This window comes from Schistocerca cancellata, chromosome 2 (assembly GCF_023864275.1).
Source record: "Schistocerca cancellata isolate TAMUIC-IGC-003103 chromosome 2, iqSchCanc2.1, whole genome shotgun sequence".
Classification (NCBI taxonomy): Eukaryota; Metazoa; Arthropoda; class Insecta; order Orthoptera; family Acrididae; genus Schistocerca; species Schistocerca cancellata.
Window position 1 is genome coordinate 442,045,181 of NC_064627.1, and position 121,896 is coordinate 442,167,076.

A 121,896-nucleotide genomic window follows, 5' to 3' on the forward strand; every position below is an offset into this window, starting at 1 on the left:
GGAATGATCACATACTCTCGGTCATGGCTAAAGTAGGTGGTAGACTTTGGTTTATTGATGGAATACTGGGGAAGTGCAATCACTTTATAAAAGAGATTGCTTACAAATCACTCACGCAACTGGTTCTAGACTACTGCAAAAGTGTGAAAACCACACCAAATAGGACTAACAGGGGATATTGAACGTAGGACAGAGAAGGGCAGCACAAATGGTCACAGGTTTTGTCTGATGCGTGGGAGTGTCACATGTATACTGAAGGAACTGAACTGAAAGACTCTTGAAGATAGAGATAAACTATTCCGAGAAAGTCTATTAAAAAAGTTTCAAGAACTGGCTTTAAATGATGGCTCTGGGAATACACTACAGTCACCTACATATCATTCACATGGCGATCGTGAGGATAAGGGCAGAATAATTACTGCATGCACAGAGGCATTCAAACAATCACTCTTCTGCGCTCCATATATGAACGGAATGGGAAGAAATCCTAATAACTGGTGCAATGGACATAACATCTACCTTGTACCTCACGGTGGTTTGCAGAGAGTAGATGTAGATGCAGATGTACATTATGTAAGTTTTGGTGAAGTTCATAGCAGTGTGCCGGACATTTTTTGAAAATGATTCATGTAATAGAGAATTCTGAGTCTGTCTTTTTATTGTGCAGTTCTACTGACATGCTAATTTAATTCCAGCTTAAAAGTGTGGCACTTCTATGTTTTTGCATAGTTTGCAGTTTTTATGAACTGATGAAAAATTGTGTAAATGTGTTGCTATGGTCCATGGTGGTTAAACTACTGCTGCTTTCTTTCAGAGTGAGAAAACCAGCATCCCCACCACCAGAGAGGTCACTCCACATAACTGGGTAACAGAGGCCACCAGTGGGTGATACATTTCTTTAAGTATCAGAAGACAAATGTAGAAGAGATCTCTTTTAGGATCCTAAGCTTGTGTTTCCTTCCAGCTACTTGAGTTTTTTTACAGGTTTCATTAATTTACTGTAGAATGTCATGAGGAAAAATACTGCCAACCAGATGATGTCACTGAGGGTGGTGGAATAACTGCAATAAGGTGCTTTTACAGAACCCACGATTTGTAAGTTCTTGCTGTCCAATAACATGAATTTTCTGGGCCATGTGGGTGCCTAAAGCTTATTAAAGCATTCTGCTCCACAGCAGAAGTCTCATAGATATTTCCAATCCACCATGCTATTCATAAATGTATGCAGCATATTGTCCTGGCTGGAGGTCTGATATTAACACATCTCTTTTGGCCAGAAAAGATGATTCATCATTTGAAAACCTGCTGACCTGAATAGTTGTTTCATCAGTTGACAAAAATGATGATCTTCTCCAGTTCCTGCTAAAGTATGCCCATATTAAAACCATTCTTCTTGTAACACTATATTGTTCAATTATTTCCTAGCTGATGACAGCAAATTTAATGTTATTAATGCTCTCAGCACGGAAGCAAAACAGGTCATACCTCCAGCAGGCTGCAAGCATTCACATCATCCAGCAAGTTCATTTTATTGGCCATCAAGGAGTGACAAATCCTAGCCTCCATAACAGCACATTATTGCAGTATTCCAGCACTGCCCCAGTGACATTGTCTGGTTGGCAATATAGTTTCCCTCATGACACTCGACATTAGATTAATGAAACCTGTAAAAAAATTCAAGTAGCTTGAATGAAACATGAAATTTTGAGTATCTGAGGACAAAGATACAAAAGGTCTCTTTTAAGTGGAACATCAGCAACCTTGGCAGGTTAATGTATGGTGTGGCATTATGGGAGGAAGGGTAATTGGCCCCCATTTTATCAATGGCAATCTAAATGGTGCAATGTATGCTGATTTCCTACATAATGTTCTACCGATGTTACTACAAGATGTTTCACTGCATGACAGAATGGCAATGTACTTCCAACATGATGGATGTCTGGCACATATCTCGCATGTGGTTAAAGCGGTATTGAATAGCATATTTCATGACAGGTGGATTGGTCATCAAAGCACCATACCATGGCCCACACGTTCACCGGATCTGACGTCCCCGGATTTCTTTCTGTGTGGAAAGTTGAAGGATATTTGCTATCGCGATCCACCGACAACGCCTGACAACATGCGTCAGAGCATTGTCAATGCATATGCGAACATTACGGAAGGCGAACTACTCGCTATTGAGAGGAATGTTGTTACAGGTATTGCCAAATGCATTGAGGTTGACGGACATCATTTTGAGCATTTATTGCTTTAATGTGGTATTTACAGGTAATCATACTGTAACAGCATGTGTTCTCACAAATGATAAGTTCACAAAGGTACATGTATCACATTGGAACAACCGAAATAAAATATTCAAATGTACCTACATTCTGTATTTTAATTTAAAAAAACCTACCTGTTACCAACTGTTCGTCTAAAATTGTGAGCCATATGTTTGTGACTATTACAGTGCCATCTATCACAAAGCAAAAAAAAGTGGTCCAAATACACATACACACACACACAAAAGACACACCTTTTTTAATTGTTCGGACTTGATCTCACTTCCTGGTCATCAGGACTTTAAATATTACTTTCCCCAGAGTGTACTAAACAATTCTACAACAAAGAAAATACAGCAGATTTAATCTGAGGAACAGTAAAATATGTGTGTATTTTAAATGCATGTTCACCTTGTTATATTTTAGGGTCTTACACTCGCATTCCAAAAGAAAATCTAGTTTTTTAGGTGGTTTAGGACACAGTCTTTCTTAAGGAAAATGTTTAAAAGAGTTTGTGGAAGACTCTTTTTTATTTTTCTTTTTGTGCAAGTGGGCTAAAAACAGCCATTTTTTGCATTTTTACAAAAATTGCAAACTTTTCCCTCAATTTGTAAAACATTGGAATGCAGCAAGAGAATGAAAGTTTATGTTATAAAACCTTGTACTGGTAATATGTGCAAAGTTTCAGGTTTATCCTGCAATTACTTTTGAAAATAAAAAAAGCTAAACGTCACCTTTTTTTCAAGTGTCTATTTTTTCTGCTGACTTCACTTTAAGTTATCCATATGAAGATTGATCAAGAAATCCTTTTTTATTACGTTGCTTAAGAGAGCAATAAAAGTTGTACAAAAGACTCCCCCGTCCCAAGAAAAAATTGCCCTAACATCAAGGGTGCATTTTCAACAGCTGTGTAATGGGGTCAGACAAATGACTGTATCTCTTACAGTATTAAATTAGTGATAGTAAAACTTCACCAAAGTTCACTAGGAACATGTGCGAATGTTGACATAAAATTTCAGCAAAATATGTGATGGTCACGTGGGAACCTCTACACCACTTGGCATGGAATGACCCTTCTGCAAGTCAAACCAGTGATTAGGTACTGCTTCCATGATCTTTGAATAACAAAGGATTGAACATATAAACATTTGAACACCTACTGTTCAGTTAGTTTGATCTTCCATTGACTATCTACAACCATTCTTTTCCAGTGAATCCCAGCTGTAATCTCTGTCACATGGAAAAAACTAGCATCCTGCTTCCAAATACACTGTCTTCTGATAAGCACATAGGGGGTATAAACAAGCTGCAGTGCTAAAAGTTAGTGTATGGTATTTTCGTGCAATTCTACTGTACTAACAATGTATTTAATTCTCATGCCAGTTCTCTTATGTTTGCTTGTGTTATTCCAGTTTGATGAGTTTTCCTTGTTTTATAGTAGCCAGTGTGTGTATGTGTTGCAGACAATTGAGCTATTAGAAATAACTGTTAGTGCCTATGCTTGCTCCCTCTGAGAAATGGTTTTATTAACACTGATATTGTAGCAATGTTATCACTGTTACCTTACCAAAGCAAGGTGCGAAAAAATGATGCCTTTTTCATATTCATCAGGTTTTGTTTGCATTTGTATCTACTTAATTACATTAATATCCATCACACAACACAAAATCAGGTAAGAGAACCACGCAATCTATTAGAAAGGATGTTAAACCGAAGTCTTCTCTGGTGCCTTGAGTCATACAGGTTTCATTCCCTATACCAACAGTTTCTGCAAATTTATATCCACCGCTGTCCACCTGATGTGCTTGGAGTTTGCAGTCAGAGATACCTTCATAAACTATTGCCATTGAATTGACGTGTTCTTCAATCTATAAAAAAGCATAAAACACCACACGATATCACCACATCCTTTTCACACTAAACTTATGGGGCTTCCATTGTCCTCTGCTAATCCTTATAAACAACTCTGTAATTCTACAGTTTCACATATCTAGGTTAGAGTGACCCTCAGAAATTGAAATGCACATGAGAATGGAGTACGTCAAGGATCAGTCATAAATATCACCCTCTCTGCCATTACTAGCGGTGGCACACATCCTAATTGGGCCCCATGGTCTTGCCATCACTGGGTAGGTGAATTCTGCTTCTATGACTGTGCCACATGAATGTATGCCATTGAATGCTAACTCCGTGAACCCACCTGAAAGACACACGAATAGTCCAGAAACACTGCTTTTTACTATCTCATGGAAAAAAATTTAGTAATTGCAACCACTCGAATAGTTTCTTGAAAAGAATCCATCATGCTATGCAGACAAGACATTGACCACACCAGATGCATCTATGTTCTTATACTAAAACAAAAACATTCCCTTTGATATGAATACTTTACCCCCTTGACATTTGGTCAACAATCTTGTGGAATTTGCCACTTCGAGCAACATGATTAAGGAACTGAAATTAGATACTTACCTTCAACTCAACCACACAGGTGACAAAATAGCCATGAAACAAATCCTGCATTTCACGAGAAGAACTGATTTCCAGAACAGGGTCCCTTACCTCAAATTGATACATTTATCATTTTTCATCATCCCTGAAAATCTATAATGTAATTAGACAGATAAAAATCTACTCACTAAGCATTTGCCAGCTTTTGGAGCCAGTGACTCCTTTTGGTAGGAGGGGGAGGGGGGAGGGGTGAGGTATGAAGTAAAGATGGGTCATTTGCGAACAAACGGGTGCAAAGGAACAGTTTACCAAGATGAACCAAAGCACTGAGGAATGAATTCTAAGGAACGGTCTTTCATAGTTCACTTCAGTCGTGGCTTTCTACTTGTAGTTCCTGGGAACAGGAAACAGTCGGTCTTGTTCCTGCAACAGCACATCGGCCAGTCTCGTTCCAGCCTCGGTCCCATTCCCATCTGTCTCGGTCTCAGTCTCCCTCGGCCGGACTCGTCCTCCTTCGCGCGGCCACTCGTCGCACACAGTTCCTTTGCCGACTGCTCCTAGTTAGTTCAGTATCGAGTTGTTGATCATTTTGTTCGCTGTGCACGCCTATTCTAGATCTATTTCAAACCTTTCTTCAACTCTGGACTTCTGGTTCTTTTCATATTCTATTCATCGTCCATGACCAGTAATTAAAATGTATTTAATAATTACGTAAATTACATAAAAATTCATTGTATGTAATACATACATCTTTCCAGGTAACAAAAGGGCATATCAGCTTACTTCATTATTTCAATAAACAGCAGAAGACATACTTATAAAAACGCAATTTTTTTGTTATTACACATGCAAAGGAAGTTGGCACAGCATACAAGTGGCCATTTTCTGTCTTTTTTTATCTAAGATAAAACAGCATGTTCATTGTTATGGAAGGCAGACCGACTTAAAACCAAATGAAGCCCGGGCTCCATAACTGAGTGTCTGGTCCCATATTTTGTAAAGAGAATATGATGATTTCCACAATATTATTTCTGTGGTACAGGGTGGTGCACGAAATATATGCCCCAGGTACTAGACAGCTCACTGTCGTTCACTAATCGTTGTCTTTTTTTTTGCATTAGCCTATTTGTTATTTCTTTACTGCCCAATTATTATGTGTTTATGTATTCTGCTTGTAGCAGTCAACAAATTGTGTGTAATTGGCAAGCAGTCTGTACCCTGGGCTGGTTTTTTTGTGCACCACCTTATATTATTTCACTGCCATCAGCCACATAACACTACCATTGGCTAAACTAGAGGTTTTGCAAAATCACGGAAATTACTTAAAGTGTGTGAGAATTCTGTAAGGAATAAAAACTCTGTACTCTAGGGGGCAGTCTAGTGTGCCCTTTTGGTGCCATCTGTCCTTGAGCCACCTATGCTAGTAATTTTAAATTTTTCATAACAAGCATACAACCATATACCATGCACAAATGAACAAGTAACAATAAATGGTTCCCAAAAAAAGTGTGGTCACCAGTAAACTAGTTCCCAAGGATGAACAAGTTTGCCCATCTCTAGTATGAAGTAAAAGAACTGGTGAGGTTTAGGGCATGGGGAAAGTTTGGAAAAGTCACCCAGAACCCTGGGTGGAAGAGACTCACCACATGAGATCGTGAATCTCTCACCCAGCAGAAAGCCCCAGGTGACTGGACGAAAGAGCAGGTAACTCCAGTATATAAGAAGGGTAAAAGAACAGACCCAAAAAATTCCAGACCAATATCCCCAACTTCGGTGTGCTACAGAATCCTTGAACATATTCTCAGTTCAAATATATTAAACTTCCTTGAGACTGAGAAGCTTATATCCATGAATCAGTACAGATTTTGAAAGCATCACTCATGTGAAACACAGCTTGCCCTTTTCTCGCATAATATACTGAGAACTATGAATGAAGGGCAACAGGCAGATCCACATTTCTAGTTTTCTGGAACGCATTTGACACTGTGCCCCAACAGGAGTGTCCCTGGAGGTGTGATAGGACCGCTGTTGTTCTCTATACACATAAATGATTTGGCGACGGGATGAGTGGCAATCTGTAGTTGTTTTCTGATGATGCTGTGGTGTGTGTTAAGTTTAGTGACTGTAGGAAGTTTAGTGACTGTAGGAAGACGCAAGATGACTAGACAAAATTTCTAGTTGGTGTGATGAATGGCAGCTAGTGCTAGATGTGGAAGAATGCAAGTTAAGTAGGAAGAACAAACCCATAATGTCTGGATGTAATATTACTAGTTTCCTGTTTGATACAGTCAAGTCGTTTAAATATCTGGGCGCAACGTTGCAAACCGATATGAAATGGAACGAGCATGTGAGAACTATGGTTGAATTTAGAAAAGAGTGGTTCACCTGTAAAGGAGACCTCATATAGGATGCTGGTGCGACCTACTCTTGCGCACTGCACAAGTGTTTGTGATCCATAGCAGGGGGGACTGGAGGAAGATATCTAAGCAATTCAGAGGCGGACTGCTAGATTTATTACTGGTAGATTTGAACAACATGTAAGTGTTACGGATATGCTTCAGCAACTCAAATTGGGTATCCCTGGAGGAATGGCAACATTCTTTTCAAGAAATACTATTGAGAAAATTTATAGAACAAGCATTTGAAGCTGATTGCCAAACAATTATCCTGCTGCCAACAGACATTGTGCATAAGGACCATGAAGATACGATACGAGAAGTTAGGGCTCCTTCACTCTATTTGCAAGTGGAAACAGAAAGGAAATAACCAGTAGTGGTACAGGGTACCCTCTGCCACATAACATGTGGCGGCTTGCGGAGAATCTATGTAGATGAGATCAGAAGGAATTGTTGAGGTCTGCACTGGACTTGAGAATCTGCGAGCTGAGATGTAGAAGATAGGGTAATAAACAAGACACATATTGGGTAATATGCATGACAGAATTACTGAGAAAACATTGTTTATGAGTTTAAATATTACTGACTAAACAACGTTCATGAGTTAATCGAGTGGAAAATTTAGTGTATTGTACATATTAGAGAGAGAGAGAGAGAGAGAGAGAGAGAGAGAGAGAGAGAAAATTAATGTAAATTAAGGCCAGGTGGCTGGCAAGAACCAAGGACACGTAATGCCAGTTCCCATCTATGGAGTTCTGAGAAACTGGTGTCTGGGAGAAGAATCCAGATGGTTCATGTGGTGAAATAGACACCCAGATCGAAACTGTCATGTTTTAACAGGATATCATGTGTTGCCAGTATACACCCGCTGCCTATGCCCATTCATCCTAATTGATAACTACTTGTTAGTCATACCAATGTAAAAGGCCAAACAGCATTCATACAATAGCTGGTACACGACATGTTGTTGCACAAGTGGCTCTCCTTTTGATAGTATATGTTTTGCCAGCTACAGGGCTGTTATATGTGGTGGTAGGAGGACACACAGGGCAAGTCTTATAGCGGGGATGGTCACAGGGTAGGAGCCACATGGTAGGGAAATGGGTGCAGAAGGAACATAGGGGCTGACAAGGATATTGCAGAGATTGGAGGGTGACAAAAAGCTCTTCTAGGTGTGATGGACAAAATGTCAGGCAGAATGGACTTCAAATTAAGGGCAAGATTGTAGGAAGTCATAGTCTTGTCAAAGTAGCTGATTGATACATTCACGAGCTGGATAATTTTGAGAGACAAGAAGTGTACAACTAAGTTGTTTTTTGGAGGGATCAGGGGTACCAGGATTGGATGTGATGGTCCACGAAATCTGCTTTTGAACTAGGCTAGTAGGGTAATTATATCCAGTAAAGACTGAGGTGGGAATGGTAGAGTATTTCTGTAGAGTAAGTACTGTAGTTTGTTAGTAGGTTTAACGTGAACAGAATCATGTAGCAGGCCCTCTGTGATCACGAGGTCAACAGCAAGGAAAGTAACATGTTAATTGGGATAGGATCATGTGAAATTTTATCAGCAAATATATTTAGAGATACCAAAAATTTTAACAGATCAGCCTAAAGTAGTAGTTTTTTAGTATGAAGTTGATTGAAGTGAGCAGGAAGGACGTCACAGATTTGGAATCAGGTGGCACTGATTGGGGAAATGTTCAGCAGCACTACGGCCATGTACATGGGGGCTGATGATATAGTGGAAGGTGGCATCTGTGGTGCTTCAAGAAAGTTTGTAACATCATAATAGAATCACCCTGTATCTTGACTAATAACTGGCTCTGCTCAACCACATCACTACTATAAATGGAAAATTACAAAATTAGTTATATCTTGCAGAGAGTAAACATGACAAAAAATGGGCCAGCACAGTTCTTAGAAGGTATGTGCCACAGGAGACTTATTAATAGCTCCTTTGTTGTTTTTAAACAAATGATAATTTTTCAAAAAATTTCAAAGGAACTATGAGTTGTTTGATCAAACTGAATCACATCAGTAACCATCTGCATTTATGCATTTCCCACAGTACCACTACTGCTAAAACCTACTTCCACTTACCCAATCCTAACTGTTTATAGAGTCTTATTATGAAATACTCTTCAATAAGAAAGACTTAAGATTTTTGTATATGTTTGTCTCCTTGAGGCAACGATCCACAAACACTTTTTCTCCGGTCTTGCAACAGGGAGTATATTTCAGATTAACCTGTGTCAATTCGTACTAAGTACATAAAGGGAAAGCTAACAAAGTTAACTGCATTTGGTTCAGTTATTTTGAAAATGTTACATGTACAGAAACAATGAGCTACCTTGACTGACAGAACCTTGGTTTGAAAATATTGATTACATCATGAAATCAAACTTAAAATACTCAATAACCATTTGGACATTGAAACATAAAAAGTCTATGCAGTCAGCATATGTTGCTCATTCTGAGATAATGAAGGAAGATGATAAGTTAGAACATTCAGCAACTGCTTTCATATCTAAAAGCAGGAAGATTACAGTAATTAGAATAATACATGCACCTATATTTCTATATTCCACAGGTCACTGTCTTGTATGTGGCAGAGGATAGGTTCTACATGGTGTATCAGAATCATTTTCTAAAAAGCTTTTGAGGTTGGTTAGGAGAAGTATTGTTGGTATTGATTTGTATAAACACAAATTTCTCTTAATTTTACTCTTGTGATAATTAAATAGCATATAAATTGGAGAATGAATATGGTTCATCCTCCCTCCGGGCCCTTTTGATCAACAGTGTTTCAGTGAACTGCAAAAATCAGGTGAAGTAATGACTTAATAATAACTGTTATTGAGTTCTTAGTTTTAATGTAGTTTGTGTTTTATAAATCTTATCATACATGTAACCTGACTAGAGCTGTGTGAGCCTGTGGATCAAATGTGTTTCCTCAGAAGAATACAAATTCAGACAATGAGCTGAGTTTGTGTGCCTATTCACGGCTCATTGTTTCCTCTTTTATAGCAAGCTGTTCATCACTTCTCAAACTGTTCAAATTTTTTTTGTATAGGTTGTTCAAGTTTCAAATTAAGAGATTACCTGAAAACACAAGTCTGACTTATTGCAAAGAACATTTTCAGGTTGTCCTCAGAAGATGATTCTTGACTGCCACAATAATTACTCCATTGAAACATTTTTATAATTTTATAATTTCTTTAGCAATGGTGTTATTTTGATATCCTTCAGTGATACTTTTTGTTTCTGCAGGCATATTTGATTGTTCTTTTTTAAATTGTGAAACAGTTCTTCTTCTTTCAGTTAGCATTAATCCCATCTCGTCAGGCTCCGCTATATTCAAGATTTGGCAACTGTATTTTTTATTTAACTATGCAGAAGGATGCCCTTCCTGTCCCTGCAGTCATTAGTTCCCAGAAGGAGGAAAGTCATGGATGCCACCTGTCTGTGAATTCTGTAACTTAGTTCTGCGTGTGATTTCATTATAACTGTTTAGTGTGTCGTGTCTCCGAGGTGGAAATGCTAGATGTCTAAATTTTAAACTTGGGCTATAGACTCTGACAGAGGTGATTAGTTTGCTATTTCTCACATGTAATACACTGAAGAGCAAAAGAAACTGGTACACCTGCCTAACATCTTGTAAGGCCCTCGCGAGCACTCAGTAGTGCCGCAACACACGTGGCATGGACTCAACTAATGTCTGAAGTACTGCTGGACAGAACTGACAACATTAAGCCTGCAGGGTTCTCCATAACTCCGTAAGAGTACGGAGGGTGGAGATCTCTTCTGAACAGCACATTGCAAGGCGTCCCAGATATGTTCAATACTGTTCATATCTGGTGAGTTCGGTGGTCAGCAGAAGTGTTTAATCTCAGAGGAGTGTTCCTGGAACCACTCTGAAGCAATTCTGAAGTATGGGACCTTGCACTTTCCTACTGGAGTTTCTAATCTTCCCCTCACAAAATTTGTTGTTGTCACTACTATTGTCAATGGTAATGTCTCTATTTTTTCCAAAAAATGGGACAAGTGTAACATTTACAATAAACCTTTTACGTATCTTCTTTTCTCGTAGTTGGCTCCAGTTCTTCATGTCCAGGGGTCTCATTCTTTAAGCTGAAATTTCCACATTTTAGGTTCTCATATTCCAATTGACATAAATAATTTTAATGAATGCCTGTGCTGATTTTTTGTTTTCACAATAACTTATTGTCTCACATTTTATAATATCACACTGCCTTTAGAATTTTCACATTAACAAAACCAAAATTACATTTTTCTTCCAAAATACAAAAACACGTATGATCACATCAGAGGTATGCCCACAACTACCACTACCTCCTCACTCTGCAGTAATAACAATATTCCAATACCAAATTGCATAATTAATAACAGAAATTTTAAGTGTGCCAAATATTTTGTAACTTCAAATGTTTGTAAATAATAATAATAATAATAATAATAATAATAATTAGTACATATCAATTGTAACAACGAAAATAAAGTTTTTCAATTTCGTAGTTTTAAGCTTGAAATACAGGGTGAGCACGAGGTCTTGCCCTGATTATAACAATTTCTTACAGAATAACCGCTTGACATCATAATTTACATTTGATGCCATTACATAGGTTAGTGTTACTAGCTTTCTTTTTTTTTATCTCCACTTACGTTTGCAAACCTCAATGTGTGCTCCCTTGGTAGCTCGGAGAATGTCGAGGTGGTATTCCTGTTCCAGACAGGTGTTTCTTAACATGTGTTCTGTCACAGTACGCACAGCAGCTTGTATCCTAGTCTTCAGTTCGTCGATGTCAGCAACTGGCGTGACGAAGACTCTGTCCGTGATATAGCCCCAGAAAAAAAAAATCAAGGGGCGTAATGTCTGGAGAGTGGAGTGGCCAGGATGTTGGACCATTCCTTCCAATCCACCGATCCGGAAATGAGGAAATGAACCATGAACCATTCAGGAAATCACCCCTATCAAAGCCCAGTGTGTGTGTGTGTGTGTGTGTGTGTGTGTGTGGAGGGGAGGTCCATTTTGCTGGAAAATTATCCATGGTTGATATTCTTCTATCTGTGGGACAATGAACTGTTGCAAAACGTCTAAGTAAATGTTAGTGGTAATAGATTTTTCCGTGAAGAAAAATGGTCCAAAAACCTTGTTATGCATGAGGCCGCACCAAACATTCACTTTTTTGATGTCTCGCTGTAACTGTACAGTGGCATGTGGAGACTCTGAACCCCATATATGGCGTTATGCCTATTTACTATTCCACTGACAAGAAAGGTGGATTCATCTGTAAAGCATATGCGATTTAAGTAATCGTCAGCGCCATCAATGCTGTCTCAATGCAATCTCAGTTGAAAATTCAGCATGAGTCAGCAAATCATTCAGTTGCAGGGCTTGCACGATTTGCACTTTGTAGCGTGCAACCTAAGCTTTTCATGAAGAATCTTCACCACACTTGCTTGCAGTATTTGAAGTTCACGTGATGCTTGACGTGTTGATTTAGACGGACTCTGTTGAAACAATTGCCGAACACGATCAACAGTTGCATCACTCACACGAGGTCTGCCACTTCAAGGATGGTCTTCAACACTGTCTGTTTCGTTAAACTTTGCATACCATCGCTTTATTGATTTAACGTCACGAGGGCTGTGTCCATAAGGAGCCGGAAATTTACACTGAACACTGATGGGCGATTCTGTTTCATGAAACCAAGGCACACATCGCACTTTCTCCTGTTTCGACACCATTTCGCCAGCAACCAATGTGACCTAACAGACCGCGTCAGTATTGTGGAGCGCTAGTGCCATCTATTGGTCACAACAACTAGTAACACTAATCTATGTAACAGCATCAAAAGTAACTTATTATGTTAAATGGTTATAAATTTTTATAATCAGGGCAAGACTTTGTGCTCACCCTCTATAACATATTGTGTATAAAATTATATGAAACTTTTCAAACAGTTGAGATAATATTGACCTGTCCAAAATTCAAAAATTAGTTCTGGTATTGACTACTTATGATGAGGAAAAGTAATGCTAGAAGAGGGTGACCCTTTAAAAGTTGGCCAAGTCCGTCAGAATGTACAATGGACATGAATGGATGCAGGTGATCAGACAGGTTGCTTACATACATGTCACATGTCAGAGTTGTATCTAGACGTATCAGGGGTATCACTCCAATGGCACATTCCCCTCACCATTACAGAGCCTCCATCAGCTTGAACAGTCGCCTACTGACATGCAGGGTTCATGGATTCTCCATACCCACACACATCCGTCTGCTCGATACAAATGGAAACGAAACTCGTCCAACCAGGCAACACATTTCCAGTCATCAACAGTCCGATGTCGGTGTTGATGGGCCCAAGTCGGTGTTGACAGGCCAAGGTGAGGCGTAGAGCTTTGTGTCGTGCAGTCATAAACAGTACACGAGTGGGGCCCCGAAAGCCCATATTGATGTTTCATTGAATGGTTCACATGCTGACACTTGTTGATGACTGATGGCCCATCATTTAAATCCGCAGCAAGATGGGTTGCACTTCTGTCATGCTGAATGATTCTCCTCAGTCGACACTGACCCTGTTCTTGCATGATCTTTTTCCAGCCACAGCGATGTCGGAGATTTGATGTTTCACTCTCGTGAAATGGTCGTACAGGAAAATGTCCACTTCATTGCTACCTTGGAGATGCTGTGTTCCACTGCTCATGCACCGGCTATAACACCACGTTCAAACCAACTTAAATCTTGATAACCTGCCGTTGTAGCAGCAGTAACCAGTCTTAATAACTGCACCACCAGTCTTAATAACTGCACCAGACACTTGTTGTCATATGTAGGCACTGCTGACAGCAGCACCACACACTGCCTGTTTACATATCTCTGTATCTGAATATGCACGCCTATACCAGTTTCTTTGGTGATTCAGTGTAGATAAAGACGGGAGATGCAAAAATATGCAACAGCAAAGATTTCACAAGGCAAAAGGCGTTTCTATCAAAATAAGCATCTGCTAACTTCAAAAAAATAAACCTTGAGACTGTTGACAGTAAGATCGATTGATGAAGCAAGCAATGAAGATGCCATTCAGTGAGAAACTGTGTCTAATAAGGAACATAATAAGTGGAAGAGCACAAATTACAACTTAAGTTGTAGTGGAAAACAATGGTTAACGTGATGGTAGAGAGGAAAAAACATAGGGGCAAGCCTCCCCAGAAGTACAGGAGACAGAGTGTTGCTGCCATAGGTTGCAAAAGACTAGTTATGCTAAAATGTAGAGGATGCTGATGGGTGACAAGAATAGAGAGCTGCCTCAAACAAGCTTCGAATTAACAACCATCACCCCATTTCTGCATGCAAAACACTTTAAGATAGTATTAACTGTAACAGAAAAAAAACTTGACAATCAATCTTCTCCCCCCCCCCCTCCCCCCCTCTCTCTCCAGTGACCTACTGCAGTACATAAACTGGTCATTTCAATTCCTACAAGGTTAGTCTTTCGTTTTACAGTTTTTTCAAGAAAATCTTGTATGCAGCAATTGTGAACTCAAAAAACTAAACATTTATTTCTACTTATGCTGTTAAGTGTTAGCTTCCATCCTCTGCATTTGAAACAGTACTTATTTTTATGTCAGGATATGTCACATTTTTTCATGCTGCACTAGTAAATTTTGTGTTTGCTGGGATTCAACCCATAAAGTTCACTAAATTTCTTAAAGGATTTTGGATACAGTTTTACATAAATAAGTTCCTTAAACGGTAACTTTAATAAATGGTGTTTGAAACAGTAATATTTACTTACATAAATACATTTTTCATGTCAATATTTTTTTTCCTTACAAATCATTTGGAAATTTCCAGAAATCAGAACAAAACAGTTCATGTGTCTGCAAAACTATAATTAAGCAACTTGATCCCAAGGGGCACAGCAAACATGTGGACTACTGCGTGGACGGCACCACACTTCGGGCCGCACAACTGCAATGCCCTTTCTGTGAGACATAAGTTCATCTATGTGTTCACGAGTAATACTGTCACAGTACCCCAGATCCAGCCGTCGCAGCTTTGGTAGACTGGAGACCAAGAGGGGCAAAAAATCACGACCTGCAATATCAATAGAAGGATTACAATTAATTGTAAAACAAAGTGTACAGCTACAAATAGACAGATGCTGAATAAAATGTGTTTGGCTGTCAAGAGAGCAATGCATGATGCCTTCACTGACTACCATACCAGAATATAGTCAAATGATATTTCATAAAACCCAAAGAAATTCTGGTCATACATAAAGGCTGTTAGTGGCACCAAATATAGTGTCCACTCCCTAGCGAATGAGACAGGAACTGAAATTGAGAGTAACAAAGAGAAAGCTGAAATGCTTAACTCCATTTTCAAATGTTCCTTTACAAAGGAAAACCCAGGAGAACTGACCAAATTTAATTCTCACACCATTGAAAAGATAAATGAATTAAGTATTAGGATCAGTGGTGTTGAAAAACAGCTGAAATTGTTAAAACTGAACAAAACTCCAGGACCCAAAGGAATAATTGTCAGATTCTATGCTGAATTTGTGGCTGAATTAGCACCTCTTCTAACTATAATCTATTGTTGATGCCGTGAACAAAAAACTGTGCCCAGGTCTTGGAAAAAAGCACAGGTCACACCCATTTACAAGAAGGGTAATATAAGTGATCCACAAAACTACCGTCCCATATCCTTGACATCGATTTGTTGTAGAAGCTTATAACATATTCTGAGCTCAGACATAATGAGGCACCTTTAACCGAATAACCTCAATGCCAAATAGCATGGATCCTGAAAATATTGAGCACGCAAAATACAACTCTCACTTTTCTCACCTGACATACTGAAAGCTTTGGATCATCAAAGCAGTCAGGTAGATGCAGAATTACTCGATTTCAGAAAAGCATTTGACTCAGTACCACACCTACACTTATTGTCAAAATTACAATCATATGAGGTATCAAGTAAAATTCGTGACTAGATTGAGAACTTTTTTGTAGTGAGGATGCAGCTTATTGTTTTGGATACAGACTCATTGTCAGATATGGAAGTAAATTTAGGTGTGCCCCAGGGAAGTGTGTTGGGACCCTTGCTGTTAATGCTATATATTAATGACCTAGCAGACAATATTAACAGTAACCTCAGATTTTTTTTGCAGATGATGAAGTTATCTATAGTGAAGTACTATATGAAAGAAGCTGAGTAAATATTCAGTCACATCTCAATAAGATTTCAAAGAGGTGCAAAGATTGGTAGCTTGCTTTAAATGTTCAGAAATGTAAAATTGTGCACTGCACAAAATGAAAAAAAATATAGTATCCTATGACTGTAACATCAGTCCCTGTTTCATTTACTAGGGACTGGCCACTACCTTTGGTGCCACTAACAGCCTTTACGTATGACTAGAATTTATTTGGGTTTTGTGAAATATAAAAATGGTTCAAATGGTTCTGAGCACTATGGTACTTGACTTCTGAGGTCATCAGTCCCCTAGAACTTATAACTACTTAAACCTAAGTAACCTAAGGACACCACACACATCCATGCCCGAGGCAGGATTCGAACCTGCGACCATAGTGGTCGCGCGGTTCCAGACTGTAGCCCCTAGAACCGCTTGGCCACCCCGGCCGGCTTTATGAAATATCATTTGACAGAAATGAGCCAATTCATCCAAATACCTGGGTGTCTCACTTTGTAGGGATATGAAATGGAATATTCACTTAGACTCAATTGTGGACAAAGCAGGTGTCAGACTTTAATTTATTAGTAGAATACTGGGGAAGTGCAATCAGTCTAGAAGTGCAATCAGTCTACAAAGGAGATTGCTTACAAATCACTCGTGTGACCAGTTCTAGAATATACCCATACCAAATAGGACTAACAGGGGTTATTGAATGTATACTGAGAAGGGCAACATGAATTATCACAGGTTTGTTTGATCCATGGGAGAGTCACAGAGTTACTGAAGAAACTGAACTGGAAGACTCCTGAAGATAAATGTAAACAATCCAAGAAAGTCTATTAACAAAAGTCAGGAACCAGCTTTAAAAGATGGAAAATACTATGATTGCCTTCACATTGCTCGCATAAGGATCGTGAAGATACGATTAGAATAATTACTGCACATGCACAGAGGTATTCAAAGAATCATTTTTCTTGCACTCCATACGCGAATGGAACACGAAGGAAACCTAATAACTAGTACAGTGGATCGTACCCTCTGCCATGCACCTCAAAGTGGTTTGCAGGGTACAGATGGAGATGTAGAACTGCTGTTTTGGACATTAATCAATATAATCTGCATCAGCATTTTTTTAATTAGCAAATGTGTTCTCCAACCTTTGGTGTATTAATCGCAATTCATTTGCAGTCATAGTGGCACATGTCATTTACAAGATGGTTGGCTTCAGTCAACACAACCCAAATCTCTTATCATTACAAAGTTATATATTGTAGTACCATGTTTACACAAGTATAAGACAAACCTGAATACAAGATGACTCCAATTTTTTTAAGAGGCTCCTTGGGAAAAATTAATTTTTAACATATTCTGACCAATCAAATTTAAAAACTTTTACTGATGTAAGGGATCTGTCTAAAAAGTTGACTTTATACCTATTCTAAATTTATGTCATTTATTGATTGTCTACATTTTGATAAAATGAATGAGGAGAAATACAATATACAAAAAGAAATTGATCACATTAATTTTTATCTTCACTACCTTTTCTGTTTACTGAGTCTATCGTCTGTGGTATCACTATTTTTAATCATTGCTGTCATCATCCTAAAGGAACAGCTCTAAAACTCATATCACAATTGCCACAAATATCTGTTTCTTTGGAATATGTGATTTTTGTGGTTGTGGTTGCTGTGGGACCCGATGGCTGTGTAGAACGAGCAGCTGACACAACCTCGTTCCCATCATACCTCACAGTAAGCATTGACAACTTGCTGTGCGAAACACACTAGTATGCCACTGGTCCCCACCTAGAGTTTGCCATCTCCTATTTTGATTCCAAGTGCAGAACTATTCAGGAAAACTGCAATTTAAACATGGTAGATGTTCATAAAAAGCCAAAGTATGCAATATACATTCCCTTGGTTGGCTGCATGATGAAATTTCTGCCTATTTGACACTCTCCTCCATGTAGTTCTCAGCCACACTAGGTCGCTGTTCCCCCTCCAACTTCCCTTAGTGCTGTGCTTCAGCAACAGTGAAACATGGACAGCAATATCTTATAGGGTGCAAGTCGTATCTAACAACAGCAACTAATACAGAAATAAAAGGTTGCAATCATAATTCAATCCAATTCTAGAACTTTTGCTCCACGATCTAGTGACCCCTGTTCATACAGTTTCTGCAACAGATCTTTCCACTGCTATTTATTCTTGTGATAACAATTACAGTCAGTTTAATATGATTTATTTTGTTTGTCTAACATTTCTTTTGGACTAATTTTTCTTCTTGTTTTATATGACTGTCATCATCTTTTTCTACAGCTGATTAAAAGCTGGTAATGATTTTCTCTGCTATTCTAATATGTGTACAACAACTGAATTTCTCATTTGCAACCCATTTGGCATATCATTAGTTTCTCATAACCAAATAACCTATTGAGTTGTGTTCAGAATCAAGTGATGGTTTTTGAAGGATATGATTTTTGCCTTTGAATGTTATCTTTGCTTAAAAAAGTATCATAAATGTATGTATACAATACCCATGCATGTATGAGAATTTTTATTGCAAACCTATTCGAATACAACAAAAGTTTGTAAGTTTATAGAATTAAATGTTATTTCCTCCTGTGTTTAACAAAATTGTCAGTTTTTAAGCAGAGCATCAGATTTTTGTGATGGGTAGTTTACAGTTTCGCGCATGTCCCTTGCACTAGTACTGCGATTCAAACATCATGTGATTATTCAAGCAAGGTCAGTATTTTATTAGGAAATCTCGATCATATATGAACAAGTATTGTTTGATATACTCTACCATTCGGAACTGTTCAAAATAAATTTGTACAAAATCTCAATAGTCAAAGCTTTATCTATAGATGTAAGACAACCCCTACATTAATCTATTAAACAGTATAAAAATGTTGCCTCATCAGTGATAGTTTGATCTGCGAATATAGGACAATCTCATATTTTCGAATGGCAAATTTGCGGAAAAACCATGTCTTATAATTGAGTATGAGGTAAGTCAATTATTATCCGCAATTTAGTTATACTTTTGTTTATTTTGGTAGCACTGTCTTTTTACGTTGATGACACATGCTTTGTTTATTTGTTGTTATATCTTTGCAGTTTTCAAGCTGCTAGATTAGTTTTGTTATCGCTGCTGTGCTGTTAATCATGGCTGCTTCGCTGTCTATTTGCACCAAAGAAGGGCAATGTTCAGTGTTCCGTTTTTGTGGTCAGAAGGCATATCAGGGGCTGAAATTCATCGAATACTTTCGGTATAGTACAGGAACAGTATTTTGCCATAGCCGAGTGTCTACAAATGGACTGAAAAATTCCGAAATGGTCGCACAAGTGTTACGTATGATGAAGGAGCTGGACGACCTTTTACCGCCACAAATGAAGAAACCATTGAGCGTTCACGTGAAGTCATTCTCTTAGACAGACGATTAACTATTGACAAAGTGGCACATCACCTGAAAATTAAAAACAGTTCTGCCTACGAAATCATCCACAACAGACTTGGGTGTCATAACATTTGTGTAAGATGCATCCCAAAACAACTCACACAGTTGCATAAACAAACGTGCTTGGACACCTGTAAAAAAACATTTGGATCACTACAGTAATGAAAGGGACAACTTCTTAGACAGGATCATTACTGGTGACAAAACATGGATCCATCATTACAAGACGGAGAGTAAAGGGCAAAGTATAGAACGGAAACATCCAAATTCACCATGCAAGAAAAAGTTCAAGACCCAACCGTCCGCAAGAAAACTGATGCTTATGGTCCAGTAGCGGAACATTATGGGGAAAGGGCACAACAATAAACAGTGTACGTTACAGTGAGATGCTTACTGCCAGGCTAAAGCCCGCAATTTGAAGCAAATGCCGAGGATTGCTGTCAAAAGGTGTTGTGTTGTTGCACGACAATGCCCATCCACATACTGCTGCCCACACTGCTGAAACACTCCAGAAACTCAAATTTGATGTACTGGATCATCTTCCATATAGTTCCCGATCTTGTCCCTTCTGACTATCACTTGTTTGGTACACTCAAACAGATATTAAGGGACCGTCGATTTGCCTCAGACAAAGCAGTGAAAGAAGCAGTGCATTCCAGGCTGGCAGCTCAACTGAGAACCTTCTTTTATGAGGGCATCAGGAAGCCTGTACAACAATGGACCAAGTGCGTTGAAACGCAAGGAGACTATGTTGAAAAATGATGTTCTTGTAAGTTTCCTATCGTTTCCTCCTTTCCCTTGATGGATTACAAGGTATTGACGACCTAAGAGTTTGACCACACCATGTGGGCCCCATTTTCAGCAGTTATTTTCTCCTCAATTAGTAAACTGGATGGTGCTCACATACCTTAAGCTATTTCTTACTGAGCACCCAGCCTAACTAAATCATGCAGTGAACAAGAAACACTTGCCAGATATTCTCCATCTACAAGTAATCACAGTTATGACATAAATTTGCTTCACTGCAGTGGGTTGTGCTCACATATCTCCAGCTATTTCTCACTGACCACCCGGCCTAACTACTTTATACATTGAACAAGAAACACTTGCTGACTATTTCTCGTCTATAAATAATCATAGTTATGCTAGAAATTTTTTTCACTGCAGTGTGTGTCTGATTTTTTTCTCTTTGAACTGTAAGTCTACTTTTATTCTCCACTGTATTTATTGTGTACATTTTTAAATATATCAACATTTCCCATCCATAATCCTTGCACAGAAAATTCTGATAAGAAGAAGTAAAATAATGAAAAATGATTCAGTTGCTCTTAGCATGTGGAATAATGTGGTCACTAAACTGCCATTACCAAACAGATAAAACATCTGGTTAAGAAATCAGAGCATATGTATACTGTAGTTTATTACTGAGAAAATATGGTGTATGTCAGAAACAGTGATGGAACTAATTACAAGCATTATATTGTACAAGAAAGTAAGAACTAAAATGACTGACAGGTCACGTAGGAGTCAAGCTAATTTTAATACTTTTGTCTGTGCTTTTGCTGCTCAGAACACGTCTTTTCCTTTATAATATTACTTTTAATTTTAAATACTCTGTTGAGAAAAGTCTCAAGAGAACTCTTTCAGCAAGATTACTGAAACTAACTTAGCAGCTCAACAATACTGAGGATATGCGAAACATCCTGACACTTGGCTGGAAATCTCTCCTTACATCTTTTAACAGTCAGAAAAAGTTTTGAGGCTGTCCCTCACAAAGTCCAGCCATATTTTTTCTCAGATATCACAATATCACTGCAAAGACTACTGTGGTATTCTGATAGCTTATGCACCTTCTGAATATCTCTTAATTTTTGACTGTGGTACCTTCCTCCATCCCCTTTTCTCGCATATTTATACTTTTCCCTTCAGGTAACTTACACAGGCTTCAGTGCATTCTCCCATCTTCTGTTTTACTTGCTCATTTACACTTTCAATATGTTATCATGGTGTGTTTCATTTCTAAACTGTCTGTTTCCTTCCTTAATTATTGTGAAGTTGTTCTGTTTTTCTTCTTCTTCAGCCCCCCCCCCCCCTTATCATTCATCCCTGCCTTCAGGGATCAAATTATCTTTCCATAACTTTTCTCCTCCTTTTTTCACAGTTACAGTGTTATCTGTGACTCCCACCTCTCATTCCACTTGCAACCAGTTTTCTTCTGTCACACATTCCATTATTGAACACAACTCAGCACTTTTGTCTTGTTTAAATTCTAGCTGCTCAACAGTTTTAATATATATGTCCTTTCCTTTTAGTTTATCTGCAGTCAGCATCTGTATTACCTTATTTTTGTCAGTATTTTGAATTTAGCTTTATTTGTCATAACTACTGGACCACAGTCATAGCCAGTAACTGCACATTAATAGATCAACATAGATCCAGTTCCCACAGCTATGTTTAACCACAATGTAGTAACTATGCTTGTTGAGTTTTGTGTAAAGATACAGGCTAACAACTTCTGTCACACACTGGAGAATTTTTGAAATTATTAATTTCATGTTTCAATTTTTCATATTCTCTTGAACAAAGACACAAAGATGTAATTACATTTTTACTATACTTGCACTGTGCGTTGTAACAAGATGTAAGCATTGAATTCATTGTTCCGATATTCCCAGTAAAACTTCCCTTTCACACAGCATGGAGCTTCCTCATCATAGAACAAACTCCAAAAGACACTGTGTTGCAAAGCTTTGTAGATCAATAATTACTCAACAGCTGCTCACATCTACCTGAGTATGGCCAAAGCATAATCAAAAATTTGCTCACTGGCTACTACACTCATGATAATGCATGAGAGCAATGAGTTCATACAGTGTCTTGCATAACAAGCAGATCTCCATGCAAACAAACAGATACATCTGAACTCCCAGCAGTTTTTCTCAATTTTTCGTTTATTCAAGATAAACTGACTTGCACTGAAAGCCTGTCTCATTTATAACGTGCTATTCACAGGTACCAATATGAAGCATCAAAGTGGTCTTATATTCAATACATAATGGTCTTATATTTCAATAACACACATGTTCTTCTACACAGTAGTGTGTAGTCAGCAGAAATATTCTCGGAGGACAATGTCTTCTGTACCCTGGTGCAAGAAGATGGTTCTGAATAAAATGTCTGTTCATGTTTTTGCTTATATGAATATGTTGGTGGAAAATTTTCTACATTCTGTTATATCCAACTGGTGTTACAAAGTTTAGAACAAAGCCTGTTATCCACACATTGTTCATCACTGCAGCTAACTACAGCAGCAGTGATTTTGCCCAAACTGAAATAGATACTGTAGACTCTTGGCCCTTGAAAATCATAATATATTCACGACTCCAGAGACAGAATTTCTTCAGCACCAACACACTGACTACAATTAGTTGTTCCTTGATAGCTTTTCTTAATTTTCCTGAGAGAAGTTGTCAGAGAAAGGCTTAGTAGAACCTTTTAGAATATTGGAGTAATATGCCACGTAACACTATTCCATTCATCAAGGCAAAAGTTTCTCAATGGTGCACTGCCATTTTCTATACCTGCCAGTACTCATAATGCTGGAATAAGAGCTATTACATAATGGCTGTTAGCAGTTCGCACACAGGAGATTACAGCGTGGTAATCCTAAATTCATTTATTACTACATGTATGCCACACAGCATGGTTTTCCACAATATAATATGAGAATATGAATCTGATTTGCTAGGTTAGGTGAACTTGCTCTGTTATGATCCATATTTCAACATTTTACATACTTTAGTAAAGAGTTACATTCCAGATTGGTTTCGGCCTTTGACAAATGTAGTTTCAAGTTATGTTTAAGAGAGCCTAATTTTTGTCTCATAAAGGTCCAAAGGTCCAAAGCAGTTGTTATGTTACACACAGAAAACAATGATTAACAATGCATCCATTCAACACAAATACATTATGTACTACACGATGCTAAAGCTCATATGAGTGAATGATAGAGTAAATGAATAGCAATTGTAGGTTTGAGGCTGCTCAAACACAGCCCAGTGCAATTGCAACAACAACAAATAATAAAAGTTACTGTATGTCATAGTGTGTACAATACTCCATGAAGTACACAAATTTATCACTGATTTTTGAAACAGGATACACACCTGAAAGGCCATCATTCCAGATAAGACTCATAATCTGTATATGATGACAGTGCTCGATTATTCGAGACACACCTCGATCTGAGATATGAGGGCAGTGTATTACAGACAATCTCCTGAGACCCGCACACCTGCAATCATAGCAGAGAATATGCATGTAGTAGATAACATTAAAAATTGTGAATTACCACTAAATATGATTACAGAAAAGAAAAGTTGTTAACTTCTTACAGAAGAAATATTTGAAACTGACATATTACTCTGATGTGTGTACTGATACTATAGTGTCACGTTTCCATAATTGATGATGATGATGATGATGATGATGATGATGATGATGATGATGATGATGATGATTATGATTATAGTGAGAGAAAGGAGAGGGTGTTATCCAGCACCAGCACATAACCTACTCATCTTGAATAGCACCAAGGGGTTTGCAAAGTGTAGTGTCACCATCCACCACCACCATTAAATAACTAAATAATAAACTTGGCCATGTGCTCTCACTGCCTGGGATCTTATGGAGAGGTTTGGAATTCAGCTAGGACCTTGACTTCAAATCTGCAATGAGGCATTTTACACCACCACCTCTCTTCCCGAAACTGACCAAATACTGGTGATTAAAATTAATTTTGGACCAAGATTTGAACCATATACCTCAAAGTAGAACAATATTGCAAAGCCATGTGTCAGTAGGCTTGACTAAAGAGCATAATAGCATAACTAGTCACTCAATGTCCACCTTAAAAATCTGTTAAATCTGTTTCTTCCTAAATTAAATCTTAGCTTCCTTATGACTGTGCCCCAGAAAATCAAGAACCATAAAAATAAAAAGGATTTACTACTGCTATCTGCCCTGTTCTAACTACAGTCTTGGTTGCTTTTTTAATGGAAAATGCTTATTTATCTTTCAGTTTACATCACCATATTTCATCAAGTTACTACTATTTCTATCATCTTTCTCATTTATTTCCAATCATATCAGATATGTAATTGGTCTTATCTTCTTGTTTACACAGTACATCGTGACACTGTTAAGATTTCAGTAAGATATTACTGTGAAAAAAATCTGTTAATCCATTCATTCGCACTGTATTAACTCAAACATTTATTTATTTAGTGTGTGGCACTGAAAACCATATATGATCACACAGGGTATTTGGGGGTAAAAGTACTTGTAGGGCAAACGTACAAATCAAGTTTTCTGGTCCCCAAAGCAGAAGTACACCATATTCCCACCAGGCAGTGCACACTTCATCTCTTCAGTTCTGGCCTTGAAGCTCGTCGTATTTGGACACTTACGGATGGAGAAAATACAGTAAGTCACTTTTGTATGTTTTCTATGTAAAATTTGTCTAGAGTTTTCATTGAATATTAGGCGAACCTCAATCTATCTACGAATTAGATAAACTCAGTATTGAAACAGTAATGTAAATGGATATGTAAAAAAATCTACTCACCAAGGAGCAGCAGGAGAACATACACACAAAAAGGTTTAACTTTTACAAGCTTTCAGAGCAAGTAACTCCGAAAGCTTGTAAAGATTTTTTTATTTATCTGTTTACATTACATTGTCAATAACTGATTATATTCATTGATATATCAGTATTGGGACTGGCAGCTATCAGATTCCAATATCCACCTTGATCTTCATGAATTTAGCTGTATGTGTTATCTGTAGACTTCTGAAAAAGAAAATGGCAGAATGGGGTAAAAGTATACAGGTATAACAATGTAAAAGTTCGTAGGAGTTACTTTTACCCCATCAATAAACTATTTGTGAACTTTTATGCCATAACCTGTACTTGGACTAGTGTAGTCTCCTCTCATGTATTCTAGCATTCTTTGTTGATATTTATTTATCTAGAGTGCCTAATCATCCACATTAGAGAACTTAATTTTTCTTTTCTATATTTTTTCTTTCACAGGGTGGTCATGTTTTCAAACATATCTACCTTTCAGGCACTCTTCGAATATAATCACATCTTCCACAAGACATTTTTTTCCAGAAACCAACTGAGAACATCAACTTTCACAGCCATTAACAGAGCCACTCTAGCATCAAGCTCTTAGCCTTTTGAAATGGGAGCTCAATATGGCTAGCATCCAAAGCTACTGTGTTTTCAAAGGCTGCCTTAAGAAAATGTCTTAAAATGCCAAAGGAAGTCAGCACTTTGGCCATTTCATGATAACTTTTTCATTGGATGAAGAACTGTGTTTCCCTTGATAAACATTTCTTCAGCCTTACTCTCCAATCATAAAATATTTACTTTTTGAATCACTGAAAAATAAAAAGTTCTTAATTTGTTTCTCCATGAATTTATTTATAATAAATTATTTTCCTCAATTGGGAGTAAGAGTATGCAAAATCATTTTTTAAGAAAACTTTTATTGCACCTCTCATAGCACTTGGATGACAAACTTCTGCACATTTGTTACAAAGATACCTAGCTGTTGCATGTGTAACTAATATAATATTGCTACAAGTTTTTTATGAAATTTTTAGTAAAACAAAAAATTTGTGCTTTTATCCTTCTACCCTATATAAGATATGACAAATAATCAAAAACAAATGATGTAAGTCCATATAAAAACAAAAGGATATTAATCTCATGGGTCACAAACAAACAGAAATTTTACATATTCAGTTGCTTCTTGGGTCACAGAAGTCTGATCACCAACCAGGATATGACCATAAAGGGCTTTCTACTTTAATGAGTGTATGTTGTGTCCACTGGTAACATACTGACTGTCTAATGAAATTGCCTTTACCCATCGATGAAATGAGTCTCACATCTGACACGGTTTGTTTTTGTCCTTTCAAAACTAGTCCATATTTTCTGGTGCAAGTCAAAGCTCGGGCCTTTTCTTTGATACCGGGAAAGTTGTTGATACATACTAATAACCACACTCCTCACTGTTTCTGTTATTCTTCATTGATATGAAAACTGTCAACAAATAGTTTTCTTGCTTTTAAGCATGGAGGCTGTAGTCCATCAATTGCCACACTTTAAGATTACTGGTGACTTGAAAGCAAAGGATTACTTTGTATTTCAGTGTATTTTAATTTTATGTTGGTGAATAAGTTCATAGCATTTTTGTTTTGCATGCTGGTATTCTGGTTGCTATAGGCTTTTTTGTCAATTACCATTTTTTATTTGTAATTCACTGTTGCTATTAAAGTTTACATGCTGTCATTTTGTCATATGGAGACAATGAGTGGAGCTGTAGACAAAACAAAATGGCATGCCCAATGGAGAAATCAGAAGATTTCTGACATATTCTCCTGTCTGAGTTCAATAGAGGGGTGACAGACACTGAAGCAGCCAGAAACATTTGCACGGTGTATGGAGATAATACCATGGACATAGCATGACAAGAAAATGGTTTTCTTGTTTTAAGGAGGCTTGTTTTGACATTAGTGACTCTCCGCATACAGGAAGAGCTTCGGGGTTTGATGAAGATCATTTAAACACATTAATCCGCAATGATTCATGTCAGTGTACTTAAGAACTGGCAAATGTGATGAATTGTGATCATTCCACCATCGTGTAACTTCTGCATGCTATGGGGAAGGTTCAAAAATCAGGTGTGTGGGTACCACATGCTCTAAGTTAAACTCACAAAAATCAGCAGTGGTCATAAGTGCATTCTGCTTGCTTGTCATCAATTGGTTCATGGACAACTCTGACCATTCCTGCCGTCTATTGTTATTTGTGATGATAAATGGTGTCTTTATACTAACATAAAGAACACAAAGGAGTGGTTGAGCCCAAACAAAGCAGCAACTCCCCTTACAAACACTGCACACATCCACAAAAGACAATGTTATGCATCTGGTAGAAAAGTGGCAGTGTGGTGTACTACTAATTGCTTCTTCGAGGTATAACCATCACTGCTGACATTTATCGTCAACAACTAAGGCACCTTGCAGATTCATTCCAAGAACAATGATGAGGAACACGCCATGAAGTGATGCTACTCTACGATAACATCCAGCTACATTTTGCTAGAATGATAAAGAACACTAGACAGTAGTTGGGTTGAGAAGTCACTCCACAGCAGTCTTATTCAGATGATCTTGCACCCTCATATTTTCAGCTTTTTCACTCTGTATCCAACAACCTTCAAAAAACTTCCTTTCTAGATGAATATGTGCTCCAATTATGGCTCAATGAGTTCTTCGCCTCAAAAGTACATGATATCTACAGCCACGGAACTGAAAAGTACCCCAGCTCTGACAGACTGTTGTAAATAGGGAAGGAGATTATTATTTATGACTAAAGTCTCTGTTATCTATCTTCTGTGTTTATTAAACATGTGGAAATATTCAACAAACTTATGAACCAGCCCGATAATTAAGGAGTAAAGTCACTAAATAGTAGAGACACTGAGAAGCCAACAGGATTGAAAACTTTGGTAGCTTCCAGAAGAAAACACACACACGTGTGTAAGGCTACATTGTACCAGCTGAATACACTGTGCTGGGACTGGAGTTCTGCAGCTTGACAGGAGTGAGGGTTTGTGTCAGGTAGGATGGGGAAAGGTGGCTGATGGCTGGGAGTGGGGCAACAGGTGCATAGATTTGGAATGTTGGAGGGATAGGAATGCAACACATTACCACTGAAATCAAGAATGTAGGAATGTGACACATTGCCATTGAAATCAAGCATGTTGTACCCAGCAATGTGTTCCAGCACCGAATGGTCAACGTTGTTCTTGGCCACAGTTGGTGGTGGCCATTCATTTGAGTCGACAACTGCCCAGTGGCCATGGCCACATAAAATGCCATGTAGAACTTTCAGCAGAGCTGGTATTTGACATATCTGCTTTCTCGAGTGGCCTCATCACCTCTGATGGGTAGGATAAGTGTGTGACAGGACTGGATAAGGGCGTGGTGGGAGGATGTCTTGCACCTGGGTCTTCCACAGGGATATGACCCATGTGGCACAGAGTTGGCAGTGGCTGCGACTAAAAGATGTACCAGGATATTGCATAGACTGGGTGTATGGTAGAATACCACCTTGTGAGGAGTGAGGAAAATTGCAGCTAGGATGTTTCTCATTTCCTGGCACAATGATAAAACAGTCAAAATCCTTGTGAAGCATATGGTTCAACTGTTCTAGTCCAGGATGATACTGAATGATGAGGACAGTTTTCCATTGCAGCTGGTTCTTGGGAGTGGTGGTATGCAAAATATGCTGTCAATGCCATCTGCAAATCAACACATCAAGAGAGATTTCTAAGCACAAAGCAAGCTGAATTGAGCTTCATGCTTAAGTTATTTATGTGCTAGTGCCACCTCACTTTATTATCCATCTGGATGCCTAGTAACTTCACATATGGAGCCTCACGCAGTATGAGGTATCTGTAAGTCATTTTCATTTAAATGATAAAAGTTACTGCAGTGCCGATATTGTTGGCACCTATCAAAGACAATGTGAACATGAACATGCTAATAAAAGAAACAGATTATACATATGACAAATATTAACTAGATAATAGCAGTGCAAAGATCCAGGCAGCAAAATAAATAACAACAGAAATGATGAAAAGACTACTCACCTCTCAACAGAAATCTAATATCGGTAAATATAATGCCTGAAGACTAAAAGAAACTCTGGTCTTCTCATTAATTCTTTCGCCATAAAAATTGATATACTCAAAGAGACAGTCATAATTTTTAATTACTATAGAGAAACCATTGAGGGTAGAGCGAAGGAAGTGAGGTATCAGTACAGCAGTACATGATTATTCAAGAACTGATGGCAAAGGAGACAAGGTGTACATTAACATGCAGAGGAAAAGGATACGAGATGGAAGATACAGAAGATATATGATAAAATGATGAGTGATAGCTGAAAAGTAATATGATGGAAGATGCGAGGGAGAAAAAACTGAAAGGGAAGAGGCAAGATAAAAGTCTAACTGGAACTGGAGGAGAAAGAAAGTCATAATGTGTCAGCAGAAAATCATACCTTTTTGCAATGATTTCTAACCCAGCATCAGTGAGAGCTTCACACCATGCCAGTTTAAGAGCAGTAAGATTCTCCAAGTATGTGGAAAAACTGAGGAAGTGTAGCAGCCCATTACGAGTAAGCTGTGAAGGGTCTGCCAGTTCCAGAGCACTCAAACTTGTCAGTGGTACCAAACATTCTGCGAGACCAGCATCTCCTAGGCCCTGACACGGTGCCAGCCCTAGTTCCTGCAATCTTAACAGGACACAAATACTGTCAACTACATCCTAAAATGAGCTATTTTTGTTATCTGGATAGCTAAGGAATTTTATCATAACAGAAAAGACAAGAATGAAAACTAAAAATTCCTACTTACCAGACACTAGAGGAACCAATATACAAATTAAAGACGGTAAATCCATGCCATTAACAATGTGAGTCCTTTCTTAGGAAAAAAAAGGCAAAAATAACAAAAGGTAAAGATTGAAGGGAAAAGTGAACAGAAGTTCATTTTTTCTCAAAAACCTATGTTCAAAAAAAAAAAAAAGGTGCACAAAAGGAAGAGAAAGTAGCGATGAATTTTCATTGTGACTGCCTCCATATTTTATGCTTTTTGTATGTCAGTTTTGCTAGCTGTTAAAGCAGAGCAGTCATCACAGAGAAATAAATAAAACAAATTTTATCACCATTTATTAACTACTACTTTCATCCATTCACCAAGCAAATACTTACTGTGTGTTTACCACAGATTGGTATTACAATAAGTTGTGGTCCTGCTAAGACAGTATATTATTTGAAGAAGATCTTTTATTCGCTACTATGGGCTAATTTCAAATTAACAGTCATTTTCATGTGAACATGTACTTATGCTCATACATATGCTATTCATGGACCATACAAAGCACTCTGACAACATGTATAATCTGCTAGAGCACATGTATAACCATATGTACATTTACACTTGACTGCTAGTTTGAAATTAGACAGTAGTGATGAATAAAACAGCTCATTCTAATAACATACAGTCTCAGCAAAACTACTTCTACTCTTGCTCAAGGTTTGACGCTTGTGGATCAAGAATAAGCAAAGAACCTTTTTGATGTGCTTAAAAGGAAGCAGTAAACTGCAGCATTAATAAAGAATGTCAAACCTGACTTTTTGTCACCATGCTATTGTTTATCTTGAACAAGTTCAGTGACTGGCAAAAAATAAACTACTGAAGTCCAGCTAAACACTGGTGTTACCTGTGGGCAAAGAACACAGGTTTGTACATGTCAAATGAGAAGAGCTCTATTGTAAATGGTGGGTTAATGTTGTTATTACATACACCTCAAATATCTCCAATACCTTTGTTCTTTTGAGAAAATATTCTATACCAGTACATTAGAAATTAGGTCTAAAGAGTGGTGTAAATTGTTGTGATACTGAAAAAGGTTAACTCACAATCCACTTTTGTATGGGCAAATACTGAAAATCAAAATAAGGAAGATAATAATTCAACCAAAATTTGCTTTTAACACAATTGCAGTTTAGTTCCTGTAATTAAATTATACATAACAATGTGCATGAAGAATTCGGTTAATGGTCCCTCCTTGAACACAAGATACATTAGATAAAGGATACACAGAAAAGAACAGTGTGAAGTGAATCTATTATCCTTGACTCATTCCCAAATCCCTAAAGCTTCTGCTTCCAGATGAAATCTACGGAACATGATGAATGAATGTCATGAAGATAAATATCTACTTGCAATATGGCTGCCAAAGATCTTTCATATTTTTAAATATATGGTTCCTTTATATGGAAAAGAGGGGAGATGGGTATACAGGAATCATCATTTCTAAACAATGCATGTTCAGGTTATCTGGAAAATAAACCAACTAGTGATTAAAATCAAAAGTGCGTTGTGTTCTACAGCTTCCAACAAGAAAGAATACAATATTTGAGGATAAAGACCATGTTAGAGGTATAATATTAGAACTGTGAATCTTGTTAGCAATAATATAATCAGTATAAGTGAACACTGACATAGGCTCATACTTACATCATTGACCTCCACATCCCAGTCACTTCACTTCACAAATGAAATATCTATTGACAGCTGAACAATGCATAGGCCTACAATTTCAATCAGTAGATCATATTCCATGTGTTACCTGATAAGGTATGGTCCAGTGGTGCCAGGTTACATCAAAACCACAGCTCGCTAATGCAGGGACTGTAACACTTTCACTACTCCTAGTTGATCAATGTCATTAAAGTCTTGGCTCTGAAAGATAGCATCTAATGGAAGAGCAGATCAGCTGTAGCAAACAGGGAGCACTTTAACATCTTTTTGTTTTATTACCCCAGGACATGCCAGGTGGGGCTACCTCCTATAAGATCTTCCTGAATATTGTTCACATAAGAACCAAATCCTTAATACCTATAGGACTATGTGTTAGATTCGTTCCTAACTGGGACTGTAAATGTCCGAAATTGTTGCTCAATTCCAGCATAATGCAAATTGTTGGTGCAGTTAAACTTGCTAGGCACCCTAAATTTATGAAAGGGGCAGTTACGTTATGAACAGACACGAGGAATAGGTTTTACATACCAGAGGAAAAAATGAATATTATGTGACATCATAGCAGACCCCATGAGAGTCATAAGTATTATCAACACAACTTGGCAAATCTGAAAGCAAACAAAGAGGACACGTGGTACTCTGACCCATTCAGTGTGATTAACTGCAAGAGTAATAAACAAAATGTTGGAAATATTCAGAGTTGACAATCTCTTTTTAACACTGTTGCAAACACAATGAGCAATTTGCGAGAAATAACTGTTTGCCTTTTTACCATGTCTTCATGCAACTTCGCAGTTCCCAGAAAGAAAAAAAATATCATACGACAAAAAGACAACCAAAACCATGCATCAATACGGCTGGTGTACAGTGTGATGGAATACTCTTTTTCTCTGCAGCCCAGTAGTGTTGATACCAACAGAACAGTAAAACTGGCCATCTGTTGAACACAATCACATGAAGTACATGAAATTTCAGTTTACTGGCAATACGGCCATCACTTTTAAGAGAAGTAAACTCAAAAAATTTGAAAGCAAACTAGCAGTAAGGCTTGCCCAAATCACATCATTCCTTTGATCAGATCTTTCAAACATAGAAGCCTCTTGTTTCCATTTTTCACATCATTTTATCAATACTATAACTAGTCAAACCTGTATTGGAGAGATATATCTAAAAAGAAAGATGATGAGACTTACCAAACAAAAGCGCTGGCAGGTCGATAGACACACAAACAAACACACAAAATTCTAGCTTTCGCAACCAATGGTTGCCTCGTCAGGAAAGAGGGAAGGAGAGGGAAAGACGAAAGGATTTGGGATTTAAGGGAGAGGGTAAGGAGTCACTCCAATCCCGGCAGCGGAAAGACTTACCTTAGGGGGAAAAAAGGACAGGTATACACTCGCACACACACACATATCCATCCACAAAGACACAAGCAGACATTTCAATGTCTGTTCTTTTTTCCCCCTAAGGTAAGTCTTTCCGCTCCCGGGATTGGAATGACTCCTTACCCTCTCCCTTAAAACCCAAATCCTTTCGTCTTTCCCTCTCCTTCCCTCTTTCCTGACGAGGCAACCGTTGGTTGCGAAAGCTAGAATTTTGTGTGTTTGTTTGTGTGTCTATCGACCTGCCAGCGCTTTTGTTTGGCAAGTCTCATCATCTTTCTTTTTAGATATATTTTTCCACATGGAATGTTTCCCTCTATTATATTGACTGTATTGGAGAGAGATACATATAATGCTCAAAATATTCAGGCATGACCTGATGCAGACACTGTCATATTTCCAACTATCAATTAGTCATATAGGAAAAGTAAAGATGAGGGTGGACATCTTTAAAAGGCCCACAGATGAGATAAGGGAAGCAATGCACAGGAGCTACGTGAGGCACCATTAGGGCTGGTGTATAGTGTGACAGAATACTATTTTACTGTACAGTGGTTCATGGTTCATGGTGTGGGTTCCTGTAGTCATGTCCTAGTTCATGAACCACGGGCAATATATGAGTGGCCAAGTAAGTGGTCCCGAAAGTCGGGATACCAGTTACTTTGGAATGAGGCTGGGCATCTCGGACATATTCTGAGTCGTGGTCACCTTTGTGCTCATACGGCAAAGACTACCAAATCCACCGGTTAGTCCCTCAGCCGTTAGGGGTAAAACCCAATGGGACTCGGGGCAAGTAAGGCTAGCAACCTGCTTCCCTGGTACTTTAAATATGATACTGGCAACAATCAGAGCAAAATGCCTCAGACCTTTGGAGGTGATGGAGTCCCACCTCTAACTGACAAACCAGGGACTCCTAAGATACTTGGCAAACAAAGGGTAATGAGATGGGGATCTATTAATATCAATGGGGGCTACTCTGGGAAGAAGGTAGAGCTGGCAGAGGCTGCAAGTAAGATGGGACTGGACATTTTAGCTGTTAGTGACATTCGGGTAAGGGGTGAGAAAGAAGAGGAAGTGGGAGAATACAAGGTCTACCTGTCAGGAGTCAAAGCAGGAATAGCACAATGAGGTGTAGGGCTTCACATCAGGAAAGAAGTGGAACCCAGCGTAGTTGCAATAAGGTATGTAAACGAACGACTGATGTGGATAGATTTGACAGTGTCTAGTAAGAAAATTACGATTGTGTCAGTATATTCGCATTGTGAAGGGACAGATCAAGATAAGATGGATAGTTTTTATGAGGCACTCAGTGATGTAGTTGTTAGAGTAAAGGACAAGGACAGTGTTCTGCTCATGGGTGATTTTAACGCCACGACTGGAAATCAAACAGAAGGGTATGAAAAGGTTACAGGTAAATTTCGAGAGGATATGGAGGCCAACAGGAACGGGAAACAACTCTTGGATTTCTGTGCCAGTGTGGGCTTAGTAATCACAAACTCCTTTTTTAAACATAAGAACATTCACCGGTATACTCGGGAAGGCAGGGGAACCAGATCTGTCATTGACTATATAATAACAGATCAGGCATTCAGGAAGGCTGTGAGGGACACACGTGTATTCAGGGGATTCTTTGATGACACTGATCATTATTTAATCTGCAGCGAAATTGGGATTGTGAGGCCGAAAGTGCAGGAGGTCAGGTCCATATGTAGGAGGATAAGAGTGGAGAAACTTCAGGATAAGGAAATCAGGCACAAGTACATAACAGTGATCTCAGAAAGGTACCAGTTAGTTGAATGTAGTCAATTGCAGTCATTGGAAAAGGAATGGACAAGGTACAGGGACACAGTACTAGAAGTGGCTAAAGAATGTCTTAGAACAGTAGTGTGTAAAAGTAGGATGAAGCAAACAGCTTGGTGGAATGACACAGTCAAGGCAGCCTGTAAAAGGAAAAAGAAGGCATATCAAAAATGGCTACATACTAGAACTCAGGTAGACAGAGAAAGTTATGTTGAAGAAAGAAACAAAGCCAAACAGATAATTGCAGCGTCCAAGAAGAAATCTCGGGAAGACTTTGGAAACAGGTTGGAGACTATGGGTCAAGCTGCTGGAAAACCATTCTGGAGTGTAATTAGCAGTCTTCGAAAGGGAGGTAAGAAGGAAATGACAAGTATTTTGGACAGGTCAGGAAAACTACTGGTGAATCCTATGGATGCCTTGGGCAGATGGAGGGAATATGTTGAAGAGTTGCTCAATGTAGGTGAAAATGCGATCAGTAATGTTTCAGATTTCGAGGTATAATGGGATAGGAATGATGATGGAAATAGGATCATATTTGAGGAAGTGGAGAAAATGGTCAATAGATTGCAGTGCAATAAAGCAGCTGGGGTGGATGAAATTAAGTCGGAACTCATCAAATACAGTGGAATGTCAGGTCTTAAATGGCTACACAGGATAATTGAAATGGCCTGGGAGTCGGGACAGGTTCCATCAGACTGGACAAAAGCAGTAATCACACCAAATCTTTAAACATGGAAACAGAAAAGATTGTAACAACTACAGAGGTATCTCTTTAATCAGTGTTGTGGGTAAAATCTCCTCAGGTATTGTTGAAAGGAAAGTGCGAGTATTAGTTGAGGACCAATTGGATGAAAATCAGTGTGGGTTTAGGCCTCTTACGAGGTTGTCAGGACCAGATCTTTAGCTTACGGCAAATAATGGAGAAGTGTTATGCGTGGAACAGGGAATTGTATCTATGCTTTATAGATCTAGAAAAGGCATATGACCGGGTTCCTAGGAGGAAGTTATTGTCTGTTCTACGAGATTATGAAATAGGAGGCAAACTTTTGCAAGCAATTAAAGGTCTTTACATGGATAGTCAGGCAGCAGTTAGAGTTGACGGTAAATTGAGTTCATGGTTCAGAGTAGTTTCAGGGGTAAGACAAGGCTACAACCTGTCTCCACTGTTGTTCATATTATTTATGGATCATATGTTGAAAACAATAGACTGGCTGGGTGAGATTAAGATATGTGAACACAAAATAAGCAGTCTTGCATATGCGGATGACTTAGTTGTGATAGCAGATTCGATTGAAAGTTTGCAAAGTAATATTTCAGAGCTAGATCAAAAATGTAAGGACTATGGTATGAAGATTAACATCTCCAAAACGAAAGTAATGTCAATGGGAAAGAAATATAAACCGGTTGAGTGCCAAATAGGAGGAACAAAGTTAGAACAAGTGGACGGTTTCAAGTACTTAGGATGCATATTCTCACAGGATGGCAACATAGTGAAAGAACTGGAAGCGAGTTGTAGCAAAGCTAATGTAGTGAGTGCTCAGCTACGATCGACTCTCTTCTGCAAGAAGGAAGTCAGTACCAAGACTAAGTTATCTGTGCGCCATTCAATCTTTCGACCAACTTTGTTCTATGGGAGCGAAAGCTGGGTGGATTCAGGTTACCTTATCAACAAGGTTGAGGTTACGGATATGAAAGTAGCTAGGATGATTGCAGGTACTAGTAGATGGGAACAATGGCAAGAGGGTGTCCACAATGAGGAAATCAAAGAAAAACTGGGAATGAACTCTATAGATGTAGCAGTCAGGGCGAACAGGCTTAGATGGTGGGGTCATGTTACATGCATGGGAGAAGCAAGGTTACCCAAGAGACTCATGAGTTCAGCAGTAGAGGGTAGGAGGAGACGGGGCAGACCAAGGAGAAGGTACCTGGATTCGGTTAAGAATGATTGTGAAGTAATAGGCTTAACATCAGAAGAGGCACCAATGTTAGCAGTGAATAGGGGATCATGGAGGAAATTTATAAGGGGGGCTATGCTCCAGACTGAACGCTGAAAGGCATAATCAGTCTTAAATGATGATGGTGTTGATAGCAATAAACTGAAGTGCTGCTGAACACTACAATGAGAGAGACTGGCACTATAAAGTTCTCCAAACTATCTGGCTCTCAGCACTCTGCGGCTTTCTATTTCCATGTGTGTTGACATAAATTGATTAGGATAGGCATACTGTCAACATTTTATAATACCACAATTTTCTTGACCAGCCAGCAAAATGACAATCTTTCTACATCTACATCTACACGATTACTCTGAGATTCACATTTAAGTGCTTGGCAGAGGGTTCATTGAACCACAATCATACTATCTCTCTACCATTCCACTCCCGAACAGCGCGCGGGAAAAACGAACACCTAAACCTTTCTGTTCGAGCTCTGATTTCTCTTATTTTATTTTGATGATCATTCCTACCTATGTAGGTTGGTCTCAACAAAATATTTTCGCATTCAGAAGAGAAAGTTGGTGACTGAAATTTCGTAAATAGATCTCGCCGCGACGAAAAACGTCTTTGCTTTAATGACTTCCATCCCAACTCGCATATCATATCTGCCACACTCTCTCCCCTATTACGTGATAATACAAAATGAGCTGCCCTCTTTTGCACCCTTTCAATGTCCTCCGTCAATCCCACCTGGTAAAGATCCCACATCGCACAGCAATATTCTAACAGAGGACGAACGAGTGTAGTGTAAGCTGTCTCTTTAGTGCACTTGTTGCATCTTCTAAGTGTCCTGCCAATGAAACGCAACCTTTGGCTCACCTTCCCCACAATATTATCTACGTGGTCTTTCCAACTGAAGTTGTTCGTAATTTTAACACCCAGGTACTTAGTTGAATTGACAGCCTTGAGAATTGTACTATTTATCGAGTAATCCAATTCCAATGGATTTCTTTTGGAATTCATGTGGATCACCTCACACTTTTCGTTATTTAGCGTCAACTGCCATCTGCCACACCATACATCAATCTTTTCTAAATCGCTTTGCAACTGATACTGGTCTTCGGATGACCTTACTAGACAGTAAATTACAGCATCATCTGCGAACAACCTAAGAGGACTGCTCAGATTGTCACCCAGGTCATTTATATAGATCAGGAACAGCAGAGGTCCCAGGACGCTTCGCTGGGGAACAACTGATATCACTTCAGTTTTACTCGATGATTTGCCATCTATTACTATGAACTGCGACCTTCCTGACAGTAAATCACGAATCCAGTCACACAATAGAGACGATACCCCATAGGCCCGCAGCTTGATTAGAAGTTGCTTGTGAGGAATGGTGTCAAAAGCTTTCCGGAAACCTAGAAATACGGAATCAACTTGAGATCCCCTGTCGATAGCGGCCATTACTTCGTGCGAATAAAGAGCTAGCTGCGTAGCACATGAACGATGTTTTCTGAAACCATGCTGATTACGTATCAATAGATCATTCCCTTCGCAGCGATTCATAATGTTTAAATACAGTATATGCTCCAAAACCCTACTGCAAACCGACGTCAATGATATAGGTTCGATGGATTACTCCTACTACCCTTCTTAAACACTGGTGCGACCTGCACAATTTTCCAATCTGTAGGTACAGTTTTGAGATGTCTTTTTCCATTAGCAGTCAATTTTCAGCACCAAGACTTTAAGGAAATGGATCTACTGAATACAGAGACTCCTAGATACATACTGTCAGGTTGCACGTGGAACATAATACTCTGATAGAAACTGTACGCTAAAGCAATGTGTATCTGTAGCAAGTGTAGACCACAGGCCATTTCGTTGGAAATTGTGCCAGGTTAGATGACTATCCTACACAAAGTTGAACCCAAAATTGTTTGTTTGTGGAAGCCTTCCACATTTAAACATAAAATGATTTTGTTGAATGTAATTATATGTTTAAAGCTGAAAAGCAAACAAACTGCATTTTGTTCCACTAATGTTTGTGTATTAGAAATTGTTTTTTGGGTTATTTGACTAACATTAAGTGCCAACTAGCTACATGCTGCTCCAAATCACTTAATCTTGGATGCAAATATAATGTATCATGAAACAATTTAAGTGACATAAAAGATAAAAGTAAATATTTCAGTGACAATGTGTAACTACTGTTTAAAACTCATAATTCTGGTAGATAGATTTCTATGTCATGCTAAGCACTCTATGTTAGATATACATAAAAAACAATCATTAATTGTTAAGACAGTCACAACATGGTAAGAGCAGTTTTCATATTCCTCTATCATGCACACTGATTTTTTCAGCCAGTTACTGACGGAGTCCATTTTAACATGATACATAACACAGTTTTTATTCATATATGAATCATTACCAGATATGAAAATGGCACAAGTACAGGAAAACAACAGGAGCAACTGGAGTTTAAATACCAAATTAAGAATTTATATTGTGCTGTATAATTTGATAGATTATTTTAAATACCAACAAGTCAGAAAATGATTAATGCATTTATTTGTTTCATCAGATCAGTGTGCACATATCGCACTTTTTTGGTTAGTTCACACATCAAATTCACCTCCTGTAATGGGCAGTGACAATGACTTTCCATAAAATGCTTAGGCAGAGCATTTAGTTAAAATAGTAATAAGAATACTACATGTACTACGTACAGTTTGCTAGAAATAGCGATGGATGTGCAAAATAAATTATGTAGCTCAAACTTTTTGGAAAATCATACAATGTAATTGATCAATGGAACATGCAACCAACTAACTAAATAACTTCAAGTGAGATATTGTGATGTTGAAAATGTTTAGCTTGAGATTAATGATATGCCAGCATCATTAGAAACATCTCTGATTATGATTCAGCAATAATAATTTTCTTCACTCTTTTATGTGGTTATTAGTTGTTGGCATGCTCAGTTATCCAGAGCAATACATTCAATATCTGAACAGCCCTTATGGAACTGCTCTTGTCATTTAAAATTTCATATTTTACTCACAGGTGATTCACCAAAAGTATCATAAAAACTATCAATGTGGTGCTGTAATTCATAACACTTTTAAAGTGAAATTAAGTGCAAATTCTGTATTCAATTTTTTTCTACAAGTAAAAAAATGTCAAGTGTATGTAGCCTTTTTGACAGCTAATAATAAAGCAAGCATTCACTATTGTTACCAATGTCAAAAAGTGTCAGTAACAAATATTACAGCACACCAACAAAACCTGCAGCAACTGGATTCAAACTATATTAAAAAAAATAGGCAATGTCTCTTATTTTTTCATTAAACTAGTATAAATTCTTCTGGTACAAAAGCACACACATACTCTCTCTGCCTGTTTATCTATCTCTCCATGTATGTACATTTGTGCCCTTCCTTTGATGCTGTGATTTCACTACAGCACAGTAAGTTTATATATGAGTAACAACCATCACTACTTCTTCAATTGCCTATCTGGTGTTCAAACTTCTCGTATAATGAGCTGTCTTCGCATTGTTGTTTGGAAAAAGAGATTTACTAAAGAGGACAATTCAGAATCAAAAAGGAAAATAAGATGTATAATCCCTTTTCTGTTAAACAAATTGTGTGTAATAGCAGTATTAAGCCTAAAATCTCTGTCTTGTCAATACGTAACACCACACATTCTCTACAATGAAAAGGAAGTTTCACTGGCAAGCAGTAGGTCAACCAAATGTCACAACACATGCTCACGATAAAACCCTTTCTGTGTGAGGCTCTATTTCTATCTTTCCAAACTGTATTTATGGACAAGTATACATAAAATAATCAACAAAGGGATATTTTTTCATCATGCATTAAAAATGGCACAGGACCACTTCTTCATGTGATGAATTTAAGAAACAATCTCTAAGAACTTCTGAACATGTAATATATGCTTTATAAAGAATCTGCTGTATATATTTCTAATTGTGACATGCCACTGTCCTTTTGCATATTATTTCCACTCTTATCTGCAATCAGATCCCATACAAACCAACATCAACAAACCTTTTGCAATCTGCAATAACTTTGTAGCCTTCATTTGTCAGAAGTCTGCCACCTAGAGTAAGCACTTTTAACTGGTGGCCAAGTTTTTGTACAATAAATTTGACGTCATCATCCCTTAAGCCATCTGTCCAGTCAAGTCGGAGCTCCCTTAACTGCGTACATCTGCTGGCTATTGTACATATAGCTTCTTCACCCATGCCCTGCGACAAATAATAATTTGGCTATAATTAACAGATACTTTTAAAATAATTTGTATAAAATATGTTAAGGTTTTCATGCTTCCTAAAGGATGAAAGACAGCAAAAAGTTATCATTATTTGTTTTCAGTAAATAGTTCTGTTTCCCATGACCCATAAGTGCCAGTAACAAATAAGCCCTGACAGACCGTAATCCTCAAACAGTACTTTATTCTGGTTTATTCTACTTTGTGTATTATTAATGTTTTTGTGTACCTGAGGAGAAACTATGGAAAGAAGGAAGTGTATATAAAACAGCTTCCCATGTCAGTGTACTTTATTGAGGACACATAAAATGAAGTTGAATTACAATATTCCTCCATTATGCATTGTATCATATGTATGATCTCATTTACAGAGTGAAAAGTTGGGCAATGAAAATCTCTCTTTGTGCCCTATTCACACAGAATAATATAATTTCTTTTAAAATACTTGCCTCACATTCCCAGATGTTGCAGTTTGCCTACTTGGTTATTCCAAATGTAATGTTATGAGATACATCTACTACTTCAAAATAAAATTGTTTTCCAATTTTCTCATAATTCCTTTGCAAAACCTGATCAAATTCGAGGCAAACTACACACCCACCAAATATTGCAGAAAATTCTAACTTCTAAATAAAAACTGATGATTCTGTTCATGCTGATTACATTAATTACAATTTATGTTGAGCTTGTATGATGACGATGTTTGGTCTGTGGTATGCTCAATGACACAATTATCAGGACCTGAACAAATTGTCAATCTTTACACTGTCCAGTCTCGCCATTTTCCCGAATGATGATGATGAAATGATGAGGACAACATAAATACCCAGTCCCCGTGTGGAGAAAATCCCCGACCCAGCCAGGGATTGAATCTGAGACCCCGTAGTCCACGAGCTGTGGACTTGTGTTTATAGTGATTCACTTTTCAATTAACAACACATAAATTATACATCTTTTTATACATGTTGCTCTTATAATTACCAAAAACAGATCTAGGTAAGTTCTTAGTCTTAAAATACTGATGATACTGGAGGCCCTACACCCATCTCAAGATACTAAATTCTTTTTTGGGACATAACGTTGTAAAAAGTGACTCACTTTCTTATTTCTTAAAAAACAGCACACAAAATCCTTTTAAGCTGTTCACGCATGAAAACATTTTTCTTATTGGTGATATATTGATCATGGAGACTGCGAAGCTATATTCATAAAGCTACTGTGATTCCATATCCACAAGGAATGTTGACTGAACATTGATTTTTAGGAATCATGTAAAAACAAATACAAGACAATGAACTGAACTGAAAACTGAAATGGAAAAGTTATTTGTTATTAAGTATTTTAACTTGATTATTTATTATACTGACTTCATCAAGGGGCCTGAAAGATGATAATGTATTGATGTTTCTGAGGTATAGGAGTATTTTCCCCAGTTTTTGTCGAGGTATAGGAGTATTTTCCCCAGTTTTTGTCACTCAAATAAGTATTAGCAGTAATAAGTTATCATACCATTTCTGTGCTTGTTCCCATTTTTAGTCGAATTTGGCCAAGGACAGAACATACTGTAGATGCTATCCCAGCAAAACAGACAGTGCATTTTACACTACCATTACCATATTGCTTCACTAAAAGCTAGATTCTTCAAGTAAATCAATATCTCTTCTACTGACAATTCTTCACTGCATTACATTTTGTAGAAGCCAAAACATAAACAATGTACATATTTATATAGTTAAATTACATGGAACAGTGGACTTCTAACACACATAATAATAATTCTTCAATGCAAGTGGTTCAAGTCATGTGTGTGCAAAAAAAAAAAAAGAGCAACTGGCTGATTCATACATAAAATATATATATTAAAAAAAAAGATTTACAACCAACCTTACAACGTGACAAGTTGAGGGCCTGTAGTTCAGTAAAGCCAGCAAGTAAACAGTAGTCAGGTATGCTGAGTGGTGTGCATTCTTGTAAGCTGAGTTCTTGTATACTTGGAAAAGCCTTGGCAGTCATTTGAAGCAGACGCCCTGCATCACCCAGTCTGCACATGTGTAGCATAAGTCTTCTCAAAGCAACACATCCACGACGCAGCCAAACCTAAAATAAATAAACAGCTAGCATTCACTACTATTATAAGATTGCATGTGTAGAGAAATTAACAGAAGGAGAAAAAGAGAAAAGAAATATCTATAAAAAATTGCAACACTTTTGACAGCAGATAGCACCCAACAGATTTTGAACCAAATTCTGAACATTAATGTTTATGGAAAGCTAATAAATAAATACAACAATTGTATACTGGTAGAAGCACATGCATGCAAGTCTACATAGTGAAAACCAATCACCATTACAACTCATTGTTGCCACATTTTAAATATTAATAACATAATTCCAGTTTTTTGAGCCTAAAGGGTATGATGTGCAGACAACTCTAATCATCATACAGCTACACAAAAAAAAATTCAGGGAGAAGAGTAGGACTTTCTCAGACATATGTTATAAATGAAATCCTGTTTTACATATGAGGTGTAGATATAAAATAATGGGGCTGATGCTGTCACAGATTAGTTACACATGCACCAAAGATGTATGACCAATAACCATAAAGCCTGAAGCCTTCTCAGTCAAATTCAGCATCTCTGGTGTCTGTAGACAAATCACACGTGTATGGCCTCTGCTTGTGTAAGAGCTATTATTCTGTTCTGTCAGAAGAATGACAAGTGTAATAATAGAGCAATGAATTGTCATACAGTTTGAAAAAGTGCTACTGCAATCTACTTTTTACTAAAAGAAGTGTATGGTGAAGACTGTTTATCTTGTACATGATTTTCTGAGCAGTTCAAGCATTTCCAAGATGGTCGACAAGATGTTGAAGATGAGTCATTCCCCTGACAAGCTTCAGCATAAAAAACTGATGCAAATATTGAAAAAGTGTGTAATCTGAATTGATCTGACTGTCAGCTGACTATTCAACCAATTGGTGAAGCTGTAGGAACTGACAAAGAATACATATGGCAAATTTTACATAGCCAATTTAATGTGATAAAATTGTGTACAAAACTGGTGCCAAAAATTGTCATGACAGAACAAAAAGAAGATTGTGAAAATGTCTTGACTGACACTTTGAATACCATTGATAATAATTCTAACTACTTGAAAAGGGCGATAAAATGTGATGAATCTGGGTTTTTTACTTATGATCCAGAAACAAAGTGCCAATCCATGCACAGAAAGAGCCCAACTTAACTGAGATTGAAAAATGCTTAAATGAGCTAATCAAGAGTCAAAGTGATGAAGATTCTTTTTCCTATATTCATGGAATAGGGTATCTTCACTGGGTTATTGAAGGTCTTATCATTAACTAACATTACTGCCTTGAGGTTCTTGCTCAGCTCCATGAGAAAATATGAAAAAGTGAACCAAACTGTGGAAGAACAAGTCAGGGATTCTGCATCAAGACAATGCTCCAGTTCATATTGCATTGTCTGTTAAGAGGTTTCTAAAGAAGTACAGCATCCCAGTGTTAAACCATCCACCTTATTGCCTGACCTAGCACCATATGACTTATTTCTATTCCCCAGGGTCAAATCTGCATTAAAAGGGACAAGACCGGATTCTATTGAAGTGGTGAAAGAAAAAGTGGCACATGACATCAAGAAGCTCACAGAGGAAGACTTCAAGCACTGTTTCCATCAATGGAAAATATGCGTGGAGTTTTGTAGTGATAGACAAGGGGAGCTTATTGAGGGTGACAGTGACTAAATATGTACGTTTTTGAAATAAAATGTTTTACAGCAACAGACAGCTATTTTATAACCATGCCTCATATTTCATTACAGGAACATTTTCACACTGAAGTTTTCGGCACCAAAGTTTAGTGCACAGACACTCACGGATGACAGAGAAACTAAAATTAAGGGTAGTAAATCAGTTCACATTAGGTTACTCATTCCATCACACACTCCCCAAGACAGTGGTATATGCCCTTTGCTACTCCTTATATAGATAAACGATTTGGGAGACAATCTGAGCAGCCATCTTAGGTTGTTTGCAGATGACACTGTCACTTATCAACTACTAAAGTCATCAGCAGATCAAAACAAATTGCAAAATGATTTAGAAAAGATATCTGTATGGTGCGAAAATTGGCAATTGACCCTAAATAATGAAAATAGTGAGGTCATCCACATGAGTGCTACAAGGAATCAGTTAAACTTTGGTTACATGATAAATCAGTCAAATCTAAAGGCCATAAATTCAACTAAATACCTAGGAATTACAATTACGAACAACTTAAACTGGAAGGAACACATAGAAAATGTCATGTGGAAGGCTAACCAAAGACTGCATTTTATTGGCAGGACACTAAGAAAATGTAACAGATCTACTAAAGGAACTGCCTAAACTACTCTTGTCCATCCTCTTTTAGAATACTGCTGTTGGTGTGGGATCCTTACCAAATAGCACTCATGGAGTACATCGAAAAAGTTCAAAGAAGGGCAGCACGTTTTGTATTATCAGAAATAGGGGAGAGAGTGTCACTGAAATGATACAGGATTTGGGGTGGACATCATTAAAAGAAAGGCGTTTTTTGTTACAACAGAATCTTCTCATGAAAGTTGGATCACCTACTTTCTACTCCAAGTGTGAAAATATTTTGGTGATGCTGACCTATGCAGGGAGAAACAATCACCATAATAAAATAAGGGAAATCGGAGCTGGCACGGAAAGAAATAGGTGTTCATTTTTTCCACGCACTATATGAGATGGGAATAATAGAGAATTGTGAAGTTGGTTTGATGAACCCTCTGGCAGACACTTAAATGTTATTTGCAGAGAATCCATGTAGATGTAGATATAAATTTACTTGTCCAATATTTTATTGTACATCTTGTTTCTCACATGGCATCCTGAAAGCCAAGGATCAAGCTAATAATGCAGGTGTAGTATTTCTTGACTTCTGAAAAGCATTTATTAATAGAAGTATGATCATTTGGTCACTCAAACAAAATTTATGAGATTACTGATAATTTCTTGGTAGGGAGGATGCAGCAAGTTATCTTGGATGAAGAGTCACCAGAAGCAGAAACAACATTAGATGTGACCCAGGGAACTGTACTGGGATCTGTACTGTTCTTGCTGTGTAGCAATGATCTAGCAGACAATATTAGCAGTAACCCCAGAGTTATCGCAGATAATGCAGTTATCTGTAATGAAGTACTGTCTGAAGAAAGCTGCACAAATAATATCAGATCTTGATAAGATTCCAAATATTGGCAACTTGCTTTAAATGCACTTGACAAAGCACAGCAAAGTATTCTCCTATGAGTTACACTATCTATGAGTCTCAATATGGATCAGTCAATTCATGTAAAAATGTTGTTATAACAGTTTGAATGGATATGCAATGGAATGATCACATTTCAGTGTTCAGGGTAGCGGGAAAATGCACTCAATCTCCAAAGGACACTGTCAACAGATCACTTGTGTGCCCCATCTTAGAATATTGCTGAAGTCTGTGGGATCCTATCAAATAGGACTAAGAGGGAATATTTAGCATATAGAAAGATGGGTGGTACCAGTGGCCACAGATTTGTCTGAGCCAAAGGGAAGTATTAAAAATTTGAATAACCTTAGCTGGTAGATTCTTGAAGAGTGGCACAAATGATCCCATGGAAGCCCACTTATAAAGGTTTAAAAATCAATATTAAGTGAAGATTGTAGAGATCTTCTTCCCCATGTATCACTCCTGTAGAAATCGTGAAAACAAACTTAGAAGGATTACAGCACCTACAGGGGTGTTTAAGCAGTCAGTCTTCCAATGTTCCGTATATGATTAGACTGAGAGGAAATCCTATCATGCTAAGTACACTCTGGCAAGCACTTCACAATGTTTTACCAAATATGTATGAAGAGGTAGATGTACAAATCAGCAACAGTGTTAAACAGTTCAGCAAAACTACAAACATACAACATTTTTCACAACAGAAGTTAAAGCTGAGATGATACTTTAAAATGTCAAAAAGAGACAACGAATAATACTTAACCCCAAGAGGGCAATGTGTAGTGCTTCGAGAATTTTGGAGTAAATTCTAGAACCACTCACTCTTCCACTGTTTTGAACACCCGATATTTTAGAGGTGAGTGGGAAAAACGAATATGCCCTGCTGTGCATCACCTATTTGTATGTGCAGGTAAAAAAATAGTTATGAGAAAAAGATGGACCTGGTGGCCGAATGGCAGCAGACAAGTACCTGCTGTATGGTCCACAGAGTTTCCGTGTACGGCTAGAGAAGAACAAGAAAAGTTTATGTAGTATTCTGTGCTCTTTAGTGTCTGTGTTATTGTAAAAAGACTAATGAACAACTGAATATATATTTCTATGTTCATTCACATATTGCACTCGCTTGAGACTAGAGACTTTTAACTTACTTCATGTCTCGGCTGCGAACAAAGCAAGACACGTGTAAGATGTTCATAAATTATTTGGTTATCAAACCAATGATATCTGAATATATGTAAATGCGTCTAATGTTTAAGGACTAAGTTAGCTTGTAGAAGCTGTTGTCTGTGGAAGTTGAAAATATAAAGCGATTGAACTGAAATGTATTCTACGAGTACCCAAATTATTTCAAGGATAGAGAAGTAGTTTAATAAATTCCTTTAACCAGCTATAGTCTTTGGAGAAGAAGCTTTTGGGAGATCAACATAGCTGATTACCCAGAGAAGAGGCTTGGCTACACACAATGTGCAAGTTAACTGACTTGAGAGACGTGTGAGCCTTGCAATCCAGTACCACACTGTCTCTTGTCGTCCGAAAAACGTTAGAACGTGGCGACCCAAGTGACAGGACAGGAAGAAAACGGGAATTTTAAGACAGAAATGGGAAGAAGATATTATGAGTTGCCATAGCAATCAGGCCTACACCTTCGCTCACCGACGCAGCTAGAACTCTATGCTGGGTGAGTGAAAAACATTAATTATTTGGTTAAAGTTGAGAGAACTGTTGAAGGTTAAACTGTTAGTATAGTTATTATGCTCAGAGGTGAACTTTTTTTAATGATCACCAGAGCTAAGAGTAAAAAGAATATGGATCAAGAACAGCAACTAGCAGAACTAGTCACAGCTATTAAAGTGACTAGGGAAATGCCACACTTGTCTGAATTAGTGATTTCAATTAAAGCCCAGGGAGCAGATTCAGCAGCTGTAAACGCCCAAATCGCTGCTTTAAAAAAAGAGACAGTCTCAGTACATTCTAGATTAGATGCTAAGTTAGATGACCAGAAGGCTCATTCAGCCACTCTAAGTGAAAATTAGATGATCAGAGTGAAATTTTAAGTAATCAAAGTGAAACCTTGAACAGTCAAGCAGTAAATATAGTTTTATTAAAGACTGAATTTGACTCTTTAAATAATAAGGTAGAAAATCTGAAGTTAGATCTAAAGAGTGAACTCACTAGTTCTTTTAATACTCGCGTTAATCAACTATTTACTGAATTTAACCAGAGACATGATGAGCATCTTCAAGATTTAACTAAAAAATTAGAATTTGACATTGAAGATAAATGTAATAATGCAGAAACAGAACTTGTCGAAAAATTTGGATCATTTCAAAGCATATACAATGTTAAATTCGATGATGTAAATCAGAGGTTGCACACCCTGAAGGAGAGTGCTGAAAAACAGGATAATCTAACTCCTTTTGTCCAATTGCAAATTGCAGACGTTATCATTCAAGCAGATAACATGGAACGAAATGTTAAAGAGAAACTAGCCACTTCAGACATAGCAAATATAAGTAATCTGGAGGAACGACAATGTTTCTTCAAATTTAGCTTCTCTCTCACACACACACACACACACACACACACCAAACACACACACACGTCTGCAGTCTCCGAGAGCTGAGACCAGCTGGTGGTCTCAGCTCTCTGAGACTGCAGGCGTGTGTGCAAGTTGTGTGTGTGTATATATATATAAATATAATAGAGGGAAACATTCCACGTGGGAAAAATATATTTAAAAAGAAAGATGATGGGACTTACCCAACAAAAGTGCTGGCAGGTCGATAGACACACAAATAAACACAAACATACACACAAAACTCTAGCTTTCGCAACCAACGGTTGCCTCGTCAGGAAAGAGGGAAGGAGAAGGAAAGACAAAAGGATATGGGTTTTAAGGGAGAGGGTAAGGAGTCATTCCAATCCCGGGAGCGGAAAGACTTACCCTAGGGGGAAAAAAGGACAGGTATACACTCGCACACACACACATATCCATCCATACATACAAGACACAAGCAGACATTTGTAAAGGCCTTTACAAATGTCTGCTTGTGTCTTGTATGTATGGATGGATATGTGTGTGTGTGCGAGTGTATACCTGTCCTTTTTTCCCCCTAGGGTAAGTCTTTCCGCTCCCGGGATTGGAATGACTCCTTACCCTCTCCCTTAAAACCCATATCCTTTTGTCTTTCCTTCTCCTTCCCTCTTTCCTGACGAGGCAACCGTTGGTTGCGAAAGCTAGAGTTTTGTGTGTATGTTTGTGTTTATTTGTGTGTCTATCGACCTGCCAGCGCTTTTGTGTGTATATATATATATATATATATATATATATATATATATATAATAGAGGGAAAAGTTCCACGTGGGAAAAATATATTTAAAAAGAAAGATGATGAGACTTACCCAACAAAAGCGCTGGCAAGTCGATAGACACACAAATAAACACAAACATACACACAAAACTCTAGCTTTCGCAACCAACGGTTGCCTCGTCAGGAAAGAGGGAAGGAGAAGGAAAGACAAAAGGATTGGGTTTTAAGGGAGAGGGTAAGGAGTCATTCCAATCCCGGGAGCGGAAAGACTTACCTTAGGGGGAAAAAAGGACAGGTTTACACTCGCACACACACACATATCCATCCACACATACACAGACACAAGCAGAATGTCTGCTTGTGTCTGTGTATGTGTGGATGGATATGTGTGTGTGTGCGAGTGTAAACCTGTCCTTTTTTCCCCCTAAGGTAAGTCTTTCCGCTCCCGGGATTGGAATGACTCCTTACCCTCTCCCTTAAAACCCAATCCTTTTGTCTTTCCTTCTCCTTCCCTCTTTCCTGACGAGGCAACCGTTGGTTGCGAAAGCTAGAGTTTTGTGTGTATGTTTGTGTTTATTTGTGTGTCTATCGACCTGCCAGCGCTTTTGTTGGGTAAGTCTCATCATCTTTCTTTTTATATATATATATATATATATATATATATATATATATATATATATATATATATATATATATATATATATATATATATATATAAGGAAACATTCCACGTGGGAAAAAATATATCTAAAAACAAAGATGATGTGACTTACCAAACGAAAGCGCTGGCACGTCAATAGACACACAAACAAACACAAACATACACACAAAATTCTAGCTTTCACAACCAACGGTTGCCTCGTCAGGAAAGAGGGAAAGAGAGGGAAAGACGAAAGGATGTGGATTTTAAGGGAGAGGGTAAGGAGTCATTCCAATTCTGGGAGCAGAAAGACTTACCTTAGGGGGAAAAAAGGACAGGTATACACTCGCGCGCGCACACACACACATATATCCATCCGTACATACACAGACACAAGCAGACATTATCTTGTGTCTGTGTATGTACGGATGTGTGTGTGTGTGTGTGTGTGTGTGTGTGTGTGTGTGTGCGTGCGAGTGTATACCTGTCCTTTTTTCCCCCTAAGTTAAGTCTTTCCGCTCCCAGGACTGGAATGACTCCTTACCCTCTCCCTTAAACCCCACATCCTTTCGTCTTCCCCTTCCTTCCCTCTTTCCTGATGAAGCAACCATTTGTTGCGAAAGTTTGAATTTTGTGTGTATGTTTGTGTTTGTTTGTGTGTCTATCGACCTGCCAGCACTTTCGTTTGGTAAGTCACATCATCTTTGTTTGTATATATACATACTGCTGACAAAGTCCTTAATGGCCGAAAGCTTTAATTGTTTGAATCTTTTTTACTGTGCCTATTGCGACTCAGCATCTCCGCTATATGGTGAGTAGCAACTTTACTTCTCTGGTATTGTTACATTCCATCCTGGATTTTCCATTGTTTGATACTAAGAGAGGCATAGATAATTTATGGAAAGAATTCAAACTTGTCCATGATAGAGTAGAAAACAGAATAACTTTACCTGATGTTGTGTTACCTAGTAAAGTGGTGATTGTTTTGCTGTCGGGAGACTTTCACACAAAATGTAACGAGAAGCACTGGTTTGCACTTGCTCAAGTAAGCTTAATATCAGATCCATGGGATCCGAGCATAGTCACATCTGTCTCCCAGGAACATTAACATTCTGTGTTAACGAGCGGAGTGACGACTGTCGGATCCCTAGTTGTTTTCGGTGTTTCTTCTGTACTATTTTTCCTGTACCGAATTCCCTTCAAATCTTTAACTATTCTGTAATCTATTCTTGAATTCTTAAACTATCCTATAATTTTAGTACGCACAAAACCGGATATGACTACAAGATTGAGACCAACTTAAGAGAATCACACATGAACAGTAATCTTTAGAATATACAATGTTATATTAGTGGAAAGTATAATATGATGGTACTATTTAAACTGACTGATGTCAAGACAGCATAAACTGAATAGAGGATTTTATGTGTGTATAACAGTATAGTATAAACTGAATGACTAAACAACTATTTTATCGTAGTGTATAATTTTCTATTGTTTACAGAACATTTTATACCTTTTATGAGATGTGAAGTGGATGGGAGGGTTTGTATTAGTTTTGGAAGGGGTGGGTAGTGTAAGTACAAACCTGTGACTGGTTCTTCACCATTTGCCATTCCATAGGGGTTGCTAAGATTTTTCTTCGGGGACTTCAAAGGTGAAGGTGAGAATGTCTGTTCTGTAGGAGGTGTTTAACATCATATCTCCTCTGGCTTCTCACTCAAGTACCGGCGAAGTGGGAATTCTGGGGAAGGGGGGTGGGAAGGGTTTCCTGTCTTTGGGGCTATCTTCTTTCTCTTCTTCAATCTTAGCAACAATTTCTACTTTTTCCTTTATTACTTCTCCTCTGAGTACCGGTCTATCTTTTCCTCTTTCCACATGCATGTACTTCCATTGCTGAAGTCCTTCTTATTTTCCGTGGTTTCCAATAACCTTCAACTTATTTCATATAAGCAGGCCAAAGAATCAGGCTAAACAAACACACTTACGCATACACATGCCATAACACGAAGATGCAAACAATGAAAGTCCAGATTAAAAGGATGTGAGAACCATCAAGTGTTGTAGGGGGAAAGAACGTGCACATAGAGAAATATGCATTTATGTTTGTTCATTGTGATGGTTCTACATCGCCTAGGTACTTGAAAACAACTATCATGTTGATAAGGAGCATAACTAATGAGCGTAATTCAAGGAGGAACTAATTGTGATAATTATTCAGGAATGTCAGTCTAACAAATATTCTGACGACTTGTAGGATAGTAGGACTCTTATAACCTAAGTAAGCATCTTATATATCGAACAATGTATGTAGGCATGAAGTAAATGCGGGAAACATAGAAGTTGATACATAAAGGAGGACTCGAGAAGTATGAAAAAGTGAGCATGAAGGATGAAGTAGGTTCTAGTTTTACCAGATAATATTTAGTTATAGTGTACTTAAAGATGTATACTAGGGCAATGAACCATGAGGCCTACTCAAGAAGGATAAGGGGGGACACACCCAGCATATATTGAATGAAAAGGGCAGCTAGGCAGACCTATACTGTGTGAACAGGGGCACCAAGAAGGGGATTGACCTGTACCATAGCAAAATAGGAATTAAAAAAAAAAAGGGGGGGTGCACCTACCAAAACAGGAGGAGAAAGGGTACTCATAGGATCAACCTGTATGTGAGGTATGGGTACTGTTTCTAGAGGGGAAAGGACAGTATCATGACAAAAGTCATATAATTTTGTAGAAATTATTCTGGTAGCATTATTATATTTTATGAGTGTCAATAGGAACACTTATTTTGCCCTGAGTTCCTCCAGACTACAAGAAGTTTATAAATAATAAGACCATTGTGTACTAAAGAAGTAGTACAAAGAATTAGAATAAAGAATCATTGTGAACACCTGGAGTTTGCAATTGGAAATTGAGATAGAGTCCTAACGAATCCTAACTATTAGAAAAACTTACCAGACCATGATGGAATATTCGGGGTTGATGTCAAAATAGAGTGAGAGCAAAATAAATGAAAGATTAGCTAAAATTTATTCTAAATGAGTACAAAGATCTATGTTGGAATGTATATTGTTAGAATTGTATGTGATACAAATTTACATAATGATTGTATAAAATATCACGTGTTCCATTTTAGGGGGGAGAATATGTATCGAGAATTTCGGAGTAAATTCTAGAGCTATTCGGCCTTCCACCGTTTCGAACACACGACATTTTAGAGGTGAGTTGGAGAAATGATTACGCCCTACTGCACATCGCCTATTTGTATGTGCAGGTCAAAAAACAGTTACAAGAAAAAGATGGACCCGGCAGCCAAATAGCGGCTGACAAGTATCTGCTGTACGGTCCACAGAGTTTCCGTGTACGGCTAGAGAAGAACAAGAAAAGTTTATGTAGTATTCTGTGCTCTTTAGTGTCTGTGTTGATTGTAAAAAAACACTAATGAACAATTGAAAACAGATTTCTATGTTCATCCACATAATGGACTCGCTTGAGACTAGGGACTTTTAACTTACTTCATGTCTTGGCTGTGAATGAAGCCAATGTTGTTGATGTTCATAAATTATTTGGTTATCAAACCAATCCTGCCCCCATGAACCATGTACCCTGCCGTTGGTGGGGAGGCTTGCATGCCTCAGAGATACAGATGGCCGTACCATAGGTGCAACCACAACAGAGGGGTATCTGTTGAGAGGCCAGACAAATGTGTGGTTCCTGAAGAGGGGCAGCAGCCTTTTCAGTAGTTGCAGGGGCAACAGTCTGGATGATTGACTGATCTGGCCTTGCAACACTAACCAAAATGGCCTTGCTGTGCTGGTACTGTGAACGGCTGAAAGTAAGGGGGAACTACAGCCGTAATTTTTCCCGAGGGCATGCAGCTTTACTGTATGGTTAAATGATGATGGTGTCCTCTTGGGTATAATATTCCGGAGGTAAAATAGTCCCCCATTCGGATCTGCGGGCGGGGACAACTTAAGAGGACGTCGTCGTCAGGAGAAAGAAAACTGGCATTCTACGGATCGGAACGTGGAATGTCAGATCCCTTAATTGGGCAGGTAGGTTAGAAAATTTAAAAAGGGAAATGGATAGGTTGAAGTTAGATATAGTGGGAATTAGTGCAGTTCGGTGGCAGGAGGAACAAGACTTTTGGTCAGGTGAATACAGGGTTATAAATACAAAATCAAATAGGGGTAATGCAGGAGTAGGTTTAATAATGAATAAAAAAATAGGAGTGCAGGTAAGCTACTACCAACAGCATAGTGAATGCATTATTGTGGCCAAGATAGACATGAATCCATGCCTACTACAGTAGTACAAGTTTATATTTCAACTAGCTCTGCAGATGATGAAGAAATTGATGAAATGTATGATGAGATAAAAGAAATTATTCAGGTAGTGAAGGGAGACGAAAATTTAATAGTCATGGGTGACTGGAATTCGAGAGTAGGAAAAGGGAGAGAAGGAAACGTAGTGGGTGAATGTGGATTGGGGGAGAGAAATGAAAGAGGAAGCTGTCTGCTAGAATTTTGCACAGAGCATAACTTAATCATAGCTAACACTTGGTTCAAGAATCATAAAAGAAGGTTGTATACATGGAAGAATCCTGGAGATACTAGAAGATATCAGATACATTATATAATTGTAAGACAGAGATTTAGGAACAAGGTTTTAAATTTTACGACATTTCCAGGGGCAGATGTGGACTCTGACCACAATCTATTGGTTGTGAACTGTAGATTAAAACTGAAGAAACTGCAAAAAGGTGGGAATTTAAGGAGATGGGACCTGGATAAACCGACTAAACCAGAGTTTGTACAGAGTTTCAGGGAGAGCATAAGGCAACAATTGACAGGAATTGGGGAAAGAAATACAGTAGAAGAGGAATGGGTAGCTCTGAGGGATGAAGTAGTGAAGGCAGCAGAGGATCAAGTAGGTAAAAAGACGAGGGCTAGTAGAAATCCTTGCGTAAAAGAAGAAATATTGAATTTAATTGATGAAATGAGAAAATATAAAAACACAGTAAATGAAGCAGGCAAAAACAAATACAAACGTATCAAAAATGAGATCGACAGGAAGTACAAAATGGCTAAGCAGGGATGGCTAAAGGACAAATGTAAGGATGTAGAGGCTTATCTCACTAGGGGTAAGACAGATACTGCCTACAGGAAAATTAAAGAGACTTTTGGAGGAAAGAGAACCACTTGCATGAATATCAAGAGTGTTGGTGGAAACCCAGTTCTAAGCAAGTAAGGGAAAGCAGAAAGGTGGAAGGAGTATATAGAGGGTCTATACAAGGGCAATGTACTTGAGGATAATATTATGGAAATGGAAGAGGATGTAGATGAAGATGAAATGGGAGATACGATACTGCGTGAAGAGTTTGACAGAGCACAGAAAGACCAGAGTCAAATCAAGGCATCGGGAGTAGACAACATTCCATTGGAACTACTGACGACCTTGGGAGAGCCAGTCCTGACAAAACTCTACCATCTGGTGAGCAAGATGTATGAGACAGGCGAAATACCCTCAGACTTCAAGAAGAATATAATAATTCCAATCCCAAAGAAAGCAGGTGTTGACAGATGTGAAAATTACCGAACTATCAGTTTAATAAGTCACAGCTGCAAAATACTAACACGAATTATTTACAGACGAATGGAAAAACTGGTAGAAGCCGACCTCGGCGAAGATCAGTTTGGATTCCGCAGAAATGTAGGAACACGTGAGGCAATACTGACCCTATGACTTATCTTAGAAAATAGATTAAGGAAAGGCAAACCACATTTCTAGCATTTGTGACTTAGAGAAAGCTTTTGACAATGTTGACTGGAATACTCTCTTTCAAATTCTAAGGGTGGCAGGGGTAAAATACAGGAAGCGAAAGGCTATTTACAATTTGTACAAAAACCATATGGCTGTTATAAGAGTCGAGGGCCATGAAAAGGAAGCAGCGGTTGGGAAGGGAGTGATACAGGGTTGTAGGCTCTCCCCAATGTTATTCAATCTGTATATTGAGCAAGCAGTAAAGGAAACAAAAGAAAAATTTGGAGTAGGTATTGAAGTCCATGGAGAAGAAATAAAAACATTGAGGTTCGACAATGACATTGTAAATCTGTCAGAGACAGCAAAGGACTTGGAAGAGCAGTTGAACAGAATGGACAGTGTCTTGAAAGGAGGATATAAGATGAACATCAACAAAAGCAAAACGAGGATAATGGAATGTAGTCGAATTAAGTTGGGTGATGCTGAGGGAATTAGATTAGGAAATGAGGCACTTAAAGTAGTAAAGGAGTTTTGCTATTTGGGGAGCAAAATAACTGATGATGGTCGAAGTAGAGAGGATATAAAACATAGACTGGCAATGGCAAGGAAAGCGTTTCTGAAGAAGAGAAATTTGTTAACATCGTGTATAGATTTAAGTGTCAGGAAGTCGTTTCTGAAAGTATTTGTATGGAGTGTAGCCATGTATGAAAGTGAAACATGAACGATAAATAGTTTGGACAAGAAGAGAATAGAAGCTTTTGAAATATGGTGCTACAGACGAATGCTGAAGATTAGATGGGTAGATCACATAACTAATGAGGAGGTATTGAATAGAATTGGGGAGAAGAGGAGTTTGTGGCACAACTTGACAAGAAGAAGGGACCGGTTGGTAGGACATGTTCTGAGGCATCAAGGGATCACAAATTTAGTATTGGAGGGCAGTGTGGAGGGTAAAAATCGTAGAGGGAGACCAATTGATGAATACACTAAGCAGATTCAGAAGGATGTAGGTTGCAGTAAGTACTGGGAGATGAACAAGCTTGCACAGGATAGAGTGGCATGGAGAGCTGCATCAAACCAGTCTCAGGACTGAAGACAACAACAACAACAACAACAACAACAACAACAACAACATCAAACCAATGATATTTGAATATGTGTAAATGAATCTAATGTTTAAGGACTAAGTTAGCAAGAAGAAGTTGTTGTCTGGGGAAGTTGAAAATATAAAGTGATTGAACTGAAAAGTATTCTACGAGTACCAAATTATTTCAAGGATAGAGAAGTAGTTTAATAAATTCCTTTAAACAGCTATAGTCTTCGGAGAAGAAGCTTTTGGGAGATCAACATAGCTGATTACACAGAGAAGAGGATCGGCTACACACAACATGCAAGTTAACTGACTTGAGAGATGTGTGAGCCTTGCAACCCAATACCACACTGTCTCTTGTCGTCCAAAAAATGTTAGACATGGTTCTGCAAGGCAGCAGGCAGAGTATGGAAACAAACATTGATTTCCAAGTCCAATGAAACTATAGACTTTTGTTAAATACTAAAAGAGGTAATAAAATGTGTAGATAGATGGAATAAGTTATCATTAACAATTAGACACACTATGTCAAAAGCAAATTAGAGAATGATGATAACTTGCAAAACAAAAAGTCAAACTCACACGTTGCTGTATAATCTGTCCTGCCACTGTGTTGCAAAATTGGTGTGCTGCAACCTTAAATTGTTTCATGCACATATTTTCCTCAGTCAAGTAACAGGACAATATGAAGGCAGGAAAAACGCTACTGGTGTGGTGTAAGAGATGGCATTTACATCAGTAAAAAAATTGTTTTCAATGTTGGTTTTTATCATGCAATAACAGAAGTCAAGTTTTTACTCTGAGAGAGAAAACAGTGAATGCAGCAAAGGATCAAAAGGACAAAAAGACAAGAATCCATAGAAACGCTTGCATAACATTCAAGAGACTGAATTTAATTTACTAAAGGAGAAAATATATAAATGCAGCAAATGAAGCAGGCAAAAGGGAATATAGACCTCTAAAAATAAGACTGACAGAAAGTGTGAAACGCCTAAGCAGGGACGGCTAGAGGACAAATGTAAAGTTGTAGAACCACATTATCTACAGGAAAATTGCAGTACCTCTGGAGGAAAATTAAGAGCTCTGATAGCTAGCCACAACTAAGCAAGGGAGGTGAAGCTGGATGGTGAAAGAAATATACACAAGGGCAGTGCAACGAAAATGAACTTCAAAACAGTATTACAGAAAGGGAATAGGGAGTCAATGCAGATGAGATGGAAGGTATGTTACTGTGAGAACAATGTGTAAGTGGGAACCAATGCCCCTCAGAATTGCAGAGATTCTTGGGATAGCCACCCATGAGAAAATTATTCCACCTTGTATGCAAGATATGTGAACGGGCACAATATCCCCAGACTTCAAGGAGAATGTAATAATTCCACTTCCAAAGAAGGAAGATGCTGATAATCATGTGTGAACACCACTGAACCAGCAGCTAACAAGTCATAGTTGCAAAATACTGATATGAATTATTTACAGAAGAATATTAAAAGTCAACATGGGAAAGATTAGTTTTGGTTCCAGAGAAATTTGGGAACGCATACAGCAATATTGACACTATGACTTATCTCAGGAAATATGTTAAACAAAGGCAAATCTAAGTTTATACTGTTTGTGAATTCTGAGAAAACTTTTGATAACACTGACTGGAATACTCTCTTTGGAAATTTCAAGGTAGAAGGATAAAAGACTGGGACGAAAGATTACTCACAACACGTACAGATACCAGAATGGATTTATAAGAGTCGGAGGACATGAAAGGAAAGACTAGCTGAGAAGAGGGTGAGATTGCGTTGTAACCTATCCCAATGTAATTCAATCTATACACTTAATGGTTCAAATGGCTCTGAGCACTATGGATTGGACTTAACATCTATGATCATCAGTCCCCTAGAACTTAGAACTACTTAAACCTAACTAACCTAAGGACATCACACACATCCATGACCGAGGCAGGATTCGAATCTGCGACCGTAGCAGCCACGCGGCTCCGGACTGAGCGCCTAGAACCGCTAGACCACCGCGGCCGGCTAATCTATACACTTAATAAGCACCAAAGAAAACACACGAGATATATGGAAAAGGATTTTCTCAATTGTCCTGATTTTTTTTTTTTATTTTTTCAAACTGAATACTCTGGATTTAATCATAAGAAGTTTGCAATTTAGATCATTAAAACAAAATGGTGGCAATACCTTATTACCAGAATAAACACCATTTTCTCCAAAAACAAGAACAATTTTTATTATTTACAAAAAATCATTAAAAAAACAAAGCAGACTCTCTCCTAAGTGTATATCTTGTAAACAAAAACAGTGAAAGTCTTCATCTCGTGGTGGTGATGATTATCAGTCTTTAGTAGTGAGTATGTCCTCCCCACACACAGATCAGTACTTCCATCCTGTGAGGCACACTTTGTATGAGGTTCTACTCCTCAATGGGAGCTCCAGTGGCGTCCTGAAGATTGTCAGGTCGATTCGGATGCTGTGCAATGGCCACGTTGAACAGGTCCCATGAACTGCATTCATGTCTGGAGACTTTACTGCCCAATGCAGTCAATTGATGTTGAATCTCTGAAAACACTGAGACACTACTATAGTGCATTTACAAGTAGTTGTGACTTTTCACGTTTGGCTGACCAGCGGGGTACACGACGCCACTGCCCAGGTAACACCAATGAAGAGCCAACTTTCCCTTCCACACCACCAGCGGTTCGGCTGGTAAAGTTCAACAAAGAGTGCCACATGGTGTCCCATATTAGATGCATCAGATCTCATCATAAAGTTGTATTTTCTGTCCCTGAAGTGTTCTGTAGTTGTCAGATATTGTGAGCATGGCATTGTGTTGGCATTGCATTAGTAACAAAAGTGCAGTACATCTGAATACAAAATTTGCAATAAAAGTGTCATCCAAGAACATGTTCACCAGCTAGGTAGATAACATTCTGCTGCAAAACATTCCACAGATTTCGACAATAGTAATGGACACGACGCCACACTACTCTGTTGTGATGTATAAAGCTCCAACAATTCAGTCGAGGAAAGTGGACATTTTACTCTGGGTACAAAGGAATGTACCTTGAGATAAAGTTGAAGCATGTATAGCACAAAGTTAATGGAACTTGTAGTGCCGTACAAGTCAAAACTTCACACTACCAGGTCAACAAACTGGCTAATTGTAAAGGTAATAGTTTAATCAGGCTTCCTCCATATCATGTTCATTTAAATCTGACAGAGTATATGGGCCTAGGTGAAAAATAAAGTGGCAAAAAACAACAAGAAGCTTACACTCACTTAGGTTTAAATGCTGACAAAAGAAGCCACCACAAAGGTTACACGAAAGGACTAGGCTTAAGTTGTCAGCCATACGAAGAAGGTAGTTGATGAGACATTGATTCATGAAGGACTGTAACAAGTTTTGAGGAATACTTCTGCTTCTTTCATCAAAACACAACAGTTTTGAAATATTCACCTCACTAATATTCTAAAGCAGTTGAAATTGCAACAGAATCCTGGAATAGTGTATTATGAAACTAACAACTGAGTACAGGTCAGGTCAATACTTTATGGAGCAGCCCATTCACAATACAAAAACTAACTTCTTCACTTATATTGTTACAAAACCCACAGCAGTTCTTGTTTCACCAGCTATTGATAGCCCTCAATAATTAAATTACATCACTGAAAAAATCTGTAGTTGTTTGAATACCGTGGTAGATATGAAAGTTTCACATGTGGCAAAACACTGTCATCTTTGGACAGTATCATTTGCCAAAATCTTGTTTTGATATCTCAAACTGTTTAGGAGATATGAGGAATTTATGAATCTTTCATTCTAGTCTTTTCACCGACATACACGTTCATCATGGAGCACTTTACATACATTCCATTTTCTCAAGATTGGAAAACAGACAGCAATGTACTTCCAATTTTAAAGTATAATTTAATTTATCATCTCCATTTAATACATAGCAAAATTTAACCTAACATGCACCAAACACAAATTCATAGTGATACCTATTTTTCATTGCAAACTAAGAATTTCTTGCAGTAGTTTACATACTATCAAAATGTCAGAATAACTATGACACTAATAAAATGATAGGCCGTACATTATGAAACTGATGAATTAAACTATAAGATGTGCGAGAATGAGAGATTATTACCGAATAGTTTCTTCAAAATCATTTGACTAAGACTGCAGATTTGCCAGCTTGCAGCAAGGCAGCACTGTGGTTAGCACACTGGACTTGCATTCGGGAGGACAAAGGTTCAAACACATGTCCGGCCATCCTGATTTAGGTTTTCTGTGCTTTCTCTAAATCATTTAAGGCAAACGCTGGGCTGGTTCCTTCAAGAGCGCATTGCCACTTTCCTTCTCCATCCTTTCCTAATCTGACCATGTGCTCCATCTCTAATGACATCATTTTCAATGGGTGTTAAATACTAATCCTCTCTTCCCTGACCGGCTTGCACAGCTTACTGTTCATGCAGTCAAGTGAGCCTGACAGGTTCCGCACCAAGTATGCCTGGCATTATACTGTGATCACTTGCTGATGCACCAAGCACACACTGGCAACTATGCTACCCTCCACTCACTCCATACTGAACTGTCAAAAGTCGCAACTTATTTTAAACGCACTGTAGAGCATGGTGCGGTCTTCCATTGTCAACAACTAGGATGAAGTTGTCACTGACTTCACATCTGTAGTGCCTTGAAATCATTCGTAGGACCTCTTGGAGCTATCAGAGACCAGTCAAATTGCTACAGATTGGAATTAGAGGGATCCGCAGTCCCACCATTATTGCCACCCAGAACATTACACTTCCACCTGCAAATGGATGGACTTAGTGAATGTATCGGCATTCCTAGTGTTGTCAAGCATTTATCCAAATACATCTAGTGTTTGGTTGCAAACTGATCCTGGTCTCATCAGCAAACATTCTGCAGTGGTCCAATACTGATGTGCAAGAGCACTGGTCCTCCAATTGTGTCAGTTCGGTGCAAAGCTTCTAATCGATCTTCTGGAATGAAGACCACCCCGATGCAATCTTCTATGCACTGTTTGGTCTAAGATACGAATCCCTGCTGCCCGGAAGAAGTCATTTCCAATATTTCTGACAGTTGATACAGGGTGCCTGCAAGCCGACAGTTGAAGGAAAAGCTCCTGCATTGGTGTTGTCATACAAAGGATGACCACTATGATGCCTGTTGTTCACATTTCCCATCTCTCTGCATTTTCTCCACACACTAGACACACCACTTTGACATGTAACTGACTGACAATATCTTGCTTTGTTTGACCGGTTGAAAGTAAATGCACTATCCTGATTCAATCAAGTGTTGTATGCTTCTATGTGGCATGTTATTGCAGTGCCGAATACAAACTGAATGAAACTGTTGTTGATACTGGACTGCCCATGGTGTCCCACTGCAGCACGATATTTTTAAATGATTGGGAAACAGCCACAAAGCATGCCAGTAGTAATCACCATCCAGTACATTGGCTCTAATTGGATAATGCATGAAGTGCCTAGGTCAAAGTGACCTCTAATATTGTAGACTACATTTTACGATAGTATTCCAAACTTTTGTTGGGCAGTGTATGTACTTTGCTTGTACTAATTTCATTTGTTTATTTAGCATTTGATGCTCCATAATAATAAGAAGTACATTAAGAGTTACAAAGAAGGAAATTATAAACAGCTAGTTACATAAACAAAAGGGAGAACACACAGATTAATAGATAATATAATGATGCAGTTCTTCAATATGTGGTACCATCCGCACAACTTTGCTGCATTCACAGATTGGAAAGAACTGCCCTCCTCAAATGTAGAAAGTGGGAGCTATTCTTTCTGTTCTACATCTCATTTGATTCAGTTTGCATCAGGATACAAGAGGAAAGTTTGAAGCCCGGGACTCTGACAGTTGGTTGTGACTCACAAGAAGATTCACTCGAGTACTCATGATCACTGTAATATTCAGATAGACGGTTGAAGCTATTGGCTAATAATCTCAAGGTTGTTCTCAAGACTATTTGATAATCAGATTGCAGAACCTCACTGCCTGATATTTTTTATGGAAAGAGAAGATTATTCTGCATTCCCATAGCAAACCAAGTGAGGGCTTGCTGCCTTCTTAAGCGAGCTGGTGCAATGATGCTTAGCACCAGGAAACCACTGAATATGCCTAGGCAAAGCGTACCAGCATAGGCTAACAAAATATGCTTACCATTTTGGTTTCAATGTACTCTACCTAAAAGTAATGACAGGATGCGTATCAGTTGTTTGAGATAGATAACGTTGTGTGCTGCTCGTGTCAAATTTCTTTTTTGGAGAATCATTTATTATCAGAATCACCGACAGTGTTGACTAGAACACACTGCTGCATCTGTATTATTCCTTTAAAAAGCACAATCAGTTTTGTAACATTAGTTACATTATCAGGTAAAGTCCTGAATAAAAAGAAACCGTGAAATAATATCCTGAAGTGACAACCTTGGATAAAAAGAATATCAAAACATTTCCAAAAACGGCTGAGTGCAAGTAATATGGCAATGACTCATACTTACAATTACAGCATGATACTGTAGTACAACTGATATTAAACTTTCTCTCCTGATCTCTAGAATTTCCCTCCATTCTAAAAATGATGTCAGAGACCACGACAGACCCATGTAGAAAGGGGGCTGATAGCCAGAATCTAAAATGATATATAAATAAACTTTTAAAGTACAGTGTGATGAGAGGAACAAAAGAAAACAGAAAAATGGAAAAACTGGATCTGACAAGTGGAGTACAGGCCAGCAGCACAGCTGATTGCAGACTAACACGGAAATATACGCTGGGCCACTAGACAGGTGTCGCATGTCCAGAAGAGCTATGGCAGACTCTCGAGTGTGAAAAAAGTACTATGAATTGGGTTAACAGAAGGTTACAAAGTCAGACACAAAAGAACATATAAACTGTATACTATTAGAGGGCATAAATGGCAGTGTGTGGGAAACTATTAAAAATGTTAAAACTAAGGGGAGAAGGACCCATAAAATATCAAATCATAAAAAAACCAGTGACGCAATGGTGAAAAACAGGGGGGGGGGGGGGGGGGGGGGGGGGGGGGAATAAAGAATGAGGCAATGTGGAATGCACAGACAGGTAAATGAGCTGGGTTATTCATTGATATGATCAAAATTAACTAAGGTTGTTTTTGTGTTTCAATTCAAGTTTGGTGATGAGAGTAAAATTGTTTTTAGGCATGGTAAATCTCTATCTCTTCTAGACCATTAAGCACACCGCCCTTACGTTCCCTATGCAACATCGAGAGGTTGGACAAAATGTCTCATAACAGAGTTACCTGTCTGAGAAAAAAAGAGACCCCAAAGCTGAGTTAGAACCCAAGCCAGACGAATGTTCTCTAAATCTACCCACCTGGATGATATATTCATTCAGCCAGTCATTACATATAATTCAGTAAACCCCTGGAGACTTGAAAGGATCACCCTTGATTCGTTCTTTTCCCTGCGTCTGAATCTCTCCCCATTATTCCTGGGAATGAAATATAATGGGACAATCTTACATGTTAAAAGCTGTTTGGCCATGCGACATGAAATACTACCATAGCATAGAACACTATGATATGAGGAGATTTTAGTAGTACATTTACTTAATGTATTATGCCCTACCGCGCAACTGCTACAGTCGCAGGTTCGAATCCTGCCTCGGGTATGGATGTGTGTGATATCCTTAGGTTACTTAGGTTTAAGTAGTTCTAAGTCTAGGGGACTGATGACCTCAGATATTAAGTCCCACAGTGCTTAGAGCCATTTGAACCATATTACGCCCTCCTGGGTCTCTTTATGGTCTGATATTTCATGAGTCCCTCCCCTTAAAGTTTTTCAAAGAGTTTTGACATTTTTAATAGTTTCCCACACTAAGCCATTTATGCCTCTAATAGTGCCCAGTTTATATGTTTTATTGTAGTATTTGAATTTGTAATCTTGTAGAGTCCACCTTAGCTCTTCTAAAACTGTGCCACATGCCTAGGGGCCTTTCACACATTTCCATGTTAGTCTGCGGCCAGCTATGGTGCTGCCCTGTACTCCACTCACTGGAACCAGTAGAACGTCATATGGTCTTCTCTGGTTTTCCTTTCTTCTGTTCCCATTTGTTTCCTCCCTCACACCATACCTAACCGTTTTTTATATTCCTTTTGAGGTTCTGGCTATTAGCTCCCCTTCTACACTAGTCTATTGTGGGCTGTGACACAATGTTTAGAATGGAGTGAAATTCTAGACATTGGGGGAAAAAGTTTAATATTAATTTTACTCCAGTATCATGTTGTAATTGTAAGTATTGATCATCACCAAATGTCAGATTAATTGCATTCAGCCAATTATGGCAATGATCTGACATTCTTTCTAACCAAGGTTGTCACTTCCTGGAATTCTTTCATGGCTCTTTCTATTCATAACTCCACTTAATGATGTAACTAAAGTTACGAAACTGGTTGCGCTTTTTAAATAAAGTAACAATACACCTGCAGAGGAGCTTTTTACGCAACATGAAGTCTTTAAGCTGTGGATGGTCCGTAAAATAAACTTTTGTCCCCCCTCATTAAATCAACTGAGCAAGAACTGGCAATTTTAGAATCTTGCCCCCATCTCGGATAAATTTCTGTGGATGTGAATGCACTTAACACATTTACAATAACAAATCATAATGGTAACCAATACCTCCCCAAGAACACGGCCGACATCATCGCGGGCATGTATGCAGATGGTGGGCCTGGGCGCCTTTGCAGGGGACGGCCAGTCAGAGGTGCCGTGGTAGCAGAGCCCGCCACTAGAGCGACGCCACACGGCCACCTCCAGGCACAGCCGCTCCCAGCGGGAGCAGACGCGAGAGGCAGCACCCAGTAACTCGTCCACCGACAGCCGTGACAGGATCTCTAGCAGCATCTCGTCTGGCAACAAGTCCACTGGTGTCGCCGGCATTACCTGCTGGTACCAAGTGGACTATAATCAGCCAACACGTGGAGGAAGAGGTGGTATAATTTTGATTTTTCATACATATTGCCACAATTTCTTTCCTATCTACGTAAGAGCTGCTGTGCACATACTGTGTCATGTCTTTGACTTATTTATACAACAATTTTTGAGGAATGTTGGTTGGGGCAAAAAAATACAATTTGTTTTATGGAGCCCTGCACAATCTGGGAAAAATATTTTGCTGGTAATTTGAGCCACATGGTATAAATTCAAAATATTAAACCAGAATTTGCAAGAAAGACAGTTTTATTAAATCAAATATAATTATAAGAGTGTACATTGTACAATTCTACTTCGAGATCATCCCCATACTTAGATTTATTTAAAAAATTGTGTTTACCAAGATCCTTACAGCTTCAATACTTTGAAAAAACACTTCATCTATTTACACAAATCACATACATAAATTAAGTCTTACAACCGGCACACTCACTATGAGCTGACATTTCAGAGCATACGCTACACCCACAGTTCACCAACACCATCTTCTGTATACATCACATCACACGGAGGCAAGCAGTGGCATCACTGATAGGCTTGCTAACATCAAATGCAGCTTCAGGATTGGACTCACCCGAATCTAAGTCCGAATAACATGACTCGCCATCAAAATCTCTGAGTGATAGAAGCAATTTTCTCTTGTAAACTTCTTGGGAATCTATTATTAGCACTATTATTATTATTATTATTGCTGTTGATTTCTTGTTCTCCATTTGGTATGGTGACTTCCTTTCTCTTACAAGGTCCTTCCTAGATTCTTTCACGACACTTTCACAAATTCTTTGAATTTCCTTTTACATTCTTTCTCTGCTCTCCTCTGTTCTGCATTAAATAGCACCACTTTACATGGGGATGATGATATTAAAACAACTTTTATAAACTTAGGGCCTTTGTATGTAATTTTTTTGTTTGGGCTTTGAAATGGGCCAAATGTCTCCTGGTGAAAGAGCTACTTTAGGTTTCACTGATGTGCGAAGTTTGGAGGGACCAGCTTCTTCTATATCCCAAGAACATGGCAAAATATTGTGGTTGGAATTATTTGAGGTCCCAACAGAACTTTTAGATTTCACCTCTTCAGAAGACTCAATAGCAATTTATCCTTTAGAGAAAGCATTCCACTGTTGTTGGAGATTTCACAGATCTAACTATGACATGTTGCCTCCAGAGGAAGAAAAACTGGCTTCACTAAAAACCAGACAGTTTAAGAGTAAATTCCTGACACTGTGAATTATTGGCAGCAATTTTATCAGTCTGACACATTAGGTAAGCCTTGTCAAATAGTTCTGAAATGCCATATGGTCCAAGGTTTCTGTCATTATTGCACATCCATTGCCGAATATTTTCACTGTACTAGTATTTCATTGAGCCAATAGATGTCTTGTCCAAGGGTTGCATTTTATGGGTTGTATGGGGGGGAGGCTTATGACGGTAATGTGATTATTCCGAGCAATAACAACCATCTCAATATTTTTTGGATGTGTGTTATGCACACCAAGAATTAGGAGGATAGGATCTTCTGCTGTGGGCTTAGTCTTCTTAATTACGTGTCTAAACCAGCCTGTAATTAGATTTCCTTGAATAAAATCAGAAAGATGGCATATTCCAATGACACCGGGTAATACATCTTCCGTTAAAATCTCTACAACGTTTATGCTTTGGAAAATCATCAGTGGTGGTGGTATAAGTGTTCCAACAGCATTCAAACAACACAAAATAATAATGAGAGTCACTCTCTCAGCAGCACTTAAAGCTCTAATCTGCCGTTTGCCTCTAAGACCAATCACTCGAAGAACCTTGCTTTGCACGATGGATATCTCTCTTCCACCCACACTGAAAATACGATCTGGTGGATACCTAATGTTCATCAAGCTCAGGCTCCAGAATGTTGAAAAATTTGTTTACAGCTTCCTTAGTGAACCATTAGCATGAGAAAGTGAAGTTGCTGAAGGTTTTAGAACAGACAGAACACTTTTGTGGTGGTTCATGAATTGGTTGAACCATGCACATCCTGCAATTTCACTGCTGAAAGAACGTGAGATTCCATTTTTCTTGTATAAATGGAAATATAAACTCTGCACGTCGTCTCTTGTAAGGCCATATAGATTCCATTTCAATTAAATATTTAACAAGTTCGTCTTCCGTATTAGCAGACAAAATTGGCTTCCTCCCGATTTTTCGGCTAAATGTTTCTTCAATAGGTCTAGGTACAGAAGACGATTTTGCTGCCTTTGTTAGGCCCATTGTTTTCTCTGATAGCGACTGTAAAACTCTTACCATGTCTTGTTTATCCCAAGCTTTTCTTTTTCGTTTCCTCCTACGGGGCATCTGCAACATAAAATTGAACAGAAGCTCTGTAGTGACTATAATTTGGACCCCTTTTGTTTTGGGGGCTGATAGTACCAATTGTATGAAAAAAACTTATCCTCGTTTAACCTTAACCATAAATTACAACATTAATACTACAACATAATCTTTGATACATGTGCAACAGAACAAAAATATCATAAAGATCACTTTCACAGGCATAATTACAGTAATAATGCTACAAATGCCTACCTCACAAAGTTTTTGACAGCGGTGAAAAGAAAATGACCTCGCTGCAGGCTGGTAAAACTAGCTACTGACTCGGCACTCTACAGGAGAAACTACGAACTAGTAGTAGCACCGGATGCATTCAGCAACAGAATGCGCCTTGTTGTTTATTACGTACTTGGGAAACCCAGATTACCTACGGCGGACATTCATACCATCGCTACCTTTACTACATCTTTACCTATCAAAGTTTAATTAGGTAAACAACGTCAAGGCAGTCGCGTTTCATCGGCATTATAGATTTGATTAGCAGTTAAGTTATGATGTTTAGCCAAACCGAGAAATGTTTCATTGTATTCTTCAGCTGCATTTTGATCTGCCGATCGTAACTCCCCACCTACGTCCAGCTTCCGAATTCCATGACGAGTTTTGAATCGGTGTAGCCAACCGTAAGGAAACACACGTAATCCCAACTCATCACGAAAGTGTTTACCTTTTTCCTTAATCATAGGCCTAGTTACTAGTTTTCCTTAAGGCATTTTCGGCACAGAAGTACCTGTACAAAATTTCATCCAACTGATCTAGTTTGGGATTTTTTAGTTTTTCAATATTCAGTGTCTTTTACTGCAATTGAAAGTGAGGCAAACTTTTGAAGTGCACTTTTATTTAGTTTAATATCATAGACTTTAAAAGAAAAAACTTCACATTCTTCCATAATCTTACTATATTCTTCCATAATCTTATTTCTATTCTCACCTTTCTCAGTCCGTTTAATGATCTCAAGCTTTTGTTGTATTGTAAGCGTAACACGTCTAGGTTTTACTCACACTTTGTTTTGAGAGGTGATAGATTGAGAAAACGTACCCACAACAATAGGTAGCACTACCGTAATTGCGATATAGAACAGCACTAACGGTGATTACACTTTAAAACACCATTTTTTAATCGGTGTGGAGAGTTGGTACACGACAGAAGCTGTCTGACAGGTGACTGAAACAATTTTTGGCTCTACACGACTCGGAATTGTTGACCAAACTGGTTCAAATGGCTCTGAGCACTGTGGGACTTAACATCTGAGGTCATCAGTCCCCTAGAACTTAGAGCTACTTAAACCTAACTAACCTAAGGACATCTTACACACCCATGCCCGTGGCAGGATGCGAACCTGCGACCGTGGCGGTCGCGCGTTTCTAGACTGAAGCGCTTGGAACCGCTCGGCCACTGCAGCCAGCAATTCTTGACCATCCCCGGGCACGACCGAATTCTACAGAACATGTCAGAAATATTCAGCACGTATGATGCGATGCCCGCTTGTTGAACGTGCCGGACTTGTAACAAAGATGGTTGATTCCACACAGCTGATACGTTATTCTCACCACTTATACGGCATATGCACAGTACCACAAATTTTGACTATCAATTCAGGGCTTATCCAAGTTACCTTTATTATCCATCACATTTAATTGGTTAATTAGAATCAGTTGGTATAATTAGTTTGCCTGAAAATTGTGCTAATTACTAACACCAGTAGCCTTAGATTTTGTATAATTGTTCCTACGTGAACATACACTGACGGAAAAAAACCGCAACATCAAAAAATAATCAATGTTGAGTAATGAAATTTCGGGAATACATTTGTCTAGGTAACATATCTAAGTGGTTAACATCGCAACATCACAGGTTAATGTAGGCGCGAGATAAGCCACTGCAAATGTGAAATGCTGGTACATCAATAATTCGTGTAACCACCAGAATGTTGAATGCAATAGACAGACGTGCATACATTGTGTCGTGCAGTTGGTCGGTCAAAGCAGGGACGGTTAACGCTGGTTGTGGATGACACTGGAGTTGTCGTCCAATGATGTCAGATATGGGCTCGATTGGAGGCAGATCTCGTGATCGGGCAGGCCAAGGCAACATATCGACACTCTGTAGAGCATCTTGGGCTGCAACAGCTGTTATGTGGGCGAGCATTATCCTGTTGGAAAATACGCCCTTGTTTGCTGTTCATTAATGGCGGCACAACAGGTCGAATCACCAGACTGACATACAAATTTGCAGTCAGGGCGGGTGGGATAACCACGACTGTGTTCCTGCTCTCATACGAAATGCACCCCAGACCATAACTCCAGTTGTAGGTTACAGTACGTCTAGCACACAGACAGGTTGGTTGCAGGCCCGCCGGCCGGAGTGGCCGAGTGGTTCTAGGCGCTACAGTCTGGAACCGCGGGACCGCTACAGTCGCAGGTTCGAATCCTGCCTCGGGCATGAATGTGTGTGATGTCCTTAGGTTAGTTAGGTTTCAGTAGTTCTAAGTCCTGGGGGACTGATGACCTCAGAAGTTAAGTCCCATAGTGCTCAGAGCCTTTTTTTTCCCAGGCCCTCCACTGACCTCCTAATCAACACACGACCATTACTGGCATCGAGGCAGAACCGGCTTTCACCAGAAAACTCAACAGATCTCCACCCTGTCCTCCAATGAGCTCGCACTTGACACCAACAAAGTTGCAGATGCTGATAGTTTGAGGTCTGTGAAATGCACGCTAAAGGGCAGTTGGCTAGGAGCTGTCCTTGAAGTAACCGATTTGTAACAGTTTGTTATGGCCCTGTGGTACCAACTGCTGCTCAAATTGCTGCTGTAGATGCAGTACGCCACGCCTCTAGAGCCATACGCCGAACACTGTGGTCTTCCCTCTCGGTGGTACCACTTGGCCGTTTGGAGCCCGGCATTCTTGCGACCGTACATTTCTCAAAACCGCTGCTGCCAGCAATCGCGTACAGACATCATCTTCCAGATGTAGATACACGCCTACCGACTTTCGTTTATGTCGCACAACTCCTTCTTGGTGTTAGTGGTGTATACAAGTGAAGTACCGGTATGTAACTGATGACGAGTATATGTTGGCCACTTTTGCATTCATTCAGTTCTGGAGTAATTAACGTTCTTAACTAAGACACTGTAATTGAAATGGAACACCATATTTTGGCAAATAAGACTGTATAATTGAATACAGGTTGCTGCTGTATCTGAAAGTCCGCATTTAGAAGAACTTTCCTTACTATTCATTTGCTCAGAAGCACAAATTTTTAACTGTAAGTCATGAGAATACAGCAAACAACAACAGAAAACTGCAGTTTGATTATTAAAATCTTATGAAACGGGTTTCTCAGAAGCGATTTCGGACAGTCTGTGGAATGTTGTGGAAAGTACAAGATCTATGTCAACCAAAAACAAGGGAATGTACCGCAGACGCATTAGCATCAGTGATAAACGTATTTTTTTATCTAAATTCCCTGTCCGAGAATTTATTCAGTGCCTGTTTTAAATGGGTGATTGGGCAGTGAATATGTAATTAGTATTACGGACTGTGCTAAAATGGTGCTACAATTCAATAATGCTCACTATGATAATAGAAATAGAATACGAACAGTGTTATCTCCAATAGTTAACTTACTGTGTGCATCGTTTTCACAATTACGTTGCTGTTAGAGTTCAAGGGCAGTGATTTGAGAACAATATTGAGTAACTCTGTTAATTATATATATTTTTAGCCACACGTGAACTTTTGATTCAATTCAGTGGTAGGTTACTGCACTCGAAAAATTGCCACCATAGTACAGGACATCAACTGAGTGTAGTATGTGGCTAACTGATTATCTGTGCATAGTTAATAGTAAATGAGACTCTATCTGACCATAAACCGTAGACTACTAAACATCTCAGTGAAAGCAAAGTGTTTGAACAGCAGATCTCATGTAATCTACATGACTGATAGTGCCAACTTTTGACAACCACTTCTCAACTAGATTCGACACAGCACAGCTACCGATGGCATATGGGCACAGGTAATCAGGGTTATTTTACAGACTGTTGGGTGCCAGATTAACGGGCTTTTAATGCACAAGTTAATGTTGAACATCTATCGGATGTCAAATCTGACGTATTTAAGAGTAGTGCTAAGAACCTACACACTGGCCATTAAAATTGCTACACCAAGAAGAAATGCAGATGATAAACGGGTATTCATTGGACAAATATATTATACTAGAACTGACATGTGATTACATTCTCACGCAATTTGGGTGCATAGATCCTGAGAAATCAGTACCAAGAAGAACCAACTCTGGCCGTAATAACGGCCTTGATACACCTGTGCATTGAGTCAAACAGAGCTTGGATGGCGTGTACAGGTACAGCTGTCCATACAGATTCAACACGATACCACAGTTCATCAAGAGTAGTGACTGGCGTATTATGACGAGCCAGTTGCTCGGCCACCATTGACCAGACGTTTTCAGTTGGTGAGAGATCTGGAGAATGTGCTGGCCACGGCAGCAGTCGAACATTTTCTGTATCCAGAAATGCCCGTACAGGAACTGCAACATGCGGTCGTGCATTATCCTACTGAAATGTAGGATTTCGCAGGAATCGAATGAAGGGTAGATCCAGGGGTCGTAACACATCTGAAATGTAACGTCTACTGTTCAAACAATGCGAACAAGAGGTGACCGAGACGTGTAATCAATGGCACCCCATACCATCACGCCGGGTGATACGCCAGTATGGAGATGACGTATACACGCTTCCAATGTGCGTTCACCGCGAAGTCGCCAAACACGGATGCGACCATCATGATACTGTAAACAGAACCTGGATTCGTCCGAAAAAATGACGTTTTGCCATTCGTGCACCCAGGTTCGTCGTTGAGTACACCATCGCAGGCGCTCCTGTCTGTGATGCAGCGTCAAGGGTAACCGCAGCCATGGTCTCCGAGCTGATAGTCCATGCTGCTGCAAACGTCGTCGAATTGTTCGTGCAGATGGTTGTTGTCTTGCAAACGCCCCATCTGTTCACTCAGGGATCGAGACGTGGCTGCACGATCCGTTACAGTCATGCGGATAAGATGCCTGCCATCTCGACTGCTAGTGATACGAGGCCGTTGGGATCCAGCACATCGTTCCGTATTACCCTCCTGAGCCCACTATTTCATATCCTGCTAACAGTCATTGGATCTCGACCAATGTGAGCAGCAATGTCGCGATACGATAAACCGCAATCGCGATAGGTTACAATCCGACCTTTATCAAAGTCGGAAACATGATGGTACGCATTTATCCTCCTTACACGAGGCATCACAACACTGTTTCACCAGGCAACGCCGATCAACTGCTGTTTGTGTATGAGAAATCGGTTGGAAACTTTCCTCATGTCAGCACGTTGTAGGTGTCGCCACCGGCGCCATTTTGTGCGAATGCTCTGAAAAGCTAATCATTTGCATATCACAGCATCTTCTTCCCGTCGGTTAAATTTCGCGTCTGTAGCACGTCATCTTCGTGATGTAGCAATTTTAATGGCCAGTAGTGTATATGAATGGGAGTATCATGTGAAACGAGTATTGGGCAAGGCGAGTGGAAGAGTTTGTTGGTAGTGTTCTGGAAAAATGTAGTGCATCTGCAAACGAAATCGCAAACAAAGACATGCTGCTAGGTTCGTATCATGTCGGTTTAGTCTACACGAAAGTGTAACGGAAACGCTCTGGGCACTTAATTGGGAATCCTTGCAAGAAAGACGACACAGTTCTCGTGAAATGCTGTTGGGTAAATTTAGAGAACATGTATTCGGAGAATACTGTGTGACCAGTATGCTGCCATCATCGTATATCTTGCTTAGGGATCATCAGATTAAGGTAAGAGAGATTAGGGCTTGCACAGCGACATATTTTAATCATTTTTCCTCTCTGAGAATACGCGAGTGGAATGGGGAAAAATGTCGATAATATAGGTAGGATGTACACACCGCTATACACTGTACAATGGCTTGCGGAGTATTAGCGTCGATGCAGCTTTTTCTTCAGCCTAGTGAGCCTCTTTACAATTTAGCAGTGCTGTTGTAACGATTGCCTTGCTGTGAATCTGTTCTGCTGTAATCTTTGAGGAGTAGAGTTGAGATGCGGCCAGAGTACCGAGCAGTTTTAGCACTATGTGCCTAGTAAAGTGATATTTTTATGATAATGATAAAAGTGGGCTGAGTGCCGAGAACAGAACGGCAGAACAACAGGATATGTGTATGTTGGTGACATTACGGTCAAAGTTAGTTGGCGCATATCTCTCGGGACTATCGTCAGCGATAGTGTTAATGGCCTCTGGCTGTTCAGCTCACAATGAATGCTGCTTTGTCAAGTCGTCTGAAAGTGCACCAATATCGACACAGGCTGCTGCAGTGCTTTCCTGAACTTTGGCAATCTCGCATACCGGCTTCGCTGAATCTGCCGCACGTTGGCAGAATGAGTACACTTACAAAAATAAGGTCCCTTGCCTTTTTGTAAAACACTTGGCGCCTTCTAGGTGTTTCAGACATTATGAAAAAATCCACAGAACACACATAAATCAGTCAATCGTAGTCTCGCGCACGTAAAACATGAAAGAATACTCAAATATGTTGGAAGTTTACACAATACGGAACGCGGAAACCGACTGAGCGCTGATTGGCTAGCTGCGCAGCTGTCTACTGTGCATCCCCGGCCCAGAAGCCCCAAAAACTGTCGCCAACTACAGTCGAGTATAATTTGCTATTGTTGTCTGATGTTTATCTCGAGAAGCGGTACGGTGCATATATTACGAAATAATGTATGCATTTGTATTTACTCTAAAATGGGAAAGTCTGTATATAATAAACAGTGCTTTGATACAAGTACTACGTGTGAAAAATTATTTATTTCTTTTTGACGTTCGACATAATGTAGTACTTCGTACATGACTGTTCAGATTTACTACTCCCCTGCATCGATTACAGACATAACTATACATCCCCTTGTCGCCTTTATATCATTTACATGGTAAACAGTCGCAATACCTACACATTAGTCAGATAGTTCTAATACCATAACTGTCAACTACATTTGCTCAAATATCAGAACACATATACGAGTACAGTTCAGATCCTTCATACAAAAACTTTACAACGACAAACTTCTACCTGATGAATATTAGTTTTGCTTAGTGAGATGCCTATTAGTAGGGAGTGTTCTACGCCGTTTTTTCAAATTACTGGAACCAATCAAACAGTTTCTGCAAGAAAAAAAGGATAATCTGTCCCTAAATATGGTGACCCACAGTGATTGTTAGGTACGATATGGTTTTCGTTACAAACGTTGTTCAGCGCTTAACAACGGAAAATATATCATTACAAGCGAGTGAAATACTTATTTGTGATTCAGCACAGTGTGTGTGTCTAGCTTTCACAACAAATTAAAACTGTTTCAGAAAGACTTTGAGACTAAAACGTCGGCTCATTTCATATGTTTTATGAAAATCACTGAAGCTCTTTCTGTAGTTCATGTAGAAAAGAAGTATTATTCATGCAAAATGTCTAACCTCACTGAAGAATTAAATGGCTGTTTTAGTGACTTCATATTCATTCCTGGATTGCTCTTCATGCTATGAGGGATGGTGGACCTCCATCAAAAGATTGTGCCAGGAGAATTCAGTTTTTGAGGCCACTTGCGTGTGAATCATTATACCCAATCCAAGTTCATTCAATCTACATATTTTTCTGAAGTAAATGAAAAGCTCACAGCACTAATGAATATTCTTAAGAGCACATCACAAAAGTTAGTGCTTAATCATTGCTGTATAATGAAACGTTGGTGAATGAATTATGTTTTAAAATCGATAAGTGTATCTTCATTAAAGTTAATTATTAGTTTGTAAAGAATGCGGCCCTCTTTGAATCAGTTCATATGTTCGCAGCACAAAGGTAAGGCTGATGGTCACCCCTCTCCCAGAGCAAGTTGCTGAAGTTGTACAACATGTGCTTCGATTCCAGGCAGGCAGATGCAAGTATTGGCTATCTGATAGGTCGATTGTCCTCTTCATGAAAATAGTGTGCACAGCATACAGTTTTTATAGAGTCACTGTGTCATTTATTGCCAGTTCAAATGCTTTGGAAGACATAAGGACAGCACATGATGACAATACTTTACCATTTCAAATTCCTGGTGCGTCCTTTGCTGTCCTGCAGTCCATTTATATGACCTGCGAAGACTAAAATTCAATCGTGTTTTTACTGTTGTGTTGAAACATTCCATGATACTCCCCTTCAGCCGGGGGAATGCTTGAGTGGTGGAGTATTCTGTACTGCTTCACTATCATTTTGATATACATATTACGAAAGTCACGGCCATAGTCAGTTTGAAAGTTGTCTGGGATACGATTGGTTCTCGCCTGGAATAACTGATCAATTACTTGTGCAACTGCTTTACCAGTCATATCAATCCTGCTATGCTGAGATCTTTATCAAATCGCCAATAGCATCTTCTGCATCATAATTGTTCTTTGAAGAGCGTTTAATAGATTCAGTAATATGTTTAAACGTTTCTATGAGAGACTAGCTCTTTCCAAATGCCCCAATCTTAGCAATCACAATTTCTCCGTAATAGCCATACGCACTTCAACGACTTTATGTTTAATCGACATGCTGTTATACACTAAACAGACTTTAGGATACTCTCATTGGCCTTATTTTCGGTTCTGTCAACCCTTGCAGATAACTCACTGATTAACTTCAAAATGGCCTGAGAAAGGGTATTTCGATCCCCGAGATTTTTGTCAGTTCTTGTAGTGTGACACTTGATTCTGTATAAAGCATATAAATTTTCTTATAGTTGCCTCAATTTTCACGTCAACTTACAGACAAATGTTCTGCCTCCTTCTCTCACACTAAATGTGGAAGGACATGCACGCATATTTGAGTGCATTATGGTGTAATTACCTCTTCTTTCACAATATCTGTTGTCACGGACAAAGATATTAAGGGAACGGGAGGGAGAAAATTTTTCTTCTAAGTCGCTACATCCCAGCATTGCTGAAGCACATGGAAGTATCAACACGAGCCAGCCACCAGGCATAAACATTTCGACACTGTTAATAAGTCACCGAGAGTTCAACATCAACACTGCTATGTGTGGGTGCAAGCAAGCTAAGCGAAAAAGTATAAGACAAATGCAGACCAACCTGCCTCTGTTACTCTTGTAACATTATGTAAGAATCAAAAGGTAGGGCACAACAGCACGTATCTGGGGTTTCATGAAGCACTTATGACACTGAAACAAACTGATTAAGCCAATACAGCAAAACTGAAGACCGTTGACGACTCATAATGAATAAGACCAATTCAATCATTACAAATGACATCGCACAGCAAAGCAGTCCTTGAAGCCACACTCCATTAGCCTAGAGTCAGACAATCAGTAGGATCGGTAGCACTCATGTCATTAACACTCCACTCTCTGATTATTATACTGTAACATCTTGTGTGAGATGTTCCGGCATTGATCATTCTCTTGCTGCTGTGTATGACTACAAACCAGCATCCAACACTGAAACCTCAGCATCATTCTGGTCAGACGGTCTACCAAACTGGCAGGCCATGGGTCAGCTTTCAATAAGGCATCTGACATCATTGTCCATCTGATCGAACAATACATGCAGAGATGTGAGAGGGACAGACTACTCCCAGAACTTGGTGAGCACCAAACACACGCACAGTGGTGAAGTCCTCATCTGTAGTAGACCAGGCAACAGGAAATACTTTCCGAACCAATGGGAGGGCAGCCCAGCACACTCAAAGTCACTAGCCTGCAATTGGGGCGGTTGCAACGCTCTTTGGCAGCCTAAGTCTGCCTCTGGATTCAACAGATTCCCCTCCAGCTTACGAATTCAGCAGCCACTGTGGAAGATATGGAGACAAGATGTATCCTGAGAAATAAAAAAAAGTAATATTTAATCTTGTTTTATTGCATCTGATGATACCACACAGGTTCCTTGGCCTCCATCATGACGAAACAGTAAAGGTTTTCAGCCCAGAATTGGCGACCCCTACAATTTGGATGTCCGAAGTGCTCAAGCCAAGTACCAACTGGAATTGGAGGGCAAGCAATATTGCTCAAGCCTAAGGAGGTCAACTTTTCTGGAAGTGGTTCCGAACTAGTGCATCAGCATCTGCAACTGTCAAATAAGGTGAGTCAGAAATAAACATTGTACTTGTTCTAAGGATTTTTTTGTCATACTGAAAATAGGACTACAAGACCGGAAAATTACTTTTATCAGGCCAAGGAAGCCAATTGATTTACCTCAGTTTAACACTAAAATGATCGGTCTGGGTCTGTAAGACCCACTAGTTTTTGTTCCCCTGAATTTATATTTTTATGGTTGCTGGTATGATTTGAGCGCTCTGCTAGCTTCCTGAAACATCCAAGTGAAAGCGCTCATGTTGTGAATGAGGTTTCATTTTGTTTAATCATTGTTTGGCGGTCTTTCAAAAACTGTGCAGGTCTGTCAGACCCAGCCCAACTGCTGACGTTGTTAATTTCTGCCAGTGCAAATCCACTTTCAATTTGGTACAGGCCCATCATTGAGTTACTTTGCGAACTATTTGTGATGTTTTAAAATCGAATTATCATTATCAATGGTTTAAAATATAAAATGAGAAGAAAAAGTCTTTCATATAGTGGTGAAGTAGACGATTCTGATGCGGACCCAGACGTCGAAATAAACAGTCATCGTGACAGTAAATAGTGAAATAAGTGATGGTGAAGAGTAAGATGTTCAGCCTTCTGCCAGCACCGATGCACCAACTGCTGTTGATTCAACTACAACTCCTATAACTGAATCAGGTACGTCGTCTATGTGCGTTTATAATGGAAGGAATGGAGCGACTAAATGGAGGAAAACTTGTTTCCCACAAGGCGTGTGACCAAGACGTTACAACATAGTTGTCATGATTTGCCTGGAACTATTGGAGCTGCGATGGATGTACATTCACCATTAGAATCAAGGCAGTTTTTTTTAGCAATCCATTGATTGATTTCGTTCTTGAACTAACCAATATCTATACTGATTCAGTTCAGAACAAATATACAATTTACCCAAATATGGCTAGGCCTGCAAGTTTACTTAGCTGTAACATTGTATGGCGGTGAAATGGTTACTGAAAACATTTGGGATACAGATGGGACCGGAATACAAATCTTTCGAGAAAGTTGTTGTTGTGGTCTTCAGTCCTGGGACTGGTTTGATGTAGCTCTCCATGCTACTCTATCCTGTGCAAGCTTCTTCATCTCCCAGTACGTACTGCAGCCTACATCCTTCTGAATCTGCTTAGTGTATTTATCTCTTGGTCTCCCTCTACGATTTTTAGCCTCCACGCTGCCCTCCAGTACTAAATTGGTGATTCCTTGATGCCTCAGAACATGCCCTACCAACCGATCCCTTCTTCTAGTCAAGTTGTGCCACAAACTCCTCCCCAATCCTATTCAGTACCTCCTCGTTAGTTATGTGATCTACCCATCTAATCTTCAGCATTCTTCTGTAGCACCACATTTCGAAAGCTTCTATTCTCTTCTTGTCCAAACTATTTATCGTCCATGTTTCACTTCCATGCATGGCTACACTCCATACAAATACTTACAGAAACGACTTCCTGACACTTAAATCTATACTTGATGTTAACAAATTTCTCTTCTTCAGAAACGCTTTCCTTGCCATTGCCAGTCTAGATTTTATATCCTCTCTACTTCGACCATCGTCAGTTATTTTGCTCCCCAAATAGCAAAACTCCTTTACTACTTTAAGTGTCTCATTTCCTATTCTAATTCCCTCTGCATCACCCGACTTAATTCGACTACATTCCATTATCCTCGTTTTGCTTTCGTTGACGTTCATCTTATATCCTCCTTTCAAGACACTGTCCATTCCGTTCAACTGCTCTTCCAAGTCCTTTGCTGTCTCTGACGGAATTACAATGTCATCGGCGAACCTCAAAGTTTTTATTTCTTCTTCATGGATTTTAATACCTACTCCGAATTTTTCTTTTGTTTCCTTTACTGCTTGCTCAATATCCAGATTGACAATATCCAGAATAACATCGGAGACAGGCTACAACCCTGTCTCACTTCCTTCCCAACAGCTGCTTCCCTTTCATGCCCCTCGACTCTTATAACTGCCATCTGGTTTCTGTACAAATTGTAAATAGCCTTTCGCTCTCTGTATTTTAATGTGTGTTAATCACTTAAATATGTTACCCAGGCAAATGTAATCCCAAAATGTCATTACTCTACATTTATTATTCTTTGGTGTTGCGATTTTTTTTGTCGACGTGTAATAAGTTTTCTATTATCCCTTCTCAACTACTAGAGTATGTTAGTCTCAAATAAAAGGCATCTACATTCATACTTAGTCTGAAGCGGAAGTACGCCACACGTTAGACTCGCAAGTAGCTATCTAATACCAGAACACCATCATGGAATATCACCTAAGAAGCTTAAGGGATATGGATCGTCAGAGAACGGGCAGACGGTCTTACCTGATCTGTGATCGGAAGATGATTAACTACTATGATTAGGCTGCAAAGTGTGTTATTTTCAACACACATCTTTCATCTTATAATAAGACAACAATACGCAAAAACATTTTACTAAGAAACTCGCTACTACCAAAAAGTTCGTAACGCTAAAAAACAGACTTTATAATGTGTTTCTTATCGATCTGACCAGAATAACGTCAAAAAAGTTATGCGGCACATTTTGACAGGATTATCTGCATTTTAGAATGACCAGACCATGCAGTCAATCTATACGGAAACTCATCGTCTCTTAAAAATAAAAAATAAAACTGACGCTGGCAGGATTTACGACGATTGACGTTGCCTTTTTCGCAAGAAGAATAAACAATTCGAATATCTGACTGTGGCTACAATTTATCGCTGAAACATAAGTGAAGCAATGTACAACGCAAGCGCTTCTGTCGAAATACCGCAGCATTTGGGAAGGACGCCAGACTGCTTAGAATAACTCTTTCTCAAACCGAAGTGAACAACACAGTTTTCTTTAGATGTGTATCATCACGAAGTTTCACATGCTAAACAAAATCCCAGAAGAGCTAAACAGACGTATTGTCCCACATTGGACACATATTTATGCTGAAAGTTAAAATAAGCAGAAAATAATATCAATAAAATCGACTTGGTATACCTAGTCGAGTACTAAACAAGTTTTCAACATTTATCTCACATTCTAAATTATCCATCAGATCCTGTATTTTGAAAGAACAAAATCATCTTTCTTCCAGCAGATTTCATTTAAGTGCCTTGGGCATCTGAAACGCTTGTATGAGCTATAACGACGAAATGTATGTTACACATCATTATGGCAGGCCAAAAGATGTATGGCACTGTTTTGCAACATAGTCACCAAGTCTCTGCAAACAACGGCCGGAACATTCCACGAATGGTTCAATTTCTCGACGGTAAATAAATAATGTCGTCTGACTAGGGCCTCCCGTCGCGTAGACCGTTCGCCGGGTGCAGGTCTTTCGATTTGACGCCACTTCGGTGACTTGCGCGTCGATCGACGATAAAAATCCACTTCTTGGTAAATGAGCTTTTTAAGAACCGCTGTATGAACGACGTCACTAGAAAATCTCTTTCCCCTCAGATGTTGTTTCTGCTTGCCGAAAAGATGCAAATCGTATGGTGCACGATCTGAGCTATACTATGGATGCTTTCATACCTCCTACCGGAAACATAGGAGCAAAACATGTGTTATGCACGCCAAGTGTGGTGTTGCATCATCGTGCAGGAGAACAATGCCTTTGCTTAATTTTCCACGCATGTTACTCCTTACGGCCGTAAACCTTGCGCGTTTATGTGCAGGCGACAGCCTTCGCGGAACCCAGCGAGAGCACAGTTTTCGATACTGCAGGCGATCTCGAAGAGTGGAAAGAGCTTGCCTATTGAGGTGCGCGTGTGTTGAACAATGTCTGCGATAGTCACTCTGCTTTTGCTGCGAATCAGTTCCTCGACTGCCTGCGCATTCTCTGTGGTCAGTGCTGAAGGCCTTCCATTCCGATGAGCATCACACACGTCTGCGAGGCCCTGGTCAAATTGTTGGCACCATTTCACTCGCTCCGGACGCGACATTGGTCCCCAATAGGCTTGCCGCCAGAACTTCATGGAAAATCTGGGTGCAGTTTAGACGTTTTGCGCAGAAGAATCGTACTGTCCCGCGTACTTCAATTGTGATACGTTTCCGGTTACTGCGCCATTTCACATGCACACTTTGATGAACCTGTTATCCGCACTGTCTTTACAGAAAACCCAGAACATATACCGTGGAACCTCGCTTAACGAGCATTCCCCCCTCCCCTTAACGCGCAATTCTCATAACGAGCGAAACAAACTAAAAAATGACCCGCTTAACGAGCAATGTTTCGAATAGCGAGTTACGACGATTTAGTGTGAGGTCACCAGCCGTTCGAGTGCAACGGGAGAAACGTTCAACAATATGAACACCTTTCACTGTAGGCAGCGGCACATGAACAATGTCTTCAGTACGTGCTACAGTCTGGGTTTAGCGCTCTTTCTGCTACCATCTTAATGCAGTTTGTGATCATGCATTTTTCCAAACTTGTGTTCACATAGTGTTTATTTTGTGTGCAACCTTCCTAGAAATGTTCCCGAAGATAAGGCCACAAGAAAACGACCACAAGAGAGAGAAAATGACCTTAGAAATGGAACGTTAAATCAATGAAAAATGCGAACGTGGTGTGAGCGTTGCTGATTTAGCAAGCACATTACAATCGGTCTACATCAATTATTTGCGCTATCCTCAAGAACTAGGACAAGATTAGGGAGCCTGATGCTTCAAGGGGAATGCAAGAGTATCAAAACAACGGTTTCGTAATCTGCACGATGTCAAAAGATACCTCCTTATATGGATAAATGAAAAGCAATTGAGAGGCGACACTATGAACGATAACATCATCTGTGAGAATGCGAGAATGATTTTCGCCGCACTCATGAAGAAGACGCCAGGAGCATCAGCAGTTGAACTGTTTGCGGGAAGCCGTGGATAATTCGAGAAGTTAAAGAAAAGAACCGGTATCCAGTCGCCAGCTCCGACACAAAGGCAACAGAGAACTTCATCAGCAACTTGCATGATGCTCGAAGATTCTGGCCGCGCGGGATTAGTCGAGCGGTCTGGGGCGCTACAGTCATGGACTGTGCGGCTGATCCCGGCGGAGGTTTGAGTCCTCCCTCGGGCATGGGTGTCTGTGTTTGTCCTTAGGATAGTTAAGGTTAAGTAGTGTGTAAGCTTAGGGACTGATGACCTTAGCAGTTAAGTCCCATAAGATTTCACATACATTTGAACGTTTTTTTTTCGAAGATTTTGAGGGTTTCTGTCACAAAAATTTTGTAATTGTGACGAGACGCGTCTATTCTGGGAAGATATGTCGAAGCGTGCCTTAATAATACCAGAGGAGAATGCGTTGCCAGTCGCAAGCCAATGAAAGACCGTCTCACACTAGTATTCTGTGCCAATGCAAGCGGCGATTTGAAAATTAAATAGCTTCTTGTTTACCATTCAGAAACTCCACGAGCCTTCAAGAAGAGTAAAGTCCATAAATGTGATGTGGAGGTCCAACAACAAGGTTTGGGTGACTCGTGGTCTTTTTTGTGACTGGCTCAATAAAGTGTTTGATCCCTCGGGGAAAAAATTTTTGCTTGAGATGAATCTGCCACTCCTTGTTATGGACAACTCTCCTGACCTTTCTCAAGGCCTACAAGACCACCTCTTTGAAGAATTTCAATTCATCAAGATACAATTTCTGCTTCCCAACACAATTCCGTTCCTCCAGCCCATGAAACATCAGGTTATTTCGAACTTAAGAAGCTCTACACTAGAGCACTCTCCGAGCATTACTTTGAGTTGACTGAAGCTTCGATCTCATTCTCAGAGAGTTTTGGAAATATCACTTCAACATCGCCGCCTGCGTCAAGATGATTGAAAAGGTGTGGGAAGGTATTACAAAGAGAACCCTCACTTCTGCATGGAAGAAGCTTTGGCTGCAGTGCGTTGTCGAATGTGACTCTACGACATTTGAGTAGGTACCTGTGGAGCCTGTAGTCAACGAGATTATGTCTTCGGCCAAGAGCATGGGACTAGAAGTGGATAACAATGATATCGATGAGCTCGTGGGAGATCACAGACAAGAAATGACCACCGAAGAGCGTATGGAGTTGCAGTGTGTTCCACAGCAGGAAGTTGTGGAGATGAGTTCTTCAGAGGAGAGGAGGAGGAGGAGGAGGAGGAGGCGGCAACAGCAAAGCGGCATTTTTCCGGCGCAATAAGAGCAGAAAACATGCTAATCGGTTGCATCGTACACTGAAAATCATCACCCCAATAAAGCAGCGGCAATTTATTTGAGGATAATACTGTGTCCAATTTCGCCTAGTGTTGAATCGTTGGCAGAAACAAATGGCTATAGGCAGCTTGCTAGTAAAAATAATTGGTTCTGTATCATTAATAATAAAGTACATAATGCTATATGTATAATTTTCTTTGAATACATGGAAGCAATAAGATAAAACTCTCAGTACACTTTCTACATGGAATGCATTATCACATTTTACATTAATGTATATGGGATAAATTGTTTCAGTTAACGAGTTTTTTGCACTTTGAGTAAGATTCTGGAACGAATTAAGCTGGCTATGTCTATCTATCAGTTTAATAAGTAACAGCTGCAAAATACTAACGCGAGTTCTTTGCAGACGAATGGAAAAACTGGTAGAAGCCGACCTCGGCGAAGATCAGTTTGGATTCCGCAGAAATGTTGGAACACGTGAGGCAATACTGACCCTACGACTTATCTTAGAAAATAGATTAAGGAAAGGCAAACCTACATTTCTAGCATTTGTGGACTTAGAGAAAGCTTTTGACAATGTTGACTGGAATACTCTCTTTCAAATTCTAAAGGTGGCAGGGGTAAAATACAGGGAGCGAAAGGCTATTTACAATTTGTACAGAAACCAGATGGCAGTTATAAGAGTCGAGGGGCATGAAAGAGAAGCAGCGGTTGGGAAGGGAGTGAGACAGGGTTGTAGCCTGTCCCCGATGTTATTCAATCTGTATATTGAGCAAGCAGTAAAGGAAACAAAAGAAAAATTCGGAGTAGGTATTAAAATCCATGGAGAAGAAATAAAAACTTTGAGGTTCGGCGATGACATTGTAATTCTGTCAGAGACAGCAAGGCATCTGGAAGAGCAGCTGAACGGAATGGACCGTGTCGTGAAAGGAGGATATAAGATGAACATCATCAACAAATGCAAAACGAAGATAATGACATGCTTAAAGTAGTAAAGGAGTTTTGCTATTTGTGGAGCAAAATAACTGATGATGGTCGAAGTAGAGAGGATATAAAATCTAGACTGGCAATGACAAGGAAAGCGTTTCTGAAGATGAGAAATTTGTTAACATCGAGTATAGATTTAAGTGTCAGGAAGTCGATTCTGAAAGTATTTGTATGGAGTGTAGCCATGTATGGAAGTGAAACATGGACGATAAATAGTTTGGACTAGAAGAGAATAGAAGCTTTTGAAATGTGGTGCTACAGAAGAATGCTGAAGATTAGATGGATAGATCACATAACTAATGAGGAGGTATTGAACAGAATTGGGAAGAAGAGGAGTTTGTGGCACAACTTGACAAGAAGAAGGGACCGGTTGGTAGGACATGTTCTGAGGCATCAAGGGATCACAAATTTAGCATTGGAGAGCAGCGTGGACGGTAAAAATCGTAGAGGGAGACCAAGAGATGAATACACTAAGCAGATTCAGAAGGATATAGGTTGCAGTAAGTACTGGGAGATGAAGAAGCTTGCACAGGATAGAGTAGCATGGAGAGCTGCATCAAACCAGTATCAGGACTGATAACAACAACATGTGAGGTTCCACTGTGCTGTCTTCTGACAATACGTACTCTTGCTGCCCATTGGCCTTGCCATGGGAGGAGATGTGTAGCTTACTTTCTGAAATCCCTACGAACGATTTTAGTAATATGTATCTGAATTTGTTTAATGCCAGCTGTCATGCATATTTGATAAGGGCTTCTAAGACTGGAACAATACTTCATAATACGTCACATAGTGTATTTCATGCGGTTTCTTAACAAACGTCCTGCAGTTTCCCAGAATGCTGCCAACATTAATTCTTCTATTTGCTTTACCTATTATTGGTTTGACGAGTTTGTTCCATTTCATATCATTGCACCTACGTGTTTATTGTGATGCGATAAGCTTCAAAAGATTATAACTGAAATTTTAATAATATTCTTTCTCTTGTTTATGCCATTATCTTGCCTTTACCCACATATAATTACAGAAAAATTTGCAAGACCGAGGAGGAGCTGTGCGGCATAAACGAAAGTTAGTAGGTGTGTTTCTACATCTGTAATGGTCTTGTGCGTTAGTTACGTTAGTTACCTTTGAGATTGGACGTGGTGAGTTCATTTTGGTCAAATATGCCTTTAAGATGACAAAGACGCCATAATCAACACCTTACTGAGTTTGAATATGGTCGTGTGATAGGGCTACGAGAAGCTACATGTTCCTTCTGCTATACTGCAGAAAGACCTGGCAGGAATGTAGCCAATGATTGCTAACAGCAGTGGTCACGAGAACGTACGGTCGCAAGAAGACTGGGCCTCAATCGGCCACGTGGCACTACCGAGAGGAAAGACCATCGTGTTTGGTGTATGGCTCTCGTGCATCATACTGCATTTGCAGCAGCAATTTGAGTAGTAGTTGATACAATAGTGACATAATGAACTGTTAAAAATCGGTTACTTCAAGGACAGCTCTGGCCCAAGTGCTCTGTAGCGTGCATTTCACTGACCCCAAACCATGACCATTTGCAACTTTATTGGCGTCAAGTGAGAGCTGACTGGAGGGCAGGTGGAGGTCTACTGTGTTTTCTGATAAAAACCAGTTCTGCCTCAGTGCCAGTAATAGCTGCGTGTTGGTTAGGAGGAGGTCAGTTGAGGGCCTGCAACCAACCTGACGTCATACTACACTCTTGCTCATAAATTAAGGATAATTGTCGAATGTGGTGCCACACAACGTGGCACTACACAAAATGGGCGTTAATAGCATAGGCACATAGAGAACACACACGAAACAGATCTGTAAGTTCACAGTATTGGTGATTAGTTGAGAAAACCGTCCCGAAACACATGTGCTTCAAAACGCCACTGTTTCCTGCGCCTGTACCCTGATATCAATATGGGATGTGATCACCATGCACACGTACACAGGCCGCACAACGTGTTGGCATACTCTGGATAAGGTGGTCGAGCAGCTGCTGGGGTATAGCCTCCCATTCTTGCACCAGTGCCTGTCGGAGCTCCTGAAGTGTTTCAGGGGTTTGAAGACATGCAGCGATACTTTGATCGAGAACATCCCTGGTGTGCTCAATGGGGCTTAGGTCTGGAGAACAGGCAGGCCACTCCATTCGCCTGATATCTTCTGTTTCAAGGTGCTCCTCCACGATGGCAGCTTGGTGGGGCCGTGCATTATCATCCATCAGGAGGAAGGTGGGACCCACTGCACCCCTGAAAAGGCGGACATACTGGTGCAAAATGACGTTCCAATACACCTGACCTGTTACAGTTCCTCTGTCAAAGACATGCAGGGGTGTACGTGCACCAGTCATAATCGCACACCACACCAACAAATCACGACCTCCATACAGGTCCCTTTCAAGGACATTAAGGGGTTGGGGTCTGTTTCCTGGTTCATGCCAGACGAAAACCTGGCGAGAATCACTGTTCAGACTATAACTGGACTCATCTGTGAACATAACCTGGGACCACTGTTCCAATGACCATGTACTGTGTTCTTGACATAAGGCTTTACGGGCAATCCTGTGATCAGGGGTCAGTGGAATGCATCTTGCTCTCCAGGCAAATAAACCATGTCTGTTCAGCCGTCTGTAGACTGTGTGTCTGGAGACAAGTGTTCCAGTAATGCAGTAAGGTCCCGAGCAAGGCTACCTGCAGTACTCCGTGGCCGTCTGTGGGCACTGATGGTGAGATATCAGTCTTCTTGTGGTGTTGTACACTGTGGACGTCCTGTACTGTAGTGACTGGACACATTTCCTGTCTGCTGGAATCGTTGCCACAATCTTGAGATGACACTTTGTGGCACACGGAGGGCCCATGCTAGACCTGCTGTGTTTGACCAGCCTCCAGTCGCCCTAGTATTCTACCCATCATAACATCATCAATAAGTGTTCTTTGAGCCATTTTCAGCACACAGTCACCATTAGCACATCTGCAGACTTACTCACTGCTCCATACTCTGACATGCACTAATACACTTCTGCATATTTGGACTGCTGCCAGCGCCACCATGCAACGGCCACAGGTCAAATGCACTGCATGGTCATACCTTGAAGTGATTTAAACCCGCAAAACCGCCCACCAGAGCGTTGTTTCACCATGTATCAGCATTATCCTTGATTTATGAGCATGAGTGTAGAAACAGTGGACCTACACCTGGAGTTATGACAGTGGGTGCAATTTTGTATGATAACAGCAGCAATCTCGTGATTACTAGGGGAATGAAGCCAAAGCGACGCCAGACCGCATTGTTGCTAAATTTATCTAAGTTGGTGACTCTCCTGGGGGGGGGGGCGCCTCCTCACCCTGGGTTGTAGATATGACAACATTGCATTACGTCACCACCCCAACTCCTCTGTCCTTCCCCCTCCTCCCCCACTTGCAAACTGGTGGGAAAGATTATTCTACAGCTGCTTCCACACTCTGCCACACACTTTCTGTCACCCCCAGCCCTCACTTTTTCCAATTGCATTCGTGTGTCTGTTTGCCTCGAAGTTTGAAGATCGGCAGCTTTTATCCACAATACCGCCACCAGAGGGTGCTCGAACTATCTTACATCTGCCCCTGCCCCCAGTTGTGAATTGATGGACAGAGAGGGTTTTAATAACTGTATTACCTGTAAGCATACAGCTGAGAACTGCGTCCATAGACACGGGGAATGGAAAGAGGTGATAAAGGACAAGCATATGGGGAATACTTTTCAGCAAACAATGGTGATGCAGCAGGATGGTCTGTAGATGCATTAGACAACTCATAGAGACTATTGCCTGTGCTTGAGCTGATAGTGATTTTGTTTGAAAATGACCGGTCAGTCTACAGTGCAGGAGATAACTTCGCACCTCCGCCACCACCACCAGATGACACTTCTTCCCGACCCTATGTGCCTCGCTCTTTGACATCGAAGTTTCCGACAGATGGCTTCCATTGCACTGTTCTCGACAAACACACTGCAGCCCTGGTGCTCGAAATTCAAATAAATGGTGCTCTCATTATTTCTCGGCAACTTTGTCCTGTTCCACTGACTCTGAGCGATATAGCTGCAGAGGGACTTGTACAGAGATACATGGGAAAAAGGGATAGGACAGCAAACTATCGCTGAAGTGTAAGAAGAATTGCCTCCTACCGATCCACAAGTGTATAACTGCTGAGGAACTTTTAGACAGATACATGGTAAGAAGGGATAGGGCAGAAATCTATCACCGAAGTGTAAGAAGACCAACACACACTACCACAACTGATGGTAAACGCTTCACTGCTCGAATTAAACATCAAAATTGTCTTGAAAAAATACCACTCATAAACAAAAGATCATAAAGCAAAACATGCACTGCGAATTGAGTAAAATCATTTTAATAACATAAACACCACAAAAACAAACCCCAAAAGATCTCTCCAGATGAGAGTGGCAGCAGCTGCAAGTGAGTTCACCTTGATCTGCGGATACAAACAAACCAGCTGAGAAAAGTTTTATCTCACCTCCTACCTCCCCTCCTCCCTCCCTCTCCTCATCCTTTAAGTAGAGATAGCGATTTTCCAGGGCTTGTCTATCCTGTCGCTGATGGTACACAAAGAGATCCACTTGGCAGTAGCGATACACTGTTCCCAGTCTGCAGAAATCAGTCACAGATGGGCAAAAGACTCAACAACAGGACGCTTCCAGCAAGCCATTAAGCGTATTTCTCAGAAAGACTGCCCTTCCTAGAATAATGCGACATATCTGACTATCTGTCACAGATGAAGAACTCAATGGGCAACAGCAGCATGTTTTCAAACGTTGTGAAAGTGCCACTATCTGAAAGTGGTCCTTGGCTAAGTAAAATCAGGCTCATATAGAAAAAAAACATTGAAATAATATGTCCTGTGTAAATGAAATACTATTTTTTTTTTCGGCGGCGAACTTACTCAAACTACGGATGGCGTCATCTCCTGAGTTGGAGATCACCCAATGTCTTCAGATTGAAAGACAGACAAGTCTTTCGAAGCACAATCTGCGATTATTATAAAATCTTCTACACCAGCAAAATTTTCCAATTTATTTTCATTATCTCTAAAACTACACACTTCAAAAAAAGTTTTGCATCACCCTGGTTCCCAGAACTCCTGAAAATAGACGTTGACTGTGGATATTGTATCAAAAACACAGTCCCTTTGACTGTTCAGAGATGTCACTAAACCCAGCGAAAGATGTAAAAAACCATGCATGAGCAGCGCCTATTAGACGGAGGGGGTTCGACAGCCGATCAGTTCCAGTCATTCCACCAGGAAGGAGGTACACGGCTCATATTGTCTGTAGTTCAACCATGCCTAGACGGTCAACACCGCTGTTTGATCGCATCCGCATTGTTACTTTGTGCCAGGAAGGGCTCTCAACAAGGGAAGTGTCCAGGAGTCTGGGAGTGAACCAAAGCGATGTATTTCGTACATGGAGGACATACAGAGAGACACGAACTGTCAATGACATGCCTCGCTCAGGCCGCCCAAGGGCTGCTACTGCAGTGCATGACCGCTACCTACAGATTATGACTCGGGGGAACAGTAACGCCAGCTTATGCTGAATAGTGCTTTTCGTGCAGCTGCAGGACGTCGTGTTATGGCTCAAAATGAGCACAGTGGGCTGTATGATTCGAAACTTCACGCCCGAAGTCCGTGGCGAGGTCCATCTTTGCAACCATGACACCATGCAGCACGGTACAGATGGGCTTAACAACATGCTGAATGGACTGCTCAGGATTGGCATCACTTTCTCTTTACCGATGAGTGTCACATATGCCTTCAACCAGACAATCGTCAGATATGTATGTGTTTGGAGGCAACCCGGTCAGGCTGAACGCCTACACACTGTCCAGCACGTGCAGCAAGGTGGAAGTTCCCTGCTATTTGGTGTGACATTATGTGCGGCCGACGTATGCCGCTGGTGGTCGTGGAAGGCGCCGTAACGGCTGTACGATGATACGTGAATGCCATCCTCCGATCGATAGTGCAACGATATCGGCAGCATATTGGCGAGTCATTCGTCTTCGTGGGCGACAATTCGCGCCACCATCTTGCACATCTTGTGAACTACTTCCTTCAGGATAACGACATCGTTCGATTAGAGTGGCCAGCGTCTTCTCCAGACACGAACCCTATCGAACATGCCTGGGACAGATTGAAAAGGGCTGTTTATGGAAGACGTGACCCACCAACCACTCTGTGGGATGTACGCCGAATCGCCATAGAGGAGTAGAGAATCTGGACCAACATTGCCTTGATGAACTTGTGGATAGTATGCCACGACGAATATAGGCATGCATGAATGCAAGAGGACGTGCTACTGAGTATTATAGGTACTGGTGTGTACAGCAATCTGGACCACCACCTCTGAAGGTCTCGCTGTATGGTGGTACAGCATGCAATGTGTGGTTTTCATGAGCAATAAAAAGGGCAGAAACGATGTTTATGTTGATATCTATTCCAATTTTCTGTACAGGTTCCGCAACTCTCGGAACAGAGGTGATGCAAAACTTTTTTTGATGTACACTCCTGGAAATTGAAATAAGAACACCGTGAATTCATTGTCCCAGGAAGGGGAAACTTTATTGACACATTCCTGGGGTCAGATACATCACATGATCACACTGACAGAACCACAGGCACATAGACACAGGCAACAGAGCATGCACAATGTCGGCACTAGTACAGTGTATATCCACCTTTCGCAGCAATGCAGGCTGCTATTCTCCCATGGAGACGATCGTAGAGATGCTGGATGTAGTCCTGTGGAACGGCTTGCCATGCCATTTCCACCTGGCGCCTCAGTTGGACCAGCGTTCGTGCTGGACGTGCAGACCGCGTGAGATGACGCTTCATCCAGTCCCAAACATGCTCAATGGGGGACAGATCCGGAGATCTTGCTGGCCAGGGTAGTTGACTTACACCTTCTAGAGCACGTTGGGTGGCACGGGATACATGCGGACGTGCATTGTCCTGTTGGAACAGCAAGTTCCCTTGCCGGTCTAGGAATGGTAGAACAATGGGTTCGATGACGGTTTGGATGGACCGTGCACTATTCAGTGTCCCCTCGATGATCACCAGTGGTGTACGGCCAGTGTAGGAGATCGCTCCCCACACCATGATGCCGGGTGTTGGCCCTGTGTGCCTCGGTCGTATGCAGTCCTGATTGTGGCGCTCACCTGCACGGCGCCAAACACGCATACGACCATCATTGGCACCAAGGCAGAAGCGACTCTCAACGTTGAAGACGACACGTCTCCATTCGTCCCTCCATTCACGCCTGTCGCGACACCATTGGAGGCGGGCTGCACGATGTTGGGGCGTGAGCGGAAGACGGCCTAACGGTGTGCGGGACCGTAGCCCAGCTTCATGGAGACGGTTGCGAATGGTCCTCGCCGATACCCAAGGAGCAACAGTGTCCCTAATTTGCTGGGAAGTGGCGGTGCGGTCCCCTACGGCACTGCGTAGGATCCTACGGTCTTGGCATGCATCCGTGCGTCGCTGCGGTCCGGTCCCAGGTCGATGGGCACGTGCACCTTCCGCCGACCACTGGCGACAACATCGATGTACTGTGGAGACCTCACGCCCCACGTGTTGAGCAATTCGGCGGTACGTCCACCCGGCCTCCCGCATGCCCACTATACGCCCTCGCTCAAAGTCCGTCAACTGCACATACGGTTCACGTCCACGCTGTCGCGGCATGCTACCAGTGTTAAAGACTGCGATGGAGCTCCGTATGCCACGGCAAACTGGCTGACACTGACGGCGGCGGTGCACAAATGCTGCGCAGCTAGCGCCATTCGACGGCCAACACCACGGTTCCTGGTGTGTCCGCTGTGCCGTGCGTGTGATCATTGCTTGTACAGCCCTCTCGCAGTGTCCGGAGCAAGTATGGTGGGTCTGACACACCGGTGTCAATGTGTTCTTTTTTCCATTTCCAGGAGTGTATTTTAACATCATCATCATCATCTTACAATATTATACTCAGCCTTGGTGCCAATGGTGGTGAGGCTGATCTGGTGGAGTTTAATATCACCAGTACTAGTGACCATTAGTGGGGACAATCATCAAGTGGCAACATGTACCACATCAGTGGTGGTGAGAGTGAGGCCACCTTGGTGAGTCAGGTGACCGGTGACCGGTGGACTGTCTGGTACACCACCTCCATATAATAATTAACTGAAATTAGCTCCATAACACAGAAATTTGATCACTTCACATGTCCTGCATGTAGCCCCTTCTGAATTCGGCCTTCGGCTTTAGTAACGTTTTTACAGCAGATACCTGTTCATAACAACCTCTACATGTCAATATCACACATGTTACACGTATGACTATTACACCAAGTTATAGCAACTCACATGTAATTTCCAAAGGATAGAAAGAAGATGAAGCTCGGCCCTGTAGGCTTGTGATCTCATACTAAGTCTGTGATACAGATCCTCAGTCCTCATTATGCTGTAGAACAAGCCACCTCTGTATTTTCTTAACTCACAGCACCCATTAAAAAATCCTCAGCTACAATGTATTTCCCTGGTTATAGCTTTTTCACTCCTGTCCCACTCTGTTCATTTTACCTCATGAGAAGCTGGACCCAGTCAGTTTATCACATCATCTAGTCATTATCTGTGTGTGTTTATACATTACCTTAACCAAAGCATAAATGAATTTCAAACTTACTCTCTCTATTAAGTTGCACTATCATCTGTTGTAGATTATCTGCACTAGAGGTTAACAGTATAGTGTTCTCAGGGAAAAACCAAAGATGATTCAACCATATTCCAAAAAACTATGTTCCTTCTTGATTTTTAAATGCATTCGTGAAACAGAACCATGCTTCTAGATCATGTTCGTAGGTTTGTATGAGTGGACAATGTTCACACACATGATTAAAGAACCATCACCTCACTGAATCACTCATCTGAGAGGTGAACTTATGCTCACCCACTGCGTTGACGTGATTATTTCTGCTTCTATACAATAGTGCAAATCAATGGATTATTGACATTTCGCATTCAGATGTACTAAGGGGAAAAAAGCAGCTTTAATTGACTACTATGCATGAAATACATACACAGAATGACAGTTGCTTATTCACAGTGCATCTGAGACTACCTTAGATATTGAAATATAAATTATGTAATTCTCAGTCATGAAATAATATTAACAGAGAAATTTGTTTCCATATTTGGTAATTCATAAAAATTGAGTTGTCTAGGTGGTTCTATTTACTATGCAATGAACACGCTTTGGGCATACATCGCTTCAACATCTCAGTTAGAACATTGGCTTCCCAGGTTTGTGACAGAAAACCATATATAGCAAGCACTGGGTAAATAATAATCGTTAATCACTCAATAGGTTACCATTCCTCAGAGCATTAAGAATTCAGATAACATCTTATTCATATGCACAGGGTTGACTTACTAACTTATCTGCTATAGCACTGAGAATGAATTCACCTGTAATAATTCCTCATTAAATTATGAACCTCTAGAAACTTTTCAGTACCATTGAACGAATCATTACACATTCAGAGGGGCACTCGAATCAAGCTATCAGATATGTGTGAGAATGAGCTACAGTGCAAGTCTACAGAGGTAATAAATAGTGGGATTAAGGACCTCTGGCACTCTAACTATTCAAACAGCTCTCTCAGTGAAATCAACATACAGCTCATCTGTATGATCAGTTGTATTTTAATCCTCACAGAACGCTGGCAAGATTAACATCTATAGTATTAAATACTGTTATGTACTCACATTCAACCAACTCCGCCTCCAACTCCTCCTCCTCCTTCTCCCTCTCGACTGTGTCGAGGAGGTAATTTACTTCACCCAAAATCTCGTTCTCTGCAGTGGTAAACACTGTGGTGTACTCACCTGCTGGGTCCCATTCCATCTCACAATCCACCACCATCTGTGGGAGCTGCCCTGCAGTTAGCAACGGAAAAATAAATTATACCACTGCACATTATTTATCCGAAATTATATCAGATGATTAAAGTTGCAACAGCAACTTGATCACATACCCCCATTAAATGCCATTGTGTCTGCAGTTGATTTTGTGTTTCCTTACCACATGAAAATATCCCTCTACATATATGCCTCCTCCTCTTCTGAGGATGCTGCGCAAAAAAGAAAATAGGAGCGTCACAATCACAGCCTTCCAAACAATACATGTATGTAAATGAATAAACACACAGAATTGCTGTTAATAATTATGGAGAAGGATAGACTTACACCAAATTCTCAGAGCCATGATGTGAACTGCTGACGACAATGTGGATAACTGCTTGAGCTGCGGAGGCGGCTGTTGACAAGAGAATAGCTGGTTTGAGGTGATAGGGTTGCAGGTCGATTACATCCCTACTGGACGAGCTGCCTTGGAATTACATGACTAGCTGTGGTTAGGGTGTCTGGACTGCTGGAATATGTCCTGAATGCATAACTTATGTCCTGTACCTTTATTACACCACTGGGATCCCTTTGTAATTAAAAAAAGGAAAAGAAAAACTACAGCAACAGTGCAGATTACAAGTCTTGTCTTCATCAACAGGAACACGTGCATAAAGATATTCGAGCGGGTACAGAGTTGTTGACTGCTGTCTACTGAATCGTTTGTGCATGCATCAAACACATGCATGACAGACCTTATTCGCCAAACCGAGAGTGATAATACTAAATGGTTATGACTGTTGAATATATACCAGACGATGTATTGTCCACGTGAACCATCAGTGTTCTGCTCCCTGCTCGTTCAATGACGTAATTAAAGCAAGGGGGTTTAAAAAGCAATATTTGCAGAATTGATTCTTATTTAGACAACGCAGGTGTTGAAATTGATAAAAAGAAAAGTGGGCGATTGGGTTGCTAACATGTAGAATGATAATCTGTAGTTAGGGGCTGCTGCAGTCCCGCTTACTTACCGTGAGAGCTAGTTGTAACTGAGGAGTGCTCCATAACCATTTAATTCACTCGATCAGAATGCCGATAATTTACAGAAGCAGTGAGAATAGTGTTGATCAACAGTGAAATTCTATAATTCACCAGTAATGTAGTGTGCTTTTGCATGAAGAAATCTCGGTGCAGTGTTTCTGTGGTGAATTCCTGTAGTAGATAATTTCACTGATGCATAAAAAGTTCTCGGTTTACTTGCCTAGAACTGATGTTGGAAATTTACGAGGTGTGACATTAAAGTAATGAGACCGATGTGAAAAAAATGTTGCTTACCGTTTTAGTCAAGTTAGTGTTGTCTCTTTCAAAGTATTTCCCTTTCGATTGCACACACTTTTTCCAGCGCTTCTGCCACTGATGGTAACATTTCTGAAACTCATCTTCTGTAATATCCTCCAAGACCCTCGTCACAGCTTTTTGGACATGTTGTGTTGTTTGAAAATGGTGTCCCTTGACCGACGTTTTGGCTCTTGGAAATAGAAAAAAGTCGCATGGAGCGATATCTGGTGAATAAGCTGGCTGTGGTAGTACTGAAATTTAAAAATTGTTGTAATGACAGAGCAGTATGGGATGGCGCATTATCATGATGCAGAATCCAATTATCAGCAATGTTGGCATGGACACAAAGAACTCTTTTACGAAGTCTTTCTAAACTTTCTTTGTAGTAATATTGGTTAACTGTTTGTCCAGGAGGCACCCACTCTTTATGAACAATTCCCTCGGAATCAAAGAAACACACAAGCATGTATTTCACTTTTGATTTTGACATCCGAGCTTTTTTTTTTTTTTTTTTGTCTGGGTGATCCCTTTGAGCACCATCGCGAACTTAGGCGTTTTGTCTCTGGATCGTACTGAAAAAACAACTTTCATCACCAGTGATAACATGGCTCAACAATTCTGGATTGATTTCCGTTTAGTCTAACAGATCGGCTGCCACATTTTTCCGTGTTTCTCGCTGTTGTGGTGTGAGATTTTTGAGGACTATTTTTGCACAAATCTTTCTCATACTAAGATCTTCAATTATTATTAGACGAACCGCTTCTCAATTGATGTTCAGTTGTTCTGCAATCATTTTCACGGATAATCTTCGATCAGATCGTACGAGTTCATGCACCCTGACCAAGTTGACATCTGTCCATGAGGTTGATGGTCGTCCACTGCGGTCTTCATTCTCAATATTCGTTCTGCCTTCATTAAACACTTTATGCCAATGAAAAACTTGAGCTCTTGACATAACTTCCTCTCCAAAAGCCTTCTGAAGCTTACCATACATTGTCGCGTTTTCACCCAATTTAACGCAAAAAGAAATGGTATACCGTTGGGCAATATTATGCAGTTCCATTTCCGTGACGAGAGACACAGACACGTATTAACTTATTACAGCACAACTCACAACTGAGCAGTTGCATCGATGTGCCGCTTGGACTAGAAGCAGCTTATAGAAAAAGGTCAAAGATATTGTGCCTACGCAAGCCTGCAGGGTTGCCACATCTTGCAAAGAAAATCATTCTCATTACTTTATTGTCGCACCTCGTATATACGTAAACGGATGGGTCTGAGTCCTTTACAATGTGCAGACACAGCTATTGTGTGTGTGTGTGTGTGTGTGTGTGTGACTCCAGACCACTGGAGGTGTGTGTTGTGTGTGTGTGTGTGTGTGTGTGTGTGTGTGTGTGTGTGACTCCAGACCACTGGAGTCTACAGCTCTGAGCATGGAGTCCCAGTTTCGATTCCTGCCAGGGTCAAGGATTTTCACCAGCCTCGGGATGAGTGGGTGTTTGTGTTGTCCTCATCATTTCATCATCATTCACGAAAGTGGCGACCACTAGAGAAGTGTTGTAACTACAAGAGAAATATTGTGACCCACTTTCAAAGCAGATAGTTGACAGAAAACATTTCTCCAATGTTAGAGTGGTTGCACTGTTTCAACCCAAGTATCAGCTATTGCAGGAGATATTATGTGATGTAGGTGGTGTTACATACACGACATACGGTGAAAGCAGTGATATCTTTCCACCTGAAAAAGCAAAGCCAAACACTGTCTTTATATTTGATGATGTTGCTGTCGAAAACTAAGGCCAAATTCGAAAATATTTCTGTTTCGGTCGTCATATGGGTGCTGATGTATTTTATCGCTAAACATATTCCAGAATCCCGAAACAGTTGGTTAGGGATAATGCAAACCGCATTATAGCCTTCAAACAAGACAATCTGAATTTAAAACACATTTACCAGGCACATGTCGAAACGGACATGTCGTTCAATGATTTTGTAAAGATATGTGGAGATTGCTGGAATCATTCACAGTATGTGTTTCTCATTATTGATAAAATAAGAAAACTGAGTGAGGGTAGGTACAGGCGAAACTTTCAAGAGTTTCTGCATATATAGCACGGTAAGAGAGTGTACACTGCACCATGGACAAATTCGCGCGTATGTGTAGCTCTCAACCCGAAAGAATGGGTGTACATAGACAGAACATTCGCCTGTATTGTTGTTGTTGTTGTGGTCTTCAGTCCTGAGACTGGTTTGATGCAGCTCTCCATGCTACTCTATCCTGTGCAAGCTTCTTCATCTCCCAGTATCTACTGCGACATATATCCTTCTGAATCTGCTTAGTGTATTCATCTCTTGGTCTCCCTCTACGATTTTTACCCTCCACACTGCCCTCCAATGCTAAATTTGTGATCCCTTGATGCCTCAAAACATGTCCTACCAACCGATCCCTTCTTCTAGTCAAGTTGTGCCACAAACTTCTCTTCTCCCCAATCCTATTCAATACCTCCTCATTAGTTATGTGATCTACCCACCTTATCTTCAGCATTCTTCTGTAGCACCACATTTCGAAAGCTTCTATTCTCTTCTTGTCCAAACTAGTTATCGTCCATGTTTCACTTCCATACATGGCTACACTCCATACAAATACTTTCAGAAACGACTTCCTGACACTTAAATCTATACTCGATGTTAACAAATTCCTCTTCTTGAGCAACGCTTTCCTTGCCATTGCCAGTCTACATTTTATATCCTCTCTACTTCGACCATCATCAGTTATTTTACTCCCTAAATAGCAAAACTCCTTTACTACTTTAAGTGTCTCATTTCCTAATCTAATTCCCTCAGCATCACCCGACTTAATTTGACTACATTCCATTATCCTCGTTTTGCTTTTGTTGATGTTCATCTTATATCCTCCTTTCAAGACACTGTCCATTCCGTTCAACTGCTCTTCCAAGTCCTTTGCTGTCTCTGACAGAATTGCAATGTCATCGGCGAACCTCAAAGTTTTTACTTCTTCTCCATGAATTTTAATACCTACTCCGAATTTTTCTTTTGTTTCCTTTACTGCTTGCTCAATATACAGATTGAATAACATCGGGGAGAGGCTACAACCCTGTCTTACTCCTTTCCCAACCACTGCTTCCCTTTCATGCCCCTCGACTCTTATAACTGCCATCTGGTTTCTGTACTAACTGTAAATAGCCTTTCGCTCCCTGTATTTTACCCCTGCCACCTTCAGAATTTGAAAGAGAGTATTCCAGTTAACATTGTCAAAAGCTTTCTCTAAGTCTACAAATGCTAGAAACGTAGGTTTGCCTTTTCTTAATCTTTCTTCTAAGATATTCGCCTGTATATGGATGCGAAAATTCAGGCTATTGTGCATATGTTGGAGGTATGCGCAGGGAACTAGAGACGTATTACCAGACTCTTCTGAGAATGGTGAATGCGTTAAATGAGTTAGTTAATGGACTCGGTAAGAAAGTAGCCGACTTAATTGAAAAGGTCGAGGCTATTGAGGGGAAAATAGATGTAGAGTTCCTTACTGTTGAGAAGGGGGAGCAGGTACATAGTAAGAGGAAGAAGAAAATGAGTGGGTATATAAAGTCTAACGCTGCGGAGATGTCTGATTAGTATACACTAAGATGTCAACGAAGCAGAAAGTGATTCAAGCGTGGAAAGCAGTTCGTGAGAAATTACGGTTGCTAAGGTTAGGGCATATGGTTCGACAGTAAACACTAAGAGAGACCTTTAAGCCGACAGCTCTCAGCAAAAACAAAAACACACGATAACGATGGTGTTGCCGTTGAAGAATACATTATCCGTCACGACCCTGGTCAGATAGATAGAACATTCAGCGTTAGCAGGGGAAGACCGTACATGTTGCGTACGCATCCTATAACTGTAACTGATGACACAATACAGATTGGTGATAGGCGGTTTGAGAGAACACCTGGCTTAATGAATCTTATTTTCCTAAGACCTACCAAAAAACCTATAAATTATTCAGTTACTGAGAGGGAAACATACTGATAAATACTGCACATGACTGATGTACATGAGATCGCGAAAAGCCTGAGCAACAAGAAATATAAAACCATTATAAAACCAATACTTGAAGGCGAAAATGGCAACAACAACAACAACAGCAGCGGCGGCGGCGGTGATGGTATTTACATTGAGCATAAAGCAGTGAACAATCGAATCCCGCAGTATATACACTCCTGGAAATGGAAAAAAGAACACATTGACACCGGTGTGTCAGACCCACCATACTTGCTCCGGACACTGCGAGAGGGCTGTACAAGCAATGATCACACGCACGGCACAGCGGACACACCAGGAACCGTGGTGTTGGCCGTCGAATGGCGCTAGCTGCGCAGCATTTGTGCACCGCCGCCGTCAGTGTCAGCCAGTTTTCTGTGGCATACGGAGCTCCATCGCAGTCTTTAACACTGGTAGCATGCCGCGACAGCGTGGACGTGAACCGTATGTGCAGTTGACGGACTTTGAGCGAGGACGTATAGTGGGCATGTGGGAGGCCGGGTGGACGTACCGCCGAATTGCTCAACACGTGGGGTGTGAGGTCTCCACAGTACATCGATGTTGTCGCCAGTGGTCGGCGGAAGGTGCACGTGCCCGTCGACCTGGGACCGGACCGCAGCGACGCACAGATGCACGCCAAGACCGTAGGATCCTACGCAGTGCCGTAGGGGACCACACCGCCACTTCCCAGCAAATTAGGGACACTGTTGCTCCTGGGGTATCGGCGAGGACCATTCGCAACCGTCTCCATGAAGCTGGGCTACGGTCCCGCACACCGTTAGGCCGTCTTCCGCTCACACCCCAACATCGTGCAGCCCGCCTCCAGTGGTGTCGCGACAGGCGTGAATGGAGGGACGAATGGAGACGTGTCGTCTTCAGCGATGAGAGTCGCTTCTGCCTTGGTGCCAATGATGGTCGTATGCGTGTTTGGCGCCGTGCAGGTGAGCGCCACAATCAGGACTGCATACGACCGAGGCACACAGGGCCAACACCCGGCATCATGGTGTGGGGAGCGATCTCCTACACTGGCCGTACACCACTGGTGATCGTCGAGGGGACACTGAATAGTGCACGGTACATCCAAACCGTCATCGAACCCATCGTTCTACCATTCCTAGACCGGCAAGGGAACTTGCTGTTCCAACAGGACAATGCACGTCCGCATGTATCCCGTGCCACCCAACGTGCTCTAGAAGGTGTAAGTCAACTACCCTGGCCAGCAAGATCTCCGGATCTGTCTCCCATTGAGCATGTTTGGGACTGGATGAAGCATCGTCTCACGCGGTCTGCACGTCCAGCACGAACGCTGGTCCAACTGAGGCGCCAGGTGGAAATGGCATGGCAAGCCGTTCCACAGGACTACATCCAGCATCTCTACGATCGTCTCCATGGGAGAATAACAGCCTGCATTGCTGCGAAAGGTGGATATACACTATACTAGTGCCGACATTGTGCATGCTCTGTTGCCTGTGTCTATGTGCCTGTGGTTCTGTCAGTGTGATCATGTGATGTAATTGACCCCAGGAATGTGTCAATAAAGTTTCCCCTTCCTGGGACAATGAATTCACGGTGTTCTTATTTCCATTTCCAGGAGTGTATATTCTGACGACCGCAACGGCTCATGGCATCAGCTGCTGTAGGTAATACAGCTTATTCGAATGAGGTTGTTTCAATAACCTCTGAACTTAGAGAGAGAGATATCATCGAATAAATATGGAGACAGTAATTCGTGAACTGCACAAACGAGCACGCAAGACATACCCTCGTAGGCATGTTGTGATTAAAGGTTTGGATGACTTGTGGCAAGCTGATCTTGTAGATAGGAGGGAATATTCACGTCACAATAATGGACTCAAATATATTTTAATGCTTATTGATACATACTCCAAATTTGCTTGGGAGTTACCTGTTAAAACAAAAACTGGTAGAAATGTCGCGGATGTTTTTGAGCGTTTGCTACAGACATCGACGAATCAATGCCCAGACAACATCCAAACCGATCACGGCGAAGAGTTTCACAACAGGTATTTCAAGACCGTGATACACCAGTATGGAATACATCACTACTCAACATTCACTCACCTGCAGGCAAGTGTCGTGGAACGTCTGAACAGAACAATAAAATGTCGAATGTGGATACATTTTAACTTTCGAAGTTCATACAAATGGACAGATATCCTCCCTGAAATAATTGCTCAGTATAATCGAACCAAACATACCACAATAAAAATGAGACCAATCGATGTTCGTGATAATGGACTCATGGATACGGTGTACTATCGCATTAAAATGCTAGATTCACGCTGACAGAAATTTAGATGCGGTGTATTATCGCATTAAAATGCTGGATTCACGCTGACACAAATTTAATGTAGATGATTTGGTATGTATCTCAAAACACAAGACAGCATTTCAGAAATCATACTTACCGAACTGGTCAACAGAGACATTTACAGTTTCAAAAGTGCAAAGACGCATACTAGAACTTATATATTGAAGGATAGTAAAGGTGAAGAAATTGCAGGCTGCTTCTACACCGAGGAGTTGCAGAAAAGCTCAGAACCGCATGTTTTTCTCGTGGTGAGAGTCATAAGACGTCATGGAAATAAAGCACTAGTCAAATGGCTTGGTTTTCCTGCCACACAAAACAGTTGGATTGATTCCGACGATTTGCTATATAATGGGGGCGCATAGTTCACAACCATCACATAGCATACCATGCATGCTAGGAGACACATTAGAGGAGGTGGTATACTAGACAAACTGCCAGTGGAATTACACATCCCTGGGCATAACTACTGTGGACCTGGGACAAAGCTTCAGAAATGCTTGGCACGAGGTGATAAGGGGGTTAATCTGCTCGACGAAGCGTGTATACATGAAATTGCATACGCTGCAAATAAAGATCTATCAAGTCGTCACATTGCAGATAGGATTTTAGCTGATAAGGCTAAGGCAATACGGAGAAGAAAAGATATTGGTATAAGTCAACGCATCGCAGCATTTGCTGTTGATAAAACCATGCAAGGAAAAATTAAGTTGGGTTTAGGAGTGACGAATTTCAAGAGAGTTATGAATGAAGTAGGACAAGGGCGGGAAGCAGAACTATTTGGAGAACTGTATCCTGACGGCGATGTATGCAGCTAAAAACGCAATGAAGCAGAAAGACGCGGGGAAGAAGAAAAGAGGATAGGTTAAAGCACCTAGAGTTCTTCCAATACCAAAGATATCTGGCAGTTTTCTTTCATTTCTTATAACAGCCCTCTACGCACTCTCGGCGGTAGGTTCCCTCGCTGGTGGTGCTGTAGCTATCGCTCGAACGGTCAAGAACGCACAAAACTCCCAAGCCCAGTTAGAAGAGGCAAGAAGACATAAACCCATGGTGGAAGCCACAGTCATCGGAAAAGGACTATACTTGAAACTGAACAGGAAAGGGCTTGGTCTAATCATAAATTTTTAAAAATCACATTAGCTGTACTACCAGATCGACTTCTCACAAATACTGATCTTCTTAAGTTTGTTAGAAACAAATTCAGCATACTAAGATTCCCTGGTGCGTTTATGCGGGATTCATTACTGAAGACTATGTGGAAAACCGGTGAATGTGGCATTGTGAATTTACCCGCATCCACTGGGTATCATATGTTATGAAAAATGTTGATACCGCCTACTATTTCGACTCATTTGGTGACCTGCAACTGCCAGAAGAATTACAACAATACTTCACTCACAGAAGATGTGTGTTCTACAATTATCGGCGCTATCAGGACTTTAATACACACCTCTGTGGACATCTATGCATCACGTTTCTCTTGACGTTTGCAAAGAAAAAGAAACATGCTATATAAGGAGGAGCTTTAAACATTCCTTCATCAGTTGAGGTTCAGATGCACTTTGGTGTTAAAAGAACGATCATCTGTACTGCGTGCAAATTACTTGCCGCCACTTGATTTGAGCATTGGTGAATGGAGTATTGCATTGATTGGACTGGAGACATACAACAGCATCCCAGATATCACTCAGACTAACAACAAACTGCATCTGGATATTAATGGTGAAAAAGATATTGTGGAAATAGAACTGGGTTCATAAGATATCTCTAAGTTTGCTGCTGTTCAAGACCTGGAATTCTATGGGTGTCCTTCTCTCCAATGTGTCTGCTTATGAAAATGTAAAATTTCTTTTAAGTTGGATCAGAAATAAATTAATATTTACCTCACAATCTCTGTGTTATTTTTTCTCAACCCTGCTCCCGCTGTGACGGTGTACAGTTTTGTAACCACATGCTATGTCTGTTGTCTTCTTGAAGGACAGGAGATATAATTTTAGATATGTCTGGTATATATCTTTGGAAGCAGACATGGTCACATGCCTCCTGCTCCCATATTCAATTCGTGCTGCATGATAGGCATAATCCTACGCAACCATTATATATATTTTGTTATATCCCATCTTAAACTTCACCTCCTTAATAGCACTCATCTTCAGCAAAAATTAATGTCATGTGAGACGGTGTTCCACACCAGCAGCAGCAGCAGCAGCAGTGTGACAGGTAAATTCGGTGACGATCACTAGGAAGAATGCACCCTGTGTTATTCTGGGAAGCACTGGAGCATCTATCTCGGCACTTAACCTGAACCACAGCTATGCGTCATCGTGCCAGCAACGGTATCTAGCTGAACACGTGTTTTGACAGAAATTTCTCGGGTGTCATGTATGAAAGACATGTCACCGCCTCATCCTTGCGGGACCCAAACTGACTCCTACGTGTCGTTTGGCAGCTGACGGCAGCAGCAATATCAGGCATTGAGTGGAGGGTTGTGTTTTTTACTAGCAATCTTTTGTTTAAACTGTATTCCATCGATTTCACCGACCAATAGGATGCTGTGAATTAAAAAAACTAGCCCATACATGTGAAAAATATGGATTTAATTAATTTGCATAATTTTTATATACATGGTGTTAGCTATACTGTAGTTAAGGGTGTGTGTGTAGCAGAACAGCAGGTTAAGTGCAGAACACTAGATTAATTTGCACAATTTTATGTAAAACACAGAACAATAGTTTAAGGGGGTGGGTAACAAAGAAGAAATAGCGATCAAAAGCATGTGAAATTCGAAAAGTGTACCAGAAAATGGTGGGAGGACATAACTAATTACTTAATTTGGCATCAAAGGTGGTACAATAGTTTAAGGAAATGGGGGTGACATGGAAAACCACTTAACAGAACAATAGGTTAAGTAAGACTTATGTCCATCCTATCCAGCACAGGCTGAGTCCTGTTCCAGCCAATTCCTGGGAAGAGGAGGTGGTCGGATGACTTAGGTTAGTGGAGGTAGCCCAAGTGCCCTTTTTTCCCAGCATTTTCTTAGGTTAATGAAGGTAGCTGTGATATGTTGCATTGTCCTGATGGAACGTGAACTTCCCGCCATTTTCTATGGGAGGAGAGGAGAGGGGGGGATTTACCAGTGGGTGAGATGTTAATTAATAGATCAATTTCATTAAGTGGTCAATCAAATTGGTAAGTGTGAGAGGAACTATTCCAATAACTCAGACCTGAAAGTGTACCTGTAGCAGCAAGGGGGGCGGGAGGGGGCAATAGCATAAGTGCCTGTTAATCAAAAGGAAATGGGGGTGATATGGAAAACCACTTAACAGAATAACAAGTTAAGTACCTGTCAATCAAAGGAGAACAATAGGTTAAGTACCTGTCAATCAAAGGAGAACAATACATTTTCCCTGAGTGTATACCTGCCCCTACTGTAGGCAACCCGTGCCAACAAAATGCGCCACAAAATAGTTTGTCCCCCTACTGCTGGACCCCCTTCAATGCTGCTCATGCATGGTTGTCCACATCTTTGGGCAGGTGTAGTTTAGTGACATCTCTGAACAGTCAAAGGGACTGTGTCTGTGATACAATATCCACAGTCAATGTCTATCTTCAGGGGTTCTGGGAACTGGGGTGATGCAAAACTTTTTTTGCTGTGCATATCTTGAACAATACATCGGACATTTTTCTGAAGATGCAAACAAAATTGACTGTTCGGTACAACTGCTGATGATGTAAAAGAGACATCTACGTAAGAAAGCAGTGAAGAAGAAGGTTGTCTCAAAAGCAGTTATGACTCTGAAACGTTTCTTGCTCTGCCAAAATAAGGCGTCAGTGAAAGAACCTCTTGGAACATTTTCACAATAATGTTTAATAACGACAGAGTCCCATGAAGTGAATCCTCAGCATTCTAACTCTAGGATGAGCATTGGCGGATACAGAAAAACATCAAAGGTTCAAAATGGTTCAAATGGCTCTGAGCACTATGGGACTCAACATCTTAGGTCATAAGTCCCCTAGAACTTAGAACTACTTAAACCTAACTAACCTAAGGACATCACACACACCCATGCCCGAGGCAGGATTCTAACCTGCGACCGTAGCAGCCTCGCGGTTCCGGACTGCAGCGCCAGAACCGCACGGACACCACGGCCGGCAAACATCAAAGGGGCTGGGGCGCTAAAGATATCTTGAACTACCTTTACTTTTACCATAATAATAAATAATCAAGTCACATGCAAAGTTACGGAAGTTTTATTTAAATTTATTCTTTCTACATATCGAAGGTTCTCTGTACAAGAAATCAGTAAAATATTCGCGACTTTTCTCGAACTAATGCCAGACAGAATAACGTATCGAGATTACTAGAATGGCCGCGATTTTTCACGTACTTATGTGTTAGTCATCTATGTGCGAGACAGAAACGTATAACATACGATGACGCGGACGCGCGTGCTACATAGGAAAGTACAGCTACTCGATAACTCGATTCAGTCGAGTCGACTGGCGAAAGAAACGAACGAGTAGCGTGCAGACTGACGGGCGGTGGCGGCGCGGTTGGCAAATGCGGGCGGTACTTTTGAAATATTGCTCAAAACGTGATTCATCTGGAAGGCCACCTGCCCGGAGTGCAAATTCCAGTCTGCATTGCCGATGAATAGCAGTCAGCAAGGCAGCATGAACCAAGCGCCTGCTGCGGAGGCCAATACGCAGCAAGGTTCGCTGAATAGCCGCTGAGGAGACAATGTTGGTAGACCCTTGGCTCATCTGGGCAGTCAGTTGCTCTACAGTTGCACGTCTATTCGCTCGTATACTTCTCCGTAGCCATCATTCACCCCTGTCATCAATGGCCCGTGTTGCACCACATTGCCTTGACATCAGTTTTGGACAGCATCATTTTGCATTCACAGTATATAAGGGGCGTTCAAAAAGAAACGAGCCGGAGGCATAATTACAGAAACCAGTACCTGTAAGTTACAAGTATTGACCCTGGCTGTTGAGACTGTCCCACTGTGACACAAGGCGGTGAATGGCTGCCTCATAAAATTCCCGGGGCTGCGTTGTGAACCAGTTCCGCACGTAAAGCTGGACATCGTCGTCCGAGGTGAACCGTTTGCCCCTCAGAGCCTTTTTAAGGGGGCCAAAATTGGCGTAATCACGGGGAGAGAGAACTGGGCTGTATGGAGGGTGGCCGAGAAATTTGAATTTCTGCAGGAGTGCCACCACTGTGCTGGCCGTATGAGTCTTTCCATTGTCGTGGAGCACAATGACCCCACGGGTGAGATTGCCCGGTCGCTCCGATTTGATCGCTTGGCGGAGGATGGTCTAGGTTTGCGAGTAACGCTGGGAATTCACTGTTGTCCAGTGCTGCAGGAAGTGGATCAGAAGGGGGCCATCTTGGTCAAAGAAGAACGTCAGCACAGGGGCAAACGATTCACCTTGGACGACGACGTCCACTGTACGTGCGGAACTGCTTAATATGTCAGGACCAGGAATTTTACGATACAGCCATTCACTGTCTTGTGTCACAGTAGGACAAGTGTCTCAACAACTGGGGTCAATACTTCTAACACACAGGTACTGGTTTCTGTAATTATGCCCCTTATACTTTAACCATGGAGGCACGCAAACCGGTCACAAACTTACCCGTTTCAGAAATGCTTCCAACCTTGGCCCGAAATCCAATGATCATCCCGTTTTGGACGTCAGGGAAATCGCTCCGTTTCCGCATTACAACGACTGCACGCTTTTCCGCGTCTCCCCGACATGCTTTATAACCCTCCACTGCTAGTGCTGCCACCTGCCGTCTGTGCGTGGTTATTGTACGTTGACGGGGAACACAGGCGGTGGTCACATAATGTGACTGCACCGTGTATGATAGTATAGAGTATCAAGCGAAATTTGCGATTGGATTGAGACCTTCTTGGTAAGGACGTCACTGAATGTTGTCTTGGATCGAGAGTTATAGGCAGATACAATAGTAACTTTAGGTGGCGCAAGCTTTGATGTTCATATTGTAAATCAATGGTCTCACAGACAATAACAGCAATAATGTCAGACTTTTCACAAGTGATGCAGTTGTCAGTAATGGAAGTAGGGGTGGAAAAAGCTGCAAAAAACATTCAGTGAGACGTTGACAAGATTTCAAAGTAGTGTAAAGGTTGGCAGTATCCATTAAATGTTCAGAACTGCGAAGTTTTACACTGCACAAAACGAAAAAAAACATAGTATCCTATAACTACTTTATCGATGGGTCACAGATCAGTCAGTTAATTTCTACACCTGAGTGTAACAATTTGTAAGAATATGAAATGGAACGATCACAGAGGCTCAGTCGTAGGTAAAGCAGGTGGCAGGTGTCGGTTGATTTGTAGAATACTGGAGAAATGCAATCAGTCTACTCAGAAGACTGAAAGTATCATCTGTTAAATATAAGCTAGCATATCAGCTCCGCAGGCACGAAACTGTAGAAACTGACAGACATCGGGAGGCTTCGGCCGGTAGTCATTTATTTCTGGCTGCAGCCGGCGATCGCGTGGCAGTCAACGTGGTAAACACGTCAACACAGAAGACGATTTCTATATTGATTATGAACTTCATGTATGAGCAATCTTTTCTCCGTGTGCGACTTCCATTTCCGTGCAAGCCCCCTCTCCCCACCCGGCACACAAACGACGGACAGCAGCGAAACGTCGCCATCGGTCGTCCCCGAGACCCCGCCACTCGAGCGATTTGTCGATCAATTTCAACCAGTATTATAAACGCCACTCTATCTAAAATTCTGATATGGAAAATAAACTGCCGTGTTTATCACAAATCCCTCCAAGACATAAATTTAAAATCTTGGAATTTCAATTTATTAAAGTCGTTTTGAAACGCTCTCCTTGGGCACTGTAGGTTAATTAACAGAATATATCAAATGTTTCACTGACGCCAAGTGAGCTGTGTTCGTCTTTCCAGAGTGCTAATACAATTCCTTTCTCATTTATTAGTGTTATAATTTAATTGCGGGCATTTAGAAAATTTGTTTTGCAATCTCGATGTGTCTATAGAAACGTTGTTAGTAGGAATACTGCTGCTATCCACGACTCTTGTAATAAATTGCATGAGGGAAAGTTACATTATACGAAATGACAATATAGTTGTAAACGTGAGTATAGCTGTATAACAGATTTGCCCCAATATATATACATTAAAATGTCCACTTACGGTTACGGAACATCATCTTATTTAGAAGTTAAAAACCTTAATAATGTGTGTAGTTGTTGCGCAAATAACTCAAAATCGTCAGATGGAGCCCAATCCATCGTGACTAAGAACTTCCCATCAATTCTACTACAACAGTACAAGCTTCAAAATACAAATTACTGCAAAATCGGAGGGTCTCAGTGTTTTCATGTTTGCATTACTTCTTAATGCAGTGGTTTCCAACCTTTCTTAGACCATTACCCCTGAGTGTAAAATTAGCTAGTACCCTGCCCTCTCCACCTCCGTCCCCCACTTTATCACCAACTTTAGCACATAACTAAACTGCAATGAAAGACTTTTCTTGGAACACTTTTATTTTTAAAATAAAGATGAATGATATTTAGTTTGTGTGTGTTAGAGTGAATGACGAAGGAATTCGTGGTACATCGCAAGTGCTAACTACAACTCCTTCTCAGATAAAGCCAACTATTCACAGTGAGGGTGGGCACTTGTTACAAAACATACTTCCCCTGCATTACTCCTCTCCATTGCGCCACTTGCTTGATCTGTACAATGCAACCCCATTTAAAATCAAACAGTTTCAGATGAGTGCACTAAACTTATTGTTTGTAAATCACTTGATTGCTGCACCCCGTACTTCTGATACGGCAGAAACAGGACGACTTCAGGCTGTTAATTCTTTGTGTCTAATCACACTAATAACAATGATAATAATACTAACACTGTGTAGAGCTCTATAGTAGCCCTTATGTAGTTACTGCTATGTCGTACTGCCAAGTAATTCATTTATGCGTCTCGAATCGAGTAATGAAGCAATTTCTAGACTACTGTAGTTAGTAAGCACAACTTGGAGAAGATATTTTCTCCAGATATTTAGCATTTGTTACGTAGATGTCTCACTGAGAAAAGTAATTGTTGATAACTTATATAATCAATACTAGAGTCTTACCGAATTACGATAATAGTAATGATATTTTGAAAATAACTAAAACAGAAACGAATCGTTTAGTTTTTACCCCTCAGGAGATTGGGAATCACTGCGTTAATGTAAACGGCGACTCCGGCTTCAACTCCACTTCTCAGAGTTGTTTGTGATCCAGTAATACTATAAATTTTAATAAAAAGTTCTTGCTCAATGAGGGCAAAGCGAAACGAAACAAAACTGTACAGCCATGCTTAATAACTAGCCAATGAGTCGCGGCCAGGTAGCCAGACCGCCAGTATTTCGCATGCAATTCACAAACATAGCATGAGAGTTCCAAGAGACCGCACGCCATGGCAACGGATCGCTGCGATCCGTCGCTCGGGCCTTTTGCCTTTAACCCACTGTATAGAAAGGAAGGTATCGCAAACGATTACAGGTTTGTTTGACTCATGGGAGAGCGTCACGGAATTGCTGAAAGAAGTAAGCTGTCAAACACCTGAAAACAGACTGGAATCTCCAGTAAGTTTCAAGAACCAACTTCAAGTGATGAATTTAGAAATATTCGACAGTCTGTTGCATATAGCTCTCACGAATGTTAGATCGCTCACGGGGCGCACAGAAGCATTTAAGCGATCATTGTCCCTCGTTTCATACGTCAATTGAACGAGATGAAGCCCTAATAACTGGTGCATGGGAAGTGCCCACTGCTATCCGCTTCACCGTGGTTTGGAGAATAATGACGTACGTGTAGGTGTTAGTTTGAATCAAATAAAAAAGATACCATTACTGTAGGCGTTACCAAATCTACGATTCAAGCTGCCAGCCTCGTGCTGCCAAATGGCAAATGGCCCAGCATGTTAATTTGTTACGGTGTTCTAACCACTATTTGCGAACTTAATTTACAGCTCTCATAATAAATATTCTGCATTGCGTGACAAGTAGTTTGAACTATTCTTTTTTCATACACTGTTCAATGTTGTTGTGAAACAAGCGACGTTCTTTTTTTTCCCCTGGTATTTTTACGAGTGTAATCGTGCCCGTGGCCATCCTCACGTGCTTGATGCAGCGCCCTTCACGGGTTCTCTATTCTTTCGTCTGTTTTGCTATATGGTGTCACCCAATTAACTTCAACAAGGGATCCTCTCCTCACTGCTTATTCTATCAACGCGTTCTTTTCTCTATCGTTGAAGATGCCAGACCACAATCTAAATGCTTTGCAAAAGTTAAATAAAAATGTTCAAATGTGTGTGAATTTCTAAGGAACCAAACTGCTTAGGTCATCGGTCCCTAGACTTACACATTACTTAAAATAACTTATGCGAAGAACAACACACACACCCATGCCCGTGGAAGGACTCGAACCTCCGGCGGGCAGGAAGGGGGTGGGGGGGAAGGGGGCGCAACGTTAAATACCTTGCAACACAGCTCAATAGCTGAGAGGATTTACGTCGGTACTGAATAGGTCATTCGAAATAAATTGGTCACTTGTCCAAAAAAAATTTATATTGATGAGTTTCGGACGCACGCCATCTTTAGAACGTCATATAATATAGACATCATACGAGGTATAGAGTCACATGCGCCCATGACTCCTTCATCAGTTGATGATGATGATGATGATGGACGCATGTGACTCTATACTTCGTATGAAGATTTTTTATGTGATATTCTCAAGATGGGATGTGCCCAAAACGTGGCAATATAAAAAATTTTGAACAAGTGAACATTTTATTTCTAGCGATATATTCAGCATTGACCACTATCTTTATTCGCCTCTTAACACTAAGAGTGCTAAATTCCAGTCACATTTTCAAGCATACGGTCCCAATATGAGTAATTCTACACTTGATTAATTTGCAGTAACTTATAAGCAGGTTTAAAGAGAAATGTGGAATCAATTAGTTACCGTAGATCTATATGGCAAGCGTGTAAATGTCTAAGTATTTTTTTTTAATAAATGTGTGTAACTTGCTCAAATTGCATGTTTCATGCTGTAATTGCGAATATAATTTACGGAAATTTCTCGTAATACGACATATTTCCGCTGACAAGGAAATATCACCAACGTCACTTCGTACTTTAAGGAGAAAAAGCGCAGTTGCAAGATATCAGTCCCAACAAACGATTCTTGTCTCATAATTAAGATAGTACGCAGTTATGACCTTCTGAATGTATAGCCTTTAAACTTTGCGCGCGCTCCACTGCAGCCGCCTTAAGCCCCAGCAATTTACTGTACAGGAGAGAGGCAACCAGCGCAGTCCAATTCGCGGAATGTTGAAATCGAGGGCAGATTAGAGACGAGGGAAAAACTTCTGCCGAAAGTGTTTTAAAACCTTGTTCCCCCCACGTATACGTTCAATACGACGCCTCAAAAGCAGTATGAATAAACCTAAAGAACCGAAGAATTATTTAGAGTTAATGATTTTCGATTTTATCATGCCAATCGCTTTAAAGAAAAACGCAACTTCTTCACTTTAGCAGTTTCAATTTTTAGTACAAAGAAAACACCGCACAACAGCCATGTTAATAATTAAATGGCGCTACGCTACTCATTTAACGACACACTCATTCAGTCCATTAATTCATAGTGCATTTGCGAATCGCAACGTAAAAGTGTTCAAATATCTCTGGCATCAGCTACAGGCTGGAAACCGCGCACTTTGACACAATGAACAAAGCACTGTCGTTGTGTCGCAAGTTGGTTCACCGGCATTGTGAACACGAACCTCTAAATACCCACTTCGCCAGACAGTACTGTGCATTCTGGCATTAAACGGCTGCAGTGGGGTGGACCAAGTGACAAACAACCCCCGTGCTTGAAGTATGATGGCTGTATACTCAGGTCATAACAGCTTACATCAGAATTATGGCCCGAATTTTCGCGCGGGATCGATTGCTGGGACTGATATCTTGTTAACGTGCCTTTTTTCTCCTTAAAATATGTGGCCAAGTTGTGACATTTTCTTTTGAGACTGTATATTTGTGTTTTATTTACACCACTATCAGTCAGTTTCAATTTTCATGCGGAGAGATGCATGAATATGGCTGCCATATACTCGAAATTGGCCAATGATTGTTTAAATAAAAACAAATACTCAGGGAATGGAAATGATAATCACGTTCGTTTTTCACGGAAGAAATGAGAAAATTTGTTACGAAGGCCTAAATACAACAAAAAGCCTGCATATCAAAGTCATAGTAAGCTATTGCTTGCATTGACCTCTTCCGAAGTTTTGTCAGGAGACTTATGTGCAAGATACGAATCGAATACTGAAAATGTTGGGCTACAATAATAACCAGTTTCTCTCCAAGAAGGACAATGACAGTTTTCCAAACTTCGTACACACGAGGATATACGACGTCCTCTTCTGTTAACTTAAATATTGCATAGTATTATCGACCGTCTAGGAGGGCGCTATAGTTTATCCCCAGAAAATAAGTCTGCGTTGTAACTCTTCAGGCTTTCCCGGCGAGATCTTGAGATGTGGAACAATCGGATCTACTGCCGGATGTTTGTGTCGCTCTGGCACAATATTTCGGCCACGTAACTCGTTGCCTTCTTCAGGTGCTACCTGAGACTGCCGTGTTGGACAAGATCCTCCAGCACGGCAGGTTCAGGTAGCACCTGAAGAAGGCAACGAGTTACGTGGCCGAAATATTGTGCCAGAGCGACACAAACATCCGGCAGTAGACCCGATTGTTCCATATGTCAAGTCTGCGTTGTTGTTTTTAAAGTGTATGAAATTAAAATTTAAGTTAACCAGAGATAAAGTCTACAACCGAGTTAAAGCACTGCCCGTGCTTGAGTGGACGTCTGGAAAACTACCACTGTAATTCCTGGAGAGAAACTGGTTATTACTGAACGCCAATATGTGCCATATCCAATAAGTATCTTGCACATGAGCCTCCCGACAAAATTGTAGAAGGGGTGAATGTAACAACAATAGCTTCTTAAGGCTTTGCTACGCAGGCTGTTTGTTGTATTTAAATCTTTCTATCCAACTTTCTCATTCCTTCTGTAAAAAAAAATGGAATACTTAATATTTCCACTTCCTCTTCTTTTTTTCTTTTATAGAGGACCAGCATTTGGGAGTCTTGTAATAAAAGAGTGCATAACATTGTTGTGGTTCTGAATGTTAGATGATAAAGACGCTGCTGTCGTGATAATTACTGTACTTTCAAAATTCAAATAGCTCTGAGCACTATGGGACTTAACTCCTGTGGTCATCAGTCCCCTAGAACTTAGAACTACTTAAACCTAACTAACCTAAGGACATCACATACATCCATGCCCGAGGCAGGATTCGAACCTGCGACCGTAGCGGTCACGCGCTTCCAGACTGAAGCGCCTAAACCGCACGGCCATACGGCCGGCCACTGTACTTTGCTGCAAGCGGAAAAAAGTGGATGAAAAATGGATTCAAGGAGCGTCAAAGATCACACAGGGCAGCTTGTCGAGGGAACTGAGATTGGAAAAAAAGTTTATAATAACAGGTCACGTGTTGATGGTCCAACAAATGATACATTACTGTAAATAGATGTCCACGTCCATATGCACTCCTAGCCCTGGAATCTCGAGTACGGAGATTTTATTCATTACAAAATTCTCACGCGCTTCTGCGATTCCGCCAAACCTGTCGTTTAGCCAAATATCGTAATACGTGGCTGATCGCAGTGAGACAATATCGCACAATGCTATGGCTTCAGCAATTGCTAGTAACTTATTTTTGGGTACGAGTTACGTAGTGAATCACCCTTGCATTTGTAGTTCATTTATGATATATGTTTGTTGGTTTAGAGTATCAAAGTAATCTACCTATTACGTACATAATGAGAGGATAACTATCAATTCTCTAGAATATAATAAGTTTTTTGATTTATCTATAAAATTCAGCTCTTGGGGGATTACACGTCTCGAAAATGTCCAACTCATTTCTATCAAAACATGTCAATTTCAATCTTTCACCGCACCCCCACCCCTTGTGAAATTTCTGTGGACACCCATATCCACATTATCAAAATACGAATTGCTACAATGAAACTTAATTCCATCAAGTCAGCACTCATCCATTACGCTACATTATTTTGTTGCTAGCAATTCTTTCGAAGACACTGCAAGTGCAGTTTCACCTCAGAGTATTTGAAGCGTAGTTATAGAAACGCGTCATACAATAATGTGTGCGTTGAAGGATTATGTTCGTGGACACACACACACATATTTTTAACAATTGCCCAGCGAGTGTACTACGCCAGACTGGCAGCTATACTATCTATAGCGCCCAAAGTCGGCACAATGTTTGGTTTACGTATTCAAACGAGCCGCGAAGCCGAGGGAACAAAAATATTGTCACAAATAATATCAGTGCACTGGCATGTTTAAAAACCCGACGATAAACACTCTGACATGCTGCTTGTGACAGCATATTTCATTTTCTATTCTCCTTTAATCTCATCTACATTTGTATAACACAACAGTAAAATTATTCCAGTTTAGTAATGAACACAGTTAATGTTAGTGCGTACCTCTGCGCTAGTGGTGTCCATGATGTCGACCCAGTTATTGAAACGAAGACTAGAAATTCATAGCATATCACCACTTGCGCACCGAAGTTTCAGTTCCTTTGTCGTCCCCAGTGCAGTAGATCTTTGTGTTGTGAAATTCGGCTACTTTTTGACGAAGAAGAGGAATCGAGATATTTCTCACCGTTGATTACTCCGCTTCGACATAATAAAACTCTCGTGTTATAACAGCTAAAACACTCGCGAAAACATTATTCTGATTACCAAACACGTTCATGCTCAGATTTAAATCATATTTCTTAAATAATATTGATGTCAAATTAAATCTTAACACTATGCTGAGGTTTGTTTTCCTTAGGGCGAAAGAACAAACAGCTGACTCACTGTGCGTTATACCAATTACCAACCACGCGGATATGGTTTATATAGACTTTACGGTGATGTTATGCTGTTTATGGAACGAAGCTCGTTTCCTATCATTTTGTATAGTCCTCAAATTAATAAATATTATTGATTATATCATTTTGCAAGCGCACCAAAACAGTAAAATATAAACATAGTGAAACTGTGCCCATGCATTCTTTGAATGTATGGTTGTTAATCTTTCGTGGCACCGCTGGTAAGCACATATCCAAACTGCCAGATTATTGTGTCTCTCCAAAAGAACATAATACTGTTCTGATGATTTTATAAACTTAGGACACGTACGATGCACTACGTGTAGTTTTTAGTGCCGAATGTTCTGAAACTTGTTGTAATTCGTAACCGACGTTAAGTCACAAAAAAAGTTGATCTAGTGAATTAGGCGTTCATTAGACATTACAACTGTATAGAAGAAGTCATATTCTAGTAAGCCAGTTGCAGCTGGACAAATCACAGGCCCATTTAAATTCGTGTGCACCCCCCCCCCCTCCCTCCTCAAGCGACTCTCAATTTGGAAATCTTGTTTGTGATGGCTGATAGTCTCTAGCGTAGTTGAGGTTTGCAGGTACCAAATTACTTGTGAGTTAGCAAAGCCATTGAATGTTAAGACGAAATAGAGATTGTGGCAACAAATTTATGAGTAGTGTCGCACAAGATCTGTATTCCCTCGTATTTAATACACATTTTGATATAACAACAGAAACTGCAAAATAAATCCAAAAAAGGTGCATTATGTAGTGATAAAAATCTGTCATCAATCCGAAGATTGTTTTGAACTCGACAGCACTGGTCCCGTTGGAGTGTGTATGCCTTTTCCTTCCTCCAGCCCTTGAACTGACTTATCCAGTCAGTTACTGCCAGTTTAAAGTGGATTCCGAACTACACTGTAATTGGAGATTTTTTCATGTTAATAAACATTACCAGAAGTGAAAGTAGTGATGGCAGCTAAAACTCCTATGAGTAACCAGGGATCAACCCGAAAACTTTTGATTTGTAGTCTGACACTTTACCACTACATTATAGTAACACATAAAATTCTGACAAGTATTCTGCCACATATTATGCAGACCTATATCATATGTAGTACACAAATTACAAAAAATGCAGGGTGTGGAGAACTGTATAAGCCTAACTACTCCAGACAGTGCAGTGAAAAAGAGCTCACCTGCTACAATGAAGAAAATAACTAAATATCGCAAAATGTTAGAGGATACACTTAAAGATAAGCACTTTAAATTGAAAAATATTCCTTTAATGTTAATATTTGTTTGTTAATACTACAGCTGCCTACATACTGTCAATAAAGCATTATACACTAAAACCAGTTTATGGTTGTAATGTCAGTTACACTTATTACACCACACACAGAGCCATTTAAGTAATCTTCTTTTTTTGTGTGTACTCCATACACAAATGGAATGGGAAGACCCTTAATACTTGACACAATTGGAAGTACCACTTCACAGTGAATTGCTGAATGTTGACGTAGGTATACTATTTTATAACTAATGTGAAGAATGTGGGAGTATCTGTAAATGCAAAGTCTACGCCTTTCAAGCTAACGAATATTGTGTTGAATAGCTCTTTGAATGCTATGTCATCATAGCAGATCAGGAAACACACAAGCTTCTAGTGCTGACAATTTATGGGCCACCAACAACATCGTAAGGTTTGTAAAGCAGCTAGCAATATTTTTGGTAAGGAGAATTGTTAACTGGAGAATCATTGTTTGTGGGAGACTTTACTGTTGATTTTCTGTCAGATAGTATTGACCAAGGGCACCAACAGTTGGAAATAATAATAATAATAATTTAGTAACTACAAAATAATGGAATACCTCAGTACTGGGGTGTTTGTCTAATGGTAAATAGTACCATGTAAATGCAAAAGAACTCACACCCAGTGAGGCATTTCTTGCATCATAGGTTCAGTTCATAGACATGAACAGTATTTTACAAGATGAACGTTTTACCAATGAAGAAATTATTCCTCAACTGAAAGGATATTCATTCCTGTGGGTGGTTGACAGTGGTAATGAGACTATTATATTATCTACAGCCCATAACAGGGGATTACCGAAGTGTCCGATTCCACCTGTCTGTTTTGACCCATGACGTCATCAATATGGAGGAAATAGCTATTCTAAGCGTCTCCAATATGGCGCCTATGATGTCACTACATACACATGGCAACAAACACGAAAATATGTACATCTCCCTTCAAAAATACAATTAAACTAATGGGGCAGCTGCGGAAATTGGGGGTTTTAGGGAGGGGAAAGCTAAATAAAACAGTAAAAGAAAGACATGCCACGATCCCAAAACACAAAAATGATGAACAAAAAAAAAAAAAAATTTTACAAAATCTACAGGAATCAGACATTTCCCTTGACCTATATAGATCAACCACAGCTGACGATACCAAAACACTAACGCCTACAGCAAAAACTATGAAAATTGGAATCAGACATTTCCCTTGACCACAGCTGACTATACCAAAACACCAGCACCTACATAGAAAACTACGAAAATTGGAATCAGTCATTTCCCTTGACCTGTATAGGTCAACCGTAACTATTGATATGAAAAAACCACTACCTTCAACTACGAAAAACAAAACCAAAACCACAACACCAAAAAATTCAAAAGTCAAACCTCCCTAAGTAAATTAAAACATATTCAGTACACAATAAATATATAAAAAACACAAAAAGATGACATCTACAAAAACATTTAACTTGTAAACTCGTAATGACGTCACACACCACAACACCCTTACATCATGGGTCAAAGCAGATGGGTGGAATTGGACGCTTCCGTTGACCCCATAACAGTTATACTGAGCTTCAATGATTTCTGTCAAAAAGTTCAGAAGTCTCAATCGTAGGTTCTCCAGTAAATGTAGAGTGGACAAGAGGAAAGAACAGGAGTAAATAGTTGTCATGTGCACAGAAGAAAATTCAGTGTACGATTGTCTCAGTCACTTTATCTACATCTGTATTCTGCAAGAAGTGCGGAATGAATGACTTTCAGTAAACTTCCAGATACGCTCTGTTTTCTCAAAGTGGTCATTTGCAATCTGTATGTGAGAGGATGTGATATGTAACTCAACTTCTGAAACATATTTTCTTGTAAGTTCAACAAAAAAGACCCTCTCCATGATCCACACTACCTCTCTTGTAATGTCTGGAACTGGACTTCATTGAACGTTTCTGTAATGCTCTCGCACGCATCATTTATGATTCAGTCATCCCAAAATCTAACCTGGTAAGGTCCCAGATTGGTGAGCAAGTATTTTGTAAGCCACTTCTTTCATAGGGGAATTATTACATTTTTTAAGGAGTCATCCCATGACAATCAGCCTGTAAACTGTATTTTCTACAACTATTATTATGCTGTCATATCACACATTCTGGGTTGTTACTCCTATATATTTAATTACTGTTACTGGTCCCCTTGTTACTGTTTCCCATGCTTTACCACCAACAGTGTAAGTGAACAGTACTGAATCTCTTTGCCCATTTATGTGCAGTACATTACATTTACATATGTTCAAGGTCAACTATCATATCCTACACCAATCAGTCCTCTGCAGGCCTTCATGTGTTTCACTGCAGCCTTCTGGCATTGGAAACCTCCTATAGACTATTGAGTGATCCACAGACGTACTTTTACATCTGCTTTTTTTTTGTCTTGTTGAAAGACATGCTGCATTGAGTGCTCTTCCTGGTCCATGCAATGACAAAAATGATTGTTGTTGTGATTATTATTATTGTGATTATTGGTACTGACATCATTAGTTATATATAAACTTCAGCTTGCCCCTAATCTTCTTAAAATGATTTCTAAATATTTTAAATCTAGAAACTTTGCTGGCTATATCTAAGAAAGG

The 121,896-nt window shown here is 40.1% G+C and overlaps 1 protein-coding gene across 9 annotated transcripts; it reads right to left on the reverse strand.

The window, feature by feature from the left end:
* Positions 1–14,649: 14,649 nt before the first annotated feature.
* On the reverse strand, positions 14,650–117,966 carry LOC126161915 (uncharacterized). 9 transcript variants are annotated; one of them, XM_049918081.1, is made up of 11 exons: positions 117,586–117,966; positions 96,563–96,632; positions 96,352–96,447; positions 96,083–96,253; positions 68,836–68,886; positions 66,247–66,510; positions 43,303–43,515; positions 41,196–41,395; positions 29,951–30,184; positions 23,973–24,100; positions 14,653–15,238 (listed from the first exon to the last, which is right to left on the reverse strand). In XM_049918081.1, the coding sequence occupies exons 5-11, from the start codon at positions 68,884–68,886 to the stop codon at positions 15,036–15,038; spliced, it is 1,293 nt and encodes a 430-aa protein (XP_049774038.1). In that variant the 5' UTR covers positions 96,083–96,253; positions 96,352–96,447; positions 96,563–96,632; positions 117,586–117,966; the 3' UTR covers positions 14,653–15,035. The 9 variants fall into 9 exon arrangements, with proteins under 9 accessions (XP_049774042.1, XP_049774035.1, XP_049774034.1 ...); XM_049918080.1 differs by having other exon boundaries at positions 66,247–66,513; XM_049918078.1 differs by lacking the exons at positions 96,083–96,253; positions 96,352–96,447; positions 96,563–96,632 and having other exon boundaries at positions 14,652–15,238.
* Positions 117,967–121,896: the final 3,930 nt, after the last annotated feature.

Excerpts from the sequence above, each read along its gene's own strand:
- LOC126161915 (XM_049918077.1), bottom strand. The coding sequence starts at position 117,606 with ATGGACACCACTAGCGCAGAG. Across the intron at positions 41,396-43,302 it reads TCAACTTGTCACGTTGTAAG|GGCATGGGTGAAGAAGCTAT; the intron begins GTTGGTTGTAAA and ends TATTTGTCGCAG. Across the intron at positions 30,185-41,195 it reads GTTATTGCAGATTGCAAAAG|ATTGCAGGAACTAGGGCTGG; the intron begins GTTTGTTGATGT and ends TGTCCTGTTAAG.